The sequence below is a fragment of the Mus musculus genome, chromosome 17 (genome assembly GCF_000001635.26).
Source record: "Mus musculus strain C57BL/6J chromosome 17, GRCm38.p6 C57BL/6J".
NCBI lineage: Eukaryota > Metazoa > Chordata > Mammalia > Rodentia > Muridae > Mus > Mus musculus.
Window position 1 is genome coordinate 13443659 of NC_000083.6, and position 144179 is coordinate 13587837.

The window sequence follows — 144179 nt, forward strand, 5'->3', positions numbered from 1 at the left end:
GGCACATTTCCTCCAACAAGACTACAACTCCTAAATGTTTCAAATCGTGCCTCTCCCCAGTGACCAAGCATTCAAATATGTGAGCCTCTGGGGACCGTTCTCATCCAAACTACCACAGGAAGGACTATGTTGAGTAGATGAGAGCTTCGTGGTGAGATCCATGCCCTTATAAAAAGGGGTCCCAGAGGGATCGCTTTGTGCTGTAAGGATACAGCAAGAAGACAGATATCTGCAAACCCGAGGAGTATCTGCCCAGAGCTTGGCCACCAGAACAGTGGGAAGCACAGATCTATCTGTAAGGCACTTGGTTACACTGCTGACCAGGCTATGACAGGGCAGAGCTTCTCACATCAACAGCCCCAAGAGCTACCCATATTTTTGCCCAGGGCAAGTCTTGCTTTTAGTAACATAAAGAAATGTTCTGTTGTTTGAAGCCTATACTATGTTCTTCCCAAACTTGCTGTACCCAGGCTAATTCTTGCTGATCTCTCCCCAAGTCTCAGAGAAGTCCACTTGGGTCCAAATCAAAAGGAAGATGACTCATGAGTTGAATAGTAAAGAGGAGCACAACATTCAAAAGCAAAGGGAACATGGTACAATTATCAGAACTGGACAAAAGCCTTTGAGAATCTAGGAGCAGAAGGATCACCCCTCAACATAACAAGGGTGGCATATGACAAATGTACAGTACATTACACTGAGTGAGAAAGTGGGAGCATTTTCTCCCAAACTGGGAATGGGACAAGGGTGTCCACCATCTCCACTTTTGTTCAATACATTGCTTGAATTCATAGCTAGATCCATAAATCAAGAGAAAGAAATATAAGAAAGATGCAAGTAAGATAAATCCCACCATCTGTGGTGGTCTGAATATGTTTGGCCCATGGGAAGTGGCACCAGTAGGAGCCGTGGTCCTATTAGAGGATGTAGAGCCTTGTTAGAGGAAGGATTTCACTGTGGAGGTAGGGCTTTGAGGTTTCATATATAGTCTCAAATATGGCCAGTGTGACCCCGACCCTCCTCCTGGCTACCTGCAGAAGACAGTCTCCTGGCTTCCTTCAGTTGAGATATAGAACTCTTGGCTCCTCCAGCACCATGTCAGCCTGGATGCTGCCATGCTCCCCACCATGGTGATGATGCATGGAACCTCTGACACTGTAAGCCAGCCCCAGTTAAACATTTGTCTTTATAAGAAGGACCTTGGTTTTGTTGTCCCTTCACACCAATGATCCCAAACTAAGACGTCATCTGTTTACTGATCTTAGACTTTGAAGACCATGGAGATTTTGTCAGAGACTCTGAGATCTAATAAACACTGCCAGCAATGTAGCAAGAATTGGGAAAAAATCATCTATTTATACACAATTTAAAAAATCAGAAGCCAGGCAGGAAGGGTGCATGCCTTTAATCCCAGCACTCAGGAGGCAGAAGTAGAGGCAGAGGCAGGTGGATCTCTGTGAGTTTGAGGCCAGCCTGGTCTACAAGGGGCAGCCAAGGATACACAGAGAGAAACCATGTCTTGAAAAACTAAACAAGAAGAACAACAAGAAGAAAATCACTAGAAATGTCAGAAAAACAATCCCTTTAACAATATTATCAAAATAAAACCTAGGAGCAAGCATGCCCAAGAACCAGAAAGCCTCTACAAGGAAAACACTAAGAAGAGAAAATGAAGATACTAGAATATGCAAAGACCTCTCATGCTCACAGGTTGGCAGAATTAACCATGAAAATGGCTCCGTTACAAAAAAAGTCATCTTTAATTTCAATGTAGTCTTCACCAGAATTCCAATGACATGCTTCAGGAAACTAGAAAAACAAAACAACAAAAATCCAAACTTAAAGTTCATATGAAAACACAAACAATGCTAAATAGTCCACAAAGCAATCCTGTGCACACACAGCAATCCTTTGCACACACAGCAATCCTTTGCACATAAAGCAATCCTGTACACACACAAAGCAATCCTGTACACACTCAAAGCAATCCAGTGCACACACAAAGCAATCCTGTGCGCACAGCGCTATTGAAGGCAACTTAATTCCTGACTTTAAATTCTATGACAGAACCACAGTAAAACTACCAGCATGGTACTGACACAAAGACAGATGTATAGACCAATGGAGTAGAAAAGAAGACCCTGAAATAAATCTACAGAGCGGCAGCTGTCTGATTCTTGGCAAAGATGGCAAAAAGTGGATGCTGGAGTAGATATGGCTTCTTCAAGTTCAGGGAGGAAAACCTGGATTCAGATGGAGACTCAGTCCTCATCCTATACAGCATCAACTCAAAATGGACCAAGCAACTTCATGTAAGACCCAAACCAAACCCTGCAGGAAGGCAGAGGAAAGGGGTAGAGACCTTGGCATATGCCATGACTTTCTGAGGAGGATATAAACAGATACAGAAATCACGACATCAGCTATGGGACTGCACAGGAACCAAAACACTGGAGTAAGGAGATGGCAACAGAACTGAAGAATTCATGTGTGTGTGCACGCGGAGGGTGCCTAATGTCCAGACTACATAAGGAACTAAATAACTACCAAAAGGACAAACCATTCCACCAGTAAATGGTCAAATAAACTAAGCAAACACTTTTCAGAAGAAGCAATCAATGCACAAAGGGGTCCAACATCTTTAGAAACTGGGAAAATGAAATCAAATGTTATCTATTGAGAGGCTATCATCCCAGTTGGAATGACTCTACCATCAAGAAAACGAAAGATCAGTGAGGATGTAGGGAAGGGACAATAAACACTCTGGTGTAAGGGTAAATTAGTGGAGCCACTGTGGGAGCAGGTGCCAATGTCTGAACTACTAACCCTGAGCTATTGTATTGCATTTCTGGGTCTATACCCCAGGAGTCAAAGTCTGCTTTTTGTAGAGCCACCTGCATACAGGGTCTATTGCTACACTGTTCACTAGCTACACTGTAGCCAAATTATAGAAGCAGCCTAGATATGGAAGTGCAAAGGTTGATAATGAAAATGTGGCCTATTACAAGTGGAGTTTCCTCAAACCACAGCGAAGAATGAATGGCACTTGGAGATCATCCTATTAAGCAAAACCAGGGAGTAGCTATCACATAAGGGCTATGGGAAAGCATGAGTGCAACCATTGGGGAAGAACAGGAAGGGCAACAGAGAGAGGGCTGCACAGGGCAAGATTATTACATACTGTAACAATTTCCCAGACCTTAATAGAACTGACTCCACGATGGAAGCACCATTCGGGCTATGAAACTCAGCATGCAGACAACACCATCTGCCAAAATAAAAACAAAGACCTTATTCATCAAAGCCGTAGTTGTGGGGAAGTGTCTGAATGTCCTACCCTTGCCTTTTGGCTTCTGTAGTTCTGCTTCTGGCTAACTGTTCTTGTTAACTGAAATATGTAAACTCGGAATAGCCTTTTCTGTGCTTAAAAGCTCACCCCGAGAAAAGCCTGGGGCTACACTGGGATACCAAACACCAAGTATAGTCACTAGCTAGATAATAGACTTTCTATTGGCTTAAACCCATATCCGAGTATTCTTAGGAAAACACCCACCTCATGACAAAACATGTATGAAAATGTCACAAAACCTCTTCTTTTGTCTACTGAGGACACAAAGGTCCTTGCACTCAGAGAGCACTAGGGAACCAGAAATGTTAAACATGCAAGGGTCCACCTCAAAAAAGGAGATAAAATACCTATTTTCCAACCAAAGGGTTGGGAGTGGATATTGTTAATGACCAGATGACTTTTTACTCTCTTTAGATGCATAAATGCCTCATCCACCTTTTGCTATAGAGACAGACCTCCCCTATTCCCTGGAACTCTCTCTATCCCAGACTCTCCTTCCCTACCCTCACCTTTATCTCCCAGTTAACAGAGCCCATCCTTAGGAGAGATGTCACGAGTATTCTACAGCCTGCTGACCTCTATAGTCTCTTGACCAGAGACCACACTGGGTTCTAGACCTTTTAGCTATAGCTCCACCGTCACGGTCACATGTACTTTCCAAAGGACTCACTATGTGGTCACACCTTAAGCTTTATCTTGCTTCTGGAACAGGAATGATTGTAGCCTAGAAACCTTTTCCCAGACTGACTGCACCTTGTTTTCAATATGCAGACAGTGAAACACCTGACATCAGACTCCCAAGTCTGATCCACGTTGACAAAGTCAATCTGCACCAGGATTTTGTTCTCGTCTCTTCGAGATTCACTTCCCTGCCTAGATACTTGCAGGGTTCACCCTGGTGTCTACACACACACTGGGGACTGATAAGAGCTTCTAGTTCTAGCCCTCAGAACTATTCCTTACCCACCTCAAAGTTGGAACTAACATCTTGCAACTAAAGGAAAAAAAATCAATCTATTAACTTAGCAGATCCCTAGCTTCCACTAACCTAAGCACTCAGGTAGTATCCCGAATCTATAAAGTCTGCCCACATCTTTCTGAACCCGCTTCTGAAATAACTAGCAACCCATTTTAAACTTGCCTTGATTTATGACTTCGTTCTGTAAATCTTTGAAACTGCTTCCTCACTGGGACATGGAATTTGGGGTGACTTCAATCTGTGTTCCTGGGACCCATAGCCACTCAAAATGACCCCTGAGTAAACTCTTATTTCCGTTAAGATGAGAGCTATGGTTTCGTGTGGACACATCTAGACAAATAAAGATTAGAACGGCAAACTTCCCAAGGACAGTATGTCATGGGCTTTGAGGGCAGGGCATCCCACAGGCTCCAGTGTGAGCTGTGACAGGGAGAGAGAGGCGTGGCCAGGAGGAAACCACTTGTAGGAAGTTTGTGTGCATTGAACACAAAGCCAGGCGTGACCTCACTGTCAAGGCACACCTGGCCACATTGGTGCTGATATGGCAGTAAATCACCTATCCAGTTCCAGCAGATGCCAGAAAGATGTCTTCTGGGTGCCCTCTGACTGCTGACTTCCTGGAGGCATGGCCGAGCTGATCTCCGCAGGCCAAAACACCCAGTGGGGTTCTGAGTCAAGTTTCTCATTCTTGGGATGACCTTGATCCTTGGAGAGACTGGGGTGAGGAGGAGGTGGCAGGTGACAAGCTCAACCGGCCCAACAGGAATCTCAGACACTGAGCACTCCCTGTGCCTTGCTTCTGCAACCTTTGGGGTATGGCCGGCAGCCCAGATGCTCGACATCTTCCCCTCGGTTCTCCCAAGGCCCTGAACAAACTCACGGGCTCCAGCTTGGGGGTTTCCATGGTGTGGCAGTAGGAACCAGGGCCTGGTTGGTCTTAGTGCTTCTGCTGTGACCGCAGGTGGTACCATGAATGTGACTTTTCCTTCTCATCTGGCTGGAGACGCTCCTCTCTAAGGAGCTGTCTTAGAGACTTTTCCCTGCTGCTACCAGCCACCATGATGACCAAACCATAGCGTCGACAGCTGGTCTCATCCTCAGTCAGGAAGCAGAGAGTAACAGGAAGCTGGTCTATAAAACTCCACCCACTTCCTCCAGCCGGGCCTCGCCTCCCAAAGATTTCATAAGCTTTCGAAACAGTGCCACCAGAAGGGGGATCAAATGTTCTGACACGGAAACCTGTGGGGTACAGGTCACAGTTCAAACCAGGGCAGGTGTGAAGAGAATGCTCCTGCTAGAGGTAGATTGATAAGCTGCCTACAGTGAGGGTCCTCTGCCCTTGTTGCCTGCATGCCTGGTGCAGATGCTGCAACTCTGCACTGAGGTGGCAGCGCCGGCACTGGTGCCATCTTTAGAACAAGAAGCCAGAGCTCAGGAAGGCTCGATACAGCTTCCAAGGTCCCACATCTGGCTAATGATGAAGAGGATGGGGACCTTTCTCCCCAGGCTACAAGTCAACTGAGGTCGCTAAATCCTGACCCAATCCCAGGCTAAAACTGAGCTCAGCCTGATGTTGGGGCACACGCAGTTCTTACAGAAACTTTTCCTAACCTGCATCTTTCTGCTCCTGTAACCACAAGGCTTTCTATTCCCCGATCAAACACCGTGTGAAACTCCTGTGCCCTATCCTTATTAAAACAGTCATGTCCTGTCATGCTTGGTAACAGCCATTGTGACTACATCAACAGGAACTTCCAAACTTCTGGTTTTACCTTTATAAACTCAGCTTAGCGTGACCCCAGGCTTGTCTCCATGAGGGCCTGCGAAAGGCTCAGTCTGTGAGGCTCGTCCTGGTCTCCTTCTCTTGATGAGAACAGCCCAGCTACAGCAGTGCCACTGGGGAAAATGTCAAGTGCCCCCATGTCCCTGTGGTTTCAAGGTGCTTGCAGGAGTCAGCTTTCCCTGAAACTTCAGTCAGTGTGCTAATGAAGCAGGACCTGTGGAGGCTGTGGGAGGCAGGTAGCAGAGGAAGGAAAAGAGAACGGATGTCTCCTGCCTCTCCCCTCTGTCATCTGTCCTGAGGTGGTTCAGTGGACAGCTGGTCACTAGGGCACAAGCTCCTGTTTTCCAGCCCTAGCTAGAACATCCCTGTGCAGGCAAGGTAGTGTTTTCCTTCGTGCTTATTCATCCAGAGTCCTTGGTAAGATCTGCAAAGTGGACAGGTTAGAGAGAGAACAAAGAAACTCATTAGCAGGCGCATTGTGCACCCACAGAGGAGTACTCAGACCTGGGCTCATGGGCCCAAGAAGTCCACTCACCCTCCCCTGAGAATATACGTATAGCATGAGCCTCTTCTGCCGCTCAGCACCTACCGTCCGTCCAGCTTGCCTCAGTCTCAGGACACAAGTCAGGATTAAATCGTAGGGTTTAAAGTCGGAGGCAGCAGGAATTAGGTCAAATGCAGGGTCTCTCTGATACCTGTGGGATTGTCTGATGGGGGAAGCCAGTGTTGGCTACTCTCTCTGAACTGCCTCCATCATCCTGGCCTGTGTGATATTTAGTTTTTATGTCAGCTTTACACAAGCTATAGTCTTCCTAAAGGAGAAAATTTCAGTTGAGTCAATGTCTCTGGAGAATCCATCGGCAGGCAAGCCCGAAGAGCATTTTCTTAATTAGTGATCATTAAGGGGAGGACCCAGCCCCTTGTGGGTGGTGCTATCCCTGGGCTGGTGGTCCTGGCTTCTGTAAGAAAGCAGGCTGAACAAGGCAAGGGGAGCAAGGCAGTAAGAGCCGCCTCCAGGCCTCTGGATCAGCTCCTGCCTCTAGTTCCTGTCTGACTTATTTTACTGGTGGACTATGATGTGAAAGTGTAAGTTAAGTTAACCCTTTCCTCCCTGTCTTTGTTTGGTTGTGGTGTTCATCATAGCAGTAGTAACTCTGACTAAGACGGGGCCTCAAGAAAGCGGGTCCTGGGATGACATAGCCCAGCTAGCAGAGGCTTGATGACCAGAGGTTTTTTTGTTTATATTGTTATTATTAACTTATTTTCTTTTTATTTAACATTTTTATTCATTTTACATCCCAGTCACAGCACCTGTCCCTCCTCTCTTCCCAGTCCCACCCTTCCCACATTGCCCCCACCCCTATTCCTCAGAGAAGGGGGCCTACCTTAAGTACCATGCCACCCTGGGGCATCTGGTCCTAGGAGGGTCCAGGCACATTCTTTCCTACTGAATCTGGACAGTCTTGTGGAAGAGTGGGGATAGAACTGAGCAACTCGGAGGGGTCAAGGGCACCACAGAGTCAACTAACCTGGGACCATGGGGCTCAGAGAAGCTACGCTACCAACCAGGGAACATGCAGGAGCTGGAACAGGTCCCCTGCATATCTCTAGGTGACCAGAGTTTAATCCCAGATCATACAAGGTACCCGGAGACTCTCTCAAGAGTTGTCACCTGATTTCCACTTGCACATGCACGCTATGGCTCAGATGCACCTGCACACACACACACACACACGAGTCTTAGGGTTTCCTAACTAAGTGTGAAGAGACACTATGACCAAGGCAACTCTTACAAGGACAACATTGAATTAGGGCTACCTTACAGATTCTAAGGTTCAACCCATTTATCATCATGGCAGGAAGCATGACAGTATCTGAGCAGGCATGGTCCAGGAGAGCTGAGAGTTCTACATCTTGATCCAAAGGCAGTCAAGAGCAGTATGTCTTCCAGGTAGCTAAGAGGAGAGTCTCAAAGCCCACCCCCTAATAAGGCCATACCACATCAGCCTCCCTGATGAGCCATGATGGCCCAGGTTCTGGACAGCATCTCACAAGCACCTTGGTGGCATTTTCTTGTTGTGTTTCCAACCTTGCTCACCCTGGGCTTCATTTTGTGGGTTAGAACAGGGTTTCATTACGTTTCCTAGGATTCAACCCCCAGGCTCAGATAATTCTCCCACCTTAACCTCACTAGCAGGAACCACGGGTAAATGCCACTGCATCTGCTCAGTCACCCACACATCTCTTGGGACATATGATGGCCCCTCTGGCTGCCATGATCCTGCCTCCAAAAGTGCTGGCAGATAAACGCCCCATTTTGGCAATTTCCAGTTCATCAAAACATTCTTCATGTTTGTGTGCTGCCTCTGAGGACAAGTGGGTACTTTGGGACTCTGATTCTGGGGAACTGGACTTGTGCCCCAGTGTTGGGTCCTGTGATGGTAACCATATGCGGTGCTTGATTTACTGTGTCTTAGTTAGGGTTTTACTGCTGTGAACAGACACCATGACCTTATAAGGCAACTCTTATAAGGACAACATTTAATTGGATCTGGCTTAGAGGTTCAGAGGTTCAGTCCATTATCATCAAGGTGAGAACATGGCAGCATCCAGGCAGGAATGGTGCAGGAGGAGCTGAGAGTTCTACATCTTCATCGGAAGGCTGCTAGCACAATACTGACTTCCAGGCAGCTAGGATGAGGGTGTTAAAGCCCACACCCACAGTGACACACCTCCTCCAATAGGGCCACACTCTAATAGTGCCACTCCCTGGGCCAAACATATACAAACCATCACACTCTGCGTAGGTTATTTCATGCCTGTTATAGAGAGGCCGGAAGAATGACCATATCAGAGTTTCAGGCTTCTCTCTGTCTCACTGTGAAACCTGAACAATTTTAATGGAGCCAGACACGAATGATTCTTGGGGACTGTGTAGTATGGTGGTCACACTGCTTGCGGTGTTATATGAAGCTTTGCCTCTACTCTTCACCAGTCATGTGACTTGGACCAGACATAGACGCTCCTTAAGGTTCTTAAGTACATGTAGGTATGTGGCTGCAAGTGACAACAGGGTAACACTCGCATATGTAAGTGACTGTTTTACAGTGAGTGAGCAATGAGGTGTGTGTGTTTGGGTTGCATGTGTGCATACATTTGTATCAGTTCACTGTCATGGAGAAAACTTGGTCCCAGAGCCCATTAACCTGATTTTTTTCCCTTTAGGAATGACTCTGATGCATAACACCCATGTCTTTCTCAATAGAAGAGACTCAGCTTCCAGGCTACTGTTGTGTTTCCTCTTTACCCTGGGCACCCAGCTCTGTGGGTTCCCTGAAGCCAATGCAGGGAAGCACCTCCCGAGAACTTCCCAGCATCAGAGCCGTATGTTGCCATGTTGTGTATCAGGGTTGTCGCTCCTCAATAGGCATCGTTACGATCGGCACCCACCTGGTTCTCCTTGCAGAGATGTGTAATTAGGGGCTTTCATAGCATAGTTCCCATCTGGCTCCAGCTGAGACAGACTTCATCATGCTTATAATTATAGGACTCAAGCCTGCTGCTGCAAAGTGGGGGTTGATGCATGGGTCTGTGTTCCCAGAGAGGAGGAGCAATTATGACAGAGAGGCCAGTGCTTCCCAGAGCTCAATCCCTGAGCTCAGGATCTACCCCTGACAGGGATGGCCTGTGTGGTCAAAGACATGAGAAGCTGTGTTAAAAGAAGAGAAGTGCTGATCTAGAAGTGTATGTTCCTGGGGCCTCGAAGATTTCAGGCCATTTAATTCTGGCTGATTTGGGAAGGGATGGATCACTGTCCTGAACTGTGACAATGGCCTCCAAGGCTTCAGGATACAAGGAGGTGCATTTGTAGGAGTAACACCAGCCGCCATATTGAGCTGCCTTCTGAGAAGCACTTTCTGTGTCTCGGCCCTTCCATCAGTCTGGAAAAGAGGGAGGAAAGAGAGATCATTTGCTCCCGGTCTGTAGAGAACACAGGATCACAGGGTGTCCATGACAGCAGAGACTAGACATGGCACCCTGCATGGTACCCAGGAGGAAGGGAGGTAGCTTAGGTAGACACACCCCAAAGCCACATGCTCGGCAGGGCTTCGGTCTTGTCAGTCAGTCACCCTGAACCCGAGTTCCTGCTTCTTGGACTGACTTTTCCAAATACTAGGGTCCTCTCAATGCCAAACAAGGACTTGCTATAAGTTGTCTCTGTTATGCTTGCAGACAGGAGTCTATCATGTCCTCTGAGAGGCTCCAACAGCTGTGGATCAGACAGATGCAAACATCCACAACCAAACAGTGGATGGAGCTTGGGGACTCTTACAGAAGAATAGGAGGAAGGATTGCAGCCCCTAAGGGGATCAGAACTCCACAGGAAGACCACCAGCATCAACTAACCTAGACCCTTGGGGCTCTCAGGGTCTGAACCACAAACCAAAAAACATACACAGGCTGGCCCTAGGCCTCCCTGCACATATATAGCAGATGTGTAGCTTGGTCTTCATGTGGTTCCTGAGTGATAGTGATAGGGGCTATTCTAAAAGCTGCTGCCTGTATGCAGGGTATGTTCTTCTAGCTAGGCTGCCTTCTCAGGCCTCAGTGGGAAAGGAAGCACGAAGTCTTATAGAGACTTGAAATTTGAGGGATGAGGACTACCCTGGAGGACCTCCACCCATTCAGAGAAAAAGGACATGGGATGGCATCAGGCCTCTTCACAGGCCCTGTTGCCCTGCCCCAAGGGTGATCTCCACATCCTGGATGGAAGATTTTGAGCTTATGATGTTAAAAAGGTCACAGAGTAGACTGACTGGCTCTCTCTGCATGCCTGTTCTTGGCAAAGTGGTCCCAAGCCATTCTTGAAAGACAACCAGTATACCTTGTGATTGCATGAGAGTGTGTCTGAGTCTGTCAAGGCCCTGGGGTTTCATTTCCCTCAGAGGAGAGATGCTACCTCCATGAAAGACTGGTGAGAATGGAGGGAAGAACATGTCTGCACAAGACCAGTGGTGGGGAATGGAATGGTGGAGAACATCAGGAGAATCAAGTCTGGGCACTCAGGGCTGGCAGCAGGACAGGCCTCATGCCCCAAGGGTAATATGTGACCCAAGCTTAGCCTGCAAAGTAGCTGAACATGCTGGCTACCCCTTGCTGCCCTGCCTCCCCTCCTCAAAGCTAGGCAGAACATCTGGCCTCTTGCTAACCCTCAACAGTTTGGCAAGGACTTTTAGGAACCTGGCTGGGCAGAACCAAAGGTTGGAATGATCCAAAGCAGGCCTTACTACCCTACAGAGAACCTGGAGCTTATAGCTTAGAGAGTAACTACCCCATCTTAAACATTGGCTCCTGAAGCCTCTGCAGGGTTCTCTGAGGTTCTGGGTCTGCAGAAGTCGGGGAGCCATCTAGGAGGATGTACAGAGAAACACAGATCTCAGCTCTCTGGCAAAAAAGATAAGAAAAATGTAAATAGTTGGCGGTCTGACTAAGAAAATCTCTGCTGGAGTAGTTGTCTTGGCTCATTGACATTGAGAGTGACATGGGTCCTTCTAATCATGCTTACTGAGGTCCTACTAATCATGCTTATTGAGGTCCTACTAATCATGCTTACTGAGGTCCTACTAATCATGCTTACTGAGGTCCTACTAATCATGCTTACTGGGGTCCTACTAATCATGCTTCTCCTGCTTTTGTTTTCTTCTGGGGAATGAGGCCTGTGTTCACTCTGCTCTTTCTAAGCTGTGGAGAGAAAGGGAGAAAAAGGCTTGCAGACCCAACCTCCAATACCACAGAAGTCTTTGGTCCCAGTCAAAGCTCTTTGGAGGTGAGTGGAATTTCAACGAGGCTTCTGGATGCAGGACAGAGGTTATGTGGGACACAGGTCATGAGTTGGACGTTTTTCCAGAGGCTCATCTTTGCAACCTGGACCCTAGGAAAAAGCCTTTGGAAGTCGTGATTCTGGAAGCTATCCAAGGTGATAGCCAGGAAGCCACATTGGCCTTGGCCAGTGGTTAGGGAGGAATCTTCAGTCCCTCCCAGGATCTGTGACTGTCATTACTGCTGACATGAGCTGACTTCATTGCCCTGCTGGGCCACCAACAGCTCTGCTTCGGACTTACCAAATCTAGACCCAACATGCAGTACCAGTCTCTTCCAGCAGCCCCCAGCAAGGTGAGGGCTGATGCGTACTGGAATTTTGCACTCTTTCCTCTTTTCTTTTGAAATACAACCACATTTAAGAATAGATTTAGAGAGCTCAAAGATAATGTAGTTGATAAATTGTCTGGCACATATGCAGAAGGGGCTGGATCCAGATTCTTCTAGAAGCTAGATGTAGTGATGCCCATTGACCTGCCAATCTAGCTGAGTCAAGGAGCTCTGGGTACAGGGAGATAAACCATCTCAAAAAATAATTTGGAGTGCAATCCAGGAAAACACCTGATATGAACTTCTACCCTCCACATACACACTCACACACACACACACACACACACACACACACACACACACATATGTATGTGTAGCCACATATATACATTCACAAATCCACCTGATCAGATACCTACATCCTCTACACACACAAAGAATATGTTTCCCCTATTTGTCCTGGGTGCTGCAGATGGAACCCAGGGCTTCATGCATGCTAAACATGTATTTCCTTCTTTCTTTCTCTCTCTCTTTGTTTTTTTTGTTGTTGTTGTTTTGTTTTGTTTTTCCTGAGACAAGGTTTCTCTGTATATCCCTGGCTGTCCTGGAACTCACTCTGTAGACAGGTTGGCCTCGAACTCAGAAATCCACCTGCCTCTGCCTCCCAAGTGCTGGGATTAAAGGCCTGTGCCACCACCGCCCAGCTTAACATATATTTCTACCACCAAGCTATACCCCAGCATCATGCTTGAGGCTCCCTTAAATTCTTTATAAGCATTTTAGTTTTTTAAATAAAGCCCGGTGGCACACGCCTTTAATTCCAGCACTTAGGAGGCAGAGGCAGGAGGCTCTTTATGAATTCATAGTCAGGTTGATCTGCATAGTAAATGCTAAACCCTGTCTAAACACACATATACACACACAAGCACATACACTAAAGCCCCACGAAAATGCCCACACCCCGGGGGCCATTCATGATAGAGACACAGCTCTGCTTTATCACCCAGCACCCCTCTAAGCATCAGTAAGGCTGCCTTCTGGTGTTCACTGGAAAGTGGTCACAGAGACTTGCTGAAAACATCTCAGTGCCGTTATTTTGTATCTGATAGAGAAGTAACCGGGGAGGAGCATAGTGATACAATGTGGCTTTGGGTGTGTGAATGGTTGGGTTCAGTAACTTAGACTATCTGAATGGCTCAGTGTCTGCTGGCTGGCCATACACAGAATGCCCTGTCCCTCCGGCCAGAGAACATACACAAATCAAATGATACAGAGCAACGAACAGGGTCAAGGGAGCCAACAGCAATATCTCATCTCCCATATTCTGCTCCAGGGAAATTCAACTTAAGAAAGACTATAAAGAGCATGGAGAGACTGGCTTTAGCAGTCAAAGCCGGCAGGAATGCCCCACTCCTTACAAATCATTTTGTATTCCAGCTGCCAGCCTTACTGTGACAACTGAGAGACTGGTGACACTGTACCTGTGAGATGCCTGTAGTGCCACCTTCTGGTGGAATAATACCCTGGGGGTGGGGTGGGGGGGGGGGAAGAGAGACAAACGGGAAGCTAAACTCTTGAGATGTGGGAGAGAGAAGATGAAGTTGAGTGGCTGTCTCAGAGCAGGTCAGAGGGACCCAGGAAGCCATTGTTGTAGATCCATTCCATTGCAGTTATTATGAAGTTCTCTGGGGGCCAGAGACTTTGCTCCGGGATTAAGAGTTCTTACTGCTTCTGCCGAGGACCTGAGCTTGGTTCTCAGCACCCACATCAGGCAGCTCACAACCACTTGCCTCTCCAGTTCCAGGGCATCTGATGCCTTCTGGCTTTCTCAGGCTCCTGCATTCCTGTGGTACACATTAATTCGCACATGTACACACAAATACACGTAGCAATAAATATTTTAAAGTTGTTATCTGGCCATTCCCTTCTTCATATGCCTGCCAGACATTATGAATGATCTCTAAAGAGCCTCTCCCTCAGGCTGAAGAGATGACTCAGCAGTTAAGAGGACTGGCTGCTCTTCCAGAGGTCCTGAGTTCAATCCCCATAACCACATGGTGGCTCACAACCATTTGTAATGGGATCTGATGCCCTCTTCTGGTGTGTCTGAAGACAGAGGCAGTGTACTCACATACATTAAATAAATAATTTTTTTTAAAATAGATTCTCTTCCTCTACACGACATGAATCCTCACAGTATAAATGTACATGTAGCTAAGACTTGACAGAGAGTGAGCACATGTGTGTTGGCATTGTGTCTAGGCCTCTGTCTCACAGTTCCCTGGCAACAGCCAGGTATGCCTGACTCACTATAAAAGAGGCTGCTTGCCCCCCCCCCTTTTTTTCTTCTCTTGCTCTTGCCCCTTACCCTCTTCCCCCTCTCTCCCCATTCTCCTCCCCCCCCCCCGTCTCCATGTGCTCACAGCCGGCTTCTACTCCTCTACTCTCTCTCTCTCTCTCTCTCTCTCTCTCTCTCTCTCTCTCTCTCTCTCTCCTTCTCTGTCTCTACTCCCTCACCTTCCCTGCCCATGCCCTAAATAAACTCTAGACTGTATGGTAGTACCTCAGGGGGAAGGGATGCCTCAGCATGGGCCCACAGAGGCAGCCCCTTCTCCCACACCATACCCCACTTCCACCAAAGATAATCCTTCTCTTTTTATAAAACACAACAGTGACTATGTTCCAATGGGAGTCATTGGAGACCCTGGAGAGGAAGGTCAGGATGAGACCTGCCACTCCCATTGGGAAATGAGGACAAAGTTACACCCTACCAGTCTGGGTTGAAATTCTCTGGGGAATCCATGCCCACTTCTTCCATGTCGGCTGCCAGGCTGAATTTACCCAGGACATCATCAGAAGGCCTGAGGGAATCTCTGAGTTCCATCTCTTCCAGATCCAGTTCCGAAAGCTATGCAGACTCTACATTGGAAAAGAGTTTTAGCTATCAGATACTTCCAAATTACCACTCAGAAGGAGGAAAACAGGACATTGAAAATGGATTAGAAGGATCAGCAGTTTTAGAAAATGTCTACCAAACTCCAGGCACTTTCCTTACACTTATTCAATCCTCTCCATCTCTCCTCTAGACCCTGTGTGTTTGCAGTGACTGCCCTCTGGTGGCAGAGCAAGTGACAGTGGTTTCTCCTTAGGTCTTCCAATTTCTTGTACCTAAAAGATAGTTAACAGAAAAACAATAATTTATGATGATGTAGAAAACCTTTCCTATTTTAGATACAGACAGTTTTCAGGAGTGGCAGTAATACTTGTCCATTGTTTACTTTCAAGGACGTTAGATAAAAATGAAATTAGGCTTTGGCCGGAGAAAAGCTGAAGGGAAATGCTGTCTGAATGGTGGTATCCCCTGGTGAGACATATCTTTTTTTTTTTTTTTTAACAGGGTTTCTCTGTGTAGCCCTGGCTGTCCTGGAACTCACTCTGTAGACCAGGCTGGCCTCGAACTCAGAAAGTCACCTGCCCCTCCTCCCAAGTGCTGGGATTAAAGGCCTGCGCCATCACCATCCAGCCAGACGTGTCTTAATTGCAGGCAAAATGTCAGTGTGAAGAACAATCCCGTGAAGGATAAATGTACTTATTTCTTTGAACACCAGAGAAAAATGACCGATGTGATGTGAAAATGTGTTTCCTTTTAAAGTTTATGTATTGAAAACTAGTCCTGACAGACCTGCCTGCAGCCATATACTGAGTAGGCAGTCAGAAACTGGCAGAGAGCCGCTGACTGCCTCGGGTGCAGTGGCTGGGGGCCACTATGATGAACAAGTGTGTGGAGAAACAGAGGAAGAGAAGCTGAAGGGTTTGTGCGCTGGCTGAAGCCATCTCGGGAAGACTAAGGCAAGTAAATTTTCTGGAGCTGGCCCAGCATTTTGCATGGCTGCTATGGATGAGCTCTGAGAAGCAGGGTCCTTAGAAACTTCATCCCAAAATTGCTTCTTGCTGCTAGTATGCCTCTCCTGCCACTACTACATAGACTAATGATTCCTGGGCATCAGCCCACACTATGAGGCAAATTCCCTGCAGCTCAACATGAAGATGAACTTTCATGAATTAACGCTGTTTCGATGAATTAATGACTTTATAGAATTCCTGATTTGATTCAAATACTTTTAGGAAGAATGTTCTAGGAGGTGGTTTTAGTTGTTTTGACAGAAAGATAAAGTTAGAATCAAGAATAAAATGTGCCCCCTTCTTGTAGAATTGTAAGTAAAAGCTGCATAATAAGGAATACAATGATTTTCATAAATTACACTAAGGATAGAGATAGGCTTGGGACAGATGTGTGATCAAGGAAAAACATTCATTCTAGATCAGGTCCAGGGATGAGGCCACACGTGTGCACTGTGATAAAGCAAGGCCGTGGGAAACTGTTGCTTTGAACCCACGCACCAAATCTGGGGGGGGAGGGGGTCTGTATATGTATGTATATACACACACACACGTGTGTAGGCATATATGTATGTATGTAATTTTGCATGAGCACTGTGGAGTTGATGAAACGGGTAGTTGAGCCCAATCAGGGTTTGTATTCTCTCTCTCTCTCTCTTTCTCTCTCTCTCTCTCTCTCTCTCTCTCTCCCTCTCTCTCTCTCTCTCTCTCTGTGTGTGTGTGTGTGTCTGTGTGTGTGTCAATGCATGTTGTTTGTCTAAATGATTGCTTTTCCTTCTTTTCTTTCTGGTTCACAAAGAGTTAATGAGTCCCAAGCCTCTTGCCTGACCAGCAAGAGATCCTTGAGTCAGGGAGAAAAGAGCTCTAGCAATTATGCCTTTCCTCTTCCTCCTCCTCCTCCTCTTCCTCCTCTTCATCCCTCTGCTACCACCAGCAGGAGTTTATTAACAGAAACCAGTGGTATTTAGTCACAGAATAGTAAGAAACCAGCGCTTATTAGCACTAAATTGTAAGACAGAGTTATAAGGTCAGAGAGCATCAGTCTTTGACATTCGTCTGAAGCAGTCATTCTTCTACTGTTCATTCTAAAGACCAAAGAAACTTCCTGACAGTGCACTATAAAGAGAATGGAACTGGAGATGAGAGAGTGGTGAGGAACAACCTGAGTGAGTAGTCTACGCTGACACCTGAGGCCATGGTGATATACAGGCCTGTGCTGTCACTGAGGGCCAAGTCTGGGACTGTGGCCCTGAAGTAACAGGGGTCTCTGTCAATGTCCATTGACCATGTTACCTCCAAAGGCCAAGCGGACTTCTCTGGTCTGGGCTGCTGTCTGGGGCCAGGTAGATGTCAGAGGGCTGTGCAGAGCTGCCTCCACCCCTCACCCACTGCACCATAGGAGCTGATCCTCAAGGCAAGAGAGCAGGAGAGCTGGCTCCACCCTCTTAACAGCTGCAGCACTCTGGAGAGGGCCCCAACCCTTGCCAGCTCTTACACTGAGGTGAGCTGGTCCTGACTTTTGCTGGAGCAGTGCTGGAGAGCTGGCCCTGGTGGTATGGGTGTAGGAGAGCTGGCAGGCTGACCAACTCAGCTACTACCCAGGCCCACCCCAACATCCACCAATATAAGAACTACTAGAGCACCTGGTGTGGCTGGTACTGCAGATCCAAAGCCACAGGATCTCCATGACACAGAACAGGATATCTGAGAGAAGTCCCCATGAGGATCCAGTATTGATAGTGTAGCCGAAGCCAGAAGCCTCAAACCAGACCAATAACTCATTGCAATGAACATCTGTAAGGAAAGCTGAGTGGGCAAAAAGGGTTTGCTGTGTGACACACCACAGCTTCCATGGTGAGATGTTTATTTATTTGTTTGTTCATTTGTTTTCTTTGGGGGGAGGTTGCAAGGGCAGAGGGTCAATATGGAGGGACAGGGAGGTGAGTGGGGTTGGGATACGTGGTGTAAGATTCACAAAGGATAGATAAAAAGTTGAAAGAAAGAAGAAAAGAAAACTAATCCTACTTGTGTAGTATTGGAAGGTGGGATCTTTGTGCACTGATTGTGTCCTGAGGGCAAAGGACAGGTTAGAGCCATTTGGTAAGAAAACGTTTGTGCCTATTTCACATGGCAGGAATCAGAAAGTGAGTGCTCACCATACACCAATCCATCTTCATCTTTCATGTTTGCATCATGTTTACATCAGAGTCTACAGAACAGTGATCAGTCCATGCCTGCTGTCTGTTCTTATGGGCATTTCTCACAGCAGCATCAAGTACCAGTTTTATGTCTTCATTTGTGTTGGCTGCTGTAATAAAATACCATAGTCCTGGTGATTTACAGACAGTTTTACTATACAGCTCAGTAGGTAGAGGGTGAGAGAGTCTCTGGCACTGCTAGGGAGTACCTATATGGCCCTAGAATGCTTGAAGTGATTGTGGTGGCTGTAGTGAGAGCCCAGTTCTTGACCCTGCAGAGAATATTGATCTAAACTTAACAGCTAGAGCTATTCTGATGGTTTCTTAAATGGAAATGAGAGGCAGGTCCTGAAAACTGACAGCTTGTTATTGCCACATTGGGGACGAGCTGTGTTTAAGTCCTAGAGTTTGGTGGGAGGTAGATGTGTGAGCAACAGGCTTGGGTGAGCTGTGTTTAGGTACCACGGTTCTGCGGAAGGTAGACGTGGGAGGGATGAAGCAGGAATATTTGGCTGAAGACATTTCTAAGTAAGTGTTGGGGACACTGTGTCTCCTGTTGGGTATTTAAAGCCAAGAGTGGAAATGTCTTTAATGTGGATGTTTTGGTCCAAAGGGAAGCAGAATTTGGAGAAATCCTCGGCTTATTCTCATGATTAGAAATAAAAACCATGGCAGAGAAGAGCACCAGGTTGAGCGCCGTGGCCGTTGTGTAAGGGTTACTGTGGATCAGCAGGGACTCTTAGTCCTTCAGACAGCGGCAGAGCGATCCCAAAAGTGTATCAGAGATTATGGGGCTCCCCCTCCTATCTCCCAGACTGTGAAGGCTCAGGGTTGAGCAATTGCATGGCTCAGCTCCCTTGTCCTGCACAACACTTCATGGCTGCCTCAAAGGGCACATGATGTAACTTGGCAGTACCCAGTGGCGCCATCATCTCTACTGACTCTGAGCGCATGACATATGGGAGCGTGGCTTTCTCCATCTAGATTTGAAGTAGAAAGCTACATGCACAGAACCTCCGGGTGTCAGGGGTCAGTGCCTGGACCCTTGGAGGAGCTGTCAGCTCTACCCCCTGACACATGATCTCAGACTGGGAGATCTGTGGCTGCTAGAGTCTGGATGGCCCAGCCCCTACATGCTGTGTCTGAGAAACAGGATGCAGGGCTTTCTCAAGCTATCATGCTCTGACTCTGGGAAGGCCTGTTAAGTCCTTCCTCCTTCTCTGGTTCTCCCTTTGGAACTGGCCTGTCTTCTTGTAGCTAATAAAGACGTTCTATTGGCTTGAAGTGTGTCTGAGTGGTCTTCTCAAAACAAAATAGTTCTATATATCACATCCCAGAAATGTAGAAAGTGGGCAGTTGCCGTCAGTGTTACTGTGAAGATTTTTTTCAGGATAAACATGAATGCTTGATGATACTTAAAATTCAGAAATCTGCATGTCCTCCTTGGAGACTCTCAGATATACATTATTATCTTAAAATCTGGGAATATTAAGATAGTCGTCATAGGAAAATCTGTAATTACGGGAACTTCCTTGCATTCAGTTGAAGGGCATCCCTCTGAAACCCAAGGGGGCAGATATGAAAGTCAACACTGTGAGGAAGATGGAGTGGATCCTGTCTATGTGGTAGTGGCGGCCTGCATAGATTAGTCCTGCCTTGGCTCTCATGGCTCAGTGCTGGCATTTCTGAATCAAGCAGATAGATTCATGAGCATGTGAGGAATATGTGCACACCCAGAGCAAATATTTTTTTCTGGAAAGTAAATGACAAAAGCCTAAACCTGACCAACTGGCTTAGCCCAACTCTTCTTTCTCAGGAGCACTCCCTCCCCATCTCTGTTGTCTCTGGCTGTTAAAGGAACCATCCCAAAGCTTGCAATCTCAAGCCACACTTGCCCGTTTGCTCTGAATCTGCAGGTCTGGTTCAGCATGGCTGAGCTGCATCTTCCGGTTTGACAGGAGCTGCTGAGGTTTCACTTCTGGGATGTCCGACATGCACAGCAGGTGAGCAGGGGCACCAATGTCTGCTTCTGCCATGTGCTTGCTGATAACAGCAGCCTGCTCAGGAGGCATCACCACAGAATCTGTGCAGCAGCTTAAACTATAAAACAACTCGAGGATGCCATTATAGAAGGTGAAGTTTGATGTGTGCGTGGCATAGCCACTCCCCACCCTGTACTTGGTTAAACGTCTTTGGTGTAAACTATAGCATGAGCTGGCCGATGCTTGGAATCTTATTATGGTATCAGTTACTTTTCTATAGCAGTAAATAAACACTACGGCAAAAGGCAAATTAAGGAAGATGGTTTGCTTTGGCCTACGGTTCCAGAGGGAGATAATGCCCAGGAAGGCATGGCAGCAAACAGCCAGAGGAGGAAGCAAAGAGTGAACAGCAGCTGGGGAAAGGCTACAAAATCTGAAAGCCCATCCCTCAGCGACATAGTCCCTCCATCAAGGCTTCACTCTTTAAAGGTTCTAGAACTTCCCAAAACAGTTTCACCAAATGGGAACCAAGTAACCAAATACAAGAGCCATAGGGTACATTTGTCCTTCAAACCATCACCATCATGGGGGGGGGGGGGCGGTGCAAATGAATAATGGTGTGGTCTATGTTAGTAATTTCTGCACATATTTTTACATCCTTGCTTCATGGTCTTCTCAGTTCTTCAGTGGGAATTTGTTGGTCTCTTTGGGTAGAGGCCAATTCATCTTCTAAACTTGTGATTCTTATCTGTAGCCAAGTAGCCAACCCACTACTTCTCACGTCAGCAGAGTGGGGTTTGCTCTGGGATATGCATCTAAGGAGTGCTACCATTGTTTCCAACCTCACCCCCAAAGTGATGTGAGAAACAGCTGAGTCTGTGGGTGCTAGAGGGGACTCTGCCGTGTGGGGGGCCATCCCCAATCGGGAATGCTAAATTAGCCTGGCTTTATGATTATGCCCTCTGGGTTAATTATGCACTTGATTAGATATGGAAATATACAACTCTCCGAAATGGCTTGGTGGAACCTTGTGCAAACCACAAAATGCCTCATCTCTGCTCATACTGACAGCATGAGGGGACATGCTCATGTGGACAGTTCTATCTCATAGGCTAAGAACTAGTAAGCAACAAGGAGCTCGGTGTGAGCCTGTCAGTGACTACCAGGGAAAGCCATCCTCAAAACCAACGTGGACAATCATATTGAGATCTGAGTAATAAAACTTCCTCTATTTTTTGTTTAAGACATAAAATATGGTAAATATTTTCAAGCAATTTATATGCCTTCTGAATTCATGTATAAGGAGGGATAATAGAGAGGGGATGATGGAGGAGGGATGATGGAGGAGGGATGATGAAGGAGAGATGTTAGGGATGCTGGTGGTACCTTCACTGAGACCTCAGTATTTTGTTCCTTACCTTGCAAATGTGTGTGAAGCTCACTGCTTCCGAAGCAGCCTGGGTGCAATGCTCCTGACCCTCCCCCTCCAGGTTAAGGTAGTTGTGTGTGTTTGTGTGTGTGTGTGTGTGTTTTCTTCACTAGGCTAAAATTTTGCCTGGAGCATAGGTAGGTTGCCTCTCACTTGTTAGTCAGAATGGATTTACATCAAAAGGCATTTTAAAGTCACTTAGCATTATCATTAGCAGTGCCACAGAGAGCTCCTTAACTAGGATGGGGAATTTAGCATGAACAGCTCATCAGAAAGATGGGCCAGTGAGAAAGAGATTTGAAGCACATCGAAATGCAATCACTTATGCAAAGATCCCCTGCGCCACTTAGGTGATAATGTCCTTGTCACCTCCTGCCTCTCAGTCAAGAGCAAGCAGCACAATGGGGCTTTTCAGAGCCCAGAGCTGAGAGACAAGCCTGCAGACACTTGTAGCCAATGAGAGAGGAATAACAAGGCAGCCATAAGTGCCACTGCACTGCTGCATGACCAGTTGAAGTCTCTCTCTATAAACGCCCTTTGTCCTCTGCTGGAGACAATGACGTGAGGGAGAGTAATTTGGGCAACTGGGCCTCTCTTAGTCAGATGGTCATGGCCACAACAAAACACACGAGGCAGCTACTGGTGAAGAACTGTGGTTATCTCGCTGGAGGGTAAAAGTCCAAGCAATATGGTCCTAGTGACATTGATGGGGCAGGCATTAGGAGCACGGAAGTAAGAACTCTATAGCAACACATGAGAAAAGGACAAGATGGTCTCCTATAACAGTTCTCCCAAGGGTTGACAAGGTCCCAAAGAAAGGCAGAAGTCCCTTCCCAGGGTGAGGGTCCCAATGCTGGAAAGCACATGCGAACTGTAGGAGCTTCCTCAGAGTGCCAGCCTCTGATCCCAGCCTCCAACTCACATCATTAAATGAGAAAATGGTGAACTGTTCATGTCCCCAGGTGCTACACTCCTACCCTGGGAATGAGGTGCAAGTAGGAAACTTCTTAAATCCCTTCTGCTCTGAGGTCCAAGTCTCACCCTTAAGGTCACCTCCTACAGACAGCTGTTGTGGGGTTATGTAACAGTCCTGGCTGGCTTTCCTGTAGCTATGATAAGATGCAGACTAAAAACCAACTTGGGGAGGAAGTAGTTTGTCTGGCTTACAGGTTACAGCTCACCATCTAGAGAAAACAGATCAGGAGCTCAACACAGGAACCTGGAGGCAGTAATCCTGCTGGGACCAGATGTCCCAGGGTGGGGAGGCACCCAAGGGTGCTCCCAGTTCTCTGAGGAGAAGGGGAGGGAGCAATGAGGGTTGTACTGGAAAGAGAGAAGGGAGGGTGGGCTGTCAGTCAGGATGTAAAGTGAATAAAATAAATAAATTATTAGAGAAAAATAAAAGAAGATATTGGGAACATAAAGTAAGAGCAAAGTAGAATTATATGCGCATGAAAATGTCATAAGAGCCAGGTGTGAAGGTGCATGCCTTTAGTCCCAGCACTCAGGAGGCAGAGACAGGCAGATTTCTGAGTTCAAGGCCAGCATGGACTACAAAGTGAGTTCCAGAACAGCCAGGTCCAAAAAAAAAAAAAAAAAAAGGAGGAGGAGGAGGAGGAGGAGGAGGAGGAGGAGGAGGAGGAGAAGGAGAAGGAGAAGGAGAAGGAGAAGGAGAAGGAGAAGGAGAAGGAGAAGGAGAAGAAGAAGAAGAAGAAGAAGAAGAAGAAAGAAGAAGAAACCGAAAATGTCATAAGGAAGCCTTTACTTTGTATACTAACTAATTAATACTAATGATTTTTTAAAATACCAAAAAGCAAAAACAAACAAACAAATAAACAAAAACAACAAAAACCCTGAGGCATGAACTGAAACAGATACCATAGTGGAATGGTGTTCATTGGCTTGCTAGGTTTGCTTTCATATACAGCCTAGACCCAAGGTTAGCAGTTAGCACCATCCACAGTGAGCTGGGCACCCTCCCACACCAATCATTAGGGAAGAAAGAAAGAAAGAAAGAAAGAAAGAAAGAAAGAAAGAAAGAAAGAAAGAAAGAAAGAAAGAAAGAAAGAAAGAAAGAAAGAAAGAAAGAAAGAAGGGAGGGAGGGAGGGAGGGAGGGAGGGAGGGAGGGAGGGAGGGAGATAGAGGAAGGAAGGAAAGCAGAGAGAGGCAGAGAGAGAGAGAGACTTAGCCAATGACCAATCTAATAAAGATAATTCCCCAATAGAGGTTCCCTCTTCCAAGAAGTTTCTAATATGTATTAAGTTGACATAAACTAACCAGTACCGTAGTAGAATGCTGAGCTGCTGGGTTAGATGGATAAATGCTGCTGTAGTGAACTTCATCAGTTTAAAGTAGGAATTCTTCTGATAACACTGGCCGTCCTGCTTGGAGTTTGGCCATTCAGCATCTTACAGCTTGTTACCCAGCAACTATAAGTAAGAAGCACAGGGCAGGGAACTCAGACCCATGAGGCCTGCCTCTAATGCTAACAATCCCCATGCCTGAGCTTAGCACATCTTGTCTCCGGAGGCTAGGCATAGCCATCTGTGAGCTGGTTCTTTTCCAGTGATTATGTCTTTCTTGTATTGACACCAGCACCTCCATCCTCTCTGTAGGGATTGTACATGCCCCTTTGCACATGACTTTACCCTCCCAGCAGCCCATTATTGCAGCTGTTGTTGTTGTTGTTGTTGTGATGAAATACCCTGACAAAAGCGACTAGTTCCTTCAAGATGAATAAGGGTACTTACTGCTGCATAGAACACTTGCTGTGTTTGTACTGAACTGTCAGCGAGCCAAGAGATGACACCAGAAATGTCAAGCCTCAAAAAGTAATGCCCCTAAGCCTATTGCAAAAGCAGCCAGCCACATGGTGTTCTTGCTGAGGCAACGATTCTTGCTTGTCTTGAGTGGCATCCAGCCCATATAGCTCAGTGTTTGCTGTGGTCACTGGAGCCCTGTTCTTACCTGCAGGAACACTCTCTCTTTCTCAGAGATACATCTGTAGCGGTTCCCAGCTTCTGGCCTCCTCCCATTTTCAAATATACATCCAGCTGCTACAGAGAAGCCTGGCTAAGAAATGAACATTTCTTTCCCTCTGCTAGCCCATTACCTCTCTCTACCTCCTTCCTGAGTCTCACCTACCTTGACTTTTAAAGAATACCCCATTCTTCTCGGAAACACTCGACAGCTTCCCTCCCAACAAATCTCACGGGTAATATATGTCCCATGATGAAAGTGATGAAGCTTTTGGATCTCAGCACTTGGATCCCTCTCTATGTCCCCTCTCTGGGCTACCAGCACAGTGAACAGCTGGGAGGGGCCATGTGAGGCATCCCCAGGCTCCCGTATCACTCTCACACTCCCTCTTAGAAAGCTCCAACAAGCCCCATTTCTCTTTTCTTAACAAGTTTACTCCATTTCAGAAGTAAACTATTTCCTATCCTCCTCTTCCCTGTCTTTCTGGTTTTGGCACGAAGTCTCTCAAGGTATCCCTGGCTGTCCTGAAATTCATTACATAGACCAGGCTGACCTTCAACTTACAGAGATCCTCCTGCCTCTGCCTCCAGTGTGCTGACATTAAAAGTGTGCACCACCACTGCCCAGCCCCCATCTCAGTTTTCTTCATGAATCAAAAGAAGTTTGTAAAAACCAAGCACAGACATCCAATGAGAGTAATTGTATCTAGAAATATGTTGTTTCAAATAACTTCTCTTTTTTGTGTGTATTGTGTGATACTCGAGAAAGCTTCCTTCTCATTAACTAACACAAAAGAGTTGTTTTTTTCTAAATAGCTCTCAAACTTCAAAAGTCATAACAGGTACAGTTAATTAGTCAATTTGGCTGCACAGATTTTTTTGGAGCATTTAATACAAAAGGAAAAATGGCATGTATCAGTCAAGAGGAAAAAACAATCAAGTGGAAAAAGAAATAGTTGTGACTTTTCAAGATAGAAAAGTGACCTTCCCAGTACCTACGACCAAAAATAGCCAAGAGGGAAGAAAGTGCCTCCATGACTCCATAGAAACTTAACAGGGAGTAAGAATGCGTTTTTTACACAAACAGCACCAGCTCATAAACACCCAGAAATGTCTGGGTAAACGCACACTGCTCAGATGTCAATTAAAATACACAGATGTTTTTTTTAATCAGACAGATGGGCGAAGTCAATGGTTGTACCACCCAGTGAGCCATGTGCACCAATTTGCACTCTGCTGGAGAACTGTGGGCGGGTGCACACACAGGCAAGCAATCCGTACCACTTACATATTGCACATACATGCCCTCTTTGACTTAAAAAGGTCATCCCACGAGCTGCCCCAATCCCTTGTAAGCTGCAGCACTTGGGAGAGTGGACCCTGAACTTTGATTGCGCAGCACAATGGAGCTTGCCTTGCACCTGAGTGCAGGTGAGCTGGCCCTGAGGACACAAGAGCAGGAGAGCTGCCCCTGATTCCTGCTGATGGTACCATTGGGTGGCCTAACCAGAGCAATGCTGGAGAGCTTGCCCTGGTGGTGTAGGTAAGCGAGAACCTGTGGCTGACCGGCTCAGCTACTACCCAGGCCAGGATCCAGGGCTCTGAGTTGGCCCACCCCCAAATCTATACTACCCGTGAATGGTTGAGACTTGTGAAAGGGACAGTCCTGCTGTTCCAAAGCTGCAGGATCTCCATGACACAGGACAACAACAGGATAAAATGGAAGGAGGTGTCACAGAAGCCAGAGTTTTGGAAGCAGACCAATGACTCATTGCAATGAAAATTTGCCAGTGACGACGTGTGGACAGAGGGGTATAATGTGGGATGTGCTGTGACACCCTACAGCTTCCATGATGAGATGTTTCCTATGCGTTTTTGTTTTGTTTTCTTTTGTTTGCTTGCTTACGTGTTTTGTGGGGAAAGTTGTAAGGGCCAAGGGCAGATATGAAGAAATGGGGAGATGAGTGGGACCGGGGTGCATGATATAAAACTCACAAAGAATCAATAAAAAGTTTAAAAAAAGAAAAGCAGCTGTTCCCACTGCCCCACCTTAAATATATTCCTGTTTCACTCCCTCAAAATGATGTGCACACAATGCCTTTTCTTTGTAACAGGATTTTTCATAGCAAAGACTGGGAAGTATCTACAAAGTATCTACATGTCTATCAGTCCTCAACTGATAGACAGGCTTTACTAAATCTGATATAACCCGCTTTACCTCTTGCTTCTAGTCCTCACTGTTCCCAGCAGGCCTTGCTCTGTCTCCGGCTTGCCCTACAGGTGCTGGCTACAGACTCTTACCCGCACGAGAAGTCATATTTATTTCCTACTTAGAGTGTTCTAATTACAAAACGCTATGCACTTTTATCAAATGGCTTTTCTGCAGTCCCACAGAGAATCTGGGGACTTCTCATCATGAATGTGATAAATTGGTGAAATTTCTCACACCTTGATATTGCTCAGAAGCACAGTACTCTTCCCCATGTTATGTTTTTATTCATTTTCATTAGTTTTAAAATTCGTGGATCCACTTACAAATAGACGTTTGTCCACCGGTTGAGTTGATTTATTCATTTTCCCTCCTATACCACATAGAATGTAGCCGAGACAATCAAGATGTGAGTTTAATTTGCACTGGCGTCAGGTTGGCAGGCTCCGCTCAGTCTATCACACTGTCAGGAAAATGGGAAAAAAAATATGCATGGCTTTCCCACAGCCGGTCAGTGTTAGTAGGAAGTAAGTGCCATCTCGTCAGATGAAGAACAGGATTATCCTGAATAACTCTGGATTTCTGGCAAAGGTGTATATTTTTATTCAAGATTTATTTAGCTTCGTGTACCACCCCCATCCTTGATAGGTAATGTAGTTATTTAGAAATGCAAGGGGTGAAGCAAATATCTCATGTCTCTTTGGCTCCCAGGCCCCTGCTGCGTGTTGGACACACAAGGATGAACGTGCTTCAAAGAATCTAACAAAGGGAATGTTTGGATCAGTAATAACTCCTGAGTAAGATGGCAGCCTGGCTCAGTAGGAATGTGGCCTGTGAAGTGACTGCCTGGCTCACTGAGGGCAAGTGTAGCTGTGAGACTATGAGGGTTAAGTTCAGGAGCTCGCTCTGATCAGTGTAAGGTGATAGAGGCCACTAGCAACCTAAGATGGCGCTGGATGCCCAGTTTAAGGTCAGCAGAAATACAGTTGAACTAAACTAAAGATGGAAAAGAATGAAAGATGGAGACAATGAGAAACTGTAAATACATCTGGTGGAGGCAGAACGTGTAGAGGAGGGTGGAAACAGGAGGAGGTGCTAGAGAGATGGGGTGCAAAAGAGGGGGCCAAAGCTCTGGCTTGGTGTGACCCCCCCTTCCTTAGCCAAGCAGGTGATGTGGTCATTTGCTGGACAGGGCTGGGCAGGGCCTTGGCAGTGAGCATGAAGGGAGGAGGGTGAGAGGCTGAGCGACTCTAGTGAAGCACACGGGGGTGGGGGTGGGGGATGTCATGCTTTCCCAAGGTCTTTGGTGGCATAAGGGTGTTTTCATGGGCAGTGGAGTAGGCTCTACTGTTTTTAAAATTCAAGAGTTTGAGTGGTAGAAAGTAGAGACGGCAACTTGGAAGGGAGGGGATGGGCTGAAGTCCAGGCTTCATCATGCAGGGCCATAGGAAGTGGGCCATGGTCAATGCCCTCTCCTTCCTGGGTCCTCCCCTTCCTTCTCAAATCATCCCCGATATAGACAATGGCGGGTCTATACCCTCTTTCAAAGTTACTTGCAAAGGCTGGGAGATAACTGGACCTTATCCCACAGGACAGAGGGCCTTTCAAAGACAGGTTGATAAAACCCCAGGAAGAGGCCAGCGATCACATCTTGGCCTTGTCTTGGTTTGATCACACCCAAGAACTGATTTTGCCTCTAAAGCTTGTACTTTGTAACATTGTTAAAGGCTCTGAAAACTTTGTTATTTTGTTTTTGGAAACGGAAATTCATGCTTAGCAGTCTGGTGTGGCTTCCTCTGAAGGAGATGGTTGTGAGGGCAGGGACCCTGTGACCTTTTAACTGTGAAAGACCAGTTGCTTTGAGGGTCCAGTTCCGGATCAAAAAACCTCACCAAGGGGGACAAAGAAACATGAAGACAGCTCCAGGAGCCTGCTTTGGCCACAATGACTGCTGTATGGACCACCGGGAAGTAGCTGGATGTTGGTAACTGGAATGACCACAAGATGGCGCTACAACATGTCATTGCAAATGTATGTTTCCTTGAGAAGCATGGAGAGATAGAAGATGCTGCACTGCGGTCATAGGAGAAACAGGCATGTCCTTTGGGACTCCCGGCCATCACCTAATTTACTTACTAAGCTCCAGTGTTTAGACAGAGCTTCCTTACTTGCCTGGCTGGTCAGCAGGGCATAGCTTCTAGTGACAGAGGCTGACTGTCTCACTTGCTGGAAAGCCCTCTCTGATGAGCATTGTGGAGGCGCTACAGTGTTGGTGGACAGAGGTACAGACACGGTGCTATGGAAGTCTAGAGGACACCAGTTAGGGCTGCTTTTTAACTCTCTCCTCACCAAAGTATTCCTCCTTTGCACTTAATAGACAAAGGATTTTGTTTAATGCATCATTGAGAAAACAGAATAAGACAAAACACAATAAAAGGCCAAGCAGATAAACAGGACAGAAAGACTGGCTGCTCAAACAAGAACTCTGTGGCCACGCTAGCAGCTGGACAGTGTCCAGAGGAGACCATCCCTGAGGCACACTGTTCTCCCTGCTCCTTAGAGGCAGGGCAAGAGATTAAACAGCAACAGATAAAATTAATTATAAAGAAACAGTTTATGTAACCGGATATATCAGAACATGGCCATTTTGATACGTTAGGAATGGCAGGCCACAGTTACATTTAATTCTGAAGCTTTATAAATCTAGCATGAACCTCATTTACACTCTGCTTCAGTTCATCAGCTTCAACTGGTAGTCCCCCACACGGCTGCCTCAATGAATGGCTCAGCGTTGGTGTCAAGGGCCTACCTAGGTTGGCTTGGTATAAAGTGTTTTGTACCCACGGTCAGTGTCAGCAGGTAAGAGGGCACCTGTCCTCCTATGGGCATGCTCAGAACACTCTACCTACTTGAGTTTGGCAGTACCCAAGACAGAGCCTATTTCCCCAAACTCTGCCTGGACCTGAAAACTAGATTTTGCACTATTTGCTATTAATGAAGCTAGTTATAGGTCATATTTATATTCCTGGATCAACTCCCAATGTCTAATAATGGGGAGAAAGAGATAACTAAGAGACGAAGGGTCAGGAAACCCACTGTTCACTGGCACGTCAGTAGTCTGCTGCAGGGCTCAAGCTACCACTTTGGCCAAGTGACTGGGGGTGACTGCTCCCCATTTTGAGTTTGTTTTCTGGCCCTTCCTCATTGACTTTGGTCAACTGAATAGGGTGGAGGTGAGGGGTGGCCGTGACATTGGGTCTTAGGGACACTTGTAGTTCCACTCATGGCTTGCAAACTTTGTATCCAGTCCGGCTTGACAGCTTTTACCTGGGGCTAAGACCAGGGGGTTTTGGACTCCACAGCAGCCTGGCAACTTTCTCTCAAAAAAAATTAAAATGAACTGATTTCCATCAATATTAGGACAAAGCAACTGCAGTAACCGCTGATAGTACTACAGACCCAGGGAACAAGGTCACACCCTTGCAGCCTCAGGCAGCCCCCCCCCCCCCAATCCAGAGTCACAGTACATGCTCATGATCTGATGCCAGCAAGTCTCTGGTGGCTTCTCTGAAGCGCAGTTTCAGCCATATACTTAGAAAGCACAACCATGTGGAGATTGAAGAGGCCAACTCTGACTGAGAGAGAAATCCCCTAAGACAAGGGAAGACAGTCTTCACAGAGAATGGAGGACATCTATGGGAGACACACATTTATGCAAGCAGGACCATTCCCTCTCCCTAGGCAGGAGACAAAAGAAGCTGTTGGGTCCCCTGATAAGGGAAGAAGCTCGCAGAGGTAGGAGATTCGAGCCCACATGGAAGTCCCAGTTGCCACACTAAATTTAGAAGCAGTGATTATAGAGACTTCGAGGGAAAGAATAGGAATGTGAGAATTTCACACTCAGTCAAACTATTGTTGGACTTGAGCGGAGAAGAAAACTGTCTGACCACCCACACACAGAGTGATTATTCAGTAAAGCATATCGCCCACCCAAAAGTAAAACACTCAGAGATGGAGAGTCCAGCTCCAAATTCCAGTCTTTTCCTAACTCTTCCCTTAAAAAAAAAAGTTCCAAGTCAAATTAGTCTCCCACGATGGTTATAAACAGGGTGTATTGGTCCAGTGAGTCTGGGAACACGCACGTTTCCTTAGCAGTGACTAACATGATGGCACACCCATTTCCCCCAGTGCCTGCCAACTATTCACCCCCCCCCCCAGTTCTCTCCTAGGCTCCCCGTCTCAGTAGAGGACCTCCCACTGCCACCAAGCCAGAGGAGAGGAAAGTCATGAAGGTTGACTGGCTGCTGCTGGTCCTGAGTCAGAGCTCTGTGTCACCCTGCGTCGCACGCAGATGTCTGATAGGATGGATATGATGCAGAACATCCTGGGTATTTTGGAGCCACGCCCACACGTGCCTACTGGGGCACTGCCCATGGAAGAAGGAACCACAAGTAGCTACTAACCAAGCTCCAGGGTATCCCTGCTGTCCCCGGTCCTGGGAATGAGGCAGTGTCCACTCTCGGTCTGATTGCTGTGTGTTAGCAGCTGTCTGTGAGTCCCAGAAATAAATATGTAATATTGAGCTGCCAGTCTAGACTTAAAGATCCAAATAAGCTCAATTCAGAAGCATGAGAGATGAATGGAAGCCTGGGCATGGCCACTTACTACTTATAGATAGAAGTGCTCACTAACAGCTCCAAAGCTCATGAATAAACTCCAGTGAGAGGGCTGGAGAGATGGCTCAGTGGTTATGGGCACTGGCTGTTCTTCCCAAGGTCCTAAGTTCAATTCCCAGCAACCACAGGGTGGCTCACAATCATCTATAAAGTATCTGGTGCCTCCTTCTGGCATGCAGAAGTACATACAGATAGAATACTCACATAAAATAAATAACTATTCAAAACAAAACAAAAAACCACCAACGAGAAAGAAAAGAGATAAAGCCACAGCTTCATCAAGCTCCCTTCTCATCTCTGCCAGAGAGAAAAGAAGCCAGGAAAGAGGACTCTGGAAACTCCACAAGCCAACCTGACCTAGTGGACATTAGCAGCCTGCTAAGTCCATGGTACAGACTGCAATGATTTCCAGATGCTCATGGAACATGGATCAAAACAGGCCATACTTTGGACTTTAAATCAAGTCTACACAGTGACCAGAACCAAGATCACACACAGGGTGCTTCCTCCAACTGGAGGCATACCCACCCTGTGGTAGAGCAATTCCCTAGAATGCACAAAGCCATGGATTAGATCTTGACACCAAACGCACACATGGGAACTAAATTTGCAATCTGTAATGGAACTCTGAATAACCTCCAATTACTTGGAAACTAAATGACACTCCTTTCTGTTGCTAGACTGTGAAAGTCAAGTCCCAAGTGTGTTAGGTCCGATGGCTACACCGTGAAGCACCTGGAGGTCTGGGCAGACAGGGCAGAAGGACCCTTTCTCTCAAGCCAGAGGCCCATAACTCTGTCACTGGGCAGAAATCTGGGTGCTGGCAAGGCTGCACACCTGGAGGCATTAGGGGAGAATCTATGTGCCCCCTCAAGTTCTGGTGTGCCTAGACACCCTGGCACTGATCGTCTCGTATTCCCCATCTCCTTCGTGCCCACACGGAGCTCTTCTTGCTGCCTGTCGTGATCATGCAATGCCAATAAACACACCGGTATGTTTTCCACAGTGTCTGATTTACTGGACAACAGTACATTCACAGAGCTTAGCAGTTTCTTTTTTCTTTTTTTTAATGAATAGACAAAAATGCATTTATTCTCTAAATAATAATACATATATGTAAGAATACAAATATTATAGTGGGTTGTTTGCCTAGTGCCCTAAGTAATAATAATAGCTATTATTATTATTACTATGTAGATTTTTCTTTTTAAAAATTTATTTTATTTTTAGCTTATTTTTTACACTCCATATTCCATTCCCCGCTACCCCATCCACCCTCTGACTGCTCCACATCCCACACCTCCTCCTCACCCCACCCTGTCTCCACGTGGGTGCTCCCACCACCGACCCCATCTGACCTCTTAACTCCCAAAGTGGGAGCTCAAGTGGAGGTCCCAAGGCCTGACACGATTACTAAGGCTAAGGAGCACTCACAAAAAGGGAGCTATCATGACTGCCCTCCGAAAGACCCAACAAGCAGCTGAAAGAGTCAGATGCAGATATTTGCACCCAACCAATGGACAGAAGCATCTGACCCCTGTTGTTGAATTAGGGAAGGCTAAAAGAAGCTGAGGAGAAGGTCGATCCTGTAGGAGGACCAGGGGTCTCAATTAATCTGGACCCCCGAGATCTCTCATACACTGGACCACCAATCAGACAGCATACACCAGCTGATATGAGGCCCCCAACACATATACAGTAGAGGACTGCTGGGTCTGTGTTCATTCAGAGATGATGCACCTAACCCTCAAGAGACTGGAGGCCCCAGGGAGTTTAGAGTTTAATAGCTTCAATGGTAGCATCTTGTCATGTAATTCTACGTACCTTGTAATCTGGCTGAAGCAAGTGTGTGTGTGTGTGTGTGTGTGTGTGTGTGTAATTTCAATGTCAATCACTAGTATTGACTCCAGTATCACACAGCACACAGTAAAGAACTGGGGACTCTGAGCTGTCATCCACCACTGCTAAAGCCAGTTAGCAATCTTACTCCAAACAGCCTTGAGTGTGCTTTGACCTTAGCCTGGGGGAACTGTGAGGCCGTGTACTGCTCTTGCCCTCCTTTCTGCAGCTTCTCACACTGTCTGAGAAGAAAAGCAATCATACAGTGGTTAGTGGAGCTCATTCTAGACCTGCAACTAGGGTCTGACCCATGAACACCAACTAAGAAAAGTCACTGTAACGATACAAGGAAGAGAGAGTTTGGTTGTCCCAGCAGAGGCTGTGAAACACATGTATGACTGTGACTAAGCGAATAACCAGAGCAGAGAGACACGTGATGTGACAAAACACAGACAGAACAAGATCACCTAATGCAACATCACACCAAAGACACTTGCAAGTCTAAACAAGGGAGGTTGCATCATAACCACTGTGTGTGACCGTGCATGGTCCAGAGAACCCAACCTATAAAAGAGACAGCACACACTATGGGCTGGGCACGTAGCTCTGCTATGGCCCTTGCCTGGCACATACTGGGCGCTGGTATCATCTCAAGAGCCCCGGAGAAGCAGACAGACTTCAGGCAGAAGAGAATCCATCTATCTTTGCCAATAATATTGACAGAAAATTCTAAGACCTTACCCCCTAGAAAATCTATTAGAGCTACTGAATCATTTCACAGCGTTGTAGGTTCAGTGGCTGCAACAACAAACAGCCATCAGGATGCTGCACCCCAGCAATGCAAAGCTTGAAAAATAAAGAAAAGAGTGTAGAGACAAGCACTGCTCTGATGAAGTCCAGAACTAAATAAACACGGTGGACTGGGCTGGTTTTGTGTCAACTTGACACAGCTGGAGTTATCACAGAGAAAGGAGCTTCAGTTGAGGAAATGCCTCCACGAGATTCAGCTCTAAGGCATTTTCTCAATTAGTGATCAAGGGGGAAAGGCCCCTTGTGGGTGGTGCCATCTCTGGGCTGGTAGTCTTGGGTTCTATAAGAGAGCAGGTTGAGCAAGCCAGTGGAAGCAAGCCATGTGGGAGCATCCCTCCATGGCCTCTGCATCAGCTCCTGCTTTCTGACCTGCTTGAGTTCCAGTCCTGACTTCCTTGGTGATGAACAGCAGTATGGAAGTGTAAGCTGAATAAACCCTTTCCTCCCCAACTGCTTCTTGGTCATGATGTTTGTGCAGGAAGAGAAACCCTGACTAAAACACACGGAATGGATGAATGCATGAGTATATGGATTGTATGGTCTGCACTGGTATCAAGGTGTTCTTTTCCTACAGATTGAAAGTCACACTCAGAGAGAGAGAGAGAGAGAGAGAGAAAGAGAGAGAGAGCACACTCCTGTGAGATCATAAGCACACATGTATGTGCTGATGACACCCTTCACAGACTCCAGACTCCAGGAGATTTTGAGGAACTGCAAGGATTTATAGAGTGACTGGTCTAGAACACTGTCAGTGCTAGGTTGGAAATTATTCCATTTCATGGTTAAGAGGGAGCTGGCCTCCCTGATAAGCTCTTAAAACCAAAACCAAAACCAAGTCTGCCTTTACCTGATGGTGCCAGTAGCAAGCACAGAACTTTAAAAAAAACAAACAAACAAACAAAAACAAAGAACAACAACAAAACACACACACACACACACACACTTCCCATCCTGTCTCTGTCTTCCCTCACAGCAGCAAACCTGGCTTTGTGAGTGACACAGGACAGACAGAGATAAACAGAAGAGGCTAACTAGACCTCGGCTGTGGTCAAGGGGACTAGGGAGGAAAGATGCAGACAAAACAAAGTCTGGTTGAGTGCCCAGGCCTAGTCTGCTGGACTGTCAGGCAGCCAACTTTAATTTGCAATGTGGGGACCAGAAGGAAGCTCATACCAGGGTCCCAGCAGTGCCAGTTCTGAGGAATGAGGTGTGACTTCCTGATTTACAGTTTTGAGAGGGTGACATTCCTCTATTTTCTTCTGTATTGATGTCCTGAGAGATTAAATTCTTGCTTTCTCTCCTTGACAATGCCAGATTTTTTTTCCACCCTCTACCCAGCAGTATGTAAGCACTGAGGACCACTGGGCCTTGCTGACTGAGGGCCCTTGAAGCTCTCAAGCCCCTCCTCTCTGGGCCGCCTTTCCCTTGACTCCACATTCAATAAATGGAATCCACATCTCTGTGATGCCTGCATCCCTGAGCCACAAAGGCGTGCAGTGGGATCCAGCATCTTACTTTTGTTTTTCTCAGCCATCTTTTGTGATGGGGCCTGGGAAAAGCCCTAATGAGCCTACCCCCGCACCACAGAAGGTCTTGTTGGAGTGGGGAGGCAGCTTCTCCCACCTGCGGGCGGGGGCAGGGCAGGGACCGCATCCACTTCGGGCTTGCAGGAACAATGCTGCATTTAGCAGTCAAGGCGGTGGGAATGTGAAGAAAACAAGACGGCACAAAAGATTAATTTGATGCAAGAAAAGATATTTTAAAAAGTCCAGTAGAGAAAGCTATCCTACTAAAATTTCAAGGGCAATAACTGTGAAAATGCGGAAGAGGCCCTCGGAGCCTGCCAAGTCCATCTGGCAGGGAGGGTCCTGCAGCCTAAGCTACAGCTCGCATGGCCTGCTAGAGCCCTGCATCCTGTTTCATTTTACTAAACACGTGTGGAATGATGGAGTTAATTTCAAAACCCTGAGTCATTATGGTCTAACCAACTGCAGATGATGAAAGCAATAACATCATCAAAGCCGACAGGGAGGCAGACCTTCCTCAAAGGTGAAACCCCTCTGCGGGGGGGGGGGGGGGGGGGGGGGTAAAGGGCGAAGTGAATGGTGTTGTCAGAAATTGAAAACAAGCTTTGAGGAGAGGCAAGTTTAGCATTCGCTGGGTTCCTGTGGGATGCTGTTAAGTTGCTAAAGTTCAAATAAAAGTACTGGATCCGCAGCCACTGTTGATCTCTAACTTGCTCCTGGGGTGGCAGGGAGATGGACTGGGGTTCCCAGGCCCTGTTTTTCAGGGTGCCATTGTTTCTGATTCCTGTGTGTCTCTGCTCACTCCTGAGGTGTAACATCTCAAAATGCCCAGCTGTTCTTGGCACATGAGATGTACTTTTGGAAAGTAGGTTTGCTTTGGGTATCCTTGGCTTAGAGGGACGATAGAATAGATGAACTCTATACAGCCAGGCTTTCCCTTGATTTGGGAAACTACTTCTATGATTTTATTAGATATATTTTGTATTCCTTTAGCTTGAACTCCTTCTCTCACTTCTATGCCAACAGTTCATTTTGCATTTATTACTCTTTTTATTGCTGAACAGTATTGCATTCTATTTTCTTATCTCACTGGAATCTTGTTCCTGCAATGGAGGTATGAAGGTAGGAGAAGAGAAGGAAACTCAGCTTGCTTCCCAGAGTGGGGGTGGGGTGGTGGTCCGGGGGCTCTGAGTGTGCTGGACAGCAGGAAGGCAGTGAAAAAGAAGCATTTGGCACAGATTGGCTAGAGGAAAGCCTTGGGCTACTATGCATTTTAAGACATGTGGGCATTCTGTTACACTGTATCCGTTATCATGATCATCTGAAAAAGGGGTCCCACTGTTGAGGGGAAAGAGCTTTCGTGTTCTTTTCACTGTGTGGGGCTAAGGAGCTAAGCTTTTAAGTTCTAAGCTTTAGTTACCTCAAGCTCCCATTGTTCCCCTGCTTTCTAAGTACTGTGGCTTGATCTAGAATGTGGTCCAAAGACTCAAGGCTTGGCCCCCAGCTGATAGTGCTGTTGAGAGGAGGGGCTCACTTAGGAGGGAAGAAGTAGTTAATGTGTGTGTGTGTGGGGGGGGGGCTTTCCAATGGTATAACTTGTCCCTGCCCCTTGTATTTATGCATCACCCTCTCCCGTCAGTTTTCTTCTCCCTCTCCCTCTTACCCCCTCTCCCTTTTCTCTTTCTCTATCTCTCCTTCTCTCTATCCCTCTACCCCTTTCTCTGTTCTCTTCCTCTCCCTCTTCCTCCTTCTCTCCTCCCTCTCCCATTCCCACCTTCTCTCTCTCCTCCTCTCCCTCTCTCCCCTCTCTCCTCTTCTCCCTCTCTTGTGTTTTGCTTTTGCTCTCTGTTTCTCTCTACCCACTTCACAGCCCCATAAGTTGAGGCCCTCCCCTCCCACATGGGAGCTCCACTCCGATTACTTGTCTCACCCCAGATCCACAGTCAAAGCCAAGGTTTGTAGATTGAACCCTCTGAAGCTGGGATTTTTCTCCTTTGTGTCTTGGGTACTTTATTACAGGAACAGCTGACTAGCACACGAGTATGCAAATGCTATGAGCATAAACTGGATCTGTTTTCTTGCCATGATTCACTCCGCTGAGCATATAGTAAACCCTCAGTTCACAGACACTTTGGGCCACTGATCTCCTAGACTCTGCTATCTTCCCAGCCATGACCACCTGCAGCCAGCAGAAGAAACCGCAAGTCTAAAATGTGTTCTGCATCCTTATCTGCTCACAGCCATGTGCGCTAAATGAATGAATAAATGTTCTCGTTTGAACCAACACACAGGCTCAGCACAAGGAAGCCTTGTGTGCTGGCAAAGAGAAAGACATTTCCATAAAGTCTTTTACTGTCAATAGGCCTTCTGCAATTGACAAGCTGAAGCCGTAGCAGCCTTGGGAAGGATATCAAGGAATTCGTGGACAATATGATGCATGATTTGTGGAAGCTGGAGTTATCCATGGACTTTAGGCTTAGCAAGTGGATATTAGAAGACAGCATGTCATTTCTTTTTTGGAACTTTGAGAGAAGAACATGAGGTTTGAAAGCATCCTGATTCATATGTTTCTTGATGCTTTTTCTGTGCCTTGTGACCCAACCTCTGTCTTAATGTAATGCAGTTGACCTTGAACAGAAAGTCCATCCTCTTGTTACCAACTCACAGCTGCATAGTCTCCAGGGCAGGGCCCAGCTGACCACTTAGCACTTTGTGAAATGTCACAGGGAGCCACACACAGGGAGCCCACAGGGCAGTTCTACCCATTTGCCTCACATCCTGATCTGTGACACTTGTGACCTTGGACAGTATCAAACAAGAAGACGGGGAGGCAAAATGAAGGAGGACAGAGATCCTGGGGAGGTATTGTGCGACAGGCACTATGTTTCTAGGCAGGCAGGTAGCTTCCAGGGAGTCCTGAAGTCTGGGTTAAGCCACACCTGCCTGCTGAAACTTGTACCATAGAAATGACTCAGACTGCCTGGTCCCTTCGGGTGCCTGATTCTCAACCCCTCAGAAATGATAGGATAGTCTGGGGGTTCCTCAGCCTTAAGATCTCACAAATCAATCACATCACAAAGAAAGAGTTGGTTCCATATTCATATTCAGGATAAAAGTATTGAAGTTAATTATAGAATATATATCATCACTGTTGATAAATGTCCAAGTTTTTTTTTAAACAAAAGCGGAAGACAGTAAAGCTGGCGGAGTGAATAACGTCTATATGTATATACATGCATCCAAGTATGTATACTTACATGTCTAATGCACTCATTTTTGTTCTAATAAAGGTGACTTGCCTATTTAACACACATGGACCTATAATTAAAAGCAGAAGCAAAATCAAAAGGGGTCCCATAAAGGTAGAAAGTAGGGTCGTCAAGAATACAAGATAAGGGCCTTTCCACTGGAGTCTCAAGGTTTTCTGCGTGGAGACGTCTAATGTAGCAGGTCTTCTTCTCTTGAGTAGGCCTTCTGGAGCCTCTTTTTCGCTCGCTGTCTCACTCACTGGAGCACCTTGAGCCTAGAGAACAAAGGCTGGGAAAGCAGCATGTCAGCACCATGTACAAAGGCTATTTTTACCAGTGGAGGGGGGCCCCCTGTAGAGTAATTTATAGGGGGGTCAGTCTAAACTGTCCAGGGTGTTTCTATCCCTGAAGGGCATAAAGGGTAGGAGAGCTATCTAATCATAGCGCCAGTCTCCGCTGTCAATTTGGTAAGGGTCCCTTAATGGTTCTATTCATTTTCTCTACCTGTCCTGAGCTTTGGGGCCTGCATGCACAATGTAACTTCTAACCAATCCCCAATATCTTGGCCAGTCCCTGATTTACCTGGGCAACAAAGGCAGGTCCATTACCTTGGGAAGGTTTCTTTTAGAAATTCTACCTCGTCATAGCACAGTCCTTGCAGCTTTTGACTATTTCTTCTGCCAAGTCAGAGAGTCCTGTAACATAGTAGTCAAAGGACCTAACCACACCTTTGAATTTCTTGGCCCCCAGGCCAAGTCAAATACTGTCCATAACTTGATAGTGCTCAGCGGTGTATTTAAAGCTGGTCTCTCTGATGTCTTAATAATCTTTAGGCTCCTTGACTGCCAGGATCATTGCTCCTTGGGCCACCTGTTTGGCGGTTAGATCTGCCACCTGATTTTCTTTAGCCACAGCATCTTAGGTCTTTTTCTGCAGATGCCAACAGCCCTCTTTGTCTGTATATTGCTCCGTACAGTGGCAAAAGCATACCTGCTGTCAGTGTAGACTTTTCTTTTGCCATTTATAGAGCTTGTCTTAAAGTCACAAGTTCAGCTTTTTGGGCCAACATACCTTTAGGGAGGCTGCTGGCCTAGATCACTTGTTTTCTGTTCACCACCATACTGCTGTCCCCGCCTTCTGCTTACCTTCAACCGAGAGGCTACTGCCCTCAGGCCAAGGCTGATCTGATCCTTCAGATCATTTCTTCTGCCAGAATGTCAGCGCAGTGATGAGTAGGTGCAGTCTCACGCAGTGGGACAGCAGGTGGAATGAAGCGAAGGTCACTCGTTCAGACAACAAAAAGCTCTGATGTGTCACAGGAGCGTTGGTCATCATCCATCAGGCAAGAAAACCACCCGCTGGCAACAGGGTGTAACTTCTTGGATAGGTAAGCCACTGGCCTTTTTCAAAGTCCCAAAGTCTGAGTAAGGACTCCTCTGGCGACCCCTGATCTCTCTTCCACATAAAGAGTGAAAGGCTTGGTTAGGTCAGGCAAAGGCTGGCCATCAGTAGGGCCTTTTTCATTTTCTTAAAGGCTTTCTGGTGATCTGGGGTCCACACAGACACTTCTTCTTTGGTTAGGGGGTACAACGGGCAACTAAAGTCGCCAACCCAGGTATCTAGAGTCTGTAGAAGCCAGCAGTGCCCAAGAATTTTCTTACTTGCCTTGGTGTAGTTGGGGTGGGGATCTGAGTTACAGTCTTTTTCTGGCTTCTTTTAGCCACTGCTTTCCACCTCGAAGGGTGTATCCCAAATAAGTCACTTTAGTCTGACACAGCTGAGCCTCTTTAGCTGAGGCTCGGTCTTCAGTTGCCCAGGTTTCCTGTCTAGATCCTGTCTTTTTTTTTTCTCCTACCACTGTGGCAAATTTCTTTCTTGTCTATGATCCCTCTTGTTTTCTCTTTCTTTTGCCTCCTGCCTCTCTCTCTCTCACACACACACTTTCTCTGCCTCTTTCACTAGATCACATCACTGTCTCCCTCTTGTAATACACCTTCCAATCTCTGAAGTTTCTTTCTAATATCGGGAGCTGACTGCCTTATGAAAGGCCATGGCCACTGAGGCCTGCTGGGCTTTCAAGGTAAGATCTAAGGGAGTGAACCGCCTGAAGGCTTCTATAAGCCTTTCAAGGAACATTGAGAGAGGTTCGATCCACCCCTGCATTACCTCTTACCTTAGCCAAATTAGTGGGCCCATCTTGAGGCACCTTGGAGACCGGAGCCTGGCGATAGATTTTTAAGCTCTCCCTACCTTTAGCCATGCTGCAGTTCCAAGTGGGGCGAGTCAAAGGGAATCCCATGTTCATCTCATTTTGTAGCTGTGTAGACCGCCGTTGGCTTCCGGGTTATTTTTCTAGCCTCTAACAGAATTCTCTCTCGCTCTTCGGTTGTTAAGAGCATCTGCAACCGCTATTGACAGTCATCCCAAGTAGGCTGATGAGAGAACATAAGGAACTCCACCAACCCTGTGAGGCCTTGGGGATCCTGAGAAAGGGGGTGGTTAATTTTCCAGTTATAAATACCAGCAGAGTAAACCCTTCAGTACTGGTCATTTTCAAGTTTGGGCGGGTCCACCAGAGTCCGCCCGGACTCTGCGCTCTGCGGCTCCCTGTGGCTCCATGTACTCACAGCGGTCCGCCTCTCAACGCCCAAGGAGTTTGGGGTTCCCTCGGCGGCTGGGGTTGAGGCTGTGGATAAGGGGGAGGTAGTGGACTAGGCCACTCAGGAGGCTTTATACAACCACAATTTGAGAAGCAAAACCCAATTTTAACAGTGTAAACAATCTATTTTCTTTAAAAATGAACTCCAAAAATATTACTTGCTACAAAGTTTGGCTGTCCATTCCTGCACACAAACATAAGAAGGTGTAGCCGCCAATATATCTGTTATAAATCGGGTTTCTAGGATAAGAATTACATAGAATATTACCCAATTTAGGCGTATCTTTAGAGACCTGTTCCTATGGGTTGGCTCATGTCACATGTTCTGAATTACTCTAACTCAGAGTTACCAGTTTTAAGTCAACTTTTTGTTACCAATGGTACAAATTTTTAATCATAACCAACAACTTATGAGCCACTAATCTATAACCAAGACATATAAAACATATTTATACTTTTGAAACTATTTAGAAACAAAAATGAAATGGCCATATACATTTGCTCATTTAAACCAAACAAAATTCTTAATTTTTCTAGCTGTAATTTCAAGAGAGGAGCACCTTGTCACCTGATGAATCTAATAATCACAAGCACAGAGATTTTTGTAGAACTTGAGAAGCTTCTGGTCCCTATAATCAGCTCCTAGCAGGGCTTCTCCAGCCACACTAGATTCCTAACTACAGGTACAGGGCTCCAAAGACCAATTGATACTGTTTATTTTATTTTATTTTATTTTACCAAATTATCCCCAGATAGTCGGAGAGTACTGCTTTTCTCAAAACCCATTCTCTCACATCTCAGGTGTAAACTATCTCTAGTCAGGGTATAAAGCACCTATGAGAATTACCTTTGCTTTTTTTTTTTAGATTTTCACATAACTCTAAACATACACAAAAACACACAAAACAGAAACCAACAGATCTAGACACACTCAACCCTTTCTTTTCCTCTACAAGCAGGCAAAGGAATTAGACAATTTTGGAGGGGGAAGCTTCCGCTTCAACAGAACTCGGTCCCTCTGACCGATCCGGAGATGGCCAGGTGTCCCTGGCTCTCCTTACCTCTCAGGGTGTCCCCCAGGGCCACAGCCTGTGGTCCTCCTAGCACGTCTGCCGACCACAGTCCTCCGGTCCTTACGGCCCAAAAGGACAGCTGCAAATACTGACCACGTGCGCATTTCAGAAAACCCCATCACCCCATCGTCTACAAACACCGTCGTCCACTTCTACCTAGACGACCAAAACCAGAGAAGCACACTTGTTCCTCACTCTGCCAGATGTAAAACCAAGGCACGAGGTGGGACTCGAACCCACGATCTCGTAACCCTGAAACCAAGACACAAATTCAATAAACTCAGATGGATCCAAACTCAGACTTCGCCGTGCTTCAGAAACATAGGACAAGACACAAACAACCCAACACAACAAGCACATATTCCAATGTTCGTTTCAGAAAACAGACACTCAAAACAGAGACACAGGCCGGCATGCACACAAGAGGGGATCCCCATAGAGGTCGGTTCTCGGGTGTGAGGGGTGGTCATGTTTCCCTGCCAACGCACCAAATGAAAGACCCACAACGTGAGAACTCCCCCAAGCTCTGACTCAGGAGAGGCGACACCCCAAAATCACCAACGAGAAACGGTCTTGCTGCAAGAGGATTTTTATTCAAGAGCACTCTCGGGCCCACGGTCATACACCACGCAGGGGTAGAGGACCGTGGCGCCCCGAGTAGCTGAGTAAGGGGGTATTTAAAGGAAGGAACCACAACTCAAGGAGGTGGGAAGGGCGTTGTTGGAAAATACCAAAAATACCAGTTAAGAATCACAAGGAAGTACAAAGTCACAAGTGTCAGGTTATCTCTCAAGACAGTTTCTAAGAGCCCCTAACAATCTAAGAGCCCCTAGCAATAGCACTTTTGCATAGTGGGTTACAGCAATGGTCAGGGTGGGTCAGGGTGACTTTCTTTGAATGAACACCCTTTGAACCCAGGAATCGGGTGGGTGGAGGAAGGAATGTCGCTATCTGTTTTATGATTAGCATACCTTGGAGCACTGAGTTTACTACTCTTTCACCACCTCCCCCTGCAGTTTACCTACATGCTTATTGTAAGGAGAGCCCTTTCTCCTTAGAGGGACAGTAAGGACGTTTGACCCACATGGGCTTCTGGGAATCCTGGGGTTCTGTGGAAATCCATGTGCTGGCCTTCTAAAAGGAGGCAGAGGGGGCGCTGTCTGCAATGTGCTAAGAATTCCTCTCTTCAAAGATTCCCACTGGGCAGAAAGAGCTGAGCCCAGTGCTCGCCAAAGCAGTGTGGAAATGCCAGCACTACTTATATACCTTAGACTTGGCTGCCATAGATGAGCTCAAGGGTAAGGAGAACTGCATACCCCATCAGGGACACTCCTCCCTGACCTCAGCCCTAGGCAACTGTACTCAGGACCTGGAGATGAGGCCATCCAAGGACTCCAATGACTTCAGGGTGAAGTAGCAGTTGAGAAAGGCCAGAGCAGGTCATCAGGAAAATTTTGACATTAGGGAGCAGTGACCTTTTACACTGACCTTGCTGGCTGTGTGAGGAGGGTAGCAACACAAAGCAAGAACATCCCAGGGACAAGTGGGCGGAGAGCCAACCATAAGCAGGAGCGTTTGAGCCCTTGACCGGTTAAGGCCATAGTGGATACAGCGTGGAGGCAGACTCCTTCCAGGGCTATTTGAGGCCGATGACAGATCTTTAGGACATGGAGCCAAATGGTTTCTCCTATCTCTCTTACTGTGCTCTGACTTGTGACTATATTTAGGACATGCTTTTGTCACCAGCAGCTGGAAGTGGCAAAGGCAAACTCCTGGATGGAAGGAATGTGGCTCTGTGGACACTATAGCCTTTGAAAGGAAGAGGTGTTGCCCAGTGGGCACTGCAGGTTTGGGAGGGAAGAGTGTGGTCCTGTGGGCACCATGCCCTTAAGTGTGTGGCCCTGTGAGGGGCTTTGTTATGGCACCCTGGGGGCTGGGCAGCCTCCAGTGATAGAACAGCCTTCTTGGGAGAGAGTTGTCTGGTTGGTTTTTGTCAACATGACACAAGCTAGAGTTATCTGGGGAAAGGAAACTCAATTGAAGAAAAAAACAATGCCTCTATCAGATTGCCTGTAGAAAAGTCTATAGACGTTCTCTTGATTAATGGTTGTGGGTAAACTCAGCCTATGGGGGGTAAGTTGGGGACAGACAATGTCAACCTGGGCAGGTCTGGTCCTGGGGAGCATAAGAAAGCAAACTGAACAAGCCAGCAATCCCAGGGGTTTTGCTTCAGCTCCTGCCTCTGGGCTCCTGTCTTGAGCTCCCGCTCTGACTTCCTGCAGTGGCAGAGTGTGACCTAAGTCAAAGACAAACCCCAGCTGGCCTTCTGCTTTTCCCTCACCCACCTCCCTGTGATCTGAACCATAGCAATGGTGTGCTGGCATGTTTGTGGGTGTGTCTACACATGCCTGTACCACTAAACACACACACACACACACACACACACACACACACACACACACACACACACCCCTCCTTAACAACCAACCAAGAACTGATACTACAAACCTCCCATGCTCACTCCCATCTGGCTTAAGAAGATGTCTGCTCTGATAGTGCACCTTCTATAATCACTCTCTGACCGACTCCTGGTCAGTCGGCCCCTTTCCTATAGTTCTTGGATAGGAATGTTCCACATCACTGTGACCAAGCATCCAAACAATGCAACTTGAGAGTCGGGTTCATTTTGCTTGCAGTTTCTGAGAGAGTGCAGCCCATTACAGTGTAAGGCGTGGAGGCTGAAGAGGCAGCAGGAACACGTGGCAGCGACTGCTCACATCATGTCTAACCGAGAAGCACAGAAAAGAAGTCTGGAACCACAGTGAGCACAAGCATGGAAGGCTTTAATGACCCAGCTCTACCAGTCCAACCCCGATCTTCTAAAAACTCCACAGCCTTCAAAACAGTGCCACAAGCTGGGGGCAGAACAGGAGCCCACAGGGGACCCTACCAGCCACTGCCTCCAGGGGACTCGCATTGCTCCCTCAGGCTTCTCTCTTAATCACATCATGTTGTATAGTTATTTCCTCCCAGCTGAAACATCCCTTCTAGAAGGAAAAGGAAGACTTCAGACACCTGGGGAGTCCATGAAAGCTAAAAGCCCCAGAGCTACTGAATACTACGAGAATTCTCATAACCCCTCTCAAGGTTATGTAAGGATCGACACTGATAGGCAGAGGAGACCCCACCTGCAACTGCTCACAAGTGCGCCGCCCAGGGATGCAGCTTTCAGGAGTCCTAACTCATGGTGACCTGGCATTTCTGTGGTGACCCCAATAAGAACACTGGGTCACTAGAAGTAGGTGAGGTCACTTGGTTGATTTGTCACCATCATCTTCTCTCTGGAGTGAACACTTGGTCAGATGTCCCCAGGAAAAGTCACGCAACACCCATCTCCCTCCAGTTAAGTTTGATCACCCCAACCCCTGGGCCACAAGGAGGAGGTGGCTCCTTCCCGGTTCCTGGTGGCCACATCCTTCATGCTCCTGTGTTCTTTGCTTGAGAATGCGGCATCGACTGACACATGAAATTCCTACTTTAATATCTTCTTTCTTGTTATCTAAGGGCAGATAGGAGCCTTGTAGCAAGAGGGCCACTTGACATCGGAGATGGATGGACCTCGAGAGCAGAGAAAGGATGCTGGGCTGTGACTGACCTTGGTCCTTACACTGTCGCCTCTCTATCTACAGTGACTGGGATTGCACATCAGTGTCCCCAGGGCAGAACTGTATTTCCCCACCTACCTACACAGCTACCAGACCAAGCAAACCTGGGGTTCTGTAAGGAGTGGCTGCTGAGGCGGCATAAGTGATCAAGGCAACCTCAGCTCGCTCTTCCCACCGCATGCCCGCCCGACACATCCCAGAGCTGGGTGATCTCATTAAAATCTGTTTTTCTGTTGCCAGAGTAATTGATCTTAAGGGACTCCGGCCATCTCTATAGGGAGTTACGGCTCAAAAGGGAGGGGAAGGTGGCTTGGAGAAGACTAGGGGTGGGAATTCTAGTTTCAGAGAATGATTCATGGAACACATCTGGCCAAGTCCTGAAGGTCCCAAGAGAAGCTGGAGCCAGTATAGCTGTCTCTGAAGATCAGGGCTTCATCACTGAAAGACGTGACAAGTATGTGTCTACACTGGGCTGCTGGGCAGAGCTAGAAATGAATGGAAAATCCTTAAACTGAGCACATTACCAAAGCAGGCGTGGAAGCTGGTGAACCATTCACGGATGGTCAGAGCGGGGTCTTCCCAGCAGACAAGTGAAACTGGGTGTCAGCACACTGCGTGGACCGAAAGTAGCAGGTTCATTGTTGACCTCGGTGTCTGAGCATTGGATGTACCCGGTGACCTGGCATTGTGTTTGATGTGTTCACCAAAAGGCTGAGCAAAGAGGCATCTGGGAAACAAAGTGGCAGATTGAGTTGACGTGCTCTTGAGTGGCCGGGAGGGACAGTGTTTGGGGGTAGGAAGGGTTACCCCCTCTCTTAAGGAAAGAGATCCCTTCCCTAGCATGAGTGAGTTTCCAACAGCATAGGCCTAGTCCTTCTGACACCCTACTAGCAAGCAAGGCTGCTTTGAACTTTACCTCTATGCATAGGGTGCTGAGATAGACCCTTAGGAAGATGGGGCATACGCCAGCAGCAGGAGCAGGAGGGGTGCGGGGGAGGGAGGATCCTGCTTTTTAGTGTGGAAGTCCTGAGGGATCTTGAGCAGAACCACTAAAACTGCTATCCCTGCAAAGTCTGAGCTGTCCTCAGTCTCCCCTTCTGTGACTCTCCTTACCTCCAGCACCAGCCCCTCTCTGATGGTTTGAATGTGCTTGGCCTAGGGCGGGGCAGTATTAGGAGGTATGGCCTTGTTGGAGGAGGTATGACCCTTGATGGGGTAGGCTTTGAGACCCTTCTCCTAAATGCCCCAGGACAGTCTGTCCCTGGCTTCCTTTGGATGAAGATGTAGAACTCTCAGCTCCCCCAGAGCCATACTTGCCTGGAGGCTACTGTGCTTCCTGCCATGATGATATTGAACTGAACCTCTGAACCTGGAAGCCAGCCCCAATTAAATGTTGTCCTTTTAAGAGTTGCCTTGGTCATGGTGTGTGTTCACAGCAGTAAAACGCTAAGACACCTTCCTTCCAAGTCTCAAAAAAATCTGGGATCTGTGAGCAAATGCAGAGGCTCTACAGCAGGGAAGCCTGGCCCTGGCCCTCTCCGTGACGCCAGACTGCAGTGCCTAACAGGGAGTAGGGGCAGGAACAAGCCCCAAGTTCATAAGATGTATCCTCAAACCCACGTGTATCCCCATCCACCATGACTCCACTGTGGTGTGCATGGGAGTCCACTAGGGCCGCTGACCAAATCCCACCAGCCGTAGCTTACACAGCAGCTTCATTTCTTGGGCGGGCTAGATGGTTCAGCACTTTGTAAGTGTGAGAACCCAATGTCACGTCTTCAGCACCCACGCAAAAAGCCAGGCACGGCAGCGCTTGGAGTCTCACTGTGTGCAGGGAGAAGACAGGAGGGTCCTTTGGCTTTTCTGCCAGTTGAATTTCCTATGAGAGACCTCATCTCAAGGAGGTGGAGAGTGCACAGCTCACCCCTCTCCTGCATGTACACGCGTGCGCGCACACACACACACACAGAGAGAGAGAGAGAGAGAGAGAGAGAGAGAGAGAGAGAGAGAGAGAGAGAGAGAGAGAAATGTTGGACACTGAAAGTCAAGACTACAAGTTGGCAGGACTGGCTTAACCTGAGATTTATAAATGGCATCTCCTTCCAGTACCTTCCCTTTATATCTGTCCCCGTCTGCATTTTTCCTTTTTATAAGGATACAGGCATATTGGATTAAAGCTTACACTCAGGACTTCATAGCTTGATCCCCCCTGTATAAGGATCTATCTTCAGATAAGGTCATCTGTAGTCTCAGGACTGAAGCTTCTAACTAGGAGCCTTGGGGTGGGGCACAACTAACCTATAACAGGACTCTGTACTTCCTTCTTCCCCAGTACAACTGTGCACATGAAGAGCTGGAAACCACTGTAAGCTCTGTGCTGGGATTCAGCTGAAGAAGCTGCTAGAATCATGTCTGCATATGTGCTTAGGAGCAGGGGCCAGGCCCAGGAGTATTTCAAAGCTCTCTGGGCAAAGGTCATTGAATGCTGAAGGGTGGGAATGCTCTTACAAATTTAGGGTCCATCCACTTCTCCATCAGCTCTAATGAGCCTCAGAAAAATATAAAGGTTAGAAAACTGTTTACATAACAGAGCAAAACATCTGCCTTAGAAAGAACAGCAGCAGCCAGGGAAGGGTGCTGGTCCCAGGAAAGCAGTGTGGTCACCTGCTCACGTGCTCACAGGGAAGGAGCCCTGACCCAGAAGTGACTCAGCAAAACCCTCCATTCCTCAGGGGCTCACCGAGCTCACACTATCTTAAAGATGGCAAGAGGCCAAAGCAAAATGATGCTCGTGCATTGTGGGGCCTGTTGGGACTGCAGTGACAGTGGGACATGTGAAATGGGCAAGCCCCTCACAGATGGTGAGACCCAGAGGCAAAGATTCAGGCTGCCTGGCCAAGCATGGCTCCTGCGGCACTGCCTGACCCTCCTGTTCAATCTCCACTGAAATAGAGCTCTCTGTCTGCCCAGCTCTGCTCCGAGATCAGACATGGGTATGACTCATGAGATTGGTGCCATCTGGAAGGTAGTATTTGTACAGGGCTAGATCTGCAATCTGTAAACTGACGACAATCTCGGGCAGTGAGGGCCCTGAGAAACACAACTGGGAAAACAAAGGGTGGTAGAAACCAGTGGGCTCCTTTCTACCTAGACTAAAACCCTGGATAAAAAGGTAGACAGCCAAATGAATTGCTTAGTTTCTTCCTTCTTAGTTGGTGTGCGTGTTTTCTCAGCTTTGTAGCTTGGAAAACAGCACTGGAACCACAGTGGTCTAGGCAGAGAAGCAGAGAGCAGGCACTGAACACAGACATCATGTTAGAGACAGGCTTCTACAGTGACCCCTCAACTACTGGTAGGCTGCATGGGCAGTGGGGGGGTCCCGGTGGTTGTGGTGCCCAATGATGTCATAGCCAGCTTGGCATCTGTAAGCACATACTATTAAGCTGGCAGAGTCAGCCTGTCCAAGAAGACATTTCTCAGAATGCACAGAGCTGTGGAGCTGGGACTCTCACCTGAACTGTTTCACCTCCAAATTCCTCAACCCCAACTTCGGTGTCCCTCCCCTAGGGTGACCATGGAAGTCAGGAAGAAACCTGTCACACTGACGGTGCCCCTCCCTGCTCTGGCCACCTGTGAAAACCACTTCCACCATGTCGCCTGTCAACCTGCAATGAGCGGTATCCATGGGACTCTCCCAAAGCCAAGCAACTCCTCAGGACCTTTGAAAAGCTGTAAATATCTTCACATCTCAGTCCATTCTGGGTTTGCTGGAGAAAACCAAATATCTTCCCAAACAAGCCAGAAAACCAGACACTGGTCAGATTTAGCCATGGTTATCGGAATAAACAAGAGGTCCTAGGAACAGTCAGGTCTTCAGGGCCAAGCCATGTTCAAGTCCGTGTGCGTCCACACAGGCTACTGACTGTTTCAGTTCCCCCTTTGCCTTATTTGTGCATAATTTATCAGCCTTCTGACTTAAGGCTGGCTGAGTGTTGGCTGCTGTGATTGGCTGAGGCTCAGTTGCTTGGTTACCATGGTACATACTTAGTTTGGATCCAGCCTGCTTACACAAGATACCTTGTAGTTCACTATATAAGGAGGCCATTTTTAGTCAAACTTGTCATTCAAGGATGAAAGACCAATTTAAACCAAATTAATGGGCTGCCATTTGTTTTCATCCGTAAGTTTGTTTCATGCATTTTTTTTTTTTTAGTGGATTTCAAGTTCATAATTGAGTGAGTCCCCATCCTTCATGGTACTTGACCACCTTGGCCTCTTGTCATTTCTTTCCTTCATTGTGCAGTGGGAGCCAGTGACTCACACACTTCATTCGCCTCCCAGTGGGCATCCGCCCTCCTCCTGTACCCACACCTCAGACACTCCTCAGCTCCCCTCACCTGACACAGGTGCCCCCATCCTGAGGCTGGTGTTCAGTTGATCTTTTCATAAGAGTTAGCAGTTGTCTTTTGCCACTGTTTCTATTCTCTGGGTTTTATGCTTTTTTGTTGGTTTTGCTTTGTGTTTTCTAAACCTGGAGGTTGAACCCAGAGCTGCAAAAGCACATGCCAGCTAAGCTGCATCCCCTCCCTCCTCAGCTTCCTGAGTATCTAAGGGCTACAGGCCAGAGCCACCAGGCCTGGCTGTGCTCTGCTTTTAAAAGATATCCTTCAAACCCATAGCTACCTGAGTTTAGTCTCCATCCCGCTGCAGCTGAGGCTGCCACCTGCTGGCATCTCCCCTGAGCCCAAAGCTGTATTCACCAGGCCCAAGCCTGACTCCACTTCAACACCTTGATGGTTTGAAATGATTTTGAGCTAAGAACAAAATCTACAAGTAATGAATGGGGTTGGTTTTTTTTTTTTAATAACATTTTTCTGCATGTGACATAGAAACTATGAGCTTAGACAATCTGGACTAGGCAGATTTCTTGAGTTTGATGGACTTCATTAAAGGAAACTCTAAAAATGTATGGATTTTTGGTTCCCAGAGGTTTTTTTTTATCCCATTTCTGTTAACCAGGGCTGCTAAACTGGGTGTGAATGGTTTTATTACCGAACAGATCTCTCACCTTGGGACGGCTGTCACCTGACTGGTACCCTGGGATTATCTGAGGCTAATGTAAATAGCTTAATTCTACAGCACTGACGGGCTCAGGGGATAAACTTGGCATGGGCCAATGTTTGGGGCACATTACTGAGCTATGATTGAGGTGACAGAGTCTTTAAATCTAACTTAGAAAAAAAATCATTTCTGGGAAGAAAGAGCTGTGGATTAAGGACAATTACAGTAGCTCCCGTGACTTGACACCTTCATGATGATTTATGTAATAAACTGGAGAAAAACCCTCAGACTTAGACTCACATAAATACCTCAACCATGGTTAATAAGGACTCATTATTAAGCAACTGTGTGTTGCTCATACTACTCACTACCAAGCAGTGGAAATTCGTTAACCACTCTTTGTTTACCATGGCAACAATTCTATACCACAGGATACAAGGCTATATCATAATCTCAAAACTGCAGCATTCTGAAGGCACTCATCAGACACAGCGACAGCTGGGAGAAGAGCTGAAACCTCCTGGGAGCTTCTTGGTCTGCAATTTCCCAGGCATCATTAAAGACATCAGTTGTCTAGTAGTTTAAAATACACTTCTGACCTTTCCTCCTGATGGCTTGGATTCGGCACCTCTGATTAGAAATGGCCCCACAGTTTGGAGACATGGCTTATCTCTGGTTAGCCTGCTGTTTCTGGCCTTGGGGAACTGACAGGGCAGATGGCTATGCACTTTCTGAACATCATGACACTCTGCAGAGCCCACGCCTCTGACAGGATGGCCTTCTACCCTTGATCATCCATCTGATGGAGATAGATGTCTCCGTCAGCAAGCATGTAGCTCTTGTCCTCAGAGGCGCCAGCACAGCAGGGATGAGGCAGGCAGCCACAGCAGGACAGGGAGCAGGACAGGGAGCAGGCACTGTGGCTTGGAGAAGTAGCCCCGTCAAATGTCCTGCTTAGGCGCTATTTTGTGTAACTTTACTTTCCACTCTAGCATATGAATTTCAGGAACAGCAATGCACAGTATGTCTGGTGCAGTCCCCCTGACCCTGGAGGACCTTTGTTACCTGTGGTCTTGGGTCACCAGGGGAGGTGCCAGAAACACACCTCAGCATTTTTACATGTCTCAGTGCTTGGTGGCCTCTAGTGTGTCCTGAAGAAATAGTGGAGTGACACAGGAGGGCTAACATGAAGGGCACATCTGTCACAGTAAACTGGACCAGGCCCTGGACCTGGGTTCTGGGGCTGGAAGGGCTGGGCGGGGCTTCCTCTACTGGGTTTTTGATGCTCAGCATGGAGAAATGGTGCTGATGGCCACATGGTGAGCTGTAGGCAAGGCCAGAGCTTCAAGCCCACATGCTTCTGGTGACCTTTCAGGACAAAGACCTGGGGTTATGGAAGTAAGTTACCTAGAGCTCAGCAAACTAGGGTCTTCTTTGACTCACCTCAGTCTGTGATATGTCTTGAAGCTAAAGAATGGAGGAGCCTTTGTCTCCACTCATCCAGTTATTGAAAGTCAAGACTCAGAGGTGGGCAGATCTCTGTGGGTTCGAGGCCTGCCTTGAAAATGCTACAGAGCATGTTCCAGGAAAGCCAAGGCTATATAGAAAAACTCTGTCTCAAAGAAAAAAGAAAAAGAAAATCAAGGTTACCAGAAGCTAAATACAAGTAGAATCAATACAACATAACACAATACAAATCAACACAATACAACACAATGCAACACAACACCATATAGTACAACACAGTGAAATGTCTCCAATGAAATCCACCCCATGGTTTCTGCACACTAGAATTTTTCCCTCACAAAGTAAAAGTGAAATTAGGTAAAGTAGCTGGATATATCAAAAGAAAATCTGTGTCTGTGTGTGTGTGTGTGTGTGTGTGTGTGTGTATTTCCACAAAGGCCAAAAAAGAGAGGGTGTCAGATAACTGGAGTTAAAAGTCATTGTGTGTCTTCAACTTGAGTGCAAGGAACCAAACTCAGATTCTCTGAAAGAACAGCAAATGTTCTTAATGAGTAAGCCATATGTACTGGCTGGTTTTGGGTCAACTTGTCACAAGCTAGAATCATCAGAAAGGAGTCTTAACTGAGGAAATGCCTCCATGAGATCCAGCTGTAAGGCATTTTCTCAGTTAGGGATCAGTGGAGAAGGACCCAGTGCATTGTAGATGGTGCCATCCCTGGACTGGTGGTCCTGGTTCTGTAAGAAAGCAGGCTGAGCAAGCCATGAGAAGCAATCCAGCAAGCAGCACCCCTCCATGACCTCTGCATCGGCTCCTGCCTCCAGGTTTCTCCCCTGCTTGGATTCGTGTCCTGACTTCCTTCAATAATGAAAGGTGATGTGGAAGGGTAAGCAAATGATTCACTTTCTCCCCAACTTGCTTTTTGGTCATTGTGCATTGTTGAAGCAATAGAAACTCTAAGACACCATCTCTGCAGCTGTGCTCAGTTAGATTTGAATTTCAAACAGATAATGAATACACTATCAGTATGAATAGATCCATGTAGTATGTGGCACGTACTTCGATACACTAAGTGTCTTTTTACCACTTATCTGGAATTCCCTCTGGACAGATAAGCCAGACTTTATCTGGCTGTCCTGACCAGGAAGGAAAAACCATCTCACCATCCTGCTCTCTGAGGAAGAGTAGGTCGCAGTAAGAAAGTGTGGCCTCCATGACCAAGTAGACCCCCACTGTCACACCTCAGCCTAACTCCTGTGCTTCCACTATATATATATATATATATATATATATATATATATTCACACACACACATATATATTGTCCCGTCTGCTCTTGACCAGCAAGAACGACACGACCACCAGTCCTTCTAACAGCAGTTTATTCAGCAAGCTTCAGTCTTCATCTCTCTTGCTTCAACTTTTTCCTCATCTATCTCCCCTGAACCCCGGGCCTATCACTCTTATATAATCTCAGTCCTCATCCACTCACAGCAGGCCACGTCACCTCACCAGGCACGCAGCTTCAGCCAATCAGGGCGGCAGGGGCATGCCTCCACCAAATACGGACTTGTTTAAACCACCAGCATCATGGTGCACCTGTGCAACACTCGCGATGGTTGTGGCTTATTTTCAGGTGTATGAGGAAGGCAGGTGCAAGTCATAAGACTTAGCTGTAGTCCCGGGTGCCAACTTGGGACTGCTGCCACACCCGCTCCTCACATCTCCCCCCCCCTTTTTTTGGCAGAGAGAATGTCTGTCTTAGATTGCATCCTGCAGCAATGCCCCTTACCCGTCCTTGGGAGACAAACAGCATTGGTTTGATCCCTGTCTTAGGTTGGTGACATGCCCAGGGAGTCTTATCCATCACTGACTACTTCTCTATCATGCCAAGCCACACTTGGGGAGATTGTCCTGTTTGCATGCGGCAGGTGCATCAGAAGGCCAGAATGCTGATTAATCTATGGCCAGATCTTGATTGCTGCAAGCAAGCCTCATGGGTGAAGGTAGAGGTCTGATTCCCAGTGTGCAAGCATAGGGGCCCTACACAAAACCATCCCTCGGGCTCATCACCCAGAGAGGTCTTGGCCAGCTCCCGTGTCGTTTTTCCTGGGGGAAGGGAACTAGGACACTGAACCTTCATGCAATCAGATGTGCCTTCCACAGGATGCCAACAGCAAGCTATCCTCTGTGCAGTGCTTAGCCTCGCAACCCATGGCATAACGCAGCATTATTTCTTTAGAGCAGCAAACCGAATCTGAGGAGATTGTCCCGCCTCCACTGCGGCAAAAGCCTGCGCTACCATGGCGAAAGTGCGGGCCTGCACACGCTGCACCTGACACATGCGCCAAACACACAACACACACTATTACAAGCATACATCCCAGGGCTCCCATCAGCCCTGAGGCAAGGGATCTTATAAACAATAAACACAAAAGGAGGTCACATACAAACAGCTGTAGCCTGAAAAGAAACATTCCTTCCTCTAGCAAATTGAAATACAGAAGTTTCAAACACATTAGAACCATTCCAATAAAATTTGCATTATCTCAGGCCCTTCCCGCCACCTGGCTTAAGGGGGAAAGATCAGTGCAACAACCATTCACCCCACATAACAACCATACATATAAGGGGCACTGCCCAAGGCGGAAGGGAATCAGGAACACTCCTACAAAAAGGAAAGGGGGGCCCATCTAGGTTGGGAGGGTATAGTGCCAATGCCCTTGGATATACTGGCAGGCCACACCCCTCGAATCCAGGTAGCATTAGCTTTAGTAGATACAGCTGAACACAATCACTCATCTGTGAAATATTTTGAATCATCTGAAAACGCAACAATCCCTTTAGCTGAAGCAGCATAGAAAAAAAGGCAATTGTAGTGAAGCATTAGATGTAAAGAATTGAGGAAACACTTGAATGCATCAATGGCATGGGCCTCAGGAACACAGACATAATTCCCCAATGTAGCTCTTCAGTTCTCACTAGCAGGAGCACCCCCAGCCACAGGAACATCCACGTCCTCATAGCTCCTCTTGTTTTGAATTGCTCTGGTCAGCGGTTCTGGGACCCACATCTGTGATCCTGGGGAAACACAAGCAAACCCTCTCTCCCAAACCAACTGAGCGCTCCTCTCTCACCTGATTCAGCACCTCATTACCTCTCTGGAGTTCTGCGCCACAGGTTTCTCTATCTTCTATGCAATTTCTCACTAACTTCCAGACCGGCAAAACCCCTTTTGGTAAAACCCTCTGTTCCTTTGCAAACCTCAATTCCCCATGGTGCTTGGTGCAACTTGTCCCAAAACCAGGAACCTTAACTTGTCCCAAGACCGGGAACCTTAACTTGTTCCCATGGTTTCACTTTTACTTTGTGCCTGCTTCCTGGCAACTTTATATTCGCCTCTGTTTTATCCGAGGTCCTTCCCATTTCACTTTTACTTTGTGCCTGCTTCCTGGCAACTTTATATTCGCCTCCATTTTATCCGAGGTCCTTCCCAAACTCCTGGGGTCATAAGTTTCACTTACCATGAACTTACCCTGCTGGCAAACACTGACTGCTGAAAGTTCTGAACTTGTTGGTGGGGGAGACGGTTCCCCATGTGGGCCACCAATTGTTGTGTCTGCTCTCGACTAGCAAGAACGACATGACCACCAGTCCTTCTCAACAGCAGTTTATTCAGCAATCTTCAGTCTCTCGCTTCATCTTTTTCTTCATCTATCTCCCCTGAACCCCGGGCCTCTCACTCTTATATATTCTCAGTCCTCATCCACTCACAGCAGGCCACGTCACCTCACTAGGCACGCAGCTTCAGCCAATCAGGGCGGCAGGGGCATGCCTCCACCAAATATGGACTTGTTTAAACCACCAGCATCATGGTGCACCTGTGCAGCTCTCGTGATGGCGATGGTTGTGGCTTATTTTCAGGTGTATGAGGAAGGCAGGTGCAAGTCATAAGACTTAGCTGTAGTCCCGGGTGCCAACTTGGGACTGCTGCCACACCCGCTCCTCACAATATATAGCACCAACCACAGAAGGGAAGAGGAGAGATCCTCACAACAGAGCCATTTTGTCCTTCTCAATACCAGTACTGACTTCTCAGCTTGCTCTCGAGCTACTGGGAGATAGGAGTAGTGTCCAGTTAGAGCTGAGCTGCCATGACCCTGGGGCTAATTATATTTGATGTTAATTCTGTTCTCCTGTGAGGGGCTTAGAACAAAGAATGAGTCAGCACTCAGGTGACTTCCTGTCAACCTGTTTCCCACCTTAATTTGTAAAATAAAGGAGAGTTGATGATTAGGCAGAAAAAGGCAAGGTGGAACTGGAAGGTGGGGGAGAGAAGAAGGAGAAAATGGAAGAGGGAGAGGACGCAGAGGAAGTGGAAGGAAAGAGGAGCAGAAGCCCATGGCCTGGAGAAACGGCAAGTTCTAAGGGGTCTCATAAATATGGAAGATGGTAGTGTAGCGGTAGATCTACCCAATCGAGGCACACATAGTTGAGTCATGTTTTCATTGCCAGGGCATATTTGGGTTGGAGATTTACCGCAACACAAGAAAATGAGTAACTTCACCTGCCCGGGCTCTGTGCGAGTTATCTGGTAACCGGAAGCTGAGAAGTGCTGCTGTTTAGCCACAGGCCACCAGGCTATCAGCTGCTTCTCTTTCTGGGGGTGGGACACAGACCCTTTCATACCCCGGCATGTGCTCTTTCACTGAGCTTTGTCCCGAGACCTTAGGTTGGTTTTTTGGTTTTGAGAGCCGATTTTGCTTCTTAGCCCAGACTTTCCTTGAATTACGTTTCCTACCTCACCCTTCTGAATGACAAGGCTACCCAACAGGAGGTGACTGTGAGTGATGAGGCTACCCACTCCGAAGTGTGTGGGGTTTCGGTATGTGTGTCCTTGGTATAGTAGTCAGGGTAAGCATATTGACCTCCACAAATAATTATGGCTTCTTTTGTTGGGTTGGCTTATTTTTTGAGACAGGGCCTCACTTGATAGCCCAGCATAGAACTTACTATGTAGCTCAAGCTGGCCTCAAGTACCTGGCAATCCTCCTGGGTCAGCGTTCCCTTTGCCAAGAGCACAGGAGAGAACCGCCATGCTTAGCTCTTAGTCAATTCTTTGTAGCAAAAGAATTTGTGGGGCTGGAAAGATGGCTCAGCTGGTAAGAACTGTGTGAGATCCTCGGATAAGACCTCCATTCAGGGGCCAGGCGTGACGCATGCCTTTAATCCCAGAAGCAGGCAGGTTTCTGAGTTTGAGGCCAGCCTTGTCTACAAAGTGAGTTCCAGGACAGCCAGAGCTATACAGAGAAACCCTGTCTCGAACCCCCCCCCCCCCAAAAAAAACCTCCATTCAGTTCCCAGCAGCCACCTAGAAGCTCACGACCATCTGTAACTTCTGCTCCAAGGGATCCACCATCCTCTCCTGGCCTCTGTAGGCACCAGGTCCAAAGGCAATGCACAGAAATTCAGATGGGAAAACATGTGTCCACATAAAACAAACAAACAAAGATGTTTAATCTTCTCTGTTGCTTTTTTTTTTTTTTTTTTGAAACACCTCAGTATATTTTTCAGGATTTGTCATCCCCTGACTACACAGCACTCGGGACACACTCCTTCCTACCTGGAGTTTGGTATTGATATTGAATTCCTCAATGGAGAACAGGTATGGGGAGGGGGGAAGACTGTCTTGGTTTCCTTTTCTGTTTTAATGATTAAAATACTCTGACAAAAGAAACATAGGGATAAAAGGGTTATTTTTGCTCACTGCTCCGGATATAGTCCACCAGGGACATTGAGGGCGGCGGAGCCTTGAGAACTCTGAGGACCACCCTGCATCTAGAGTTGGAAGCAAACACTGGACTCAAGTGCAGACATGAGCTTGCTGGGTTTTACAGGCTACCCATTTGCTGACAGGGCTGATTCCTGTTTGTTTAGAGTGTGGTTTGGGGGCTTTGGGGAGATAAAGTCATCTAAAAGCAATCTCCCCATTTCCTGGAATAGGCTTCATTGCTACCCACGTGAGGGGTGTCACCATGGGGGCTAGGAGACATCCTTGCCCAGGCTAATGTTTTCCATGTCACTCCAGGTTCAGAATAGGGTCTGTCAGTGAAACACCACCAAGCTCGCCCATAGTTTTATGTTTACATCTGTTTTCACCCGTGCTAGCAAAACTACGTCAAAACTTCAGGTTGGCTGCAGTCACCATAGATTATTAATCATGTCAGAGTGTGAGGAAGAAGCAGAAAGGCCACTTGGTGAATGGAGGGCCTGAGCCACTGTGGCGATCATCTCCTTAGTGGCTTGTTCAATGCCATTTTCCATGAAAACCAGCAGAGGCAACATCTTCTTAGGAAATGCTGGTGCCATCTGATCCTTTAAGAAAGTTAGTGTCTGGGGCTGGAGAGGTGGCTCAACAGTTAAGAGCACTGGCTTCTCTTCCAGAGGATCCAGGTTCAGTTCCCAGCACTCACATGGCAGCTCACAACTGTCTATAACTCTAGTTCCAGACACCCTCACACAGACATACATGCAGACATGAATGCAGGAAAGGCACCAATACACATGAAATAAAAAATAACTTATTTTTAAAAAGTTAGTGCTTGCCTATTACTGAGAAGGAGCAAAACAGGAAGCATTTGGGATTAAAATAAGAGTGCTTGGTAGTATGAAGTCAGCCATTTTTAGGCTGGAAGTAGCAGTATGGATTTAGATGGAGATTTTGGTTCCAGAACTACCTCTCTCCTTGAGCAAGTTTCGTGACTTTTCCTGCTGTAATTTCCCATGTGCAGTGTGAGACGCTCAAGCTTAACCCAGAACCTGTTTCTACTTTCAGAGAAACCCCATGCTTGTAGACAGAGTCCTGATCAAAAGGTTCTAGGATGTTCAGGGTGTTTAAAAAAGAAAGAAAGAAAGAAAGAAAGAAAGAAAGAAAGAAAGAAAGAAAGAAGGAGAGAGAGAGAGGGAGAGGGAGAGAGAAAGAGAGAGAGAGAGAGAGAGAGAGAGAGAGAGAGAGAGAAAAGGTGTATCCAAATAGGAAAAGAGAAAGTTGTTTTCAGATGACCCGATCTTACTAATAGAAAAGTCCCTAAACTATACTCCAAACCCTCTACACAGCAGGCCTGTGGGCAGGTCATGGTCTCCCCTCTTTTTGGGCCTGGGTGTTTGGAAAGCCACTACATTGCACCTCAGGGAGGCTTCAGTTCTAGCTCAACCGTGGTGGCTAATCAGAGCTTTCATCCAATATTAGGCCCTGTTTAACACCCACTGGGAGACAGGCCTGCTGGCCAAGTGGCTGGCCAGCTCAATTAGTGACTCCAATGGCCAGAAGAGTCTTCCACTTCTGGTCCTTGGAAAAAAATGTCAGAACAGAATGGAAAGCCCAGGAAAGGCTCAGTGTGGGAGGGGTGTGCTGAGAATTCCCCTTGGCTGAAATGCAGAAAACACCTAAAACCCAGGAAACCTGAACATTATTTGAGAGATATGGCAAAGCCCTGGAGCCTGTACACATAGCCATGAACCCCAAACTGTGCAAGTGTGTGTGCGTTTATGTTTATGGAGGTCAGAGATTAACCTTAGGAGTTACTCCTCTGGCACCATCCACATTTTCTTGTTGAGATAGGCCTCCTCAGTGACTAGAGCTTGCCTAGTATGTTAGGCTGGCTGGCCAGTTAGCCACAGGTATTTGCCTGGCTCCACCTTACCAGCGCCAGGTTTACAAGTGTGCACCACCATGCTTGGATCTTTGGAGTTTTGTTGTCTGCCTTTTCCTTCCTTCCTTCCTTCCTTCCTTCCTTCCTTCCTTCCTTCCTTCTTTCCTCCCTCTCCTCCCCACCCCCACCCTCTTGAGACAGGGTTTCCTTTGTAGTCTACCCTCTGTAGACTAATCTGGCCTCAAACTCACAGAGATCTGATCTGCCTGTCTTTCTCTGCCTCTTGAGTGCTGGGATTAAAGACAGCCCTACCCTTGCCTAGCTGTTTTGTTTTATTAATGAATTTAGAGACCGAGCTTGTCTTCAGACTGGCAAGGCAAACACTTGACTAAGTCAGCCATTTCCCCAGCTAGCTAAAACAAGAAATGTAAAGATATTTACTGTATTATAGACTAAAAATAATTCCATCCCATGAAAATTATACTGTTAGAAATTAGTGAAAAGAGGGCACTGTTTTACATATTGCAGTATGTTTAGTGTGGCCTACGGAGACAGCTGGATCCCAGTTTTGTTCCTGCCTGTAGACTGTGATGTGTTGTTTTAGTTGACGTCTGTGGAGAGAAAATATGGCCTTGCTTAGGACTGGAACTGGGAAAGAAAACCCCATGAGGTGGTCTCAGGGATCGGCTTTGCGAAGCTGAGTCTGGGCAGTTGGCCATTTGTGAAATCATGGTATCCCTTGCGCAAACGGGGTTTAAAAGCAAAGGCTTGGCAGCCATCCAAACGTTCCTTAGAGGGGTCTGGCTGAATAAATTATAGCTCATTTATAGAAGGGGATTCTATGCAATCACTGAGACAGCAAAGCAGCTGTGTGTGCACTAGTGCGCACTTACCTCCAAAGGATGTGGCTCTGCTGTGTGGAGATGAGGGGAGCACCGTCAAGTACAGAGCAGAGCACCAGCAGGGCCTGCTGTCCTTCCAGTCAGCACTGTGCATGCTCCCTGTGGGACTGGGCTGGTGCTGGCAATCTGTACACACACTGTTCCTTATGAATCCTTTGTTCCTACTAATTTTATAATGTAGTTTATGTCTGTGCATGTGTGTGTATGGTGTGTGTATGTGAGGGGGGTATACTCAGCCAAAGAATTAACTAATTAGCAATGTAAATGAAAAACTTATATTGTAAGTTATTCTAAAAATGAAGCACATAAGTTCGTGGGAAAGCACACAGCCCATTGAATGCACTCCACAAACAAGAACTCATAGTAGCATTGGTAATCACTCTGATTTTAAATAGTAGAACAGCCCTAACTATGTTGTTTAACTTTCTGTCCTCAGGGTTCCATATTAGAACAGGTCCCTACTCATCTCTCTTGAGGTGATCCTAGGGTGGTCTGAAAAGCACAGTAGCCCCTAGTGCCTGGTGAGCTGTTATTATCATGGGCTAACCACTCTGTCAGTACTGTTTGAATACTCATATTCAGTCTTTTCTTTTTCTCATGGGTTGTGTCACCCTCCATTGGCGAAAGCCCTCTGCAGCCCCAGGGTCTTCCCACCATTGCTGCTGGGTCTTCTTTCTCTCCCGGTGACTGATTCTCACTAAGGGTTTGCCTCTCTCTTGAGGTTTTTACACTTGCGACTGTCCCATTGACACTATCTTGTCCCCAGAGTACATGACTGCTCAAGTTACTGCTCTTAGTTACTGATGTTCTCAGCTCTCAGCCAACATAGATACTTTTCCACATTACCCAGCCCACACATCTAAATTTAAGATTCAGTCTGTTTAGGAAAAACGTCACGCACAGAGAGAAACTTAAAATTCCCTTATTGTAGCAGAATTTTCCCTGTCCAATTGCGTTAAATATTAATAAAACAAGAAGCCTGTGATTAGACAGGGAAAAGGGAGACAAAGCGAAGAGTTGCAGAGATGGAGACAGAGGAGCCAGGTAGGGGGAGATGAAGGAAGATGGAGTAGGAGAAACACGATTCAGATTCTACATGGCTTTAAATAGCTACAGGTAGCTGTGAATATAATAAGAGGATCGAATAATTGGGATAGCTTGTTTAATCGAGCTGGGCAGCTTGTATCACTATCAATTGGCTCTGAAATTATTGTGTGAGCATCTTGTGAATTAAGAATTTATTGATGCCAGACATGGTGGCTCACGCCTTTGATCCCAGCACTCAGGAGGCAGAGGCAGTTGGATTTCTGAGTTCAAGGTCAGCCTGGTCTACAAAATGAGTTCCAGGACAGCTACACAGAGAAACCCTGTCTCGAAAAACCAACCAACCAACACACAAAACCAAACAAAAAAAATTTTATTGATATATAAATCTGACTGATTAAGTATAAGAGTTTTGATTTACTGGGTTACTGGAATTTGGGACCAACCGCAGGGTGTTTAGGGCTAAGAAGGTACAGCAGCTATGAGACAAGGGAACCAGAGCTGGGAAGACAGCGATCTGGTGTAGTGCAGGCACTTGCCATTCTTTTTAATAATTCCTGCAACACCTTATTCCACAGTTACACAGGTGAAGCAGGAGTTAGTCTTTACTAGCACACAACTTGTTATGCTGGGTCACTGTGTCCAGACTCCAGTGGGTCCTGCTCAGCTGTGGGAGCTCCACTGTATCCCCCACCTCACCCATCCCTACTCACGTACCTTCCATCTTCAAGTTTGTGTGACCGGTACCACTTCTCCCTCTGGAAGCCTGACACGGGTTAAATTCATAAGGTCTTAGAATCTGACTTGCTGGTGGCTTAGTTTCTTTTGACTGGCCCTGTGTGATGTTTGCTGAGATTTCTGGACTGAGACCCAGGAGGCGTCTGTTCACTCAGCCACCCGCTCCTCTACCCATGACCACTGAACATCATTCCCTGGGTCAGTTCATGTTTGTTGTCAGCTTGGCAGAATACAGAATCATCTGGGAAATAGGCCTCTGGCTCCTCTACAGGGGATTGTCTTCATTAAGTTAATTGAGGTGGGAAGACCCCCATTTGGAGTGGCATCTTTACCTGGTCAGGGGGACCTGAACTGGGGAGGTAGAGAAAGAAAGTTGCATGCACACATACTACCTGCGTGCACATGTGCTAGCTGCATGTACACATGTCTTGCTCTCTGCTTCTTGAGAGACTTACCTAGTACTGTGAGTGGGAATAAACCCACCCACCCCTCCACTCCACTAAGTTACTTTCGTCAGAGTATTTTGTCACAGAAAAAAAAAGAGACATGGAAGGAAGATGGAGGCACATGAAAGAGGGCAAGATGTGACCCAACACAAACTCGGTAACTACTCCAACATCTGACTCCTTTCAAGCACACCCTCTCTGTGTGCTTTTCCTGATAATGATAAAAAATTGCATTCCTTTCTTTGGTGTGATCTTAAGTTTAAAATAAACACTGTTGCAAAAAGCCACATAAAAGTCAGATATTTCTAGCAGAAAATGATCTTGATTTTGAAAGATGTGTGTGATTTACTTCAAAGATGAAGCCAGCATGAGGTTTGATCTGGCTGTCTCTGCAACTTTCTCTCACTGAGAGCCAATCTCCACAGCAGGCTGCCTGTGCAGCAGAGGGCCAGGGGGGTGGGGAGGGGTGGTGGCGGTATAGACTGGAGAGGTGGGGTAGGAAGCAGGGGGTGGGGGGGAGAGACAGATTGGAAAGAGGGGACTTGCTAGCAAAGTCAATTCAAACAGGGGGTTCTTCTCTCTGTGGTCTAAGGCAGACTTTGGGGAAACTTCAGTCAGAATTATTCATCCTGAGAGAAAGTTCTTGAAACTCTGAGGAAGCCTTTGCCAAGGCTCCATCTAAATGCAGGGTGATGGGTTTGTAGGACTCTGCCAGTTAGACATGTAAGTTGTTGGCCCTGAAAGCCGTGTCGAGTCATAAAGGAATTCTTGTTTAACAGATTAAAAGCCAACTTAGAGGACACATTCTACTTTGCTGAATAAATCATTGCCTGGTTCTAGAACTGTAAAGAATGCCAGCTAAGATCTTTAGTTAAACAAAACAGCATTGAAGAAACTCCTAGATTCAAAAACATGGGTCTGAATATGCTATACAAGCAAGCTGTCAAACAGGCATAGTTTGGAGATGTGCAGAGACTGCCTGCCTAGACTTCACTTTATAGAGGATAATCTTTTTTGCAAAGTGCTTGCAGACACCACTAGCCAGAGGACAGTGACCAAGTTCCCTGTTCTTGTAGGGGGCAGCAACTCACACTCATAGGTGCAGAGGAACTTGGCCAAGTTCATCTCTTCAGTGGATGCTTAGGGAGGCAGGAAGTCCCAGGAGTTTCTCGCTGCTGATAAATCTGGAATTTGCTTCCTCTAGCAGTTCACAGGGAAAGCATTCTGCAGCAGAATAGCTGTAAGGATGTGATGTTAGCGGTTGGCTCCACTCAGGTCACAGTATCTGCAGCAGCAGTTTCTCCCTCAAGGATACAGATGGGCCCCCTGACTGAGATATTGTCTATGAGTCCAGAGCTAACAGACAACCCCAGTGCTGGGGTGGAGGGGTATGGGGTGGGGTGGGGTGAGAGGGTGGCTGTGGGTGTGGGGGTCTCTCCCCTGGGAAGTGAGTTACCATCAAAAGGGGTATTGATGGTATTCACACTCTGCTACCACCTCCTTCCCTCCCTTTAGCCTTGGGAACCAGAGAGCCTGCTGCAGACTTACTGTGAAACCCAGCCTCTCCTCGGAGGACTAAGAAGAGATGTCTTCTTCTGCCTTATGGACTCTGATTTCTCTCTCTCTCTCTCTCTCTCTCTCTCTCTCTCTCTCTCTCTCTCTCTCTCTCTGGAGACTCCATCATGCTGTTGCTTCTCTACCTGTCCATGGAATTAATAGCTCTTCTAATAAGTGTCTTAATCCCTAGTAATCTTTAAGGGTTCCTCTTGGACACCCTACCCCGCCACCACCATCCAAAACCCAACAATAACTGACCATTTTCTCAGTTGTTGATGTTTACTGGGAGATAAATAGCTTCAGATAACAGTTAACGGGATCTTGATGAACAAACCAGAAAAGAGCTAGTACCAGCCATGGGGATGCAGTGTTAGGAGGGCTGGTTTCTGGAGACATGCCAGCGCCTGGAAGCACACACTCTCCCAGGTCATCAGGATGATTCTAACCATGGCCTTGACTCTATATCCACAGCATAGCTTCTGAAAGCCCTTTCTGTAAAGCCAGCTGCTCCTTGTAGGTTCCTGAGCAGGCACTGTCAGACTGACTGGATGTTCACAGGTGCCAACTGGATTTGCCAGTGTGAAAAGGGAGGATTTTCTCAGAAGCAGCCCCCTAGCGTCAGTCCTGAGAGATGTAACGAATGCCCTAGAGACCTCCCTCCAGTAGAATTTTGATGTGTAGGAACACAGGGACCTCATCTGTGTTCTGCTAAGAACACACAGTGCTAGATGTACTTGTGAGTGAATATATGGGTCACAGGCTGCCAGGTTCAACCTATGGCAACTGAACAGTGTCCATCACACTCCCAGGAAGCCCTCAAAACATCCCTTCTGCCCAAAGGAAGCTCTGTACACTCACCCAACATGTTTGATTCAGATATGGAGGACAATGCCTGGGACAGAGACAGCCATTTCCAAAGAAGCTTCAATGGTTGGGGTTGTCAATTCACTATGCAAGTGGAGCAGTGTGCATCTGTCCACCACCCTTCTTTGCTCCCTGACTGTGAATTCACTGTAATGAAGTTTTTCAAACTTCCTTACCATGGAAGACAAACCTAGAACTGAAGCTAAAACAAACCCTTTGTTCCCTGAGTTGTTTTTGCCAAGGGATTTTTATCACAACAGGAAAACAAACCAGGACAACTTCTCTCCTTGGCATACTCCTCTACAAGAATTATAGCCTAGTCAAGCCCCTGGATATAGAGAGGAGCCAACTGGGAAGGTGTGTCAGCCCCCTGCACTCCCTGGCTGGTATCTGACATGGGCCAGGAGCAGATCATTGGCCACATCTCCAGAGACAGAGTATAACCCTGGGGATTCATACCTAAGCAGCCAAGGCAAAAGGGAATTCCCTTTCCTTATCCCTCCTGCTCCAGAGGCTTGCAGAGTGAGGTCAACTCCTAGTTGTGTAACTGAAGGGCTCACTGCCACGAGAGCAGCTCAACTTGACTACAGCAGTGTGGGAAATCTTCTCTCCCTCAGCTGAGAGTTTGTAGGGAGCATGGAATCATATTCAGGGGCTCATGTGCTCATGAGCAGGTCTCCATCATCCTGAATCTCCCTCGTTAGCCTCTTAGTGGGTCCTCACACTGTTCTCCCAAGCCCTGGTTCCATTCTCTCCACTCCAAATGTTTGATAAAGTGTATCTTCCTTGGCTGTCTTTGCTGTGTCCCAGGCAAATGCTGGCTTTACCTGTGCAGGGTAGGCCCCATTTCCTTGGGAGGAGCTGTGTGTGTCAGGGGCTGAGTCCCGCCCCAGACCTAGCAGATGACATTTTCTGCTCCTAGACTATATACCTAGAAGGGTGCCCCCAAAAAACTTTAACTCATCTCAGTGACAGGATATGGAGCAACTCATCTGTGGCACACAGCTTAGGGAACCATGGCAGCCAGGGCATAGGTCACACACTGCCAGAAGCTTCTGTGGATAATGTTGGTTCTGATGTCTCCTAACTCACAATCACTGGGTGCGATGATGCACCCCTTTAATGCCTACACATGGCAGACAGAGGCAGATGAATCTCTGTTAGTCTGAGGCTAGCATAGGCTACATAGTGAGACACAGTCTCAAAACAAATAAATAAAAATGAACCCATAGTTACATGTCTTATTCATTGTTAGCCACGTGTTGCTTTTTTAAGTGTAGAGAACTGTCTTTTGGAGACTCCGTTTTTACTGCTGTTCAATGGAAGATTGCTAATAAAAAAACCAACTTGAGTTCACATAGCTTTCCTTTTCTTTTTACCATTTCTCCCTTTTTGTTCCCTATTTTGTTCTGTCTCAACTTTTTCCTTTATTTATTAGGTATCAAGTAATTCTGGTAACACTAAGTGTCTGCCCCTTCTTGGAACAAGGCAGAGAATGGATGGGTGGGTGGACAGTGGGATGAAGGGAGGGACTGAGTAATAGATGCTTAGATAGAGGATGGATGGATCAGGGGATTGGTGGATGGACTGATAGGTGGGTGGGTAGGTGGGTGGATGGATGATGGATGGATGGATGGATGGATGGATGGATGGACTGATGGGTACGTGAATAGATAGATCGATGGATGATAGATAAATGGATGAATGGATGATGGACAGATGGATGGATGGATTATGGATGGTTGGATGGCTGATGGATAGATAGATGGATGGCTGATGGATGGATGGATGGATGGATGGATAGATGGATGGATAGGTGGATAGATGAATGGTTAGTGGGTGTAATGGTTAATACTGTTTGCCACCTGGGTGAGATATAGGATCACCTTGGAAACAAACTTCTGGGAATATCTGTAAGGAGTTCCTAAACTGAGTTAACAGAGATAGGAAGATCATCTAAGAATTTCTTGGGATCCCTAGGATGAATTAAAAAGGAGAAAGCTAGCTCAGTACTCGCTTTCATTCCCTCTGATTTACTGCATATGGATGCATGTGAGCATCTGCCTAACCTGGATGATGGATGATCCATGGATGATGGATAGATGGATGGATGATGGATGGATGGATGGATGGATGCTTCCCTTTCTGCGGTGGACTATAGACCCAAACTGTGAGCCAAAACCAAATCCTTAAGTGGCTTTTGTCAGAACATGGAGGAAAGTAAAACAACAGACACAGTCACAGGAATAAATGCCATTTCCTATTTTATACTTTTTAGTGAGTGTGGTCAGTGCCAGCATGCCACAGTAACTCAAGTCTTTCTTAGGTACTTGGAACCTAGCAGGCTCATTGTAGCCAAGAATCCTGAGCAAGGAAGGTCTCTAGCCTGCCAGGCCACTAGCTCCTAAGGCCTGCTTTCTGAACCATGCTGAGCAATTTCTTTGGCAAAAGAATTTCTTCTAAGGAAGAAAAACCTGACTTTGCCAGTCTGGGCATTTGTTTGATTTGTGGCAGTGTAGGTTGTTCTCAGGCTGTAGATGTTTATTCCTTTTTCTTTTTTTTTTTTTTTTTTTTGGAACAGGTTTCTCTGTGTAGCCCTGGCTGTCCTGACTCACTCTGTAGACCAGGCTGGCCTCGAACTCAGAAATTCACCTGCCTCTGCCTCCCGAGTGCTAGGATTAGAGGCGTGCAACACCACGACCGGCTGTAGGTGTGTATTTCAAGGCAATGAATCTCATGTGATTCCTCTCTGACAGAGGAAAGGAGCTTTATCATAGCTGAAACCTGTGCACAGGACTCCTACCTGCTTAACTTCGCTGCAGGATGCAGGGACTTCAGAAAAACACAGGCTAGCTGGGGCAGCTCCAATGGGGTTGCCATCATCCCCTGTGCTGTCTGCTGGCTTGTCTCAGGGCATGCCCCAGTGTTCTACCTGGCTGTGCCTGGCCCCAGGGCACAGTGATGCACACTGTTTCAAACCCAGAGGGAAAGAACTCACTCATCATTAGCCTCCTGTTTCTGCCCTGGAAAGCAAGCTCCCTTCTGAGCCTTCTGTCTGGCTTGTGCTGAGCTGTGGGAGGGGAAACTGTCAGAAGACCTTTTTTTCAGAAGGCCTCAAACAACTGATTTACCTTTTTTCTGATGTTTTTTGTGACTAATAGATCAAAGGCAACATTTCTGCCACAGTCCTTCCTGGGCTGGGCAAAACCCTGTGAGGAGTGTGAGTTCCCTGTGGGGAAGCCAGGTGACAAAGGGCCACTTGCTGGGCCCTCTTGAAGCCCACAAATTGATCTCATTTGCCCTGACTCCTCAGTAATGCATAGGTTGCCTGGCTGGGTTCCTGCTTTCTCAGAACCTGAGCTCCCTGTATTTTTTTTTTTTTTTTTTTGAGACAGGGTTTCTCTGTGTAGCCCTGGCTGTCCTGGAGCTCACTTTGTAGACCAGGCTGGCCTTGAACTCAGAAATCTGCCTGCCTCTGCCTCCCGAGTGCTGTGATTAAAGGTGATTACCACCATGCCCGGCGAGCTCCCTGTATTTTAAGACAACAGAGACTGAGGCCCTTTGAGCACTTTCTCCATACAAGACTCCATCTTGGTTTCCAGATGTCAGAAGAGAAAACACTGGCCAACTTGGTTTCTCTGCAAGTTAATGAAGTCATTGATGTGCCCTACTGAGAGAGAGGCACATAGGGAACTATGGGAATGCTACAGTGGCTGGCATTTCACCCAACTCTGTCTTGCCATCAAAACCAGGGCTAGAACTAACAATGAAGAAAACCCAGAATGTCTTACCAGCATCTAAAACAATTGAGCATGTCCCAAGCCCTACAAAAATAATAGTCATTGTTTAGGAACATTTAGAAACCATGTGTATATCTTATGAAACTAGGCACCCCAAGTAGAAATCAGCATATGGGCCACAAAACTAAGTGAGAAGCAAGAATGGATTCCACAGCAGTGGCTCAACCCTCTTCAGCCCTGCAGATGAGTGTTAGAAGTGGCTTGGTCCGTATTGGCAGCTTAATATATACTACCAGAGAGAGCCAAGCCAACTTTTTCTCCTTATCTGCTCCCACATAGAAAAAAAAAAGCCAGTTTGGACATGCTCCTTAAAACCATTACCATCATTAACAGCCTGCTGGCTTAAGCTATTTTTGACCAGCTAAGGAAGTAAGGGGTCAATATCACAGACTCACGTGACAGACACCACAGCAGTTCAACACTTTCTATCGCACTGAAGAGTTCAATTTGGTTATTCAAAGATCCTTGAAGCTTGAAAGTCAGTCTCCAATGGAGGCTCAGGCACTCTCTACAGTAGACTCCCATGTCAGTATTACTACTGGGTATGAAGTATTGCTTCCATCTTCCAAATGAAGAAGGAAGAAGAAATGGTCAAACAATGGAAAAATGGAGTCAACACAAAGCCTGGGTAGATTGGGCCCTACACACACAGAGACAGAGACAGAGAGAGAGAGAGAGAGAGAGAGAGAGAGAGAGAGAAGAGCACAGGAACACACAAACACACTCACTAGCTACCCAGGGCAATTCTGCACAGTCATTTTTTAGTGAGAGTGTAGGATCCCAAATTTAGAGACCCCCACTCTAGTCCAGGAACAGGAAGCACCCACGAACACAAGAATCCTCTCTTGTTGCAAGACGCACGAGGTTTTATTGGCAGAGCTCTGGGCCGACACGTACCTCATGCAGGAGGCAGGGGAGTCGGCCCTGAGGCTCGTAAGCTAGGGGTTTTTAAAGAAGCAAAGGAATTTGACAAAGGCACGGGATTGATTCATTAACAGAAAGATTACATGTCAGCAAAAAGGGGCATCAGAGCTTTGTTCCGGTGGGCTTGGGGCTTATCTTTGTTCACATAACAACCAGTTGATGTATATGACTTTACTCGGCGCCAAGGGGTAACAGAAAGGAGATTCCGGCCAGATGGTGTGAACTTTAGATGAGATGACCCTGCCTTTCCTCGGATTGAGGGGAGATTCCGGCCAGATGGTGTTAGCTTAGATAATATAGCCCCATTTGTCCTTGAATACCTTTTCATCTTTACAGCCAAGATGTTCTTAGGAATGCCTTATCAACAGCCCTGCCTTGGCATGCCTGGGGGCTTGTTCTGCTTTGTTCTCAGTCCCAGATCGGGGCCATGGGCTCCTAAACAAGTTACAATATTTCATCTTCCTTCAAGAGGAGGCAGTGAGAGGACCCCCCTCCATCACCTGCACACCACCTTCATCTGGATCCTGTTCTCTCCTTTTTGTACAGTTACAACTAAGGGTGCTATGCTGACAGACACAGAGGGCTTGTTAGGGTCTTTCTGACGCTGAGGAAAATATTTAAGTGCTCACTTTAGTTGACCACAAAGTCTGTTGTTGATCCTCTAGTATTTTGCATACTGTATCAGCTTCTTATTCCTGCGATAAGAATGTCATGTCAGACTCAGTTGCTCCTCGGGCCCCAATATCTGCATCTCTCTCTCTCTCCTTTGTAGATACTGACAAGCATCCTACTGAGCCCCTAGCTAACAGAGTTCCCAGTGCCAGGATCTCTCACCTAAGGAGTCAGCTTATATCAAAGCTTACATTAGAAGCCAGACATTCTATTCCCACCAATGTCCCTGCCTCCTGCCTAGGAATTAGAAAGTCTGGCTGCAGGCTTATACTGTGAGACATCCCCTAGCTTCAGAAAACATAAGAAGATAACCCCCCTTCTGCCCTGAGGCCCTAATTTCCTCTCTTCAAAGTACCCACCACACAGTCTGTTTCCGGTGCTGTGTCCTGAAAGATCTCTGGAGCCACAGCCATGCCTCTGCCTCTGTCTGTCCACACCTTTAATAACTTCCATGAAAAATTCTTCACTCCCCAGTGATCCACTTCAGTGTCCTTCCCAACCACTACCACTCAAAACCTTGCATCTATTACTGTAAAATCTCAACAAATTTAGTGGTTTAAAACAACATAAATTTACCCTTTACAGTTCTGGAAGTCTGAAGTCTGAAATCAAGCCTTCCTTCTTTTTCTTTTTCTCCTTTTTTTTCTCTTTCTCTATTGTCCATACTAAATGTGATATGAGAGTTGTACTAATAAATAAAGTGGCCACACCAGCTTATATCCTCCCATGGACAACTTACATGAGTGTTTCCATCTCCCACATCCACCCACACCAGCATTGGTGCCTTAGCCATCTGATTGTAATAAGATAAAATCTCAAATTAGTATTAGTTTTCATGTCCCTGATGGCTATATATATATATATATATATATATATATATATATATATATATATATATATGTATATATATATAAAATCATTTCTCAGCCATTTCCATTTCTTCTGAGAAAACCCTCTTCAGATCCCTATCCCAATTATTCCCAATTAACCACTGGGTTCTTTTCTCTTTTCTCCATTTTTTTTTTAAGTTCTTTGTATATTCTAGAAGTTTTGATGAGTTTGTTATACTAATCATTTATATATTTCCTGGTAGAGTTTTTTTTTGTTTGTTTGTTTGTTTTTTGATACAGGATTTCTCTGTATAGCTCTGGCTGCCCTGGAATTCACTCTGTAGACCAGGCTAGCCCCAAACTCAGAAATCCACCTGCCTCGGCCTCCCGAGTGGGGGGATTAAAGGGGTACGCCAACACACTTGGCTCCTCACTTAGTAATATTTCTTCTTAGTGTTGCTGAGCTGTGCCCCTCTCTCCTAGGGACTTGCAGCTAGGTTTTTTAATTTGGATTTTCTTGGCTTTGTGTGTGGTTTTGCTTTTCTGGGTTTCTGCTGTTATTATTTTTTGTTGGGTTTTAATTTTCTGTTTTGCTTATTTTTCACTATTTTAATTTTTATCTTACCTTTCTTTCTTCCCTTTATTTCTCCCCGCCCCCTTAGGTAGCATTTATACTTTGTTACCTCAAGTGGGCTCTGGGAGTCAAGCGAAGTCAGAAAAGCTCAGATCCAAGCCCCCTTTCTCTGACATGGAGAAATTTCATTCTCAATATGAGATGCTAGAGACTATCGGCCAGGGAAGCTGCGCCCAGGTGAAGCTGGCCCGGCACCGCCTCACAGGCACCCACGTGGCTGTCAAAGTGATTGTAAAGAGGGAGTGTTGGTTCAACCCTGTCATGTCTGAGGCAGAGTTACTGATGATGACCGATCATCCGAATATCATCTCTCTCCTTCAAGTCATCGAGACCAAGAAGAAATTATACCTCATTATGGAGTTGTGCGAGGGTAAATCACTTTACCAACACATCCAAAATGCTGGCTACCTGCAGGAGGATGAAGCATGCCCATTATTCAAGCAGCTCTTAAGTGCTGTGAACTACTGCCACAACCAGGGTATAGTTCACAGGGACCTGACACCTGACAATATTATGGTAGAAAAAGATGGGAAAGTGAAGATCATTGATTTTGGACTCGGCACCCAAGAGAAGCCAGCGCAAAAACTCAACTTATTCTGTGAGAATTACCCATTTAGTACCCCTGAGGTGCTCCTTAGCAGACCCTATGATATGCGCAAGATCGATGTGTGGGGTCTTGGAGTTGTGCTGTATTTTATGGTAACTGGAAAGATTCTGTTTGATGCTGCCAGCATAGAAAAGCTGCGAAAGCAAATTGTTGCAGGAAAGTGTTCTGTTCCCTGTAGACTGTCAGTAGAGCTCCAAGACCTGATTAGACTTTTAATGACGGACAACCCCGAACTTAGGCCCACTGTTGCTGAAGTTATGGTGCATCCCTGGGTCACAGAAGGCTCAGGGGTGTTCCCAGATCCTTGTGAAGAACAGATATCCCTCAAGCCAGACCCTGCGATTGTAAAAGCAATGGGATATATCGGGTTCCGAGCTCAAGAAATTGAAGATTCGTTACGTCAGAGAAAATTCAACGAAACCATGGCATCTTATTGTCTACTGAAAAAACAGATTCTTAAGGAATGTGACAGGCCAATCCGGGCTCAGCCCATGAATCCATCGCTGACCCCATTCCCTTCCCTTGTTGATACTCCTACTTCCCATCTCGGACTTCGGAGGAGAGAGACTGAACCCACAGGTCTCAGCTTATCTGCCAATAGGCAAGTGTCTGTCTGTGGCAAGAGTACTAGTAAGAAAAGAGACAGAAGTTTCAGTTGGCCCGGTGTTCTAGGCAGGCCGATCCACACAACACCCACAATGGACCAAACACACACCCGTACTAGGAGTGTTCCCTGCATTTACTCAAATTTTTGCACAATCCATCCAAACAGCATCGATGAGAGTACAGAAGGCCACACCAGTGCCTAAGCAGAGGATAAGCCTGTCCGCAGCAGAGGCTGGCCCAGAGGCATCAAGGGCTGGACTAGGAAGATAGGAAATGCGATGAGGAAGCTCTGTTGCTGTATCCCATCAAAAGAGACATCTCACCTGGGGCAGAGCAAAGTCTCCCCAAAAAAATAAGACACAGGAAGGGTGTCAGGAGAACGAGCATGCGGCACGGCCCAGGTACATTTATGTATTTGAATGTATCTATGTTACTAATGTCTGTGTCAACTGGCAGATTATACTTATGAATGTGTATATGTATATGGTGCAATGCATGGGGAAGCTAGGTCTAGACACCTTGGGATAATGGTTAAATCGAACTTGCCAACAGAGCTAGCATACCAGAAGCTATCTCCTGGTGTATCCTGCACATTGAACAAGGAGGAGAACTGACCATGCTAGGGAGAGGAAGTGGGAGAAGGAAGAGGAAGAGATGCTGAGGGAGGAGAGGGTGTTATGTGGTGGGAGCTAGGAGATGGGGGAAATAGGTTCAGACAGGAGGAGGCAACTTGGGGGAGCAGTATGAAACAGGGTAACCCCAGCTGGAGAGATGCCCTGTGCAGCTGAGGTTCTCAGAGTCCCTCTCACGTGTGCTTTGGCATTTTAGAAGATCACCAGAGGATGCCGGATGCTATGATTCAACAGTTATAATATTGGAAAGGACCCATGTATAGACATGGACCTGCAAAAGGGAACCTTGTGGAAAGGCATCATGTTCTGGGTCCAGCCAGAGGGAAGAAAGCAAATGATGAAATCCCAGATGGTCTCCGGGATCACCATTCCGAGCAGGGGCTGAAAGCCTGTCCAAAGCTGGTAGAGACAAAAGCCCCTCTGCCTACCCAGGGTCATAATCAGACTCCTGCTCTAAGAATAAAATAGATGTTTGTGAAAGATGACCTCGGAGGTTTTCCTGCCTCTTGTTTACAATGGAAAAATGTTCCTGTGGTGTTCAAAATCCCCAGGTAGAATAACATCACACCCCAAACTACCTTTGAAGTGCCTTTGAAGGGACCAAGCATTCAGGTTCCTGAAGTGGGGGAATGTAGAAGCTGGGTGTGGACTTTGGGTACTTCTGGACCCAGCAGCATGATCAGAAGGACCAGAGAGAACATTAGATACCATCAGCTTGACCCACTTCCACAGAGGCAAGCCCAGTCAACCTGTGAATTCCTGCAGATGTGGCATGTGTTGCATCCCAGGGTCTCTGCCTATGTAAGATCAGAGAGCCTGGAGTTATTTAAATATCAATGTCCCTTGGCCTCAAGGGAGAAGGGAGTTTGGATTCCAGCCCTAGCCTAGTCTTGTAATAAACAGTCCCCCTCAAATGTGGAAAGCAAGGTCTACATGATGTTCAGAGCTTCCCTGGTCTGAAACTGTTCTGTGATTGATACTACAAACCAGGAAGCAGGGACTTGAAGTTGAGATCACTGACTCAGGCTAGGGAGGGCTCCAGGGCACCTGATCTAAACTGCAATGTCAGAAGCTGAGCAACAGTGACTAGTGGTGGCAGGTTTTCTTTTCTGCTCTCAGGCCTGGCAATTAAGTCCACATATGAGGATCTTTCCTCCCAGTCATACTGTCTGCAGATATGTGGTTCCTCAACAATTGACTCAAAACTCCAGAAGAGAGTCTTCAAAAGGAAAGAGCTACACTTTGTACTCTGAAAAGCAGAGGCCCTTTCAGGGTTTGAGCAAATCATCGCTCAATAGTTAGATTCCAAGTACACTGGGTGCTCAGGAATAACACAGCAGCATGGGTTCTGTGAGCTGACTGTGGTTCAGAGTCTGTTTCAAGTGTGTCAGCAGCACAGGTAATCTGTTCACGGTTTCCACAGAGCTTCTGGTCCTCGCATGTGACTGCTCCACCTTTGGACCTTAGAGTGTAAAGTGAGCCCTGCACACAGCATGGACTTGGTTTTCTATACATAATGGAAACCTCTGTGTGTGATGACTGGGCCAGGTGTGTGTGTGTGGTGTGTGTGTGTGTGTGTGTGTGTGTGTGTGTGTGTGTGTGTGTGTGTGGTGGTCGGGGGAGCGGGTTAGAGAGGTGGGTAGAGAAAGGGAGGGAGGGAGGGAGGGAGGGGAGAGATAAAATGGAAAAGTTTGTATGTACATGGTCATGGATATGTCCCATGATGTGTGTGGAGGGTAGAGGACATTTTTCTCAGATTTTACCTTCTACTTTGTTTGAAACTAGGTGTGTGGTTTGAGACTACATATGCCAAGGTATCTGGCCCACAAGCTCCCAGACATTTTCCTGTCTCTAATGCTTTCCGTGCTTCCTAGGAGCTCTGATATTGCAAGTGTGTGCTCAGTGTCCACATGCATTCAATCTCAGGCCCTCCCTCTTTGCAGGGCAGGTGTTCTAACCACTTGTCTATCCCCTAAGGCCCCTCCCATGTTTTTGATGAGAATCCAAAACCTTGGAAATTATGAGAAACGCCTCTTTCTGTCATCCTCACAGGTGGTAATAAGCTGCCCTATTATATTTCATGAGCAGAGTTGGGGTCCAGGAATCACCCCACAAACCACTCAGCCATCTCAGTCAAGCAGGGTTAGTTTATTGAACATATACCCTGGGACTGATTGATCAGGGATGCAGATCAGACTCAGAAGTTTAGACTGCAACCCTGTTTCCCAAGGGTTGCTTATAAAAGGCAAAAACCACAGGAGCTCACGGCAACCATAAAAGCTCACACACAGGTGCAGGAAGTCTTGCCAGGCAGTTGGGTGGCTGGTTCAAGTCCAACCTTATTTTTGCTAACTGTACAAAGCAATTCTAACTGACCTTAGTTATTATGATTGGCCCTAAAGGAGGGCAAGGGTCGGGGGAGTTTGCAAGAACACCAAAGCATAAAGCTTAATGGGATATGCAGTTAATGGTTAGCTGGGCATGAGAAAGGTCCTCTGTAATAATTTAAGATGGCTGGCTACAGGTATAAAATGAAATGGCTACAGTAATGTCAGAAAGGCAGCAGCCACCTAGGTCTTAATGAGTAGGAACTTTTTTTTTTTTTTATGTTAAGTGGTGGCATCATCCTGGACCCATCAGTTGGAATGCAAAGGTGACACACAGAGTGAAGACATGAGGACTTTAAAGCAGGAGGCACAGCAAACATTCAAACCAGAGACCTAAGGATATCAGCACGGCCTAGAGGTTTTGATTTCTAAAAGCCTAATGTCAGTCTCCATAGCCCACTTAAGCCAGAGCCTTGAGTCCCTCCCAGCCCTGCCAGGACAGGTCCTGATATGACCACATGAGGAGCGACTATGATGCGCCCCAGCCAGCAGGGTTAAGCTGTGGCCACACCTAGATTTCTTTGAGTGTGTTGAGAGGAGTTGGTGGAGTTGGTGGAGTTTGGTGGAGTTGGTGGAGTAGGTGCTGCCCTTTGTGATTTCCTTGTATCTAGTGAGCTGTGTGTGGATTTTGTGTTTGATTGGTTTGTGTGTGAGCTTGTGTGTGTGTGTGTGTAGATCAGTGTGTGCTTGGGAGGAGCTTGTGTGTGTGAGTTGTGTTTTAAGTTTATTTGCGTCTCGTGAGTACCTTTGGGTTTGTGTGTGTGTGTCTGTGTGTGTTTGTGTGTGTATAACTGTGGGTGACTGTTAAGAGCACCTGTGTGTTTGTACGTGAGTGTGTAAGACTGTGTGTGTGCACAAGAGCGTGTGTAGGTGCACATGTTGTAGGTGTGAGAACACCTGTTGTGTTTAGGCCATCAGTCAGCTTGGCCATTGTTTCTAAGGTAAGCCATCTACTTTATTTTTTAAGACTTTTTTATTCTTATTTATTCACTTTACATTACTATCATAGCCCCCCTCCATCCTGTTCTCCTATTTCCACCTCACATGCCCCTCCTCCTATAATTCCCTCCCCTTCTCAGAGAAAGGGAGGCTGACTCCTTATGTGCCAACATGCCCTGGGACATCTAATCCTAGCAGGACTAAGCCTATCCTCTCCCACTGAGGTCAGAAAAGACAGCCCAGCTAAGGGAAAGATATCCAAAGGCAGGTAACAGAGTCAGAGACAGACTCTGCCCCAGTTGCTAGGGGACCCAAATGAAGACTAAGCTGTACATCTACTACAAATACATAGGGGGCCTAGGACCAGCCCTGCATGTTTTTTGGTTGGTGGTTCAGTCTCTGTGAGCTTCCATATGCCCAAGTTAGTTGACACTGTAGGTCTTCTAGTGGTGTATTGACCCCTCTGGTTTGCTCAGTTCTATTCCCACTCTTCCACAAGACTCCCCAAGCTCCACCTAGTGTTTGACTCTGGATTTCTGCATCTGTGTCCATCAGCTGCTAGATGAAGCCTCTCAGAAGACAGTTAGGTCCTGTCTGCAAGTCAGAGCATCATTAACAGTGTTCTCTCCCATGGGGTGGGTCTCAAGTTGGGCACGTTATTGGTTGGCCGTTCCCTCAATCTGAACAACTTATAGGTGGGACAAATTTTGGGTTGAAGGTTTTGTGGGTTGGTTAGTGCCTCCCTCCCCCTACTGGAAATGCTGCCTGGCTACAGGAGATGGCCACTTCAGTCTCTCCAACCCCAGCTGCTAGAAGTCTCAGCTAGCATTACTCTCATAGGCTCCCTAGAGTCTCCCCCAACCCCATCCCTGCCAAGTCTCCAACTCATCCCACAGATGCATCCCCCACATCCACCCTTCTTCTGGCCCTCCCCGTGCTATCCCCACACCTATCACTACCCTTGTTCCCCTCCTCCACACCTCTCCCCCTCAGTTCCCTCCTTCCATCCAACTCTATTTCATTTCCCCTTTTGAATGGGATTCAAGCATGCTCTCTTGGGTCATCCTTGTTATTTAGCATCCTTGAGTCTGTTGATTATAGCATGGCTATTCTGTACTTTATAGTTAATACCCACTTATAAGTGAACACATACCATGGTTGTCTTACTGGGTCTGGGTTACCTCACTCAGGATGATATTTTCAAGTTCCATCCATTGGCCTGCAAATTTCATGATGCCTTTGTTTTTCATAGCTGAATAGTTCTCAAGTGTGTAAATGAACAACATTTTCTTTGTCCATTGTTCAGTTGAGGGACATCTGGGTTGTTTCAAGTTTCTGGCTGTCATGAATTAGGCTGCTATGAAAATGCTTGAGGAAGTTTCTTGTTTTGGGTATATGTCTGGGAGTGGTATAGCTGGGTCTTTCAGGAAGAACTATTCCTGATTTTCTAAGAAAGAGACAAATTGATTTCCAGAGTAGTTGTACAAGTTTGTGCTCCCACCAGCAATGGAGAAGAGTTACCCTTGCTTCACATCCTCACCAGCAGTGACATCACTTGGGTTTTAGATCTTAGCCATTCTGATGGGTGTAAGATGGAATTTCAGAATCATTTGTTTTGTATTTCTCTGATGACTAAGTATATTGAACATTTCTTTAAGTGCTTCTCAGCAATTCAAGATTCCTCAGTTGTGGATTCTCTTGTTTTGTTCTATGCCCAATTTGTTTGATTGGGTTGCTTGGGTTTTTGATGTTGTTTGTTTGTTTGTTTTGTGTTTTGGGGTTTTTTAATGTTAGCTTCCTTTTGATTTCTTTATATATTTTGGATATCAGCCCTCTATCAGCTGTAGGACAGTGAGGACTCGTTCCCAATCTATAGTCTGTTTTGTCCTAATGACAATGTCCTTTGTATACAGAAACTTGCAGTTTCATGTGGTCCCACTTATTGTTGATCCTAGTGCCTGATCCATTGGTGTTCTGTTCAGGAAGTTGTCTCCTGGGCTGATGAGTTCTAGGATATCCCCCACTTTCTGTCCTATTAGACCTTGTGTCTGGTTTTATGTTGAGGTCTTTGACCCACTTCAAAATCTGAAATTAAAATTACTCGGTTGACTGTTTTTACACAGGGTTTCAAAAGACTGAAAGTTGGTCCTTGTGTTTTGCTGAACTAGCTACCCAGTCTGTGGATATTAGAGGGTTTTGTTTTGTTTTTTGTTGATATTTTTTCCTGAGACAGGGTTTTTTTGTTTGTTTGTTTGTTTGTTTTTTTATGTGTAGCCCTGGATGTCCTCGGACTAGCTCTGTAGACCAGGCTGGCCTTAAATTTAGAGATCCACCTGCCTCTGCTTCCTCAGTGCTGGGACAAAAGGTGTGTGCCACCACCCTGGGGCTTATTTGAGTCTTAACCTTATATGCTTTGGATTTTATTTTCTGGTTTCTTTGCTTGGCTGGTTTTTGGCTTTCACTGTTAATTGAGGGTTTTGTTTGAAATTCTCTTTTGTTTTTATTATGTTTAACATTTGGTGAAATTTTGTGCCAGTTTTGGCTTTCTGACTTTCGTTCTTTTAGATTATCTTATTCATTGCAATTTTTGTTGTTTCCATTTTGGCTTTTTGGGGGCGTTAATATTTTATTTTGTTTTGTTTTTCTTTTTCTTTTTGTTTTTTGTTTGTTTGTTTGTTTGTTTTTTGTTTTTTGAGACAGGGTTTCTATGTGTAGCCCTGGCTCTTCTGGAACTGACTCTGTAGGACAGGCTGGTCTCAAACTCAGAAATCTGCCTGCCTCTGCCTCCCAAATGCTGGGATCAAAGTTTGGGCCACCACTGCCCAGCTTTTTTATGGTTTTTAAGAGTTATAATATTTTTTGAGAACTTCAGATATCCATTAAATATATCTGGATCCTAGTCAACCCCTGCCCTTCCCTCACTCATGCCAGATGCAGCCCCACAGTCACTCCCACAACCCACAAAATTCATGTCCTATTTTAATAACCTGCTGTCATCTGTTCATGAGTGTGGGGCATCCACTGGAGTGTGGTTGATCTACCAGGGCCACATCTTTAAGGAGGAATGACTCTCTTTTCTGGATGTCATCAACTGTCAATGTTTCCGGGATGGGTTAGTCAGGGTGCAATGCTTGATTTGGGGCAGATTTCAGGCTGGAGGCCACAGCTATTGTGAATTCATGGGTGCACTGGTCTTGTCATATCAAGAAGATAATATTTTGCTCTGGCCCTTCCCAATGGCTGATTCTTACAATCTCTCTATTCCCTTTTTCTGTGATAGTCCCTGAGCCCTGGAGGGAGAAAAGGAAGGAGGGAGGAAGGAAGGAGAAGAGGGTACAATGTAGACAGCCCAGTTTTTGAGCACTTTGTTAACACTTACTCTCTAGTCTTTGACCACTTGTGAGTTTCGGAATCATCGCACAAGGAAATTTCTCTGAGATATGAGAGTTACTAATAAATGTAATTTCTCTGAGATATGAGAGTTGTACTAATAAATACAGTGGCCACACCAGCTTATATCCTCCCATGGACAACTTACATGAGTGTTTCCATGCCCCACATCCACCTGCACCAGCATTGGTGCCTTAGCCATCTGATTGTAATAAGATAAAATCTTAAGCTAGTATTAGTTTTAATGTCCCGGACAGATATATATATATATATATAATCATTTTCAGCCGTTTCCACTTCTTCTGAGAAAACCCTCTTCAGATCCCTATCCCAATTATTCCCAATTAACCACTGGGTTCTTTTCTCCATTTTTTTTTTTAAGTTCTTTGTATATTCTAGAAGTTTTGATGAGTTTGTTATACTAATCATTTATATATTTCCTGGTAGGTTTTTTTTTGTTTGTTTGTTTGTTTTTTGATACAGGATTTCTCTGTATAGCTCTGGCTGCCCTGGAATTCACTCTGTAGACCAGGCTGGCCCCAAACTCAGAAATCCACCTGCCTCGGCCTCCCGAGTGGGGGGATTAAAGGTGTGCGCCAACACACTGGCTCCTCACTTAGTAATATTTCTTCTTAGTGTTGCTGAGCTGTGCCCCTCTCTCCTAGGGACTTGCAGCTAGGTTTTTTAATTTGGATTTTCTTGGCTTTGTGTGTGGTTTTGCTTTTCTGGGTTTCTGCTGTTATTATTTTTGCTGGGTTTTAGTTTTCTGTTTTGCTTATTTTTCACTATTTTAATTTTTATCTTACCTTTCTTTCTTCCCTTTATTTCTCCCCGCCCCCTTAGGTAGCATTTATACTTTGTTACCTCAAGTGGGCTCTGGGAGTCAAGAGAAATCAGAAAAGCTCAGATCCAAGCCCCCTTTCTCTGACATGGAGAAATTTCATGCTCAATATGAAATGCTAGAGACTATCGGCCAGGGAGGCTGCGCCCAGGTGAAGCTGGCCCAGCACCGCCTCACAGGCACCCACGTGGCTGTCAAAGTGATTGTAAAGAGGGAGTGTTGGTTCAACCCTGTCATGTCTGAGGCAGAGTTACTGATGATGACCGATCATCCGAATATCATCTCTCTCCTTCAAGTCATCGAGACCAAGAAGAAATTATACCTCATTATGGAGTTGTGCGAGGGTAAATCACTTTACCAACACATCCAAAATGCTGGCTACCTGCAGGAGGATGAAGCATGCCCATTATTCAAGCAGCTCTTAAGTGCTGTGAACTACTGCCACAACCAGGGTATAGTTCACAGGGACCTGACACCTGACAATATTATGGTAGAAAAAGATGGGAAAGTGAAGATCATTGATTTTGGACTCGGCACCCAAGAGAAGCCAGCGCAAAAACTCAACTTATTCTGTGAGAATTACCCATTTAGTACCCCTGAGGTGCTCCTTAGCAGACCCTATGATATGCGCAAGATCGATGTGTGGGGTCTTGGAGTTGTGCTGTATTTTATGGTAACTGGAAAGATTCTGTTTGATGCTGCCAGCATAGAAAAGCTGCGAAAGCAAATTGTTGCAGGAAAGTGTTCTGTTCCCTGTAGACTGTCAGTAGAGCTCCAAGACCTGATTAGACTTTTAATGACGGACAACCCCGAACTTAGGCCCACTGTTGCTGAAGTTATGGTGCATCCCTGGGTCACAGAAGGCTCAGGGGTGTTCCCAGATCCTTGTGAAGAACAGATATCCCTCAAGCCAGACCCTGCGATTGTAAAAGCAATGGGATATATCGGGTTCCGAGCTCAAGAAATTGAAGATTCGTTACGTCAGAGAAAATTCAACGAAACCATGGCATCTTATTGTCTACTGAAAAAACAGATTCTTAAGGAATGTGACAGGCCAATCCGGGCTCAGCCCATGAATCCATCGCTGACCCCATTCCCTTCCCTTGTTGATACTCCTACTTCCCATCTCGGACTTCGGAGGAGAGAGACTGAACCCACAGGTCTCAGCTTATCTGCCAATAGGCAAGTGTCTGTCTGTGGCAAGAGTACTAGTAAGAAAAGAGACAGAAGTTTCAGTTGGCCCGGTGTTCTAGGCAGGCCGATCCACACAACACCCACAATGGACCAAACACACACCCGTACTAGGAGTGTTCCCTGCATTTACTCAAATTTTTGCACAATCCATCCAAACAGCATCGATGAGAGTACAGAAGGCCACACCAGTGCCTAAGCAGAGGATAAGCCTGTCCGCAGCAGAGGCTGGCCCAGAGGCATCAAGGGCTGGACTAGGAAGATAGGAAATGCGATGAGGAAGCTCTGTTGCTGTATCCCATCAAAAGAGACATCTCACCTGGGGCAGAGCAAAGTCTCCCCAAAAAAATAAGACACAGGAAGGGTGTCAGGAGAAAGAGCATCTGGCACGGCCCAGGTACAATTCTGTATTTGAATGTATCTATGTTACTAATGTCTGTGTCAACTGGCAGATTATACTTATGTATATGTATATGTATATGTATATGGTGCAATGCATGGGGAAGCTAGGTCTAGACACCTTGGGATAATGGTTAAATTGAACCTGCCAACAGATCTAGCATCCCAGAAGTTATCTCCTGTGTGTATCCTGCACGTTGAACAAGGAGGAGGACCATGCTAGGGGGAGGAAGTAGGAGAAGAAAGAGGAGGAGATGCTGAGGGAGGAGAAGGTGGTATGTGGTGGGAGCTAGGAGATGAGGGGAAGAGGTTCAGACAGGAGGAGGCAACTTGGGGAAGCAGTGTGAAACAGGGTAACCCCAGCTGGAGAGATGCCCTGTGCAGCTGAGGTTCTCAGAGTCCCTCTCACGTGTGCTTTGGCATTTTAGAAGATCACCAGAGGATGCCGGATGCTATGATTCGACAGTTATAATATTGGAAAGGACCCATGTATAGACATTGTCCTGCAAAAGGGAACCTTGTGGAAAGGCATCATGTTCTGGGTTCAGCGTGCTTCACTCAGAGCCCCGGGTCCAGCCAGGGGGAAGAAAGCAAATGATGAAATCCCAGATGGCCTCAGGGATCACCATTCAGAGCAGGGGCTGAAAGCCTGTCTAAAGCTGGTAGAGACAGAAGGCCCTCTGCCTACCCAGTGTCATAATCAGACTCCTGCTCTGAGAATAAAATAGATGTTTGTAAAAGATGACCTCGGAGGTTTTCCTGCCTCTTCTTTACATAGGAAAAATGTTCCTGTGGTGTTCCAAAGCCCCAGGTAGATCAACTTCACACCCCAAACCACCAGATCATTAAAAGTGCCTTTGAAGGGACCAAGCTTTCAGGTACCCGAAGTGGGGAAGTCTAGAAGCTGGGTGTGGACTTTGGGTCCTTCTGGACCCAGCAGCATGATCAGAAGGACCAGAGAGAATATTAGATACCATCAGCTTGACCCACTTCCACAGAGGCAAGCACGGTAACTGTGAATTCCTGCAGATGTGGCATGAGTTGGATCCCAGGGTTGTAGGAGCCACAGGTCAATCCTGACAATAATTGTATCATAGAAGGTGTTCACTCTCACTGTCGTGACATTTTCCTCTTTAGTTCTCCTATGTTTTATCACAGGCAAGTGTCCTTCACTGAACAAGTCAAATCGGGGTCAGAAGGAAGATGTGTGTTGAGAGAAAGAAGAAGAGATGTTCTCTGTGAGAGGACAAGCTCTACTGACACAGACCAGATGTGTTCTGCCACAGGGACATCACCTAACAATGCCAACCCCAAACCCTATCATACCTGACAGATTACCTGTGCCAGGACACCCTCATCTCACAGACACTGAAGCTGTTCTTATGTTCACCTGTCACTCTGATGGAGGGGTCTCAGGTTCCTGAACTGCTCTCACAACATCTTTCCAGTTGTCCTGGTATAAAGCTCTTGGCTTCTTTATGGCACCAGTCTCTCCAGGAAATGCCCCTCTCTAAGCTGCACTCTTTACGCATTTAGATTCAGCCTCAGGAGCTCTCAAGGGACAGATGTGTGACACATGTGTATGTGTGCATGCATGTGTGTATGCATGTGTGTGTGTATGCACAAGTGTGCATGCATGTGTGCATGTGTGTGTGTGTTGTTTTCCAGGATATATTACACTAGGAGTGCCCTCTAGTCTGCCTCCTGTCAGAATCCTCAGTCCTTTTATTCTTGTCAAGTCTCCATCACAACGTCAATTTGCTCCATTAGAACACTGCCCAGTTCTCCAGCAGAATGCATCTCCAAACTTCTCCAAATGCTTCCCAGAAACATAGAGCAAAGGTGTCTGAACCATGTGCCATCAGGGACACTCCAGCATTAGCGCCATTGCTCCACATTAGATTTCCATTGCTGTAACAAAATATGCAAGCTAATCATGTGATAAAGAAAAGTTTCCTTCTGGCTCACTGTTTCTGAGTTCACAGCCCATGGGTGGCTATTTCCATGAGTTAGGTCTATGATGAGGCAGAGTGTGGAGAGCCGTGCCGCAAGCAATCACGTGCGTGCCACGAGCAATCGCCATTATAAGATGGCGCTGGCTTCCACTGCGCCTAACTAGTAAACAAGCCTTATGCGCAAGTGCAAGAGTGAACTCACGCCTAGTCACTGCCCATCTCGCGGTGTAGTAATGGGGTGATGGGCGAGCAACGAATCAGGAGCTGTCACGCCACATCAGGTGCTGAAATGTCACACTGAGGGCTATATAAGCAGCACCATTTTCCCAGTTCGGGGTCTTCCTGAGAAGTAAGCAATAAAGCTTGGCCGCAGAAGATTCCGGTTGTCCTGAGTGTGTTCTTGCTGGCGGGGACAAAAGCTCTGGATAGCAGAGCCTCACAGCAGGAAGTACCTGGTAAAACAAACTTGTTTGCTTCACAATAGCCAGACCAAGGAAAGAAAAAAATTTGTTTTTATAAATGTTCCCTCTCTTGCCATTAAGCCCTGTGTTCATAAATGAGCTAAGCCATTTCCCCTTACAAAGGCCCACCTCTGCTAACAGCTGTGTAAAAGATGGGAAGTTCTCAAAACAGGAACTTCTGTAGGATCTATAAGACCCCTCATCTCAATTTGTAAGACTCTCATTCCAATATTTCTAAGGCTGTGGTATGAGGGTCATGAGTTTGAGACCAGTATGGGCTACACAGTGTGATCCCATGTCGATAAGAAGAGAGCATACTTCAAATTCATAACTGGCATGTAAAGTGCTTATGCCACCAGGGCTGAATTCTGTCTATCATCACAGGGCACAATCCCATCAACATCACTACCATCGCCCACAGGGAAAATAAGAGGGATGTGCTTAGGGGAGTGGGCAGTGCCTGCTTCGGATGCTACGGCTAATACAATATTCTGAGCACCTGCTGCACCCCACACACAAACACTAGAATGCTTGACGTAAGTCTGTACTTAAGGACACCTATTTATAAATGGACAGAGACACAAAGAGGTAGGCAAACAGCAGATGTTGCTGAAAGGTTACACAGCAGACAAGATGCCGACCAAAAAGGTAGTGAACAAGATGTGGGGTGGACCCCACCAAAAAGACTAGAGTAGTTGTCTACCCATCCCCCCATCCCCACCCCCCCCCACCCCCGGCCAGGAAGGTCAGAGCAGGTTGCAACTGACTACACCTTAGGACTTCAATTTCTAGCTTAAGTAAGGTCACAGAGGGAAACTCAGATCAGAGTCAGATAGGACATGGGGTTAGGACTGCGTGTAGAATTGGTAGAGGCTTGGCTTAGGTGGCCACCAGAGATCTGCCACCACCATTAAATAGGTCCTTTATGCCAATCAGTGTCAAAGCCCAGGGGTAGGAACAGTATGGTAGCCACTGGATGAGGCCCCTTAAGGGAGAAAGCAAGTGGAGCCCTACTTGTGTTCTGGGAGTCTGAAGGCTCCCTTTCGCTATAAATTTACAATCCAGCCCTCAGTGCCACCCAGTTGAGGATTGTATCTATCAGGTGAAAACTGCTCCATCATTATTTTGTTTCCTCCCATGTTCCAGTTTCTGTCAGCAGCCCTGGCTGTGTGGGTAGACAGTACTTTTTGTCTTGTCACCGTCTGGTCAAGATGTTGTGTCCATCCTTCACAAAGGTCTTGAGACCCTTAAAGGCAAGACTAAATGCCCTTGTACCTCCTGGCATCTCACCAACACTCAGTGTAGGAATCAGGGCTTGTAGGTTATTCTCTGAGGGCTCGTAACCTGTGGCTGGAGCCTCCAAGACTGAAGCTAGTCCCTATACCTGTGCCAACTGTGCGTCTCACCATCCCCGCACAGAACCAAGCATGGTGCTAGATGTCACGTTCCTGGATCTTACGGAGTCCAGAGTCACTGCTTGGGGTAATCACGCCCTGACAGTATCCTTGGTAACCAATGAAGAGCAGCTGAAGTTTGCCTGCAACTGTGGACCCAGGGAGGGAAGTCACCTAGACGTACATATCAGCCACCCACCTCTCCCAATGTAGGGATGGGCATGATAAGGAATAGGTGTCCATGGCCTTTTTCACACTCAATCACACATAGGCTTAACCCATCCTTCCATACTCACATCTGGCATGCGCGCACACACACACCGACTCATATATGATCAGCGATTTTCAAGTCAGCTAAGAACAAGTGAACCTAGACTGTTTGTGTGAGTTTCCTCAGTGATGAAGCTTTCCTGTCTGCACAGCTGAGGCTCTGAGGGAATGACAGGCGAGGGAAGGGCAGCTTTCATTAGTCTATGGGTTGCCCGCCCCACTTGGCCCAACAGAGGCAGGCCTTGATGTAGCATCCTCCGTGAAGCAGGAACCCAAATGAGAACGGGAACTGCTGTGTGAAGGACTTCCCTGAGCCCTAGAGGCAACAACCTGGCCGAGGGAGGCATCCCTTCACTGAGGCAGGGTTGGAAGGAGCCTGACATTTCAGTCCATCTCAGGGGTGCCTGCCAAGGGCTGATCCAGACACAGGTGAGCCCAGGTTGGACATAAACTGGTGTGGGTGTGTGCATTCTGGCTGTGGCTGGGAAAGGGACACTGGCAATCGCCAGCATAGCCCATGGTGCTGTCCAGCTGTGTGGAGTCTAGGCATCTCCTGGAGAACACTCTCTCTCTTTCTGTGTCCGTGTCCTATCCCCCTCCCTGACACCACCTGATGCCACTTCTCCTACTCAGTAAGAACAGTGGGCTTTGCTGATGATACCCATTCTACGGTTGGTGAAGAGAGAGTCACCAGTCCAATGTCACGGAGATGTCCGATGTCAAGAGAACCAGTTAGGGAGGAGGCACAGGAAACAAAGTACTGTGATCTTGGGTGTTTTAGCCACAATGGTGGTGCCCAGGGCTCAGAGCTCTGCTCTGCTCTGCTCTGCTCTGCTGCTCTCTCATCCTGTGGCCTTAGCACAGCAGTCCCCTCAGCCCCTAGGTTTTGTTACAGGTGGGAGGGCAAACTTGAGTCTCCACCTCCCAAGTGTATTCCTGCAGAATGCAAGCACTAGGGCGGTGCCACAAAACTGGTTGTCACCAGCAGCTAGGCTGGCTCTCACTTCCTGTTTCTGCACCGCGTCTGCACGGGGTCACCCACAGCATGGGCAGACCCATTGGAAGCAAAAGCTGTTACCTGCGGAGTCACCTCTCCTGCCTCTCTATTAAGATCTTTTGTGCAGGTTTTGATTGGTTCTTATTTATATGCCAATTTAAAGAGCACTGACATCCTAAAAGTGCTCAGCCCATCACTAAATGGGATGTCTCTCTATCCATCCCAATCTTTCATTTCATAATCTTTGATGAATAAGTATTATAATTTTTTTGTTAAACTAGATAAGAAATTTTCCACAAGCTTGCCCACAGCCTGATCCTTTTAAAAATTATTTATTTATTTATTTATTTATATCCCAAATATTGCCCCCCAGTCCCACCTCCCAGAGTTCCCCGCCTTATCCCTCCTCCCCTTTGCCTCTGAGAGGGTGCTCCCACAGGCATCTTCCTTCTCTGGGGTATCAGGTCTCTACAAGATTAGGTGCATCTTCTCCCACTAAGGCCAGACAACGCAGTTAGTCCTCTGCTACATATGTGCCAGGGGCCTCAGACTAACTCTTTGGTTGGTGACTTAGTCTCTGGGAGCTCCCAGGGGTCTAAGTTAGTTGATCGTGTTGTTCTTCCTATGGGGTTCCCATCCCCTTCAGCTCCTTTAGTCCTTGTCCTCACTCTTCCATAGGGGTCCCTGACCTCAATTCAATGGTTGGCTATAAGTATCTGCATCTGTCTCGGTAAGTTGCTTGTACAGCCTCTCAGAGGACAGCCTTGCTAGGCTCCTGACTGCAAGTACAACATAGCATCAGTAATGGTGTCAGGGTTTGGTGCCTGCCCATGGGATGGATCCCACATTGGGCCAGTCACTGGTCGGCCATTCCTTCAGTCTCTGCTCCATTTTTGTCCCTGCATTTCTTTTAAGCAAACACAATCGTGGGTCAAAGACTTTGAAGGTGGGTTGGTGTGTCCACTCCTCCACTGGGGGCCCTGTCTAATTTCAGGTTCTATCTCCCTACTGTTGAGCATTTTGGCTAAGGTCATCCCCATTGAGTCCTGGGAGGCTCTCACATTCCAGAGCTCTGGGTCTTTCTAGAGGTTCCCTCCCACCCTATTCCACCACCACCACCACCACCACCACCACCACCCCGCCAGCTGCATATTTCCATTCATTCTCCTGGCCTTCTGGGCTTTTCTCCTGTCTCTCCCCATGTATGATTCCGCCTCCCTTTTTCCCTCCCTCTCCCCTCCTACTCAGGTCCCTACCTCCCACTACCTCCTCCTGCCTCCTGTGACTATTTTGTAAAAATATGGAATGCTTTGTGAATTGACTTGTAATTCTTGCGTATAGGCCGTGCTACTCTTCTCTGTATAGTTCCATTTTAGTATATGTGCTGCCGAAGCAAGCACCACATCCTGATCTTAGGAGGTATTTTCTTAATTGAAGTTCCCTCCTCTCAAATAACTGTAGCTTGTGTCAAGTCAGCATAAAACTAGCCAGCACACCAAGCTTAGGGAATGAGTACCACTAAGTACAATGTTTGCTGTAGATTCGAGTGACAACTTTGTCAGGTTGAAGACCCCAGGAAGGCACTGTGGCCAGCTTTCTCATGTACATTCCTAACTCTATGACTAACTCTTACGGAGGTACACTTTACAACTAAAAGAAGGGAGATGCAAATCAGGGGCTGACTTCCCACCCACAGCAGTCACAGAACAGGGATTCAACCCAGGTCTGCTGAACCCTAAAACCTTCTGGAGCTACACCTTAAACCACCCTACTTCTGATGAAACACCATGGGATTGTGTGCTCGGTGTGAGTGTGTATGTGTGTGTGTGTGTGTGTGTGCGTGTGTGTGTGTACACATGCTTTGTCCCTAGAATGAGCCATTTCATAGAGCAAGTGGATCAAGGTGATAGAAGTGTGGTGTCCTAAGCTCACCACACTCACTCTCAGGGATGCCTTTCCTTGTTTCTCTCATTGGCTCATAACCAAATTACCGTGAGGCACTTATGTCTCTGAAAAGAATTAACAGATAATATGGGTTAACTCTTGAAAGAAAAGCAAATGCAGATATGAGTATTTTTGCACTGATGAATTGAGAAGCATTTTGAAATGGATGAAAATAAAATAAATACTGAGGCCAGATTACTTTCATCCGTCAGTTCAGTATTTGCAAATGAGGGAAGTAATTTCTGAGGCCTGTGGTTAATGGCATGGTACTTTCTGCCTCCTGCAGTTCTCAGGATGGCGTCCTGTTTTGGAGAACCCAAGACAAGTTGGGTGAATCTAGGAAACCAACAGAAAGACTTGGACACAATCTTTTGGCAACATGGCGAGAGGGAAAACCTCTCTGCATAGGACTGCTGTCCTAATTGGGAGTGGGAGTTGGCAGGACCCTAGGGAATTAGATGTACAGAAGAGACAAGACCCAATATAATGGGCAGAGCCAAGGGTAAGACCCAATCCTAGGAGCTGGAGATCAAGACTGGGGCAGAAACATGGCAAGAAGCATCACAGCCCATTTGGTTGTTACCAGGCAGAGAACCCTTCTTCCACACCCCAGCCTTTGTGATGGGACTAAAAGCTGCCAGTTTACCACAGACTCTGTGATGCCTTGCTGACTTCTGAAACAACTGAAGTTGCTCCATTGACAGATAGCTATCACACTGAGCCTGGGGAATGATCACCTCCTCAACCCTCTACCGTCATCTTGTTGCTTCCAGTGATCCTTTGACCCTATGACCTACAACACTGGCTTCCAGAGGCCTATTGACCAGTTTCCTGCAAGGCATAGTGAGGACTTCTGTGTCAGAAAGATTGACAGGGGAAGTAGGGAAGAGTCCAGGCCTATAACACAGATAGTGAGAATGACAGGCATGGGCACAGATGATAGAAAATAGGATGTTTTGGTGTGGATGGTGAGAGGGACAGACACGGGTCATAGATGATAGGAGGTAGAGCAGCCTTGGCGGGAGGGACAGACACAAGGATGGGGATAGTAGGAGTAAGGCCATCCTGGTGTGGATGCTGATGTCCCAGTTAGTTTGCTAACTTGATACAAGACAGAGCCATTTGATAAGAGAGAATCTCAATTGAATTGGCCTGTGTGAAAACCAGAGGGTCATTTTCTTGCTTAATAATTGATGTGGGAGGACCTGGCCCATTGTCAGTGGTGCCTTCTCTGGGAAGGTGGCCTTGAGCTGTATAAGAAAGCAGACTGAGCAATCTGTAGAAAGCCAGCCAGTAAACATGCCTTCATGACTTCTGCTTCCAGGTTCCTGCCTTGAGTTCCTGTCCCGACTTCCCTGATTGATGACTGTAAGCAAAATGAATAAGCCCATTGCCTTCCTAGATATTTTTTCCTCATGGTGTTTTATCACAGCAGTGGAACCCCTAACCAAGGCAGGAGGGAAAGGACAGGTGTCAGGTGGTGAATGGCATGGCAGACTGCAGAACAGAGAGAACTGGTGTCAGATGTGTGGGTTGTGGGAAATTATTTCAAGGATGCTTGCTGGTGCCTTGAGTCTCTTTCCTGTCTTTTCTTCTACTCTCCACTGTCTGTGAACCCGGCTTTGCCTTGAGGAAGAAAATGCCCTCGGTTGCCTCTTGGGTTGCCCTATAGACCAGGCAGCTGTGTCCTTGCAAAGCCAGGTGATGATCTGAAAGCTGTGCATTTTGTGACGGATGACATGACCAGGCTGCAGAGCGCAGAGGCTTCCTCTGCAATTCCCAGTGCTGAGTTCTGAATGCAGAAGCAAAGTCAGAGAAAGGAGGTTTGCAGCTCAATCCAGAGGTATAGTTAGCATAGGGCCCTGAGGGACAAAGCAAGCCTCACTGCGCATGGCCCTCGTGGTTCCCAACACAGGCCCTGGGGAGTGTGGGTCTTCTGGAAAACTCAAGATCAGCCTGGCTGCAGGGTTGTGGTTATTAAGAGCTGAGGTGGACCCTGCAGGGGCAGAGCTGGCTGCTCTCATCACCCACAGACAACTCCCCAGACTGGCAGTGGTGGCCTACCTTCAGGTGGGAGTAGATTTGACAGGAGCTGAGGTGTGGAGGTTCAGGTGCCTCTTCCTAGAACATTTGCAGAGGGATTGGTGTGGCTTGTTTTTAATGGCAAGTATGAACCTGTAAACCGATTACTTACGAGGGAATACCACCATGAGCCATTCCCTTCAGAAGCCCACCTTGGGTGCTCTGAAGAGTGAGATGGGCCTTATCCTCCTGGCTGCACAGAGGCTGGTATGTGCCGAGCACAGCATCCACCTGCTTCCTGCAGCTTTTCCATCCTGAGGTGAGTCAAAAGCTCCTCCCTGTGTCTGTTGGGATTGGCTGGCATTTGCACCCCTCCAAGTCTTGTGATAACAAAACCCACAGTGATCATGAAGACACTCGGGTTCTCAAGTAACAGCTCAACAGCCAGCGCTTGCCTTGGGACCCTGTGTTCTCTGTCTAGCTCCTTCTTTGCCTCACAATTCTCATAACTGAGGCCAACTTTCGAGGCAGATAAAGAGGCTATACAAGGCATCTAGCAATCTGCCACCTTGAACAATTGACTCCACTCTCTGTTTATCTTGAGCATAGATCCATCTGCCCAGGGTGTTTCTCTGTTGTCCTCCTTGACCTGAACTCATCCTTCCCTGAACATCTGGAAAAGAGAAATGGCTTTTCTAAACTCTTGCATGAGAAGAGGATCAAGGAAAGTTTCTTTGAACTTCCTCAGTCTTTGGAAATAACTGCTGCGAAGGTGGTCCATTGGAGAATCTTTAGGGTGATTTTTGTTGGTTTGGTTCATGTTAAGCAAGGACAAAGGGGCACTAGTTCAATGTTGCACTAGTAATTACTGCTGTGTAACAAGTGACCACAAACCCAATGGCCTAAAACCTTAATAGTCTATCCATAGGAATTGGGAGTGGCCCAGTGGAGTAGCCCTGGATGTCAATCAGGGATGTGACCATCATCTGGAGGACTGATGGGAGCTGGGAGGTCCACTAGTGAGGCGAGTGGATGGCAAGCTGCTCCTCTTCATTGTCATGGCCTTGCTCTCTACCTGGTCCCTCCTCAGGGTGCCAAGTGTCTGCATGCATGGTGGCCACTTGTGAAGCATCGGTCTAAGAGATGAAGGAGGAGTCAGGGGTCCTTGCTGCTTAAATCCAGCTTCATCCACTCTGATCCCATTGTACTGCTCACCTGGACCAGCCCTGGTCCAAAAGAGAAGATGCCAGTAGGGAAGAAAGGGGAGGCTATGTGTTAAACACTGGTCCACCAGTAACTATAGTATAGGCATGCCCGAGTTTGCAGATAGTAATATGTAGAAAAAACATGTCTTTCCTAGTGAGCCAAGGTATTCTGTTACAGTGGTAAGTCACCGTGTTTGTCCAATTTTTGTTGTTATAACAAAATATCCAAGTCTGGATAATATGAGAACAATAGAGGTTTATTTATCTGGCTGTTTCAGAAATTTAACGGCATGGTGACGTCGTTGCTTGGTTCCTATGGGCCTCTGATGTCATCATAACAGCAGAAGCACATTCCAGAGCAGTCACTTACCAGGAAGGCAGAGAGGTGGTGGTGATTGGCACTGTTCTTTTATAACAGCTCTTGGATAGAGATAGCTCAGGCCTATGAAAACTAGTCCCTTCTGTAGGTAATGGTACCATGACCCCTCCACATGGCCACAGTCCCCAAGTTCTCACCACATCAAAGCCACCACCGTGGAGACCAGGCTTTCAGCCTGTGAGCCCCTGGGAGGCACCCACACTATGGTGGTGACTCTGACAGAGGCCTAAGAACAGCCGTCACCAGCCCAGGTGACTGAACAATAAGCAGCTGATATTTCAGAGCATCTTTGAACAGCACAGGTAACAGGGCAAAACAGACGCAACTGACCTTGGATTTGAACTGTGTCTCAGGTACCCTGTCAACATCCGTGTAGCTTTCTAGAAAGGCTGAGAAGAAATACAAGCTCCAACCCAGCTGTTCGGATAGTGACTGAAGTTCTACATAACTTAGTTCAAAATCACGGTTTTCAGTCTAGCAATAGGAATGATGAAAGTGCTCAGTGGCTGGGAGGAAGAAAGGGGTGGGGGACAATTGCAGCTGAAGCTGGGTACACAGGATTTACCTAGGGGGTTCCCACCAGGCAGTCTTAGACTAACTAAGCTTTTAGAAGTTGAGAGAGCTGCTGACTGCAGAGTTGTGGTCGCCCCGTTCATTTTACAGGTGAAGACAGATGCTAACAGTTAAAGCCCAACGTCTGGTGTTTTAATACCTCATGTTAACATGGATAAAAACACAGGGAACAATGCTGGAGAGATTTGTCGTCACTCAGAGGTTATGAGCACTGGCTGCATCTGTATGGCACCTGTCTGGGTTCCATCCAGAAGGTTGGCTCAGTAGCTTCTGTTACTTCAGTACCCCAGGAACTCAATGCCCTCTGCTGGGCTCTGAGGGTACACGTGTGGTACACATGCATGCCTATAGGCAAATGCTCACAAAATAGCAATCACTGTAAACACACACAAAGTGGTGCCTCCCACTGTAACCCTAGCATTTAGGAGGCTGAGACTGGAGAATCGCCCTGAGTTTGAGACAAACTTGAGTTAGAGAGTGAGATTCTGTCTCAAAACAAACAAACAAATAAATAAAATAAAACACAATGAAAGATGGGGTGAACAAAAGCAATGTTTGCCAGCCTGTTTTAAAGCCCTAAAAAGCTTCCTATGGGACAGGTGGTCCCTTCCTCCTTTCTGATCTCCCTCCCTCTTTCCTTCCTTCCCTAGCTTCTTCTCTCATTCCTTTCTTCCTGCCTTTCTCCCTTCCTCTCTCCTTCATTCCTTCCTTCCTTCCTTCCTTCCTTCCTTCCTTCCCCTTCTTCCATCTCCTCCCCTCCCCCTTCCCCTCCCCACTCTTCCCCTTCCTTTTTCCTTCACCCCCTCCCCTCCCCCTCCCCTCTCTCCCCATTTCCCTCCCCTCTCTCCCCATTTCCCTCCCCTCTCTCCCCTCCCCCTCCCTTCTCCCCATTTCCCTCTCCTCCCCCTTCCTCCCCCTTTTCTCCCCATCTCCTTTCTCCCCCTCCCTTCTCTCCTTTCTCTCCCCCCCCCCCCGCTGCTCTCCCCTCTCTCCCATCCCTCTCTCCTCTATCTTTTCCCCTCCCCTCTCCCATCTATCCCCTCCCCTCTCCTCATCCCAGTCCCTTCCCCCTCCTTTCTCTCCTGTCCCTCTCCCCTCCCCCTCTCCTCTCCCTTCCCTCTCTCCCTTCACAGCAGCACACTCAGAGCTCTTCAGAAGCAATGTCCCTGGCTCAGAAGCTGGTTTTAAGGTGATCTCAATCCCCCTGCTGTCTTCTGTGTTCTTACTTCTCCTTCACCCCAGTGTCCTTCAAGTCCATATATGTATGTGTGTGTGTGTGTGTGTGTGTATACATATACATATACACATACACATACACATACACATACACATACACATACACATACACATACACATACACATACACATACACATATACATATACATTGCCTTGTCATGTTCTCTCTGTTTCGGCAAGCCCCTTTTAGTGTGTCCTGGGCATGGTAGGGAATAGTAGCACACAGAATGTAGAACGTGCCAGGCAAGGTTCTTCTGAAGTTCACCAACCTTTCTGTTCTCTGCCTATCTACCTGTAGGGAAGGTGGGGGGGGGGGGAAGAACAGGAAATGACAGCTAATTCAGGGTATTCAGGGCGACATGGGGGGGTTGCTACTCAGCCACTAAACGTGGAAACCATAGAGAAGTTGGAGTCAGGTAGAGATATTGTTCTGTGTGTCGCACGCAACTACTTGTTTTCAAAGGTTGTCCTGTACCACCCTGCATCCTTCACACCTGCCATCTGCATCCTGGCTTGGTCAGGACTGTTCTTGCCCTGGTGTTCATCCAGAGCACTGAGGCTTTACCTTCCGAGTGGCAATGAAGCTCAGCCCAGCTTGGAGGAAGGTAGACCTAGAATACACCAGCACTTTACAATCTATATGCAGAAATCTCAATTAACCTTCTAATCTGCAGCCCAGAAGGAGGGGTTGTGGGGAAACACATTGCCAGTTTCCTGTGAGCCCTACTCAAATGTGGGATAGACTCCAGGTCACTGCTATTAGATTAGCTATAGTAACAGGAGAAAAAAAAGGTTGTGGAATTCACTTCTTAAAGATCAGTGATGGATGAAAGGAAGCCAGCATGTAGCAGGCAGGGTCTGAGCTGGCCTTTATGGCCAGCTGCAAAGTCACCTTTGCACCTCCTAATAATTGCTCTCTAGTTCACAGGAGGGCAGAGCAATGCAGCCTACTCTACCCGGAAAATAATGAACATATGTGTTTGGGTTCATGATAAAGTACGCACCAGGCAATGAGAATCAGACCATAATTAAGGAACAAGGGCAACAAGAGGACTCTGGTCCCCCAGCCTCTGATTTCAGCTCTCTGGGTGCTGTGAATCCTTGGGATAATTTTCAGTCAGCCCCACGACACTGTAACAAAGAGCCAAAAGCAAAGTCTGCAGGCTCTTCCTGAAGGCAGCCAACCTCAGCACAGCGGACTCTCCATGCGTGGATCTCCACTGTGGAGGTGGCCACACGACAGTCAGAGCCTGCGAATGTTCATTACTGTGAGGGTTAATTTTGACCGTCAGTTTGACAGGACTTAGAATCATCTAGGAGGCACACCTCAGGACATGTTTGCGAGGCAATTTCCGGAGAGGCGTAACTGAGGAAAAGGGTCTACCATGACATCACTGGCACCATCCCATGAGCTAGGATAACCGAAGGAGAACAACAGTGGAGCACCAGCGTTTCCATTCACACGATTCCTGAGTGACCAGCCACCTTGGCCACATGATTCACATGACCAGACACCTTGGCCACCACAAGAACTCTTGCCACCATTTTTTTTTTCTTGTCATGGTGGGCTAGACCAGTGGTTCTCAACCTGTGGGCTGTGACCCCTTTGGGGTAGACTGACTCTTTCATAGGGGTCACACATCAGATACTTACATTATGATTCATAACAATAGCAGAATTACAGTTATGAAGTAGCAGTGAAAATAATTTTATAGTTGGGGGCGGGGGTCACCACAACATGAGGAACTGTATTACAGGGTTGCAGTGTTAGGAAGGTGGAGAACCAGTAGGTTAGACACTCGACCTGGGAGCCAAATAATCCTTCCTTTAATCTTCTCTGATTTAATCTTCTCTGATCAAACATTGTGTTACAACAATGATCAAAGTAATAAGCTTCTAAGAAAAATTATGTATGACCACAGACAAAGAGTCTCCCTTTCCTCCCCTCCCCTCCTTCCCATCCTCTCCCCTCCCTTCCCTTCCCCCTCATACCTCCCCCTCCCTCCCTTCCTCCTTTCCTCCACTTCCCTCTTTTCCCTCCCCTCCCTTCCCCTCCCTTCTCTCCTCTTCCTCCCCTTCCCTCACCTTCTTTCCCTCCTGTCTTCTCCCCTTCCGTTTTCTCCCCTCCCTTCCCAGCTCTCATCCCATTCTCCCCTTCCCTCTCCTCTCCTCCCTTCCTCTCCCCTCCTGCTCCTTCTTCCACTCCCCCCCCCCTTTCCCTGAATACTTAGCTGCAGAGCTGTTAGGTGCTAAAAGAAAGTGAAAGTGAAAAGAGCTTAGCACCCATGTTATGTCCAGAGGCAAACACCTGCACAACTCCAGTCACACAAGAGAAAGGCCACAGCTGTGAGTCTGAGAGCATGTCCTCTGGCCTCAGAGGACTCCATTCAACAGCCACATGTCAGCCTGATGGTAAAAATCCTTTCACAGAGAGTCTCACCTCAAGCCAGCAAGTGGATCTCTGGATTTGAAGCCAGCATGATCTACATAGTGAGTTCTAAGACAGTCAGAAATACATAAAAAGGTCCTGTCTTGAATAAATTAAGCAAGCAAGCAAACAAACAAAAGGCCTATCTCCTGTATTTACGTAAAGGGAGTCCAGTTTTTGGAGAGGATCCTCCGATATCACCCATCTGAAGGGCTCAGGCAGTCCCGACTGAACAAGGGGACAGAAGAAAGCCATCATACAAGATAAACTTGATGACAGTTCAAGTTTATGGCATTGTGGCGAGACATGAACAATTTCCCATCACAGAAGAATGTGGGCAGCTTAACAGAACATGCTTGCTCGTGTCCTTCCTCACCGAATTCTCAGACAGTCATTAAGTATAGTAGATGCGCTTAGATTCTTTGGGGATCCAGACAAGCTGCTGGAAACGCTGTCGGGAGTATGAGACGGACTGAGGTACCTTGTGTGCAGTGTGTGGCATGTCTCCACATGCACCTGGAGACAGGGTTTTAAATAGCAACATGCACATCTGGTGCAAGAATGTGGCTTCATGCTGGATGAGTAGGTTTTAAATACCAAGCTGTGTTACATGCCTCGTGAGACCTGAAATCGGTTTTATTTCAAGGTTGCCATGGCATTACACCACAAACACACTAATTCCTATTGCGAGAATATTAGTAACGGTTAAATTTGTCAAATCATCCATTTCCCCATGATTATTACTATTTTAAAATGTCATCATTTCAACATTCTGATAGTATGTGATTGAATATGAAACCAGGTGACTCTGTTATTTGGGGAGGGAGTGTGTGTTTAAGGTGCTACCCAGAGAAACACACCCCTTTAGCTTAAGATTCCCAGGGATAGTCACCATACCTCAGTCCATGGCTAGGTCTCCCAGCAAGTCTGAATATATAATGTTGAAAGCATATCTGCCTATAAGCCATCAGAACTCACCCCACAAAACTTCAAGAAACACCTCGTAGATGCTGGGACGACTGTGCACTGCCAAGGAGTGGGTGATTCCAGAAACACATCCTGGTCTCAGTGTTGGCCCCCCCCCCCCCAGGAAGTCTCTTCGAAGATGCTAAGCCATCAGGAGTTTTCTGTTAATTCCCAGGTGGCTGTGGACAGGAATGAGAACTTGTGGGAAAGATAAAGAATCAGGAATGAATTTTACGAGGCTGTTTTAATAAAAAGCACTATTTCTAAAGAAACCATAGAACGGAGCTGGCCACCCTGCCCTCCTGCCTGTCTTGCCCTGTGCAGTGTTCTAAACATCAGTCCTTTAGTGATATGGGAATTTTATCCGAATTCTTCACATGAAGGGGACCTCCTTTTCCCATGTGGATTTCTATGTAGCCTATCTTAAGGTCTCTAGAACGTCTGTCTTCAGCCAGGCTTTCCTGGTTTAGTTTGGTCTATTGCTGTGTGTTGCAATGCTAAATTCTGTACCCTAAGGTCTAGGAGCAACATCTCCCTATACAAGCTTTTGTTGTGCAAACCTTGTTCCTTGATTTAAAACTGTTGGTTAAATAAAATTGACTATAGTTAACTCCTGGAGGGATTAAGGGTAAGTGGGTTGGGGTTAAAAGAGGAGGGATTGGGGGAGGAAAGAGGAAGAAGGAGGAGGAAGTAGCCATGTGGGGAGAGGAACCTTGAGCACATGGCCAGGAGAAACAGCAAGTATCTGGGGCACACTAATGGGGAGGTAGCCAAGCCAGCAGCTAAAAAAGTAGATTAGGGGTGACCCCCAGTAATTGTCAAGCCAAATATGATAACCATAGTCTGAGTCTCATTTATTTGTAAGCTAGTCAGGGATAAGTTTAAATTGTTCATACTACAATCGCTGGTTTAAAGGTCATGTGGCTTCCCCTTGGCTTGTGACACATGCTTGCTGTCTAAGTTTTGATTCTGTGGGTGTGATAAACCAGCCTGACAAAAGTATCAAGGAGAGAGGCTTGTGTGGCTTACAGTTCCAAGCTACAGTCCACTGCTGCAGGCAAGGTGCCAGAACCTGAAGTAGCCCTTCAGGTCACATCCACAGACAGCAGCAGAGAGCAATGAGTTGCTATGTGCACACTGGTACACGGCTGGACCTCTCCTTTTCATTTATTCCATGGCCCAAGTCAAAAGCCTTGCCACTCACCCACCTAAGAAAATCCCAAACAGGCTTGCCTACAGGCCAATCTAATCAAGTTCTTCAGTGAGATGCTCTACTCAAGTAGATTATATCAATTGACAATTAAAACTAACCTTTCCATGCCCCAGCTGAGTTTTAGGTCATATATAGACTGAGGTTCCTCCTGGGCGACGCAAGTCAGGAAGAGCCCAGTGTCAAACATGGGAGAATATTTTCCACAGAGGTTTGCAAGATTTTAAAGAAAATTTTAAAATCATCAGATGCTTGTCACTTCTGTGGTTGATGGTTTAAGGTGCTTCAAAACCACTTCTAACAACCCGCTTACTTGTTTCGTGTCTCTAGTCCCAAACATCTATCTCCATGTTAAAGGGACCATGGAGACAGGAAATCTTCGTCCACCTTGTGTTCAGGAGTTCCTGGGCTGGCATAAGGCTCTCCCAGTTAGCTGTGGGCACCATCTATTCTGGGTGGCCAGCAACGGCCAGGAGAGCAAAGCCTTCTATGGAAGGCACATCTCCGTGGCCTTGTCTTGACATCAGTCCTCCACAAGAGTTCCAGGAGTCCCTTGAGGGTTTGGGGTCTTTCCTAATATTGGCTGAAGCAATTCCAGAAAGACACTTATCTGGGCCTAGGGGTGACTTTGCATGCTATAGACCTGGTCCAGTAACAGAAACTCAGTGCCAGGCTTTGCTGCATTCACAACCAACTCCCAGTCCAGAGGTTTCAGTGTTGCGTGGCTATAGACTTTATTTTGTTTTTTTATTCGTTTATCTAATTAACTATGTTTGAGAGAGTGTCTCTGTTGCCCCTGCTAGCCCCAAAGTTAATATGTAGTCAAGGATGGCCTTGAACTGCTCATCCTCCTGCCCCTAACATCGCTGGCATCACAGCCATGAACCACCACCCGCAGCTCCATTTTCAGTTTAAATTTCCCTCTGCCCTTCTCTTCCAGCAACCACACATCTCAAGCCACAGATACCAGTCTACCCCAGCAGAGGAGTCAGGGAAGTGGGAAGGCCTCTGTTAACTCTGATCGAGAACACAGGAGAAAAGGGGGGGGGGGGGGGCAAAGACGAAAAGGGTAGAAAAGAAAGGTTCCATGTTACAGATTACAGAGACTGTAGAATCTCAGGGCTGAAAAGTACCATAGGGGTAGAACACTGACTAACACTTGAAAGACCCTTGGTTGGAACCTCAGCATTAGGAGGCAGACAGACAGCTATTTATCATCATTTGGAGACATTATTCTAACAGGTGTCTCCCCACCCTTGCGTTTTGAGACATGGAATATCCCCTAAAGTTATAATGTCAGTAGGAAATGAGTCTAACCTGGGGGGTTCCTTCCTTCCTTCCTTCCTTCCTTCCTTCCTTCCTCCCTTCCTCCCTCCCTCCCTCCCTCCCTTCCTTTCTTTTCTTCTTTCTTTTTTAAAAGAGAAACAACTGCTCTTATTTTGTTTTTGTTTATATGAGTACACTATAGCTGTCAGACACACCAGAAGAGGGCATCAGATCCCACTACAGATGGTTGTGAGCCACCATGTGGTTGCTGGGAATTGAACTCAGGACCTCTGGAAGAGCAGTCAGTGCTCTTAACTGCTGTGCTATCTCTCCAGCCCTGGCCTTTTTCTTTCTTATGTAAGCTGCTGTGTTCACCTTCCCTTCCCAGAGATTCTGAAACATCTTTTTTATTTCCAAACTAAACTTGCACACAGATCAGCTGCTGATCCGTCTAGCTTCTGTGATGAGTGCCGTTCCCAATAGAAAAGCCAAAGCTTGTTCTTTTGCACAATCTCCCCCACCCCCATCTCTCGGTCCTTCTGTCTCTTCAGGTGGGACACAGGTTACCTCAGCTGTATGGTCTCATCTCTCAGGCTCCCTTTTGTTTTCTGGCTGAGGTTTTGAGATCCTAAGTGATTATCTTTTGCTAGAACATCATTTTTACATAAAGGAGATGAAAATAAAGTATCAAATTAAGTCCGTCTGGTTCCATCTCCATCTGTCAACATTATACCATCTGCCCCTCGCTTCTTGCATGAAGCAACACAGCCTCTGACAATATTAGATAGAAGTGCCGTGGCCCTGGAAATAGCTCGAAAGAATGCAGCAGAGAGCTTTTATGAATTCCTACGAGGAAAACATTAGCTACAAAATCAGTTTGGATGCCTAGGGCCAGACACAGGTCTGCCCGAGCTCTCCAGCTCTGTCCAAGGCTGCACTCGCTGTCAGGTACTGAACATTAGGAAGCAGGAGGACCACAAAGCCCAAAGAAGCATAGGCCAGACCCAACCCTGCTGACACTGATGTCTCATGGGAAACAGGCTGCTGGGAAAACTGGAGGCTGGCACACCCAGCTATAAGCAAAGATCCCATAGCCCCTGTCACAGGAGGGTAAGTGCAGAGATGATAGGGCAGACACACTGTGACTATAAAAGTATAGAGTGTTTAAAACCACAAGGATTAAGGAAAGGGAAGATAGGTCAAGAAAGGCATTAGTAAGGGCCAGGTATGCTAGTGCACACATCATTATTCCCAGCTCTGGGAGACTAGGATTAACATAACAAGTTCCAGGACAGCCAGGGTGGCATAGAGAGACCCTGTTGCCATTGGTCTTTACTTTGGGGGTCCTTCTTTCTTCCACCCTTTCAACCACACTCCTGCCAGAGCACGAGATAAATCATAGTCAGCTGCTGTGGACAATCTGAAGCTGCCCCCTATCTCACACCTGGGATTAAAATGAAAACATACCTTTATAATAGTTCTGCAAGGTTTTTTGGTTTGGTTTGGTTTGGTTTTTTGTTTTTGTTTTTGTTTTGTTTTTTTTTGAAACCAAAATTCCAAAATTAGCACTACAGCCTGTCTCCAAAACAAAGCAAGCAAGCATTAGCAAGAAACCGCATCAGCCATCACAGGAACCATAGGTAGTCTAAGTGGCTCAGTTATAAGACAGAAGTCATCAGATTAGACTAAAAGCATGACCCATGTGTGCAGACTGCCATCGTAAACCCACATTCAAAAACCCTTGGAGATATTGCACAGACACCCATGCTCCAACATCTGCCCAGGTGTGGAAACCATGTCCACGGGGGTTCTGAAGCAGGCATGTGCTCATGAATTGGCATGCTCTCATGAAGAAGGCATGTTCACATGAAGCAGCCATGCTCTCACGAAGCAGGCATGTTCTCAATTAAGGCAGTAAACGCAACAAGTCCCATGTCTGTCATCTGCGAGTGGACTCTGAACAGAAGTGTCTCCACCAGGTCTACCATCGGGAACATTCGTACAACCCTAATGCAGGCCCCTCCTCCCTTTCCTCATTGGCTGAGTTATCAGTTACATGCCACCTGCATCTTCACTGTCTCTGTCTCTTATGGTTGTTTCTCAACACGACCATGTGACAGTTCATCCCTGCATTTTACATCCTGTTCATTGAAAACCTTACCAGGTGCATGACCTTGTCACGTGCGTAAGCCATTTGGCAAGGTTGGCTGTTAATAATTTTCTATTCCAAACTTAGTTTGGCTCAGGGTACCTAAACTAGCAGGTGTAAGCAGGGCCCGAGTGTTTTCCTTCTCACCTGTAGCCAGGCCTGAAGTCACTAGCGAATGGCTCCTTTGAAAATGGACCATCCTTTTCTTCTTACAATAAATGACTCGAGGTGGGGTGAGGTCAGGAGACTGGACTGTGGCTCATGTCCTGCAAACGCTGAGCAACCCTAGAGTGGGAAAAAATAGTTACTGCTAACAATCCACCAGAGCTGTTGAAAAAGGAACAGAAAACAGCAGGCACCATTGACCTGGCCTAACCATTACAAACCACACAAGCTGACAGTGGGCCCAGCTAATGCAGGGCGTTATTACACTGTCCTGTCAGAAGGAAACACACTTTAAATGTAAATAAGCAAATGGATCCAGGTATGGCAATGCACACTTATTTTAGTCCTAGCATCGAAAAGAGCATGAAAGGAAGGTGTGCTGGCTAGTTTTCTGTCAACTTAACACATGTTGGAGCCATCTGAAAGGAGGGAACTTCAATGAGAAAATGTTGTCATAAGATCTGGCTCTAAGTCATCTTCTTAATTACTGATTGACCCAGCCTATGATAGGTGGCTTCATTCCTGGGCAGGTGGTTCAGGGTTCTGTAAGAAAGCAGGCTGAGCAAGCCATGGAGAGCAAGTCAGTAAGCAGCACCCCTCCATGGCCTCTGCATCAGCTCCTGCCTCCAGGTTCCTGTCCTGTTTTGAGTTCCTGTCCCGACTTCTTCCAAGTGATAAGCAATGGTGTGGAAGTCTAAGACAAATACACTTTTTCTACACAAGTTGTGTTGGTTCTGGTATTTCATCACAGATATAGTAACCCTAACTAATACAGAAGGTTATGAGTTCAAGTACAGCCTCAAGTACACAGTGAGACCTTCTCTTACAAATAAAATTTAAGATGAGTCTGGTGACTCAGGCTTGCAACCTCAGCTACTTTGAGGTAAAGGCAGGAGAAGCACAGGTTCGAGACCTGCCTGGGATACAGAGCTACAAAGCAAATCTGTGCAATTTAGTGAACCCTGCCCCCTTCTCAAAAGAGATTTGGAGGTATAGCCCAAATGGAGGATTTCTCTGCCTTCATTCTCCAGTTCTGAGACGGGGCCATGAGGAGGGAAGATGGGGATAATTATGGACAAAATATACCATGTTATCATTGATCATGAGAAAGCTATGCATCCTTATCATAATCAGAAAAGGGAAACTGTAGTGATATCAGTAAGAAGAAAGAAATCGGTGAAAGTGACACAACAATTCTAAATGCTTAGGTGCTGAATAAATAAATAACCTGCAAAGCTGTGATGTAAAAACTGATGGGATTTCAAGGTGAGAGAGATGGATTGTGGGTACTTAGCAGGGTCTGTGAAACACTGACAGGTAATAGATTGACAAGCAAGAATACAGCACAGGAGAAGGCTCTTGCAGCACGTGTGAACTCGTTTGCATTCTGGGTCCTTTCTCCCCCAAGGCATGGGCTACCCATCCTTTGTAACCGCACATGGGACATTTAGAAATATAGACATTTTTTTTACCACAAATAAGTCTTTATGTACCTAAAAACATTAAAATCAATCAAAATGAATTATTCTGACCACAATGGAAGGAAATTACAACAAAAAGATCTCTGGTGGGGAAAAAATAAAAACCTCAAATTTTAGAAGACAAATGATGCCGTTTTAAATGCAGGGGCCAAAAGAGAAATGGATGCAGTGTCAGAAAATACTGTGAACAAATCACTGTACAAATGTGCACGGGCAAGCACCTGCTTACAAAAGGTCAGCTTACAATTGTTCTATTCTATGGTGGTGTGAAGTATCAGGCAGCAAGGAAAAGCCATTTTTAACTCTGAATTTTAATTCGGTATCCTTAGGTTAGGCTGTGCTGCTGTAGTGACACAAATCCTTGCCAACATATTCTGCCAAGCCAGCATTATCCTGCCGTCAAAGTCAGATGAAACCTAGAAGTGTGAATGGTTAAACCTGGGCTTAGTTCCTGGCACCCTGAACGACATCCTGACGCTCACTCTGCCACACTGATGCTGAGAACATGTAAAAGTGGTGATGACTTCTCAGCTATGTACAAGAAAATGTAATAAAGGGTCACCAAGGGTGACACAAAATGCCTGAGAGGTGAAAATCACAATATTGCATTTGTAGAGATTTCAAAACTGAACATTCATATGATAGCATTGAGTTGAAAACTTGACACCGGTGAGATCTCTGAAATAAAGGCTTCTTTGAGCTGTTCCCGGTGCTGGTGTCTGCCAGCAGAGGACCAGCTGTGGTCGGATTCCTGAAGCACAAGCAGTGCTGAGAGAGATGGAGGAGAATGTGCCCCAGGCCCAAAGAGCCAAGGCATTCTTTGAGGAAAATGAGAGAGAGCCAAGAAGCCACCTGCTTCCGCTGAGCTGTGCTGTGCTGTGCTGTGCTGTGCTGTGCTGTACTGTGCTGTCTGTGCTGTGCTGTGCTGTGCTGTGCTGTGCTGTGCTGTCTGTGCTGTCTGTGCTGTGCTGTGCTGTGCTGTCTGTGCTGTCTGTGCTGTGCTGTCTGTGCTGTGCTGTCTGTGCTGTGCTGTGCTGTGCTGTGATGTCTGTGCTCTGCTGTGCTGTCTGTGCTGTGCTGTGCTGTCTGTGCTGTTTGTGCTGTCTGTGCTTTGCTGTGCTGTCTGTGCTTTGCTGTGCTGTCTGTGCTGTGCTGTGCTGTGCTGTGCTGTCTGTGCTGTGCTGTCTGTGCTGTCTGTGCTCTGCTGTGCTGTGCTGTGCTGTGCTGTGCTGTGCTGTCTGTGCTGTGCTGTGCTGTCTGTGCTGTGCTGTGCTGTGCTGTCTGTGCTGTGCTGTGCTGTGCTGTCTGTGCTGTGCTGTCTGTGCTGTGCTGTCTGTGCTGTCAGTGCTGTCTGTGCTGTCTGTGCTGTACTGTGCTGTCTGTCTGTGCTGTGCTGTCTGTGCTGTGCTGTCTGTGCTGTGCTGTGCTGTCTGTGCTGTCTGTGCTTTGCTGTGCTGTCTGTGCTGTGCTGTGCTGTCTGTGCTGTGCTGTGCTGTCTGTGCTGTTTGTGCTGTCTGTGCTTTGCTGTGCTGTCTGTGCTTTGCTGTGCTGTCTGTGCTGTGCTGTGCTGTGCTGTGCTGTCTGTGCTGTGCTGTCTGTGCTGTCTGTGCTCTGCTGTGCTGTGCTGTGCTGTGCTGTGCTGTGCTGTCTGTGCTGTGCTGTGCTGTCTGTGCTTTGCTGTGCTGTCTGTGCTGTGCTGTGCTGTCTGTGCTTTGCTGTGCTGTCTGTGCTTTGCATTCTGTGCTGTCTGTGCTGTACTGTCTGTGCTGTGCTGTGCTGTCTGTGCTGTGCTGTGCTGTCTGTGCTGTGCTGTCTGTGCTGTGCTGTGCTGTCTGTGCTTTGCTGTGCTGTCTGTGCTGTGCTGTGCTGTCTGTGCTTTGCTGTACTGTCTGTGCTTTGCTGTGCTGTGCTGTGCTGTCTGTGCTTTGCTGTGCTGTCTGTGCTGTGCTGTGCTGTCTGTGCTTTGCTGTACTGTCTGTGCTTTGCTGTGCTGTCTGTGCTGTGCTGTCTGTGCTGTGCTGTGCTGTGCTGTACTGTGCTGTGCTGTCTGTGCTGTCTGTGCTGTACTGTCTGTGCTGTGCTGTGCTGTGCTGTCTGTGCTGTGCTGTGCTGTGCTGTGCTGTCTGTGCTGTGCTGTCTGTGCTGTCTGTGCTGTGCTGTCTGTGCTTTGCTGTGCTGTCTGTGCTGTGCTGTGCTGTCTGTGCTTTGCTGTACTGTCTGTGCTTTGCTGTGCTGTGCTGTGCTGTCTGTGCTTTGCTGTGCTGTCTGTGCTGTGCTGTGCTGTCTGTGCTTTGCTGTACTGTCTGTGCTTTGCTGTGCTGTCTGTGCTGTGCTGTCTGTGCTGTGCTGTCTGTGCTGTGCTGTCTGTGTTGTGCTGTGCTTTGCTGTGCTGTGCTGTCTGTGCTGTCTGTGCTGTGCTGTGCTGTCTGTGCTGTCTGTGCTGTGCTGTGCTGTGCTGTGATGTCTGTGCTCTGCTGTGCTGTCTGTGCTGTGCTGTGCTTTGCTGTGCTGTGCTGTGCTGTCTGTGCTGTGCTGTCTGTGCTGTCTGTGCTGTCTGTGCTGTGCTGTCTGTGCTGTGCTGTGCTGTGCTGTGCTGTCTGTGCTGTGCTGTGCTGTGCTGTCTGTGCTGTCTGTGCTGTGCTGTCTGTGCTGTGCTGTACTGTCTGTGCTGTGCTGTGCTATGCTGTGCTGTCTGTGCTGTGCTGTGCTGTGCTGTCTGTGCTGTGCTGTGCTGTGCTGTCTGTGCTGTCTGTGCTGTGCTGTCTGTGCTGTGCTGTGCTGTGCTGTCTGTGGCTGTGCTGTGCTGTCTGTGCTGTGCTGTGCTGTCTGTGCTGTGCTGTCTGTGCTGTGCTGTGCTGTGCTGTCTGTGCTGTGCTGTGCTGTCTGTGCTGTCTGTGCTGTGCTGTCTGTGCTGTGCTGTACTGTCTGTGCTGTGCTGTGCTATGCTGTGCTGTCTGTGCTGTGCTGTGCTGTGCTGTCTGTGCTGTGCTGTGCTGTGCTGTCTGTGCTGTCTGTGCTGTGCTGTCTGTGCTGTGCTGTGCTGTGCTGTCTGTGCTGTGCTGTGCTGTCTGTGCTGTGCTGTGCTGTCTGTGCTGTGCTGTCTGTGCTGTGCTGTGCTGTGCTGTCTGTGCTGTGCTGTGCTGTCTGTGCTGTGCTGTGCTGTCTGTGCTGTGCTGTGCTGTCTGTGCTATGCTGTCTGTGCTGTGCTGTCTGTGCTGTGCTGTCTGTGCTGTGCTGTGCTGTCTGTGCTGTGCTGTGCTGTCTGTGCTGTGCTGTGCTGTGCTGTCTGTGCTATGCTCTCTGTGCTGTCTGTGCTGTGCTGTGCTGTGCTGTGCTGTGCTGTCTGTGCTGTCTGTGCTGTCTGTGCTGTGCTGTGCTGTCTCTGCTGTCTGTAATGTGCTGTGCTGTGCTGTGCTGTCTGTTCTTGCTGGCTGGTGACAGGACAGAGGCTGTGGAAACATGGGACAAGAGTAGCTCTGAGGTAAAGAAGGTTTGTCCTTCTTAGACTATTGGCTCCAGGAATGTGGAATGGCTCTTTGTTTTTCTATTTTGGCTTAGACTAAAGCTATCGCTTAAGATAAACTCACTATCCACCACCTTCCAGTCTGTCACTTCATTTAGAACGTCTTTGATATTCTTCTCTTATCAATGGCACATAGATAAAACACACAGAATAATTATGTACTGTTTGTGCAATCACAAGTGTCTTGGTTAGTCTTGGGTCAACTTGACACACTTGAGAATTCTGTGGAAAGAGAAACCTCAAGAGAGAAAACACCTTTCTCAGATTGGCCTGTAGGCAAGTCTGTGGGGCATTTTCTTGATTGATGATTGATCTGAGACAGTCTAGCTCATTGTGGGTGAGACTACCCCTGGGCAGGTGATCCTGGTTAGTATATGACAGCGGCTGAGCAAGCCATGGGGAGTAGGCCAGTAAGCAGCATCCCTCCATGGCCTCTGCATCAGCTCCTGCCTCCAGGTTGCCTAAATAGACTGTGATCCAGCATATGTAAGCCAAATAAACCCTTTCCTGTCGAAGTTGCTTTTGGTCATGTTTCACCATAGCAACAGAGAGCAAACCAGGGCATGCATGCATGGAAGTGGGCCGGGAAGTATATCCACTCCCTATCCCCATCGACACTTGCTTCTTAGCTCAATTCAAAGCTGCTTGCTTTTCTTTTCAGCTTCTTTTATGACCAGGTTGCCTTGAATACATACAGGCAGGCAGGTCCTCTCCTTAGGCTTCACAGTCAGGGGGCTTCACAAACTCAGTGGACAGCAGAGAACCTTAAATAAACCTAGAAAGGAAAACAGGACATTAAAGTGACTTTCTTCCCCAAAAGATTAAAAATTAATAAAACAAAAATCACACTACCCCGCCCCCTGACAGAAACATGTATTTCAAATTGGCTTGGTTTCTATTTCTCCACATTCTTTTACATTGCTAGGCCCTTTGCTTCTTATCACCATGATTTCAAAGAAACTTTCAAATTGTTTTGTTTTACTATAGATGCAACGTGAACATGTGACCAAGCCTCTTCTGATAGCTCAGAGTTTTTAACTCAAATCTTCTGTGCATTTCCCTTAAGGAAAGTTACTGTTCAAATGTTCGATGCATTTATTTGTTATTTGTGTGTGTGTGTGTGTGTGTGTGTGTGTGTGGTGTGTGTGTGTGTACATGCCAGAGTGCCAAGAACCCGCTAATTCCTCTGAAGTCTTGGAATTAAATGTAGGGTCACAGTAAGGATGCTGCACCTGATTGGCTGACTGGGAAAACACAAAGAGGGTGAAAATAGGACCAGTCAGGGAAGATCTGTCAAACCCTACATGGGGAGAGAAACCCCCCACCCGTCAAATTGCTAAAAGATCTTAATCTCGTCCGTGGTCTGTCTCTGCATATACTTAACTGGTTAAAATGTTTAGCAAAAGACTTTTGTTATGGTTGTTTCTGCCATCTCCTCCCTTCCCCCAGCAGCTGCAGCTACAGTGAAGGCTATCAGAGATTCATCACTCTGCCTCTGAGGCTTAACTCTGCTTAGCTATCAAACCTGTCGGTAATCTCTGTCTTAGGGACCTCACATACTCCTAATGCCAATGAGAGGTCCTTCCCCTGCAAGGTGTCTTGCCCATAGGCTGTGGCCTCGCCCTCTTTGCAATGACTTGTTACTCAGTGGCTCATTTTGGTGGACTCAGAATTCACTCAACTCCTCCCCCGCTGGTGAGCGTCGATCCTAGAATGGCTTTAGAAAACAAGGCTCTTTGCAGCCCAGCTCTCATGCTGTTTGTAAACTGCAGGGCAGTCCTAACAGTAGGACTGGGGAGCCAAAGAGGACAGGGGTAATAAGCTGCAGACTCCCAGCAGGTTGCTGAGCAGACTGACCGCAGCAGCAGAGGAGACAGCTAGGTGGCCCTTCTCTTGCTTGTAGGCTTGAATACTTTTTTAAAAATTCTCTAATAAAATATTTCTTCCTCTTCTCCTGAGGTAGTTTCACAGGTTACAGATTAATCTTCTGAGGAGAACAGAGTAGAGAGTGTGCCTGTCTCCTGAGAGCAACCTCACTGGAGGGCTGCTAGCTTACAGAGTCCCCGTGTCAGAGCCACTTCTGTCCTGTGGCCAGTGAACCCTCACTGGGCTGGTGAGGTGAGTTAGGTGTGGCCTTAGTATCAAGGGTGGAGACATTCTGCCTGGGTTTCCCAGAGCATGGCCAGGCGCCTAAGCTGTCATGTGATCACTTTGGATGTGTGTAAGAGAAAGAGAGAGAGAGAGAGAGAGAGAGAGAGAGAGCGCACATGATATTTATTTCTAAAATGCACCAGCTGCTTCAAAAAGCATGTGGAATGGGACGGCTGGGCTCTCATGCGCTTCAAATATTGAACTAGGCTGGCCTCCCACTCCTCTGAAGGAATAGGAGCAACTGCATTTCTTTTCAGTTTAAAAAGAAAATGGTTTCAGAAATCTTAGCTGATCTTGTTCCCTTTGGAAGAGAAAAAAAATGTTACAGGCAAACTCTAAAGTTATAAAAAAAAACATACTTATTTCCTGACACACCCTGAACCTTGACCCGGCCACTCTCTCCCTCCTTAGCCTCATTAAATCCTGGCCTGCTGCCACACCTTCCTCGGAGTGCCTTGCTTGGGTGGCCCCGCCCAGCCCTCTAATCCCTCCTGTGTGCATACCAACACATGATGTCCCCGTGACTCCTGCCAGATTCCATACCCTGCATTTTAAGAAATATGAACACAGACCCTGTATCATAAGACAGTTCTGAAAAACAAAACTAAACAATGTACTTGAGTATGTACCGGCCTGGTCTGGGAGCGAGCCCTTAGAAACAACAGTGATTCCCACAATAACAAGCACCCATATTGAGTTTCCTGCTTCCAAAGTCCGTAGGATGGGTGTGGCTCCGGAGGCCTCTCCCGGCCTGCAGAGATGCCTGAGACCAGTACTCTCCTTAGGGAGACCTTAGGTTCACCGCAGGACAGGGAGGGTCAATACCATCTGGCTCGAACCACAAAATGGGACACTACCTTATAAGAGTTCAAATCATGTGGGACTGAACATGGCTTCCCAGCCATGAGACACCAAGCCGTTAGGGTTGAGCCATGGGGTTCTGGGTCAGAGGGCTGAGCCTTGAGGGTTGAGTCATGGGCTTCCGGGTCAGAGGGCGGAGCCGTGCAAGGGGAGAGCAAGAGGGAGCCGAGCCACAGGGTGCTGAGTCACGGAGGTCCTCTCAGCTTAGGGGGCCCTGTTTTGCTTGGACTCTTCCTCTCTGATGGTTGTGTGGAAGTTTCGCACCAGCAAAGCCTGGCTCCCAGAGACCCAGTGTCTTAGGCCATACGCCCACCGCCCAGGTCCTTTCAAGTGTGTAGTTGGTTCTGTGAGGGAGGAGAGTGTCAACCTCTACCTGTGGCTGTATGTCAAACTCTCACAGCAAAATTATTCGGTTTTGGGTTTGGGGGGAGTTTTTGGTTTCGTTTTTTGTTGTTGTTTTGTTTGTTTGTTTTTTGTTTTTGTTTGTTTTGCTTTGTTTTGGTTTTGGTTTTGTCAGAAAAGGCTCAGTAGTGACGTGCATATAGCTACTCAAGGAAGCTTTTATGCTTCCAAGCCTGGATATTATCATAAAGCAAAGAAAACACAAAACAAAACCCTTGTCTTCGTATACTCTTAACACCCCAAATCTCATTTCGGGGTGTCTCTGCCACCCCCCTCCCCGGGGTACTTCTGGTGGTCTTTTTTTCCTTCCACACAACTTTCATGGAACCTGCGCGAATATCTCCTGTTTTAAAGTTCCAATAAAAGTTTCCACCCTGAAATGGTAGCCTTACAGAGATGCACAAAATCTTATACGTTTTATTTTTACAAACACACGGTGGCAACCACGAAAATATTTCAAATTCTCTTTCATCTGCAGATCTCTCAACCTCGAACAATTTCCCCTTATAATTTCTCCTTGAGTTGTACACTCAAGCCAGTCCCATGGCTTCTAGTCCCCATCTCAGACCTCTTGTTCAATGAACAATGCCAATCTCTTTTTTTTTTTTTTTTTTTTTTTTTTTTTTTGGTTTTTCCAGACAGCGTTTCTCTGTGTAGCCCTGGCTGTTCTGGAACTCACTTTGTAGACCAGGCTAGCCTGGAACTCAGAAATCCACCTGCCTCTGCCTCCCAAGTGCTGGAAACAATGCCAATCTTAAAAAGGCCACAGGGGGTGCTGGAGAGATGGCTCAGTGGTTAAGAGCACCAACTGCTCTTCCAAAGGTCCTGAGTTCAAATCCCAGCAACCACATGGTGGCTCACAACCATCTGTAATGAGATCTGACGCTCCTCTGGTGCATCTGAAATCTGAAGACAGCTACAGTGTACTTAGATATAATAATAAATAAATATTTAAAAAGAAAAAAAAAAGGCCACAGGGTCCAGCAGTGCCATGCTCACTGCTCCCTGTGGCTCCATGGGGGAAAGCATTTGTGAGACACCCATGTTTGTAGTTTTCTCTGATCCTCATGGCTTCTTTCGGAGAGAATTCCGAACATCTCTAGAATCCCCTATAACTTCAGGCTTCAACCCTATAACTTCCAGTGTAGGAAAAAGCATCTCAGTGGAAGGGTGGGGGTGGGGTAGAGGGGACTCAAGAGTCACAAACATACTTGGCTCTAGGATATGTAATACAGCCATGACATGTTGTTAATTGACCCTTTGTTTTCTCATCTTTAACTCCAAATCACAATATCAAGAACGGTGTGGCAGACTGGAGAAATGACTTAGCGATTAAGAGCACTGACTGCTCTTCCAGAGGTCCTGAGTTCAAATCTCAGCAACTACATGGTGGCTCACAACCATCTGTAATGAGATCTGACTCCCTCTTCTGATGAGTCTGAAGACAGCTACAGTGTACTTACATATAATAAATAAAGAACTGTGTGGCACAGTGTTTATACATACTGAGATTAGCTTTAAATTCTAAATAAGCTTGCGTACAATAGGAATCTGGCACCCAGTCACTATACATGATTTGCTCAGAATGTGTGACACATAGGTGTCTCTGGACAGGCTACCATCCTCCGGGTGCTATCTGTCAGGGACCACCGTCCCTGCTCTGGACCCAGGAGTTCCCCACTGACTCTTCCATGAAGGCCAGTCCTACAGTGACTAAGTCCCTGCCTGTCTCAGTTCATTACCACTAAAGCCCAGTGTAGGACATTCACATCAGTCTTCACTTGATTCAACAGCTGCTATCTTCTCTTCTCCCATATATGTCCAGAACCTGAGCTTCACTGTGCAGTATGTTGCTGCCTAGGGTGAATATACATATAAGATGTAGGCTTGGGGTCTACCCTAAGCGCCCCCACCCCCGTCTTGGAAAGATTGGCATCTGCATGGGCAGGGTACACAGGGGCACAGCAGTGAAAAGTTTTGAACAGTTTTCCCGTGGTCTTGTTTCTGCCAAAGAAAATGGCAGTCCAGGCCAGACATGGTGGCTCACACCTTTAGTCCAAGCACCTGGGAGGTACAAACTGGTGGATTTCTGTGAGTTTAAGGCCAGCCTGTTCTACAGGGTGAATCCCAGGACAGCCAGGGTTACACAGTGAGATGTCATCTTGAAATAAAAACAACAGAGGGGAAAGAAAGAAGAGAAGAGAAGAGAAGAGAAGAGAAGAGAAGAGAAGAGAAGAGAAGAGAAGAGAAGAGGAGTGACCCAAACCCCGGGGGTTGGTAATCAGGTGTGAAGGGGCCCATGAGACTCCCAAGATCCCATGAGAGTTGTGGGTTGGGGTGGGGTGGAAACTGAGCTGGGCCACACCCAGCACTTCACTGAAGTATCTCATCACCCTTAATGCCTGCAGTCCTTTCTAAGGCAAGGAGAACCAATCGAGGTGTGTCTCTCCGGCCTGTGTTTTAATCAGTCCAGGAGTAGTCTTTAATACCTTACAAGGCAGTCTCTCAGAACCACAAAGAGAATTGAGGAGCATTTCAGCTCCCAGGGAACTAGTAATTTTAACAGTCTGAGCAATGGAATAAAACTTAAAAGCAACTTATTAAAGCACACCCTTGATTCTACAGAACACGGAAAACAAAAAATTAAAATATGCACTTCTGAAACTGAGGAGTGCCTGGGTCCTTGCCCATAAGGTGCTGGCCCAGTGTTGAGAACACAGCCCTAGGACGGCAGCAGTGAGAGTGAGAGCCACCAAACAAGGAGGCGGCTGCCCCTCTCCCCAGCCTGTCCCAGTTTGTTCTCAGGCTGTTCTTTAACCACCAGTAAAGGTAAGAAAGGGACCGTGGCCAGGAGTGATGACTATCAGGCTCTGATGACTGTGCTGTAAAATCCGTACTCTATACTGACTGTCATCAAAGAAAAGATGCCAAGGGCCTGTGCCACTGACCTCTTGTCCCTGAGGTGTCACTGACACAGACAGCTAGGTCCCGGTCGGGCTGGAGTCCAGAACAAGAGCCATATGGAGATATACATATTTCAATACAAAAGCCCCTACACACCAGGTTTCAGTGTTTCATGTTTTCTCATAATTGGCACATACTAACAAATTTCAAAAACTGCAAAGGCTACAAAATGTCCCCAATCATACAAAGTGGACTTGAGGATCTTACCCCTCACTGTCTGAGGTGGGGCTGGTGGGGGGGAGAGGCAGACAGAAGCTGACCAAATGGACTGTAAGCTCTTGCCCACCATTCCTGAGCCTCTGACATCAGCTCCGTGATTCTCAACCTCCGTAATGCCATTCCCCATGTTATGGTGACCCCCAACCATAAAATTGTCTTGTTGTTACTTCATAACTGCAATTCTGTTACAGTTATGAGTTGTAATGTAAATATCGGATGATATGCAGGATATCTTATATGAGACCCCTGTGAGAGTCCTTCAACCCACCCCACGCCACCCCACCCGACCCCACTCCATGCTCACAAAGGGTCAGGACCCACAGGTTGAGAACTACTGCACTAGATAGAGCACGTCACCCAACTTGAGAGGGGAAGTCTAAAGGCTCAGGCACTGTGCTTGTACACCTCAGCTGTGACTTAGCATCTTACTGAGAATCACCAAGTACCAGGAGGGAACAGCCAGCCCTATGTTATCCAGTCTGTACTCCCTGTATCCTGACAGCGCTTCCCTGCTTCCTATGGGTGTCTTAGTCCCCGTAACCTGGGACCCTTGGCTGCTTGGCATAAGTACCTCCCACTCTGGATCTTCACAGCCACTCCATTCATTAGTCAGTTCTCCAGAGCTCTCTGCTGTGTGTTCCACTCTTTCTTCACTACTGTCCCCCATAAGGTCCTGGTGCCGGGGATCAGCTCTCCCCAGTGAAATGCACCCTGTTTCCCAAACTCGTGGTAAGACACAACCTCGCAGCATCTTTCTCATGGTGTGCTATCTACTGAAGTTCTCAAAGTAAGGAATCCCAGAGATGGGCAGGATGCTGACTCAGGACATGGTACTGTCCTGGCCCGGCACCCTCCCCCCACTCCCACACCCCCCACGTCTCTACCAGGACTAGTTTAAACACAAAAAGACACCTGGAAATAGCCCAGCAAACTCATCCAACTCTCCACCTCACCAAGGGCAGTTGTATACGTTTTAGCTCCGAGAAAACATTTTTCGCACGACTTACTTTGAAATTAAAACTTCAATGTGAAAATGTCTACCCTGTGACCAGCGATTAGGTGGTCCTGAAGAGAGATTCTAGCTGCCTCTAATTGAGACCTTCATGCTCGCAGCTGGGTCACCTTCAATGTGTCACTGCTGAGTGTACCTCACAGGCCATAAGCCCCTTGGTGGGAGAAGCAAAGTGGCTTACAGGACACCGGGTGTTACTAAGAACACTGGGCTGTGACCAAAGTGTGCACATTGCTCCACCATAACCTCCAAAACCCACCCTGGAATTGAGAGCCACACCCCACTGCTTTTCAAGAGAGCTCACCATAGGCACCTCCCTATGAGCTGTACAAGCAGCTGAGAAACACTGATGCCACACCAGCCAGGACCCTGGGCCCAAGAGTGAAGCATCAGTCTGCTAAGTGAGACCAGCACTGACGGCCACTTACGGCCAATTACCACATGATTTTTATAATCTACCAAATGCCATCAATACACGACCCCCAACCTCACACACCTGTGCATGTCCTTTACCCACAGCTGAAAGGATAAAGTTGATGGGAGTTCCACTTAGAGCAGTGCTCTTCCCGTGGGTGTGGTCCTGTGTCTAATTAGAGAAATGGCCAGCCCTTGGCCGTGGTCCCGTGGAGTCAGATATAGTGATTTTTTTTCACTATTTTCTTTGGCATTCACACCAGAATAAGGAAATCATTTCAATAGTAAAGCCATCGCTAAGGAGCGGAAAGGACAAAAGTCACCAAGAGCAGGGACCAGGCAGGGCACACACACACACATGCACACATGCATACACACATGCACAAGCACAAATGCACAAATGCATGCCCACATACATGAACATACACACATGTGTACACACACACACACATACATACCCTGTGCCCCCTGGATGGCTTTGGGCATTTTGTTTTCTGCTTCTCTAAGGGATGTTCCTGACTCAGGTAAGAACTTGAAATACATTCACTGAATGTGTTTATCCATATACAGTAGAAATAATGTGTTGCAGTGTGTAGAGGTTTGTACACAAGCCCGAAGCAGCAAGATGCAGTTCACACAGAAAACCAGCCCAGCTGATACCCAGATGGAAAGCCCACACAATCTACAGCAGGGGAGCATTAGGTCATGACAGTCGCCATCAGGATACATGGTAGTGCAGACATGAAACAAGCTTTGGAAGTCTGCATGGTATCAGTGTGTCAGAGCCATGAAGCCCAACAATGGCAAGTGACAGGTGCCATCTTAGAACCACAGAGACAATCTGTTCATTCCCACCTGCTGCTTTCGCTCGAGATACTTGTGTGCTCTGGAGCACACTCACCCACTCACCCATCACTCACTCACACACTTCTACATCTGTCCATCACTCATACACTCACTTGTACACTTATCCACCTGCTCACACACTCACACACTCACTTGTGCACTTATCCACCCACTTCCTCCATCACTCACTGACTCATCCACCCACCCGCTCACACATACACCTTTCCCTCCCTCCCTCATCAGTTCACTCACTGACACTTATCCATCCACACCTCATTTGCTCGCTCATCCACCCTTTCGTTCATGCTTGATTCTTTCACGTGCTCTCACTCACTCCTCTACCCAGTCACTCGCTCTATCATTAACTGACTCACCATCTGTCCACGTACATATTCACCTGCTTGCTCACGCAACTCCTCCCTCCCCAGGCTGCCATCAGTGTCAGCCTCCCTTACCAGACCCCTGCCATCCCACCATCGGTGTTAGCCTCCTGCCAAGAGGCTTTTTCCTATTTGGATATTCAGCTCTAAGCACTGCAGGCTACAGGGTCAGCCCCTTCTATGCTCACAGAACACTCAGAAATATGGTCCATAAAAAAGTAGGTGCATAAGCTTCAAGAGACTGGAGTCCCAGGGAGTTTAGAGTTCAGGTGGCACGGGGGAGGGGGGGGGACATCCACGTGGACACAGGGGTTGGGGATGAGTAATGGGATATGGAACAGTAGGAGATGGATGGGGAGGGGAATAAAAATGGAATGTAAAAAAAATTAATTAATTAATAAAAAAAGAAAAGAACAGCAATTTTAAAACTAATGTATTGTGATCAAATCCTAAAAACAAAACCAAAAACCAACCAACCAAACAAACAAACAAACAAAAACAAAAGAAGTAGGTGCAAGTTGTCTCTGGTGATGAGTAGGCTGAGGCATCTGGGTCTACCTACAAATGCCTGGGTCTACCTCCCACTTCTGCCATCTGCTTTGCTTGAAAGGCTCAATGAAGTCCTATAGCAGGCTCAACAAATTGAAAACAGACTGCTGTCAGTGGGTTGTAGAAAGAATATCACATCTATTGTATGGTTACATCACCTGTCAATTAAAAACTTATGGCCTCTAGGAAAGGGTAGACTAGAAGGTGGAACAGCCGGGAGGCAGAGAGAATTCTGGGATAGAGCCAGGCTCGAGATTCACCCAGGAAGATACGAGTAGATGGACTCACAGTACTTGAGCACAGGTAACCAGCCATGTGGCAGTATTTAGATTAGAACAAATGGGTTATCCTAAGTTATGATCTCATCAGAGAAGAGCCTAGCTATAGTGTCGAGGTATTTGTGAGTATATTTTAAATCTGAGTCTTATTTCTGGGAGCATGAGGTTGGAAGAAAGAACCAGACCTAACTTCTACAGTGGATCAAGACCCTGGGTCCTGTGTTATCCAAGTCCCAGTCCTACAGTTGATGGATACAGTGACCCCTCCACCCAGGTGAGAAGGGGCTGAGCTGGCCAGGGACCAGCCACATTCCAAGAGGCTTTCCAGGAGGCCCAGGAATGCATAATTGCAGAGAATAGATTTTTAGGAAAAAGAACACAAAATTGTGGGTATAAAATGCGGTAGAATGGGGAAATTGTTTGAAATAGAAAGGAAGTCATAACAACATAATGATTCAAATGTCGATAAATAAAACCACAAGAGGAAAATGGAAAATAGTGTTTGCCAGCAGAACACCTAGTGTTAACTAGTTTCCAGATATTTCCTGTATTGGGTGAAGAAAAAAGAAATCCTGATTTCAACGCTGTGTCTATTTTATTTTCTCTGTGAACTGGGGGTGGAGTCAGGAACTGGTAGGTACCACTCAAGGGCTTGGCTCAAACATGCTCCCATGTAAGGGTCCCTCGGCCAGCCACGCTGAAGACAAGCATGAGTGCAGAATGATGGGAACTTCTGGAAACCACTGTCAATACCCTGGTTCAGCCTGTGAGGCAGAGAGGATCTGCAGAGTCTACCCCATCCAGGGACTGAAAGCAGGGAGAAGGGTTGAGACTGTGGGAGTCAGAGGACACAGGTTCTGGAGCACTCTGAAGGGCAAGTAGAGGCAACAGGGGTTGGCGGGGGGGGGGGGGGACCCTGGTTCTTAGTCTGTATCTCAGAGGCCAGCCCTAAGCTCTCCCCATTCCTGTCCCAGGCACCGAATCCTTTGCTCCTTTGTCATGATGCTATACTTAGATGTACATTGGCTATTCTAGTCCTTCAGAGAGCGGGGAGGCCAGGGAACATATGTCAGGGAGCTGTGTAGGGTGCCTTTACACAGGCAGTGTATGGTAGTGCAAACCAGGGGTGTGGGAAGTTTTCCTGATCCCAGCACTGAAAGGGTGAAGCAAGAAGATCTCATGTTCAAGGGAACCTAGACTACACTTAACGAAAAGGTCTCAAAACAAACAGGGAGATTAGCAAGAAAAATCAGGCTGGCCTCGAACTCATCTACCTTTGGGGCTGGCTTACAGGTTCGGAAGTCCAGTCCATTATCATCACCTCGAGACCCATCTACCTTTGCTTCCCGAGTGCCACCACTGCCAGACCCTGGTGTCAGCATTCTGAAAGTGCTTTTGTCACCTGTCATCACCTGCTGGATTCACGTTCTAGAGTTGCTAGAAAGCTCTATCAAGTGTCTGGGAACAATTCAACTTGAGGGTGCAGCTGCGGTCTGGGTCTGTGTTTCCAAAAGTCATCTGTGGAAACTCCTCCGAGAAGCTAGTGTTAGGAAGCAGGCTTGCGGAGGTGATGAGGTCATGAGGGTAGTCATGGGGAAGTCTGCACCCTCACTGAGACTGCGGAAAGTTCCAATCACCCATGCACCTGGTGGGACTTTAAGAGGTGCCACTATGAACTAGAAAGTCATCTACACCGTAAACCTAATCTTGGCTTTCAATCTCCAGAATTGTTGAGGTTTAAATATGCTTAACCCGGGGAGTGGCCTTGTTGAAGTAGGTGTGGCCTTGTTGGAGTAGGTGTGGCCTAGTTGGAGTAGGTGTGGCCTTGTTGGAGGAAGTGTGCCACTGCGGGTGGGGGAGGGGAGACTAGGCTTTAAGACCCTCCTGCTTGCTGCCTAGAAGTCATTCCACTCCTGCCTTCCATTGGATGAAAATGTAGAACTCTCAATTTCTCCAGCTCCATGCCCGTTGGGATGCTGCCATGCTTCCTGTTATGATGATAATGGACTGGACCTCTGAACCTGTAAGCCAGCCCCAATTAAATGTCCCTTATAAGAGTTGCCTTGGTCATGGTGTCTTTTCACAGCAATGGAAATCTAACCAAGTCAAGAATCATGTTTAGTAAATTTCTGTTTACAAAGCTATAAGGCCTTGTGCAAAGGCAGCCAGAATGTGCTACTCAAGGCCCTGGGTGCCAACACCTGTGTGCACACAGAGGGAGTGACCCTATGGTAGGAAAGATGGCTCAGTGGTTAAGTGCTTGCCAAAAAAGCATGAAGATCAGAGTTCAGATCCCCACAACCCACATAAAATGCCAGGCGGCCCTGAAAGCCCAGTTGTAATTCCAGACTGAGGCAGAAACAGAATCCCCAAAGCAGGCTGGCTAGCAAAACTAGACATGTTGGTAAGCTCTGGGCTTGATTGAGAGACCCTGCCTCATTTAATAAGGTAGAAGAGAGAGTGAAGATGATTCCTAATGCCAACCTCAGGCCTCTACAAAAATGAGCAAATGTGTACACACCCACATACACATATGCCCACATGTGTGTACATGGAAACATACATACACATGGAAACATACATACATACACATGTGTACACATGGAAACATACATATGTGTATACATGGAAACATACATACACATGTATACACATGGAAGCATACATACACATGAGTACACATGGAAACATACATACACATGTAAAGCTGCAAACCACACAGACACACATGGAAAAGAACAAGATAAAACGATGTTAACTGTCTGCACTCACTCTAGAATGGGTACACACTGCGCATTCGCCATGGATGCATGGAAAGGAAGGACTCTAATGTGGTACAGGGCTTAGGAGGAAAAGGAGAGAGAGAGACAGAGAGAGCGGCAGAAACCCCAAGATTCAAGGACCTCTGGCATTCTCAGGTGTGGAAACCAGTTGCAAGGGCTGAGCTCTCTTGTTTTGAGAAAGATCAGAGGAGTCTTAGTCACAGGAGAGGCACACACATACACACAGAGAGAGGGAGAGAGAGAGAGAGAGAGAGAGAGAGAGAGAGAGAGAGAGAGTTGAGTCTGGGGCTTGCATCTTGCTGAATGCAGGAAAACAGTGAGATTCCTGGTCTTCACTGTGTCTCCTGAATTGTGACCAGAAGGGTAGTGGTTACAGGTGTGACATCAGAGGTATAGTGGACCCCAGCTCAGGAGGTAGTCCACACCTACTCAGAACCTATTTAATATTCCAGCCAGGTTCAAGTGCACACGGCTACAGGGACTGGCCGAGTCCTGGCTGGGAAGGGTCTGGAGAAGGGTCTCGACTTTGCCCTTCACTTCTCATCTTCAACAACATCCTGCCTTCCTTACCCTCAAGTCCCAGAACCCAGAAGTCTTAGATGCTGATCCTCTGAGGAGCTTAACTGCCTGTGAGCACGGCTCTGCCCGTGCACGTCTGAAAGGCTCTGGGAACCTGCACCAGGGCAGGCAGGTTGGACCTGAAGACACCAGGTTCCTAAATCCCTGAAGACTGAGGTCTCGATCTGAGAGGAAAGGCAGAAAGGCAGAAAGGCAGGTCGAACATGTTCCCGGACAGGTTTGGAACTTGCACCACAGGAATGAAGATAATGGAGACCCTTTGGGCCTGACCTCCACAGCAGCAACACAGGCAGGTACCATGTTTACAGCCAGCCCTCTGGGATTAAAACTTCTTACAGGCTTGGCAGAGCTCCCCTGGACCCAGAAGGCACTCACAGGGGTCTGTGGCAGGATCGGAGGGGGCAGGCGGGACAGGCTGAGGATGCCTTCCCACAGTGCACCTGTACTTTCCCCACTCCAGCGGTGTGCACTACTCCCTCAGTTCACTACCCAGCCAAGCTACAGAGCTCAGAAGAGTTGGAGCACCGCCTCTACCCCTTCATGAGTCTTGGCTTGAGCCCATCCAAACACAGAACAGAAGACAACAGGGTGGTTTTGTTTTGATTTGATTTGATTTTTTTGGTATGGAGGGTGGTCAAATGTGTGCAAAGGAGCTAGCTGTCAGCTTGGTGTGTGTAGGCGTGTCTGTGCTAGTGATTTCATGCTTGTAGGTTTGTGTTGTGGGTTATGTGGGTGTGGGTATATGCATATACTGTAGTCTTGCTCTGTGTGTGTGTGTGTGTGTGTGTGTGTGTGTGTGTGTGTAGGTGCTGTGGAATTTCTGGTGTTCCGAAGTGTGTGTGCTGTGTGTAGTGGACTATATACACGTGTGCAGGTATGTGCATATGCTGTGACCTCTGTGTGCAAGTTTGTGTATGTGTGTTCTCCCTGGGTACAGGTGTGTGTGTGTGTGTGTGTGTGTGTGTGTGTGTGTGCTGTGTTTTTCCATGTGCACAGGTGTATATGCTATGGGCTCCATGTGCAAGGGTATGTGTGTGTGTGTGCACTCGTGAGTGCATGTGTACACATGCACTATGGGCTCTGGGTATACAGGTGTTTATGTATCTTATATGTTCTTTGTGTGCAGGTGTGTGGGAGCACTGTGTGTTCCTTGTGTATGTGTGTGCCTGGGCTGTGGATTTCATGTGTGGGCCAGCATTCAGGAGTGTACAGAGGCCATAGCACATGTGTTAGCATAGCTTACAGCCCTCCAGTAACTAACCCTAAGATCATAAGAGCTTTACTGGCAGGCTGGTGAGATGGCTCAGAGGGTAAGAGCACTGACTTTCTGGAGGTCCTGAGTTCAAATCCCAGCAACCACATGGTGGCTCACAACCACCCGTAATGAGATCTGACACCCTCTTCTGGTGTGTCTAAAATCTAAAGACAGCTACAGTGAGTGTATTTATGTATTAAATAAATTAAAAAAAAAAAAGAGCTTCACTGTCCTGAGCCAGCCTTTTCAGCTGTTCAATGATGATAATGAAAACCTGGTGGGACTATGATAAATGTAGTGAAAATACAAGCCTGGTGTTGAGTACAATGTTGGCACGCAGTAGGCACTTACAGTGTTGGCACACAGTAGGTGTTTTTAGTGTTGGCATACAGTAAGCACTTAACAAAAGTATCTACAACTTTATCTGGAAATGAGCTAGTCAGATCTGGAGACACTTCCTCGGGGTGACAGGGCCAAAGCATTTTTTTTCTTTTTAAATTCCCACATTTAGAATGCATGTCAGTGCACTTTAGATGAAAAAAAAAGAGCGAAAAAGCTAAGTCTTTTGTGCCATTGGTGTTTGGTTACAGGACAAGAGGGAGAGAAGCCAACAGAAACTCGGTGAGCCGAGGGACCCAATGAACAAGGTCACCCAGATAGTAGAATGTCTGTTCCTGGAACCAGAAGCAGGGGACTGGATTCCCTGGATCTGTGGGTATAGCAGAGCCTTGCTTCATCCCCAGGTACCTTCAAGGAGCACAGCCAGGGTGAGCGGAGATGGGGGTGCGCTTCCATGACAGCCCATCTTCCACTGGGAACCTGAAGAGGCCTCTGCCTCCAGCAGTGAACGTGTACCCCTCATCACAGAGTGTCCTGCAGAGGAAAAACAGGACAGTGGGGTGAAGACCTGCACATGTGTGTTCATGGGTAAAACTAAGAGTCAAAAGGGAAGCGTGCATTTGGGTTCTACCAGGGGGAGCTAGAAAGAACCCTGCCTCTGGCAAGGATAGCAGAGTCCTCAACAGGTGTAAAATGCAAAAAGCTGTGGGGATGGGGATTAAAATCACTCCTGTTGCTGTCAAAGTCACAAGACCTGGAAACGGAAGTACACAGGGACAGCGACACTTCCCTGTGAGGCGGGGAACACACACAGCTCGGAAGAAGGCTCTGTCCAAGAGTATTCAGATGAACCTAGTTGCATCCCTGAGTCAGGTGGAGGAGTGGTAGTCTGCACCCCCAGCATGGAGGGGCTTTGATCTAAAGTCACTCAGCCCGTGCTGGGGAGCACTCTGTTCTGTCTTCTTGCTCTCTAATGGTGGATGTAATACAAAGCTGAGGGTGGGGCGGAGGGTGGAGCCCCATGTCTATGAGGATCATTTTCCAGTGTAGCATCTAATGTGCTCTGTTAGAGGCCTGGCGTCCTGGGAACACAGCATCTTAAACTACAATTCGTGATCCCCCACTTGAAGTCATTTGACTGAATGTAGGATGTCTTAGTTATTGTTGTGAAGAAACACCCTGGTCAGGGCAACTCTTCTAAAAGAAAGCATTTAACGATGGTCTTGCTTGCAATTGTAGAGGGTTAGTCTATTATCACGGTAGGAAAGATGGTGGCGGGTGGGTAGGCATGGGGCTAAGAATGCTCACTCTGCTCCAGAAAGAGAGAGAGAGAGAGAGAGAGAGAGAGAGAGAGATCTAGCACTGGCCTGGTGTTGGCTTTTGAAACATCAAAGCCTACCCCAGGGACACTCCTTCAAGAAGGCCACACCTCTTTTTTTTTAAAGAGTTATTTATTTATTGTATGCATATATGTAAAATATAGCTGTCTTCAGACACACCAGAAGAGGGCATCAGATCTCATTGCAGATGGTTGTGAGCCACCATATAGTTGGTAGGAATTGAACTCAGGACCTCTGGAAGAGCAATTAGTGCTCCTAACCACTGAGCTACCTCTCCATTCTCAAGGCCACATCTCTTAATCCTTCCCAACAGACCATCAACTGGGAACCCAGTATTCAAATGTATGAGCCCCCTGACATTCTGAGTTAAACCACCACATGGCCGATCACTGAATTTCAGCGAAGTGTAATGCTTTCTGAACATGCAGCAAACAAACAAACAAACAAAAGTCATATTCCTTCAGTAGACTTCTGCAGCCTTGGTTCCAAACCCATGACACACGATCTTTGTATCTGCATGCAGCCAGGACATACATCATACTAGTGAAGTTCCATGAACGTCCTCTGCTCAGGCATGACCCCAGCATGCATTAGGACTTGAATTTACTATACATTCAAATGAGTACATCTTTGCATTGGATTGTGCTGGAATGTTTGGTTGTTTTTTTTGTTTTTTTTTGGTTTTTTTTTTTTTTTTTGATTTTGTAAGACAGAGTCTCACTAAGTAACCTTTGCTGTCCTGGAACTCACTATGCAAACCAGGCTGACCTGGAACTCACAGAAACCCACCCATCTCTGCCTCCTGAGTGTTAAGATTAAGGCTATATTTATCACCACACAAGCAGAGTATATAGCTTTTTTTTAAAAAAAACAGTTGCAGTTTGAGTTCTTGACTAACAGTTTTTTAAAAACAAACAAACAAGCAAACTATGCAATCAGTTTTATCTTAAGATTAGGACAGAATTTCCAACAGTTTCTGAAATGATTCCAAACGAACTGTCAGTCGGTTCTGCTGACTTATGCAAAGAGGCAGCTCAGCATTGACTCTCATAAAGCCAAAATATCAACCAACGCTGAGAAATAAAAATGTTATGTGCCCTGAAATATCAAACATTCAGCCAAGACGTAATTCCCTGTGTTAGACTAACCAAGCACATCCGTCTCACTAGTACACAAGCTTTCCATTGTGTTTGATAAATGGCAAAATTATAAATATTACAAAGAATTGTCTCAAAATAGGTTTCATTAGCGTTGTAAATCAGGTGCTCTTCCAGCCTGCCTTTCAGTGACTCAGCTGCTTACATCATTGCCTCCCACTGCCAGGCCCAACACATTTCCCATGTCCCAAGAGTTGTGTATGTTCCTGGGTGACACGGGCACCCTTTACAAGGTCTCTCTTGGCATCACAGCCCTCTTTCTTTCTTTCCTGTCTCCCTGTCTCTCTGCCTTCCTGTCTGTCTGTATCTCTCTCACATGTTCCTACTCGGTCTGTCTCTATAACTCTCATGTCCCCACTCTGATGGCCCTTTGCTCCTCCTCCCCTTCCCTCTCCCCCTCCCCCAGTACTCCTCTCCATTAGACCTGTTTCGTGGCATGATCTATGTATGTCCAAACCCAACAAGGGACCTTTCGCTGCCTAATCCTAACGATTATGATTTATAATTGGTAAATGTTTGACTTAGATCCCTTTTTTTGTTTGTTTGTTTGTTTGCTTGCTTGTTTTTCGAGACAGGGTTTCTCTGTATAGTCCTGGCTGTCCTGGAACTCACTCTGCAGACCAGGCTGGCCTTGAACTCAGAAATCCTCCTGCCTCTGCCTCTCAAGTGCTGAGATCAAAGGTGTGTGCCACCACTACCCAGTGATCCCTATTTTATATTCCTGAATACCTGACGTCAGATAAAAATTTCTTGGGCAAAAAGGACTTGAAAGTAGAAAAGGTTTAAGAAGATGGGTCTGAGAGCCGCCACAACAGGCCTCAAACTGGGACTAGAACATGTCTGCTTACCGGATGTGGGAAATGGCAATGTCCACAGAGCCTTGCCCTGGGCGGGGATAGAGAGAATCTTCACAAGATTCTCTGGAGTCCCAGCATCTTCTGGTCGTCTCTGCTTCTCCTTGGCTTGCATAAGGCAGCCTCTAACTCTGCCATCTCATGCCCTACGGCAGAGTCTCCATTCCCTACTTAACTCTTCTCTGAAAAAACAAAACAAAAGCAGGCCTACTCTTAACAAGATAAGACCTACAAAGACCCTATTCCAAATGAAGTCCTGATCACAAGAACTAGAGACATCCTCTGTGTGTGTGTGTGTGTGTGTGTGTGTGTGTGTGTGTGTGTGTGTGTGTGTGTTTTAAAAAGAAAGAGGCCAGATTAATGCTAACACAGGTGAACATCACTCATCTTTCTTCTGGACCATTGTGTACTTGAACCTCCTGGCTCACTTGAGTATCAGTTCCTGAAGTGGGGGTGGGGCGGCTACCTCCAGGCTACCATCAGAGTAAGGAGCTAGCACAATGCACTGGGTGAGTGAGGGCACAGGCTGCCCTCTGCTATGAAGAACATTTTGAAATATAACTAGCTAAGGCAGCCCTGGCCTAGAGTTGGGCAGTTCTCTTATCAACTTTCTCCAAGACCATATTGACAGCTCACGGGAGCCATTGTCACCCATGAAGGCAGGCAGGCCTTTAGCTCCACGTTCAGTAAGGCACTAAGATAAGAAGTTCAGTAAGGCACTAAGATAAGAAGGAGGAAGCTTGGTGCGTGTGTGTGCGTGTGTGTGTGTGTGTGTGTGTGTGTGTGTGTGTGTGTGTAGGGAGGAGCTTTGGGACAAACAGGGAGGGGTAGATGTTTGTTTCAGGCACTAGGAAGTAGGCCTTCAGTCTGCTACCCTTGTGTTTCTTAGACTACAACCTACAGATCATAGAATTCCTGGGACAAAGGAAGCTCTGAATGGCTCGACTCCCGTGCCAGAAGCTAGTGCTGCTGCAATTGCTATTGTTAACACATCTGTCCTTTGCAAGCCACTCTTTGGTGGTACTAGTTTAAAAAAAAAATGCTTACAGTACGAAAAAGCAAAAGAAGGAAAAAAGAATGTTCTAGTTAAAATTAAAGGAGTCTTCCTCTTGTGCCAGCCGATATGTTCACATTAGCCTTCAGGGGTTCTTGGGATCATGCTGAAAGCTTAGCCTGCAGAGCAACACACATTATCATTTCAAAGTCAATGTCAAAAATGACACTCTAGATTTTTTTCTCAGAGAGAGAGAGGAGAGGGGGAAGGGAGAAAGGGAGGCAGGGAGGGAGGGAGGGAAAGGGAGAGAGATAGGTAGGAGAAATTAACTCATGAGACATCAGATTCTTAAAACAACAGACGCTACTATTGAGTTAAAACTGCAGAAATAAAACCTATTTTCCCAACTTGACATTAAAACAGGCACCGAGACGAGCAAAGCCACAGCTCTTGGTCTGTCTTGGAACAAGGAGAACAAGAAGAACTCAGCTGCAAAGGAGGAAGTCAGAAGAAACCCTGCCACCTCACGGCATAGTCAGCCACACGACCGTGGCCCCAAGGAACAGCTGGGCTTGCTGTCTTTCCGAATACCAGTGAAGGAAGTGACTGAAGCAGGCTCACACAAAGGCTGCCAGATACCTGTCATTCTAAAGTGGATCCATTTTCACGGCAGTGCACTCCAGACTCCCACTTGTCTCTCCCTGGGGTCAACTCACAGCAGAGACCGCACCTGGGCAGCAAAAAGCAATGCCCTAGGAACAAAGGGAAACAGCCCAACATGGCCGAACAACAGAGACACATAGAAACACACCAAGGCAACTCTTCCAAAAGACAACATTTAAATGAGGCTGGCTTACAGGTTCTGGGGTTCAGTCCATTATCATTATGGCAGGAAGAATGGCAGCATCCAGGCAGGCATGGCGCAGGAGAAGCTGACAAATCTATATGTTGTTCCAAAGGCAGCCAGGCAAAGCTCTCGCCCATAGTGATATACTTCCTCCAACAAGGCCATACCTATTTCAACAAGTACACACCTCCTAAGAGAATCAGTCCCTGTGGGCCAAGCATGTAAACACATGAGTCTATGGGGGACAAACCTGTTCAAACCACTCCACTCCCCAAGTTCCTTTTGGTTGTGGTGTTGATTACAGCAGTAGAAAGAAACCAGGACAACCTCTCATCATTGCCATTGAGCAACATTCACAGCTGGGGGCACTATAGTTTAATTTGACCAGCACTGATGGAGGTTCACGTACTTCGTCGTCGTGACCATGAATACATGAGGAATGCCCTGAACTATGTGGAAAAAGATGACATCATGAGGTGATACTGATGGAATCAAACCTGTACACTTGGCTATCACCCTGCCCATTCCTCCATTTGATATGGAAGCAGCAGTGGTGGCCTGTTCCAGGGCCTTGTGTGAATGTGTCTGGGCTCTCTGAGGACAAGACCACTGAGGGAGGAAGTGGGCAATAGGCCATCCCCAAACCAAGGGACACAGATGCTCTGCTTTAGCAAGGAAGCCTTACAGAGAAGGTTTCAGTACCAACAGTCACTAAAAGCCACCTTTTGCCATGTTGCCCCAGGCTGTGGAACCAGGAAGTAACTGGAGAAACCTCTGCCCCTGGGGAGCAGAGAGCAGAGTCCAGTCCAAACAGGTTTAGAAACAAAAGCCAGTGACAGACACTGAGGAGATGCACTGAGGGGGCAGTGGACAGAGGGGCCCTTCAGAAGAGATACTGACGGGGCAGGTGGAAGAGGACAACCAGGATGAGGAAAAAAGAAAAGATGGAGGTAGAGGAGGAGGAAGAGGAAGCAAAGTGAGAGAGAAGGAGATGGTATGAGAGGAAATAGAAAAGGAGAAGGTGGCAGCTCCCTGTGGAGCTGTAGTTCAGACTCTCTCTTGATCTGAAGTCTGCTGCCGCTGCTCTGGTCCTGGTCACTTAGAGCACCCTCACAGGGGCTGTTTCTCATTAAACTTGCACGGTGAGTGACTCTCAGAGCGTTTGACTCTGTACCCAAAACCCCAGTGGGCTCTGTCTGCACACAACTCTTTGCCTCTGGGTAAACCGGGTTTTCTGTGGTAATTAATGTGAGCAGCCTGAAGGAGAGCATCCCTGGGATCCCTGAAAGGAATGGAAGGCTGTGAGCTTCACTCTGCTGCTCTGGGTGGACTGAGGTTGGTACAGATGTGAGTCTAGGCCTGGAGATGCGGGTTAGCTGCACAGCGCAGAGACACAATCTGCAAATTTCTGGCAGGGCTGTGGAGCTGCGGCCAGAAGAAGTACAAATTAAATTGCTTCTTCCTCTGATGATATGAAAGGAGTGTTTAATTGAAATTCCAACGCTTATGCACTCTTCCTTCAGCATTTAATCAGCCAGGCACTTCCAGAGAGCATCACAGGCAATCATCTGCATTAGCTATTCTTCCCCAATGTCCCCGCAATACGGCAACACCCCCAACTGCATACTCAGCCCTGGAAACGCGGAACCATTTATGAAGTCAAACAGTGTGAAGCTGGGATTTGAAAAGGTAGTTTATAATCATTATTCCTGTCAGTTGGTAGAGAGCCTCCCTCCCCTGTCACCAAATGATAGCTTCTGGGTCACCACACAGGCACCATGCACACACATATATGCTCACAAAGGCATGTGAAGCCACGCCCACCTGCCTGGAGCTAGACACCTCTGGGGAGATAATTCTTCTTAAAGGCAGCTCCAAAACCATCGGGTGCCTAGGCTGATTATGACAGGGGTCCAAAGCAGAACCAGAGAGCTCACGGAGGCTCACTTGACATTGCTTAAGCATTTCCTCCCGGCCATTTCTAGGCACTCACTTGGCATTTCCTAAGCAATTACTCTATACCCCTACCTCCTGTTACCCATTTGCCATTGGCTAGTTCTTGTCTTGTGTGTTCATCTTGGTTGGCCCTGGAAAAGCAGAAAATAGCTAATCCATAATCTTAGTCCTTAGCATCTTACAGATTTCAGGGGAAACAAAAATAAACCCGGACAGTACAAGGTATGTGCTGTCTTCCATGCATGGACAAGAAATAACCTCTGTGTTTGCATAAAGATGACACTGACTGGTGGGGAACCAAACCAGGGAACCAAGAAGACCTGCACAGCAAACTTGATATGGATTCCAGACAGTATGCTGATGTGGGGGTGCCCAAGGTAGCCCTCAACCTCCACTTGGGCCCCCACTGGACTTACCTGCCACTGGTCCCTAAAGATACCACGGCTTTAAGGAGATTATATTAGGACTAGAGAGATGGTTCAGGGGCTAAGAGTACTGTTTCTCTTGCAGAAGACCCAAGTTTGGTTCCTAGCACTCATACTGAGGGGTTCACAACCATTTGTTTAAGTCTTAACTGTGCAGTTTTAGGAAATGTGACCCCCTCTGGCTTCTGCAGGCTTCTGCAGTCATATGCACATAGCGCCCTCTCCCCACCTTCTCCCATCCCCAACACATATACACATAATTTTTTTAAAAAGTAGTTCTTTGGGGCTGGAGAGATGGCTCAGTGGGTAAGAGAACTGACTGCTCTTCCGAAGGTCCTGAGTTCAAATCCCAGCAACCACATGGTGACTCACAACCATCCGTGATGAGATCTGATGCCCTCTTCTGGTGTGTCTGAAGACAACTACAGTGTACTTACATATAATAAATAAATAAATCTTTTTTAAAAAAGTAGTTCTTTTTTCTGCTTTAAAAAAATATTTTAAATGCATTGGTATGAGGGGGTCAGATCCCTTGGAATTGGAGTTACGGACAGTTGTGAGCAGCCATGACAGACAGTTGTGAGCAGCCATGACAGACAGTTGTGAGCAGCCATGACAGACAGTTGTGAGCAGCCATGTGGGTGCTGGGAATTAAGCCCTGGTTCTTTGGCAGAACAGACAGTGCTCTTAACCCCTGAATCATCTCTCCAGTTCCTAAGTCTTTGTTTTTTTTAAAGACTGTTTGTGGTGAAGGTAGTGCAAGTGCCTGATCCTGAGAGGCTAACAGCGCTCCAGCGACATAGAATTCAGATTCTGAGAGGCGGCGTCTCATTTAAGCTCCTAGAGGGGAGCTACTTCGTATCTAACATGCACGAGTCACCCACGACCACCACCTGCTGCACACAATGTCATAGCCAGCTGTATGTCAAGTGGTTCAGCTCATTGGTTCCCATGTGAATAGAGACGAGCTGGAGTCTCTGATCCACAGCTGCTTTTAATGCAGAGTGAGGACCGGGTCTATGGACAGTTCAGAAAGGGCCCCATCTTGCCCTGAGTGATAAATGTTTTACCTCAAATTAAAATGAAGACACCCAGGAGGGCATCTCTTCCACCACTGTCCACCAGACACGGCCATATTAACCAGAAAGAGGGTAGACTTTACTTGAAAGTGAACCCTTCAAAACGCTGTAATATTCCAAATATGGATCATCGTGCCCGAAGTTGGTTCCTCTCTCCAGGTTAGCAAGCTGTGGGCCCCAGCTGTTCCCATACCAGGTATCAAAATGGCAGTGTTTAGATCTCCATGCTATGCTCTAGTGAGAGACACAGTGTTGTCTAATGGCTCTCATCTGAATCTTGAGCAAGTCCAGTATGTGTGTGTGTGGTGTGTGTGTGTGTGTGTCCATGGGCACGTGTGTGCATGTGCATGTGTGTGTGCATGTGCGAGTGTGAGTATGAAGAGAACATATTCTTGAGAGGAAGGAATACATATGGGAGCCAGCCATCGACCTTGGGTTTTGCTTTCCAGGTTCTGTTCACATTGCTCTTCAGGTCTCTCACTGGGACCTGGAGGGCTCAGTGACTCAGCTAGAGCGGCTAGCAGTATCTGTCCTCCACTCCTGGGTTACAAGCATACACCTGCACTCCCAACTTCATGGTATAGGTCTCAAACTTGGGCTCTCATGTTTGTGTGGCAGACCCTTTACCTCCCTCTGCCAGTCCCCAGTGAAGCTTTTGGACAGGTGTCACATCAGAACAGTTATCATCTCTTAGGAAGGGTTTGCACAAGCACACACACAGAGACAAGGTATACGACACCTTGTGGGTCATGCCCAGAGCCAGGGCCCACTCACCACCCATGTTTCTCTCTGCATCTCCTCCTGTTTTTTCCTTCATAAAGCTGCTCAGGGTTGCCCTTCTTTATGAAACTTGTGGCAGGCAGTTAAGGAGAGGGCTCAGCTCCAAGGCATAGAAACGAATTCTCTGAAGGAGAGCATGCTGTCACACCGTCATAACAGGAGAAATGCCACCCAGCCACTGGGTGCCATGGTAACAGCTGAGTTTCCCAGACTTCAAGGTGGCCTTTATCTCAGCTCCCTTGTCATAACGAATGGTGAACATCTTGGTGCCTGAGGTATAGCTGCCAGCTACTTTCTCATGTAAGACTTTGGCCTAGGAAAGACACCAGTGGGCCAGCCAGCACCTTTCCCTAGTCAGAGAAGCTCTGAGCCAGGCTCTAGAAAGGCAGCAGAGATACAAGTGTACATCTTTGCCAAAACAGGGGTGCACCTCGCCTGCCTCTCTCTGAAAACCACAGATTTCAGAATTGTATCCACTTGCATAAAATATCATGAATCATCAAAATACAAGGGAAAAAAAACCCAGCCATATCAGCCATTAGTTTGGTGACCCTCTGAAGCCCTTCCCCAGCAACTACAGCCTAAAAATCAGAACCAGCTACAAATTACAGCTTGTATGTATGTGTATACATGTGTACATGTGTATATGTATGTGTACATGTATGTATATGTATGTATGTGTGTGTGTGTTTGTATGTGTATGTATGCCACGCACTCTGGTCGAGTCAGCTGAAGCAGAGAGGCTTAAAAGTCACTCATGAGGCAAAGAGCTTCAAGGAAGCTCTCCTCCTGGAGTCTGGCGTTCCCTTTAACCCATGCATTAATTTTCCATTCCCGCGTTTAGTATAGTGTATGGATCTACGTGCTCTCTTTTAATATTTTCCTATTATAAGTGCCTTTTAAGATTAAATTTTGACATAGCTAAAGCCTTCCACCAGTGTTCTAACAGTCCTAGAACGTCCTTGAGGAAGATCATGGGCTAGAAATTCAGTAGGAATGTTGCTAATCAGAATAGCTTCTAGTACTACACTATAAAACCAGGGTCACTCCCTTATACAGGAATTTACCATCACTAGGAAGAAGGAAGTTTCAGACCAAAGGAGGAACCAGAATAGATACTTAGAACTATAGCGAAGTTATACCCATACACATGTATTTACAATGGCCTAAGGGGAAGGTGGACTATACAATAGACTAAAATAGGAACTATGGCAAGTAGCCCTTGACCCTGGCTTCTAAGATTAGTAAATCTTAGGTAGAGCTCTTGTTTATCCCAGTTGTTAACAATAAATTCTATCCCAGGTAGTTCCCCTTAGACCTTTTGTGTTTGCATTCCTGTTTTATGTAAGATTCCGGTTACCTCATTTGTACCTTGCGAATATGTCACCCAACTTCCTTATTATCTTCTGCATAAAAAGTCTGATGCTCAATTTGAAAAATACATCCAGATTCCACACGACCTCTCCTGTGTGCTTCTGTCTGTCAATTCATCCTACGCTTTGTCCACCCGCGACTAGAGACCCATTCCACGCAGACAAAGGGGCCCAGAGGGTCTGCGGCATATGTATATGAGTATGTGTGTATGAGTATATATGTATGTGTGCATTATGCATGTATATGTGTGTATATGTGTGTATGTATTTGTGTATGTGTGTACATATATGCCTGTGTGTGTATGTGTATGTGTAGATGTGTATATATGTATGTGTGTGAGAGACATGTAGAGAGATATGTATTAACTCTGGACTTGTGTGTTTATATTAAGGTGGTGCTTGCCTCTATTGTATTAAAGATATAACATAGTGTGGTGGTGAATAAGAACGGCCTCCATAGGCTCTTAGATTTGAAAACTTGGTCATCAGAGAGTGACACTACTTGAGAAGGATTAGGAGATGAGGCCTTATTGAGGGAAGTATATCACTGGGGATGAGTTTTGAGGTTTCAAAAGCATAAGCCAGGCCCAACATCTTCCTGGTGCCTGCTCCTCCTGATGTACTTCTCCAGCACCATGTCTGCTTGTGTCCCTGGCAGGATGATAATGAACTTAACCTCTGAACCTGTAAGCCAGCCTCAGTCAAACGTTTTCCTTTAGAAGAGTAGCTGTGGTCATGGAGTTGCTTCACAGAAACAGAACACTAAGTCATATATATCTATATTACTTGCATATATGCTTAGACTTTGTGTAAGTATAGACTTGTTTTTCAATATAGGTTGGAATCTAACAGCCTTTGGTCTATTGTGGACTGCTCTTGGGGCTGGTAGATTCTATCTGGGAGAATCCCACAGATGCTATGGTGAAACTTCTAGTTTCTTTGGAAAGTTAGTTATGGCAAATGATGTTTTGCTGGGGTACACAGGTGAAAGGATGTCTTGATAAAACAAACACATGAAAGACAGTTTTCCTGAAGCAGACAGATGTTTTGATATAACAGACACATGAAAGGTCCTGGGTCGAAGGAGTAGAAATCTGACCCCACAGACAGTGGGAGATGAGCACTGAGCATTGGTTTGGTTTGCCTCGCCCTGCTACTCTTCACAGAAGACACACATGTATTGGTTCACTTTACATAGTGTTGTTGAGCTCAATTTGTGAGAACTCCGACATTGAGAGAAACTAGCCCAAGAACTGCTCGTGAGGTTCCTGTGACAGTTGTTGATTCCACGGCCTGACCTCAGTCCAGTTGGCAAGCCTGGCAGTTTCTTCATGATTAAATTACAGCTACCTGGTGTCTGCTTGCTGAAAGGACTGGCCTGTAGCTGCTGGTTCGTATGTGGTGTCTGCCTGCCTAGAGGACTGATTTGCAGCGGCTTACATCATATTTGATGTTTGCTAAGAGACTGAACTGCTGCCCAAGAAGACTGGGATCACCCCCCAGAGAACTATTGTGGAACAGGTCCACTTCCCCCATATCCTGATAACTTTTCTCTCCCACTGCCTCTCCTGAGTAGTGGGATAGAGGAGAGGTTGAACCCTTATTAAAAGTAGGTTGCCAAAAATGTATGCCTGTACCATGGTTTGTCATTGGGAATAGGCAGCTCTCATAGACCAGCAAGTCTATCTAGTCTATGGCTCAGAGAGTGCAACTGTAAGAGTCCTTCTTCTCACTGCTTAGGTGACAGAACAGGGATGGCTGTGACATTGATTACTAATGCAAAAGGTGGGGTGAGCCTAAGGGCCATAAAATTTCCAGGGTTTGTCCATGTTCTCTCTTCAGGAATTCTTCTCTTCGTACAGCTATGAAGAGAACTCTGCTCTTAAGGAGATGGTACCTTGCCCCCAAACCCTGCCCACACTGGAAGTAGCATTCCCCATCCTAGGCCTCCATTCATCCCAGCGTTCCTCACCTTGCCACTACTTGGCTGGTAGATCTTAGCTTCACCTGTCAAGTTGTTTATGGATTTTAGCCACAGCTTTAAATAACAGAAAATATGTCACACTTGCCAGAAGCCACAAAACTCCCTCTGCAGTTTTTATTTGCATCTTGGCCATAGTCTGGCTATCAGGTCCCTGTGGTCCAGGGCCCTCACACACTTCTGTATTCCCTGCACGCCATTCCCTGCACGCCAGCCTCTTCTCTATTCAGAAACATCTTTGTTCACCAACACTGTCTTAGAACCTCACAGACCTTCCCAACACTGGTGTGACTAATCCCCCGTGGGAATGCTCTCTGTCCTGCTGAGAGTCCTACCAAAGCTGCCTCAAGGAGGGAGCTAGGGGCACACACACATACACACAAACACACATACACACATATACACATGTACACATGTGCACACACATAGATGTACACAAAGAGACACAGACATAGATACAGATGCGCCCCCCCACACACACACATACACCCCTCTTCCAAGGTCCTACAGGAATTCTCTGTCTAAGCAAGGACAGCAACAACACAGGGCCTCTCCTCTGTCCAATTGGAGGCCAGCAGTTGGACAGCCTCCCTAGCAGGAGCTTCTGAGTAACTCTCAGAAACTGGCTTCTTCTTATGCCTCAGGGCTCCTTAGCCTGACCCTGGGAAGAGGTTAAAACCATGCCGGCCCTCTAAATGGTTCTTCAAACTGGATGATTTATTCTGCAAAGGAGCTGTACCTCCTTTTTTGTAGTACCCAGTGTGTGTGTGTGTGTGTGTGTATCTGTATATGTGTATCTTTGTGTGTGTGTGTCTATGTGTCTGTGTGCCTATGTGTCTGTGTATGTGTTCCGTACTTTGAAAACTGACCAGATAGAAAGTTCACCCAAAAATGTAGGAGATCAAGAGCCTGCAATGTTTCTAATTCAGAGGCTGTGTTAACTCAAAGTCCAACCGCCAGATAACCCTGCTGCCCTGGCTCGGTGGAGCTTGGCCCTGTGAGGTATACTTGTTCAAAGTCCTATGAGGCAAGCACTGTGCTGCCTGAGTCCCCACAAGTCACAAGCTGCCAATGTGAGTGGAGCACAGCTGTTCCTGAGAGAAGAAAACCCTAAGTAATGACAGTAACGACACCGCCTCATTAAAGCTGATGCCTGTCCCTGCCTGCTACGGCCACTTTTGCTACCACTGTGGCAGGTGTGGTTCATGGCATCATGTGAGAACACTTTTAACACTCAACCCCAATTTAGTTGGTCAACCTGGGCTTAGCTGGTAGCTGTGTGCTGAGAGGGACCTAGTGTTAAGATGTTGGGCCATCTGCTACCTCTCTTCCTCCTGGGACCTGGGTTTTCCTCAGGGGCAGTGAAAGCATGAGATGATAAACCATTACAAAATACTTCATTGGCCACAACAAGTCACATGACCAAACTCAAAGTCTTCGGGCCAGAAAAAGGGGCAGGATCTGCTTCTCACTGCAGGTTTGTTACCTGTGGACTGATGGAGGTTAGGGCTGTGAACAGATAGCAATATACAGATACACACACATGCATGTGCATATTCACATATGCATACACACCTTAGAGGTTGCAGCACCCCACTTAATGAGCTAAAATGGGAAGCCATCACACTCTGACTGATACACCTACACAGGGGTTCCCTTTAGAGGACAGACTCAAATGGCACCGGGAAGAATTGTAGGTCAGCAAACTCACACAGGAGCCAGAGAATCATCTGGGCATGAGAGAGACCTCTGGGAAGCAGATACAGAACCAGCAAAACCTTCCTAGGTGAGGCCGAGGCAGCCTGAGAGCCTGAGGTCAGTCCTCAGAGCCACATTAAGAGCCAAATCCGGTAGTAGATGCTTAAAATCCCAGCCATGAGGAGATGGTGACAGGCCCTGGGGCTCATGGGCCAGCCAGCTTAGCCTCCTTGATAATCCCCAAGTATAAAGTGAGGGACTCTCTCAGAAAGCAGAGTGGATGTCAAATGCAAGAGAAAAACTCATGCAGAAAATCCACACACACAAATACACACACAGGCATGTGTATGCACAAACACAAGCACATACACATATACACATGCACACACAGATACACCTACACACAAACACACACATGCATGAGTACATAAACACACCCCTACACAAACGCACACACATGCACACACACAATATACAAACATAAACAGACACACACTTATACACAAATATACACACAAACATACCTATACACAAACACATACACATATACACACACACACAATCCATTCTCCTTTCTTCTTGGAACTGCAAAAGGTACATAGTTCTGTTCCTCATGTGAGATAGTAAATTTGCTCCAAGCCTTCTAATTTCATAAACCAATGTCTCAGCAGACCGTTACTACTGTTTGTTTTGAATGTTCATGCTCACATTAGGCAAATCCACTTTAAGTGGCCATTCTTCAGTGGCCTGAACAGAGGTTCAGAATTACCAGCCAGGTGACACTTGGTGTCCTGTACAGCCTCTCTGTGGCCTTCCCCCTCCTCTTCTCCTGGAAGGAATTGAATGAGATCATCTAGTCTAAGCAAATGCAACACAACTTCAGAGCTAACAGCTATTATCAAGACCATTAGACCACTCTACTCTACAACGAAAATTTCACCAGTTCTCTTTATTGTTTTATGTATTCTTTTAGCTAATTGTGGTAAGCCTAGTGTAACCCAATTAAGCAAATGTACTGAACCAAAGCTGCCCAGATATTTTAAATGATGTTTTCTCATGATGTCTTGCAGCAAGTTATATATTCCAAAGGAAACGAGGGTACTGTACGGCATATGCTAGTTACGCTAGAATTAATTGGCACTGAAGTAGGTCCTGTGCAGCTGGGGTAAGACATGAGCTCAGAAGCTCACAGAGCTGTCACACACACACACACACACACACACACACACACACACACACACACGCATCGCCAGCCATCTGTACACCCACCGCAGGGTGCAAGAGATGCTGGATGTGAGTAAGCACTGTTTCTAAGAGCAAGAGTGAAAAGGGGAAGAACAAAAGAGGATGAAGAACCTCGGGAAGAAGGAATGAAGGAGAGAGAGGAGGGAAGGGAAGAGGAGGGAGATGAAGGAAGGGAAGGAAGAGGGAGAAAGGAGGAGCAAGATGAGGGAAGGGAAGGAGTGGGGAGAAAAGCAGAAAGAAAATAAAAGGGAAAGGGACGAGAGCAAGAAAGGAGGGAGAGGCTGAAACTTTAAGTCAATTATTTCGAATTAAAGATGGGAATGGAAGAAGGAAACAGGAAAGAAGGGGGAAGGAGACGGTGGGGGTGGGGAGGAGCCACTGCTGCTCTAAATGTCATTTGGACAGACAGCAGGCTGCAGAGGCTTTCTGTGGTTTTCAGCAACCAAAATTAAATAAAACACTCAAGGTGTAGGAATGTTCCTTATAGGAACAGGTGACCTTGGGCATTTCCCAGAGAGGGTGTGACTGTACGTGGCAGGCGCTGCTCCTGCAGACAGCAGGGCCAAGGAGACAGAGTTCCCGTGGCCAAGACATATGCAGAGCAGAGCCTCTCAAGGCCAATGTGGCCTGTGCAGAAAAGAGAACACCAGAGGATCAAGGCCCAGGAGTTCAGGGACAGAAAACATTATGCATGCACACATGTGTTTCCTAACTGACCCATGACTACAGAACTGGGTGTATGGGACAGAAGGCTCAGAAGCCTTCTCTAGATGTGTAATTCCATCAATCTTCTGAGTTTGCCTGGGAATAACTCAGTACCCTGTATAGTGCAAGGCCTCTTGTTCTCAAGTCCACTTGTTGCCAAGACACAAGAGGTGCAGGATGGCAAGGATAGCAAGGAGATGTGGAGTGGACTGGAGAATTGGAAGGAATATATATATACATACATATATATATATATATATATATATATATATATATATATATATATATATACATATGTATATACATATATATGCCCCAAGTGGAATAACAAAGGGTAGGAAAGCCAGCAGGCACCCCAGTTCTCCTCAGTCATGAAAAGATGGGTAGGTGCTTAATATGTACCGTGACAATTATCGACACAGTGCAGCATCTGCCTAAAATAACCTCACATAGGCCCACATTAAAATGAGAGCAGCTTGCTAGCCAGGTGAGCTGTCTGGTGTGTGAGAGGTAATCAGGACTTCTTTCTTATTCTCTGGGTGCTATGGAAGTCCTCCTGTCCCCAGAAAGGCTGAAGCAAAGGCGAGGACTGTACTTTCAGATGAGCAGCTACTAAGTAAGCTAGTTAACATCCTTGCACATCCATATATGACACCCGTGCACTTCCATGTATAAAACACTCACGCTTCCATATATAACACCCTTGCACTTCCATAAATAACACACTCATACTTCCATAGATAACACACTCACACTTCCATAAATAACATCTTTGCACTTCCATAGATAACACACTGGTACTTCCACAGATAACATACTGGCACATCCATAAACAGCACATTGGTACTTCCATAGATAGCACACTCACACTTTCATAGATAACACACTTGCATGCCCATAGATAACACAATAATACTTCTGTATAGTACACTTGCTCTTCCACAGATAACACACTGGCACTTCCACAGATAACACACTGGCACTTCCAAAGATAACACACTGGCACTTCCATAGATAATGCACTGGCACTTCCACAGATAACACACTGGCACTTCCATAGATAACACACTTGCATATTCATAGATAACACACTGGCACTTCCATAGATAACACACTTGCATATTCATGGATAAACACGATAGTATTTCTGTAGATAACACACTTGCACTTCCATAGATAACACACTGGCACTTCCATAGATAACACACTTGCATGCTCATAATAAACACGATAGTACTTCTGTAGATAACAGACTGGCACTTCCACAGAAAACACACTGGCAATTCCACAGATAACACACTTGCACTTCCATAGATAACACACTGGAAATTCCACAGATAACACACTGACACTTCCACATATAACACACTTGCACATCCATAGATAACACACTTGCAATTTCACAGATAACACACTGGCAATTCCACAGATAACACACTTGCACTTCCATAGATAACACACTGGCACTTCCACAGATAACACACTTGCACTTCCAGAGATAACACACTGTCACTTCCACAGATACCACACTTGCACTACCACAGATAACACACTGGCACTTCCATAGATAACACACTGGCACTTCCATAGATAACACTGGCACTTCCACAGATAACACACTGGCACTTCCATAAATAACACACTGGCACTTCCACAGATAACACACTGGCACTTCCACAGATAACACACTTGCACTTCCATAGATAACACACTGGCACTTCCACAGATAACACACTTGCACTTCCACAGATAACACACATGCACTTCCATAGATAACACACTGGAACTTAACATAGATAACACACTGGCAATTCCCCAGATAACACACTTGCACTTCCATAGATAACAAACTGGCACTTCCATAGATAACACACTGGCACTTCCATAAACAGCACATTGGTACTTCCATAGATAGCACACTCACACTTCCATAGATAACACACTTGCATGCCCATAGATAACACGATAATACTTCTGTAAATAGTACACTTGCTCTTCCACATATAACACACTGGCACTTCCACAGATAACACACTGGCACATCCACAGATAACACACTGGCACTTCCATAGATAACACACTGGCACTTCCACAAAACACACTGGCACTTCCATAGATAACACACTTGCATATTCATAGATAAACACGATAGTGCTTCTGTAGATAACACACTTGCACTTCCATAGATAACACACTGGCACTTCCCTAGATAACACACTTGCCTGCTCATAGATAAACACCCTAGTACTTCTGTACATAACAGACTGGCACTTCCACAGAAAACACACTGGCACTTCCACAGATAACACACTTGCACTTCCACAGATAACACACTTGCACTTCCATAGATAACACACGTGAACTTCCACAGATAACACACATGAAATTCAATAGATAACACACTGGCACTTCCATAGATAACACACTGGCACTTCCCCAGATAACACACTTGCACTTCCACAGATAACACACTGGCACTTCCATAGATAACAAACTTGCACTTCCACAGATAACACACTGGAACTTACACAGATAACACACTTGCACTTCCATAGATAAAACACTGGCACTTCCACGGATAACACATTTGCACGTCCACAGATAACACACTGGCACTTCCATAGATAACACACTGGCACTTCCACAGATAACACACTTGCACTTCCATAGATAACACACTGGCACTTCCACAGATATCACACTGGCACTTCCACAGATAACACACTGGCACTTCCATAGATAACACACTGGCACTTCCATAGAGAACACACTGCCAAACACACAGTTAACACACTGGCACTTCCATAGATAACACACTGGCACTTCCACAGATAACACACTGGCACTTCCATAGATAACACGCTGGCACTTCCATAGATAACACACTGGCACTTCCATGGATAACACACTGGCACTTCCATAAACAGCACAAGGGTACTTCCATAGATAGCACACTCACACTTCCACAGATAACACACTTGCATGCCCATAGATAACATGCTAATACTTCTGTAGATAGTACACTTGCTCTTCTACATATAACACACTGGCACT

At 46.8% G+C, this 144179-nt stretch overlaps 1 long non-coding RNA gene, 1 other non-coding gene and 2 pseudogenes across 4 annotated transcripts; 2 read left to right on the forward strand and 2 right to left on the reverse strand.

The window, feature by feature from the left end:
* Positions 1-43362: 43362 nt before the first annotated feature.
* 2700054A10Rik (RIKEN cDNA 2700054A10 gene) lies at positions 43363-110436 on the reverse strand. 2 transcript variants are annotated; one of them, NR_045436.2, is made up of 5 exons: positions 110355-110436; positions 104638-104775; positions 96624-96763; positions 52959-53127; positions 43363-47181 (listed from the first exon to the last, which is right to left on the reverse strand). It is a non-coding gene; the product is annotated as an RIKEN cDNA 2700054A10 gene (long non-coding RNA). The 2 variants fall into 2 exon arrangements; NR_045437.1 differs by lacking the exon at positions 96624-96763.
* On the forward strand, positions 73066-75216 carry Gm8603 (predicted gene 8603; annotated as a pseudogene).
* Smok4a (sperm motility kinase 4A) lies at positions 77798-84776 on the forward strand (annotated as a pseudogene). The gene is made up of 3 exons (NR_030763.1): positions 77798-78215; positions 82447-84032; positions 84463-84776. The product of NR_030763.1 is annotated as a sperm motility kinase 4A (transcript).
* Positions 90406-90511, reverse strand: Gm26375. Its single transcript, XR_003952479.1, has one exon. It is a non-coding gene; the product is annotated as a U6 spliceosomal RNA (small nuclear RNA).
* Positions 110437-144179: the final 33743 nt, after the last annotated feature.